At 38.5% G+C, this 144,179-nt stretch overlaps 1 protein-coding gene and 1 non-coding gene across 8 annotated transcripts; one reads left to right on the forward strand and one right to left on the reverse strand.

The window, feature by feature from the left end:
- Window positions 1–5,865: 5,865 nt before the first annotated feature.
- CEP162 (centrosomal protein 162) lies at window positions 5,866–100,610 on the reverse strand. 7 transcript variants are annotated; one of them, XM_057739188.1, is made up of 28 exons: window positions 100,426–100,610; window positions 99,264–99,379; window positions 90,473–90,584; window positions 87,866–88,012; window positions 87,345–87,528; window positions 85,276–85,343; window positions 79,861–79,976; window positions 78,210–78,240; window positions 72,702–72,818; window positions 65,139–65,330; window positions 64,401–64,482; window positions 59,946–60,228; window positions 57,968–58,229; window positions 50,598–50,731; window positions 49,740–49,967; window positions 49,063–49,203; window positions 47,138–47,250; window positions 44,579–44,684; window positions 39,840–39,966; window positions 38,490–38,653; window positions 37,350–37,454; window positions 33,353–33,565; window positions 31,781–32,231; window positions 31,582–31,699; window positions 28,392–28,533; window positions 26,509–26,607; window positions 22,484–22,618; window positions 5,866–7,391 (listed from the first exon to the last, which is right to left on the reverse strand). In XM_057739188.1, the coding sequence occupies exons 2-28, from the start codon at window positions 99,318–99,320 to the stop codon at window positions 7,182–7,184; spliced, it is 4,137 nt and encodes a 1,378-aa protein (XP_057595171.1). In that variant the 5' UTR covers window positions 99,321–99,379; window positions 100,426–100,610; the 3' UTR covers window positions 5,866–7,181. The 7 variants fall into 7 exon arrangements, 6 of the variants coding, with proteins under 6 accessions (XP_057595171.1, XP_057595168.1, XP_057595170.1 ...); XM_057739185.1 differs by adding an exon at window positions 99,939–100,088 and having other exon boundaries at window positions 31,582–32,231; XM_057739187.1 differs by having other exon boundaries at window positions 31,582–32,231; window positions 72,702–72,815.
- A 40,686-nt stretch (window positions 100,611–141,296) lies between these two features.
- TRNAR-UCU (transfer RNA arginine (anticodon UCU)) lies at window positions 141,297–141,369 on the forward strand. Its single transcript has one exon. It is a non-coding gene; the product is annotated as a tRNA-Arg (tRNA).
- Window positions 141,370–144,179: the final 2,810 nt, after the last annotated feature.

Here is a 144,179-nt window from a genome sequence, read left to right on the forward strand (position 1 = left end):
CTTAAAGAAGTTCCTTTAGCATTTGTTGTAGGGCTGGTTTGGTGGTGCTGAATTCTCTTAGCTGCTGCTTGTCTGTAAAGCTTTTGATTTCTCTGTTGAATCTGAATGAGATCCTTGCTGGGTATTCTTGGTTGTAGGTTCTTCCCTTTGATCACTTGAAATATATCATGCCACTCCCTTCTGGCTTGCAGAGTTTCTGCTGAGAAATCAGCTGTTACCCTTATGGCAGTTCCCTTGTATGTTATTTGTTGTTTTTCCCTTGCTGCTTTTAATAACTTTTCTCTGTCTTTAATTTTCGTCAATTTGACTACTATATGTCTTGACGTGTTTCTCCTTGGGTTTATCCTGCCTGGGACTCTCTGCGCTTCCTGGACTTGGGTAGCTATTTCCTTTCCCATGTTAGGAAAGTTTTCAACTAGAATCTCTTCCAATATTTTCTCAGGTCCTTTCTCTCTCTCATCTCCTTCTGGGACCCCTATAATGCAAGTGTTGGTGCGTTTAACATTGTCCCAGAGGTCTCTTAGGCTGTCTTCAGTTCTTTTCATTCTTTTTTCCTTATTCTTTCCACATCAGTGATTATCACCATTCTGTCTCCCAGGTCACTTATTCACCCTTCTGCCTCAGTGAATCTGCTGTTGGTTCCTTCTAGTGTATTTTTCATTTCCATTATTGTGTTGCATATCTCTGTTTGCTCTTTAATTCTTCTAGGTCTTTGGTAACCTTTTTGATCTTTGCATCCAGTCTTTTTTCAAAGTCCTGGATCATCTTCACTATCATTATTCTGAATTCTTTTTCTGGAAGGGTACCTATCTCCTTTTCATTTAGTTGTTTTTCTGGGGTTTTATCCTGCCCCTTCATCTGGTAAAGTCTTCTGCTTTTTCATTTTCTCTATCTTTCTGTGGCTGTGGTTTTCAGTTCCACAAGACAAAATACTACTACTGCTTGCTACTGCTGTCTGCCCTCTTGTGGAGGAAGCTATCTAGGAGGCTCGTGCATGCTTCCTGATGGGAGGGACTGATGGTGGGTAGGGCTGGGTGGGTGGAGCTCAGTAAGACTTCAATCCGATTTGGTGGGCAGAGCTCAGTAAAACTTTAATCTGCTTGTCTGCTAATGGGTGGGGCTATGTTCACACCTTGTTGGTTGTTTGGCCTGAGGCTACTTAGCACTGGAGCTTACAGGCTCTTTGGTGGGGCTAATGGTGGACTCTGGGAGGGTTCAAGCCAATGAGCACTTCCCAGAACCCCTGCTGCCAGTGCCCCTGCCTCCTCGGTGAGCCACAGCTGCCCCCCACCTCCACAGGCAACCCCCCAACACCAGCAGGTAGGTCTGGTTCAGTCTCCTATGGGATCACTGCTCCTTCCCCCTGGGTCCTGGTGAGCACTTTTTTTTGGGTGCCCTCCAAGGGTGGAGTCTCTGTTTCTCCCAGTCCTGTGGAGGTCCTGCAGTCAAATCCCGCTGGCTTTCAAAGTCTGATTCTCTGGGGATTCCTCCTCCCGTTGCTGGACTCCCAGGTTGGGAAGCCTAACGTGGGGCTCAGAACCCTCACTTTAGTGGGTGGACTTCTGCAGTGTAACTGTTCTCTAGTTTGTGAGTCACCCACCCAACATTTATGGGATTTGATTTTAACGTGATTTCGCCCCTCCTACCGTCTCATTGTGGCTTCTCCTTTGTCTCTGGATGTGGGGTGTCTTTTTTGGTGTGTTCCAGTGTCTTTCTGTCAATGGTTGTTCAGCATTTAGTTGTAATTCTGGTGCTCTTGCAAGAGGGAGTGAGCACACATCCTCCTACTCTGCCATCTTAATCCTATCTCATCATATTAAAATCTGAAATACAGTGATGTAAAATTTTAAAAAATGGTGAACTATTAGTTGATTCCATTAAACACTATAGCAGTTAAGCCTATTTCTGTGGCAGCTTTGCAATGATTCCCTCTGTATCAGAGTCCTTGAGAGACCCCTGCAGTCACTGTCAACATCATCATCATCACTGTGGAACTGATTCCTGTAGAAGATTCTAGGAAAATAAAGAGATGGGTAGGGGATGTGTATGTGTGTGTGCACGCACACACGTATCCAGTGAGAACAATCATGAGACATTAGATGCCAAACATAAATTCCATTTAGAGAAGATCTGATCATGAAATCCTGATACGGCGAACAAAGGAAGTGGTGGAAATGAGATCAATGGAAAGGAGGAGGAAGTGAGCAAATGTGGGCGCATAGATGGCTTGGTTAGAAGATCAGCACGTTGATGTGAAAGAAATGAGTGTGGTGGGCAGAATAAGTCCCTTCCTCCCTCCCCCACAAGGTGGCCATGTGTGAAAATGTTACGGTACATGGCCAAAGGCACTACAGATGTTTTAGGACAGAAATCTTAGAGGATTTCTATCTTCTAACAAATTGTCTCTTAGCCTTTTAAACATGGGATCCTTTAAAAAAGATTAGGGCTGGGCAGCAAATAAACAGGATTCATGTCACCTCACCAGATGTAGAGAATGTGGAAAGACTAAGGGAGTTAAAACAAGCCATTCTGAAGTGTCTTGACCCTTATGTTGCTCACAACAGGAAGCATAACCCAAGGTGGGTGTAACAGCCACATAATGCCTGAGTGTGATGGGAAAAGAGGATCCTGAGATGAGGTGACAGGAAGAGTAGCCTGGATTATGCAGGTGAACCCAATCTAATCACATGGGTCCTTAAAGGAGGAGAACACTTCCCAGCTGCCTTTAGAGTCAGAGGGGGATGTAACCATGGAAGAATGTTCTGAGAGATGCAAGCTTGCTGGCCATGAAGATGGAGGAAGTGGAGGGTACAAGCCTAGGGGATATGTGCGGCCTCCGGAAACTGGAACAGGCGAGGAAACATTCTCTCCTGGAGCCTCCAGAAGGAATGCACCCTGCTAGTACCTTGCTTTTAGCCTGGTGAGAACTGTGTTGGACCTCCAGAACTGTAAGGTAAGAAATCTGTGTTGGTTTAAGCCACTAAATTTGTGGAAATTTCTATTACAGTGGTAATAGAAAACTAATATAGGATTAGTGTAAGAGATTAGAGGTCTGATGGAGAGGGAGGCCAGGATAAGGATTCTGACATTTACACCTAAAAAACAACAGAGTGAAGTGAGAAGGTCAAATGCTCCAGCAGAGCTGGCGGTGCCATTTGTCAGACTATTTGGAGTGAGAAGAACATTGGAGCAGAGGAATCAATTAAACCTATGCCAGAAAAATAAGGAGTAAAATGGCAACAGGACTTCAGTGGTGGTGGATATGGGAATGGAAAAGAACATATTGATATAAGCATTATTTTGAAGATATTGGCTATAGGTTTGATGACTCCATGTCGGGAAAAGTTATTTGATGTCTGGACTGAATATTTGTGTCCCCTCAAAATTCATATGTTGAAACCCTATTCCCCAGTGTGATGGTATTAGGAGGCAGGGCCTTTGGGAGGTAATTAAATGAGGTTGTGAGGGTAGAGCCTGCACAAATGGGATTAGTGCCCTCATAAAGGTCCCCAAAGAGCTTGCTTCTCTCTCCTCTCCGCCAGGTGAGGATGCAATGAGAAGACAGCCATCTTCAAGCCAGGAAGCAACCCCTCACCCAGACACCTTGATCTCAGATTTCTCAGCCCCCAGAACTTGAGGAATATGCTTGCTGTTTAAGCCACCCGACCTACAGTAATTTGTTACAGCAGCCCAGACTGACGAAGACCTTCAAGAATGCCTTAGAGTTTGTAACTGACTGACTGGAGAAGGTTGAAACTCAGGGAAGTGGGCAGCTGGTTTGAGGGAGAAAAGCGATGAGCTGGTTTCAAACACGTTGACTTTCATGAGAACAGTGGGTAATCCTGGCAGAAATCAGGAATAGGGGCTGGCATTCAGCAGAGAAGAAAGGTAGGGATGCAGACCCAATGTGATCCTGCTGGTAGTGGTTGTGCCATGAGTATGAGAGTAGATATGACCTCTGGAGATTCGAGGGAGCAGAGGGTATGTATGCAGGTGGAGGTCAAAGGACAACAGAAGGTGATAAATTTACTAAGCCCCTCCTTGTGTGAGGGACTAGGCTGCTGTGAAGGCTCTGACCGCAAGCCAGGGGAGTGAACACCTGCCTGGTCTCTTTAGGGCTCTTTGCATGTGGCCTTGATCATCAGCAACACCGGTAAGACGTGGGCGCGCAAATACCTTTGATCATTTACACTGCCTGGAGCTGGTGGGAGGAAAAACCAAGATGCTTCATTCCATCCAGACTTCCCCAATGAACAGGCTCAATCTACCCCTTCTGTAAATAGTCCTTCTCTAATGACTCCATTTTTGCCTGCCTCACAAATCCTTCCCCCAAGTCCCTTCCAGACCTTTCTCCAAGGAGTGACACAGGCCATGTACAATTCTGTGATCTGTCCTCTGCATCAGGACTTTCTCACTGTAATATCAATACAGGTGACCAGGAAGGGTCCTGAGACCAGCTCCACTGGGTCAGACTCCTGCCGTGTTCTTGCCTTGTCACTTTTGTGCTCTGAGGATGTATACCTTGTACAATTACTATCCTTCCCGCCTCCCCCTCCCCCCGCACCCTGCCTTTTGGTCTGCTTTGGTCTGCTTTGGTCTGCTTTTCCACTAAGTCTGGTCTCTTGCTACTGAATTTACTAACAACCCATTTCATTCTACCAATGGAACTTGGTGTCTCTCCCCCTTTCCACTCTGATTAATACTGTCCTTCAAACTGACTTCTTACAACAATCCTAGAGAGTAGGCATTGGTAGGAAAGAATGTTTCCTCCTGTTTGCACTATTTAGGTGGTTGTGATTGAAGCTTTCAGCAAACCTGGAGAGAAAACTGGACTTTGCTTTAGAGTGGAGGAAATAGGTTAATTGGGGCTAGGAAAAAATCCCCTACCAAGCTAGACAGGTGCTGAGAAGGCATACATGTGCTTTTCATTAAAGACTATTCAATAAAAACTGAAAAAGGCTGTAATTAATGTGTTCAAATATTAAAGTCGAATAATCAGTAATTTGGATTAGAAAACTTCTAAATTCACTCTTCCAACCGTTCATTGTTAAGGGGCTCTTCAAAGGATTCCCATTGAATAGTTATGTAACTACGAAGTGTCTAATTCTGAGTAAGATGACTTGTTATATAAGGTGCCTGCAGATTTCAGATCTACCCAGTTAGAGCCCTTAGAAGGTATGAGTGGGAAAGAGGAATATGTTTCCATCTTCTTGACATTTAGTCACAATTTAGGATTTTTGCAATGTGGAACGGGACCCTAATACTAAAGCCCTGGACTTCTGAGGGTTGATGGGTAGATCCTAGTTAGAGAAGGCTGTGGGCTCACAACAGATCCGATCAGAAATCTCTCTGCGCAAAAGCAGCAGTGTGAGCAGCAACCATGTACCTTGACCAGGTTCCTGAAGGGAAGGCCTGTGGATGCAGGTGTCTTATGACATTGTGAGGGGGATGGAACTGGTAGAAGAGGATTGATAATTTCTGGAGTTTGAGTTTTCATAAAAGCCTTCCATGCTTCTCCTCCTAGACCCTCAGTGCAATAACCAAGGGATGGGGTATGGTCCCCGAGATTTCTAGATGTAACCAATAGTTCTGATAGTATGTATGGACCTTACACTGTAAGTAAAACTGAAGCTGTGTCATGTGCAGGGCTTGTTCTAAAGTAGAATAAGGAGTCCTCATCAAAATAGGATGCGCTTTCTCTGAAAGTGACAATCTGACGTCTGTACTTCTTGTGTTCCAGAATTGGCCATGTCTGTGCTTAGAATGAACGGCCCATGGAGAGTCAACAGGACAAAGTGGGGGAGGGGGCAGAGTTATAAATTAATGTTTGTAGATAAAAAATAGACAAAAGCACTCAAATAATAACCAAAATAGTTTATATTATAACTTAAAATTCTTTCACATAAAAAAATAACAAGTGACAATTAATGCTTTCTACTCTCTTAGGAAAAGGACATTAAAAATTCTGGACATTAAGACATTAATTGCATTCCTTATATTTAATTTCCACATTTCACATTTGCTACCTATAGTTTCACTAAGATCTATCTCACCTGTCCTTTATGAAGTATTTCACTTTGTAATGATTATTCTAGAATTGCACTTGCTGGCATGTAGGTATTGAGCGCTTGGAATTTAAACTGAGATGTGCTGTAAGTGGAAAACTTGACAGATTTTGGAGATTTGGTATGAAAAAAAGAATGTAAAAACCCAATTTTATATTGTTATTTTAGACATATTACATAAATTACCAAAATTAACTTCATTTGTTTCTTTTTATCTTTTTAAATGTAGCTACAAGAAAATTTAAAATTACATGTGGCTCACATGATCCTTCTATTGAGCAGCACTGGGTCAAAACATTTGTAAACAAAGTAGCTACAGCTTTAATTTACCAGTATCTTTTATGCCCAATATCTGCTTTTGGAAATGGAATTGTAAAATAAAAGAATAATCTGGCTGTTTTCATACATGCTTTTAATTTTTTCTAGTGAACACATATTTACTTTTTAAATGAAGTAAAAATGTTATATTTGGTTTATAACAGTTATAAAAAAGGGACTGGCATTTAAGACACATAGCATAAAAGATTAAAACAGTGAATAAATCAAATTCCCCTATTACCTGTGAAATATGTACAAGGTGCAAAATGAGGTATCTAGAAGTAGGAGTGGAAATCTGGGAGAACATGAGAGTTCACTACTTGCACAGAAGTTGCAACTCTCATCAAAATGATCACAGAAGCACCACTACTCTGGTGACTGTCCGAGCTACTGTGCTCACATTCTTCCCTGTGTTTCTGTGAGAAAGAGGAGTTGTTCTTCTGGCCGAGAATGAAGAGTATACACTTAGTCAATACTAGCAAATTATTTGCAATTTTGGTTTCTTTGCATATCTAGCATGTAGGTGAGACCTTTCTCAATAAATCTCACTAGTTCTAATCATCTGACATAAAGGGACTTGTCCGTAAATTATTTAAAATGTGACTGGTTAATGATTTTCAGTAAAATACACCATTAATGCTGCCTTTTTTTTTTTCCTAATTGGTAAAGGGTAATTTATTTTGAAATGTTGCTTTTGTGTTCCAGCAACATACTGGACCACGTTTTTCAAAAGCCTCCTTCTAACAGGGACCTCACCCATCATCAGACCTCTCTTGAGGTCACGTGACACGCGAGTTTCTAGTAATACGCTGGTGTGTTCACTTCTTCTGCCAAAGCAACTGGCACGACCACCCCCTGCCGGTGCAGCTCTCGGAGAACATCCAAAATCGAGTCTAACTCCATGCGGAACTTGTCCAGCTCACGATTCTTCAGCTGTGCAAGTCTTTTCCATTTCTCAATTTCTTTGTTTTGCTCTGTTTCTACTACTTGGTGTGTCTGCTGTATTATCTGCAAATTTAAAAATGCCACATCACTCTCAGAGTTCAGAGTGGAGGTGAAGAACCTCTAACAGCCTCAAAGAGCTCAAGTGGCACAATGCTGACAATGGTAAACTGGTGACCTGCATATCGGAGGGAGGGGAGCCTTACCTAATGGGCCCCACTGGGTCAATAAACAGGCTTGTAAGTGAAGAGTAAGTGGGAATTTTAGTATCTGATTCTGATAGGGAGTTAAGGAGTTTAAAGTCTTGTTTATTTTTAGCCATGGGGGGAGAGTACCATTTATTTTATTTTTTTAATTAATTTTTTTATTGGAGTATATTTGATTTACAATGCTGTGTTAGTTTCTGCTGTACAGCAAAATGAATCAGTTATACATATACCTACATCCACTCTTTAGATTCTACTCCCATATAGGTCATTGAGGGTACCGTGTAAGCATCTAATACCCTGGAATCAATCCAAACATCCCCAAAATGCTGTTCTTAAGAAACAACACTTGAGACACAATCAAGACAGCTTTAATGCAACACGTGATTAATGAGCCCACACTGCAGCAGTAGAAATTAAGATAAAAGCACACACATCTATCACGTGCCAGACTTGGCTTTAAGCATTTTACATCTGTTAACATTTAATCCTGCAACACACCAGGAGATATTCTACATATCCATCCCCATTTAACAGGTAGGGAAAGAGAGGCACAAATAAGTAAAAAATTAATTTGCCCTGGATTCACACAGAACCCACTGGAGGCAGAGTCAGGATTCACACCCAGGCAGGCTGGCCCCGGAGCTCCTGCTCTTCACTACCATATGAGACTGCCTTGCTCATGTGGACCAATTTTTTTCAATTGTGAAATGAGTGTACCCTATCCAGTAATTTATAATACTGTTCTTATAATTTCAAAATACCTCACTATAAGGGAATTTAGTCACAGGCATTTCAAACCCCAGAAAGCTAGACATACAAAAATAACTAGTTAGTGCAACAAGACCAGTAATGTTTCCAAACATTATACATGCTGAATCTCTGCAACAAAATTTTTATTTATAACTCTGCCTGGCTACAGAATAACTTCATAATTCTAACAAAAGAGTTTCAGAAATATTATATAAACAGGTGCTTGAGTTAAGAGGAATACAAAATGTTATATGACAATTATACTTTCAAAATTTTTCATGTCTATTATACATTGAAATTTGGCATTTAACACTATCATATTCAGACATAATGGACATAACATTGTATAAGTTTAAGGTATACAATGTAATGACATGATATCTGTAAATACTGTGAAATGTTTACACAGTAAGTTAACATCTGTCACCATATGTTTCAAAGTTTTTCCCTTGTGATGAAAACTTAAGATTTACTTAGCCAACTTTCAAATATACAATATATAGCATTAACGACAGTCACCATGCCGTACATTATATCCCCAGCACTTACTTACCTTGTACTGGAAGTTTTAACCTTTTGACTGCCCCACACCCATACTGCCTCTGGCAACTGCCAATCTAATCTTTGTTTTAATGTGTTTGGTTTTGTTTTTTAAGTACACAAATAAGATCATATAGTATCTGTATTTCTCTGTCCGCATTAGCATAAAGCCCTCAAGGTCCACTCATATTGTTGAAAGTGACAGGATTTCCTTCCTTTTTATGGCTGAATACCATTCCACGGTGTGTATATATATACATATATATATATATATCACATTTTCTTTACCCATTCACCCACTGATGGACTTAACATATGTCTTGGCTAATGTAAATAATGTGGCAAAGAACACTGCTGCACCAATTTACAGTCCCACCAACAGTGCACAAGGGTTCCTTTTTCCCCACGTCTTTGTCAATATTTCTTATTTCTGTCTTTTTGCTATAGCTCACTGTGGGTTGACTTGCATTTCCCTAATGATTAGTGATGTTGAGCACCTTTTCATGTAGTTGTTAGCCACTTAAATATCTTCTTTGTAATAATGTGTATTTAGGTCTTTCGCCCATTTTTTAATTAGTTTTTTTTTTTTCTTTTTTTCTTTTGCTATTGAGTTGTATGAGTCCCTTGTATATTTTGGATATTAACTCATCAGATGTGTAGTTTCCAAATATTTTATCCCACTTCATAGGTTGCCTTTTCATCATGTTGATTATTTCTTTGGTTGTGCAGATGCTTTTTAGTTTGATGTAGCGCTATTTATTTTTTATAATTGTTGCTTATGTTTTAGGTGTCATATCCAAAAAGGATCTATGCCAAGACACAGTCAAGGAACTTTTCCCCTATGTTTCCCCCATGACCAAAAAAATATTACCCTGTAGCTTCTTACAAACATTTGTACTGTTAATTTAGGAAACAAGTCTCCACTAGAAGATGCAATGGTTTCACTAGGAATTTTATGATTTCTGGTGTTACATGTAAGTCTTTAATCCATTTAAAATTAGTTTTTGTGACTGGTGTAGGATAGGGGCATAGTTTCAGTCTTTTGCAGGTGAATATCAAAATTTCCAAGAACCATTTATAGGAGAAATTGTCTTTTCTCCACTGACTATTCTTGGCTCCCTTATCAAATATGTATGCATGGATTTATTTCTGGGCTCTAGATTCTATTCCATTGGTCTATGTATCTGTTTTTAATGCCATACTGTTTTGATTACTACAGTTTGTGATGTAGTTTGAAATTAGGAAATGAGATGCCTCCAGCTTTGTTCTTTCTTAGGATTGCTTTGGCTTTTCATGGTCTTTTGTGGTTCGATACATATTTCAGATTGTTTTTTCTATTACTGTAAAAAAATAAAAAGCCATTGGAAACTTGACAGGGATTGCAGTGAATCTATAGATGGCTTTGGACATTTTAACAATATCAATCTTCTAATCAATGAACACTGAATACCTATTTGTGTCTTCTTTAATTTCTTTCATCAATCCCTTATAGTTATCAGTGTACAGATCTTCTACCTCCTCGGATAAATTTATTTCCAAGTATTTTACTGTTTTTGATATTATTGTAAATGGAATTATTATATTTTTCAGAAAATTTGTTGTTAGTATACAGAAACATTACTGATTTTTGTATACTGATTTTGGTATCCTGCAACTACACTGAAACCAGCAATTTTTAGGTGGAGTCTTTAGGATTTTCTATATATAAAATAATGTCATTAACAAATAGAGACAATTTAATTTCCTCCTTTCCAGTTCTGATTCCTCTATTTCTTCCTCTTGCCTGATTGCTCTGGCTAAGGCTTCTATACTATGTTGAATAAGAGTGTTGAGAGTGAGCACTCTTTTCTTGTTCCTGATCTTAGTAGAAAAGCTTCCAACCTCTCACCATTAAGTATGTAAGCTGTGGTCTTGTCATACATGGCCTTTATTATGTTGAGGTACATTCCTTTTATGCCTAATTTGTTGAGAGTTTTTATCTAGAATGGGTGTTTAATTTTGTCAAATGTTCTTTCTACATTGATTGAGATAATCATACGATTTTTATCTTTCAGTTAATGTGGTATATCATTTATTTATTTGCATACCCTGAACCACCCTTATAACCCAGGGATGAATCCCACTTTATGTATGATGCTTTCAATGTGCTGTTGAATTTGGTTTGCTAATTTTTTAAAATGAGGAATATATGCCTTTATGGAAAGACTTATGTCCTGATATGGTCCTCTTTTACTCACTGACATTGGTAGTATGACTGTGCTTCAGTGTAGGTGGGTCATGAAGGCTTTCCCTCGTATTCACTATAACAGAACTCATAGCTTAGAGCAGCTTCCAAATAGCAAGGAAAACCACAGGTTTACAAGGTCCCTTTCACAACTGACTACAAATATTCAATCTGTTCCATAATTTCAATTCTGGAAAAAAAAAAACAAAACAACAAAACCCACAAGACCAAAAAAAAAAACACTACCCTGTAGCTTCTTACAAACATCTGTACTGTTAATTTAGGAAACAAGTCTCCACTAGAAGATGCAAAGGTTTCACATTATATGTGCTGCTAGAACAATCTTTTGACGTCATCATTCTATTTTTTTTTTAATTTTATTGGAGTATAGTTGATTACAATGTGTTAGTTTCAGGTGTACAGCAAAGTGATTCATTTATAAATATATATATATATATTCTTTCTTTTTCAGATTCTTTTCCCATATAGGTTATTACAGAATATTGAATATTGAGTAGAGCTCCCTGTGCTATATAGTAGGTCCTTGTTGATTATCTATTTTATATGTAATAGTGTGTATATGTTAATCCCAAACTCCTAATTTACTTTCCCCTCCCCATTTCCCCTTTGGTAATCATAAGTTTGTTTTTGAAGTCTGAGTCTGTTTCTGTTTTCTAAATAAGTTCATTTGTGTAATTTTTTTTTTTAAGATTCTGGATATAAGCAATATCATGTGATATTTATCTTTCTCTGTCTGCTATGCTTCATTTAGTATGATAATCTCTATGTCTATCCATGTTGCTGCAAATGGTATTACTTTATTCTTTTTTTATGGCTAATATTCCATTCTATATATGTACCACAACTTCTTTATCCATTCCTCTGTCAATGGACATTTAGGTTGCTTCCATGTCTCAGCTATTGTAAATAGTGCTGCAATAATGGACATTAGGGTGATGTATCTTTTTGAATTATGGTTTTCTCCAGATATATGTCCAAGAGTGGAATTGTTGGATCATATAGTAGTTCTGTTTTTAGTTTTTTAAGAAATCTCCATACTGTTCTCCAGAGTGGTTGTACCAATTTACATTCCCAGCAACCATGTAGGAAGGTCCCCTTTCTCCTCACCCTCTCCAGCATTTATTGTCTGTAGACTTTTTGATGATGGCCATTCTGACTGGTGTGAGGTGATACCTCATTGCAGTTTTGATTTGCATTTCTCTGATAATTAGTGATGTTAGGCATCTTTACGTGTGCTTTTTGGCCATCTGTGTCATCTTTGGAGAAATGTCTATTTAGATCTCATTTTTTGATTGGGTTGTTTGTTTTGATATAGAGCTACATGAGTTGTTTGTATATTTTGGAGATTAATCCCTTGTTAGTCGCTTTATTTGCAAATATTTTCTCGCATTCTGTGGGTGGTCTTTTCATTTTGTTTATGGTTTCCTTTGGTGTGCAAAAGCTTAAGTTTAATTAGATCCCATTTGCTTATTTTTGTTTTTATTTCCATTATTCTAGGAGATGGATTCAAAAATATATTGCTGCAATTTATGTCAAAGAGTGCTCTAAGTTTTCCTCTGAAAGATTTACTATCTGTCTGACATATAGGTCTTTAATCCATTTTGAGCTTATCTTTGTATATGGTATTGGAGGATGTTCTAACTTCATCCTTTTACATGTAGCCAGTTTTGCTAGCACAACTTATTGAAGAGACTGTCTTTTCTTCATTGTATATTCTTGCCTCCTTTGTCACAGATTAATTGATTATACATGCATGGGTTTATTTCTGGGCTTTCTATCCTGTTCCACTGACCTATATTTCTGTTTTTGCTCCAGCACCATACGGTTTTGATTACTGTAGGTTTATAGTATAGTCTGAAGTCAGGGAACCTGGTTCCTCCAGCTCTGTTTTCCTTTCTCAGGATTGCTTTGGCTATTTGGGGTCTTTTGTGTTTTCACACCAATTAAAAATTTTTTTTGTTCTAGTTCTGTGAAAAATGCCATTGGTAATTCGATTGAGATTGCATTAAACTTGTAGGTTGCTTTGGATAGTACAGTCATTTTGACAGAATTGATTCTTTCAATACAAGAACATGGTATATCTCTCCATCTGTTTGTGTCATATTCAATTTCTTTCATCAGAGTCTCATAGTTTTCAGAGTACAGGTCTTTGCCTCCTTAGGTAGGTTTATTCCTAGGTACTTCATTCTTTTTGATGCAATGGTAAATGGGATTGTATCCTTAATTTCTCTTTCTGACCTTTTGCTGTTAGTATATAGGAATGCAAGAGATTTCTTTATATTGATTTTGTATCCTACAACTTTACTGAATTCACTGATGAGCTCTAGTAGTTTTCTAGTAGCATTTTAGGATTTTGTATGTAGCATATCAAGTCATCTGCAAACAGTGACAGTTTTACTTTGTTTACAATTTGGATTCCTTTTCTTTCGTTTTCTTCTCTGATTGCCATGGCTATGGCTTCCAAAACTATGTTGAATAAAAGTGGCGAGAGTGAACATCCTTGTCTTGTTCCTGATCTTAGAGGGAATGCTTTCAGATTTTCACCACTGAGAATGATGTTAGCTGTGGGTTTCTCTTATTTGGCCTTCATTATGTTCAGTAAGTTCCCTCTATGCCCACTCTCTGGAGAGTTTTTATCATAAAACTTTGTCTTTAAATTTTTAAAGGTGATCCAGTCTTGATTGTATGTTTCTAGCAACTTATCGATTTCCTCTAAGTTGTTCAGTTTGGCATTTAGTTTTTATAGTAGTCTCCTATGATCTGTTGTACTGTGGTATCACTTGTAATGTCCCCTTTTTCATTTATAATTTTGAGTTCTCTCCCTTTTTTTCTTGGTTAGTCTAGCTAAAGGTTTGCCAATTTTATTTATCTTATCAAAGAATCAACTCTGTTAATCTTTTCTATTTTTCTGTTCTACATTTCATTTATTTTTGCTCTCATCTTTACCTCATTCCTTTTAGTAACTTTGGGCTTAGTTTGTTCTTTTCTAGTTCCTTGAATTACAAAGTTAGGTTTTAAAATTTGGTATCTTTTTTTCTTTATATATGCATTTATCACTGTAACCTTCTCTCTTAGAAATGCTTTTGCTGCTTTCCATTAGTTTTGGTACACTGTGTTTCAAGTTTCATTTATCTCAAGATACTTTGTTTTCCTTTCAATTTCTTCTTTGATCCATTGATTATTTATGAACATGTTATTTAGTTTCTATGTCACATTTCCAGTCTTCCACCTGTTGATTTTTAGTTTCGTATCATGTGGTCAGAAAGGATACTTTCTGTGATTTCAGTCCTCTTAAGTTTACTAAAGCTTGTTCTGCAGCCCAACATATGATCTATTCTAGAAAATGTTCCTTGTGTGCTTGATAAGAATGTATATTCTTTTTTTTGGGGGGGTGGGGGGCTGTATATATCGTTAGATACATTTTTTTCCTGTAGTATCACTCAAATCCTGCTGTTTCCTTTTTGATTTTCTGGATGAAATATTCATTGTTGAGAGTGGGGTATTAAAGTCCCCAACTCTGATTGTACTGCTATTTATTGCTCCTCTTAGTTCTGTTAGTGTTTGTTTTACATATTTAGGTGCTCTGATGGATACATAAATATTTACATGTTATAGCCTATTGATGGATTGAGCCTTTTGTCATTATATAACTATCTTCTTTGTCTCTTTTGGCAATTTTTTTTAGCTTAAAATCTATTTTGTCTGATGTAACTACAGCTACTCCTGCTTTCTTTTGGTTACCATTTGCTTGAAATATCTTTTTCCATCCCTTCACTCTCAGTCTATATGTGTTTTTAAAACTAAAGTTAGTCTCTTATAGGTAGCATATTGTTTGGATCCTATTTTTCATCCATCCAGTAATTCTACCACTTTGAATGGAGAATTTAATAAATTTAAGGGAATTATTGATAAGGATTTACTTACTGCTATTTTGCTGTTTTCTGACTGTTTTGTAGATTCTTGCTTCTTACATTTCCAGTCTCCTTTTGTGAATTGATTTCTTGTGGTATGCTTTGATTCCTTTAGCATAATCTTTTGTATAACTATTACAGGATTTTCCTTTGTGGTTACCATGAGGCTTACATAAAATGTGATATTTATAACATCCTATTTTAAGTAGATAAAAACTTAACTTCAGTAGTATATGTAAACTTGGCACTTTTACTTCTTCCCATCTCAATTTTAGGTTATTGATGTTACAATTTACATATTTTTAATAGTGCATATGTAATACCTTATGTAGTTATGGTTATTTCTAATGCTTTTTAAGACTTTTAAACTAGAGTTGTAAGAGAATTATTTACCACCATTACAATATTACAGAATCTGACTTTGACTATATATTTACCAACGAGTTTTTCAACTACATTCATGTTTTTATGATGTTAATTAGCATCCTTTAATTCCACTTGATAAATTCCCTTTAGGATTTCTTGTAAGGTAGGTCTAGTGGTGATGAACTCCCTTAGCTTTATCCCCCCACCCCAAGCTTTTTGACCCTTTTTAATTAGTTTCTGAAGGACAGCTTTGCCAGCTATAGTACTCTTGGTTGACAGTCTTCTCTTTCAGTATTTTGACTATATCAATCCATTGTCTCCTGGCCTGCAAAGTCTCTGTTGAGAAATCTGCATATAGTCTTATGGGGGTTCCATCATATGTGACACATTGCTTTTCTGTTGCTGTTTTAAAAATTCTCTGTCTTTGACTTGTTTCTTGATACAGGCATTTATTACAATAAACTTCCCTCTCAGAAATGATCTGCTGCATCCCATAAGTTTTGGTGTGTTGTGTTTCCAGTTTCAATTGTCTCAAGATATTTTTAAAGTTATCTTTTGATTTGTTCTTTAATCCATTGGTTGTTTAGCTGTATGTGGCGTAACTCCATGTACCTGTGAATTTTCTGTTTTTTTTTTTTTTTAAATCAATTAATTAACTTATTTGCTGCACTGGGTCTTTGTTGCTGTGCAGGCTTTCTTTAATTGTGGCAAGTGGGGGCTATGCTTCATTGTAGTGCATGGGCTTCTCATTGTGGTGCTTCTCTTGTTGCAGAGCACAGGCTCTAGGCATGCAGGCTTCAGTAGTTGTGGCACACGGGCTTAGTTTGCTCTGCAGCATGTGGGATCTTCCGGGCCCAGGGATCAAACCTGTGTCCCCTGTATTGGCAGGTGGATTCTTAACCACTGTGCCACCTGGGAAGCCCTCTGGTTTTCTTCTTGTAATTGATTCTCAGTTTCATTTCACTGTGGTCACGAAAAATGCTTGATATGATTGAATCTTAAATTTATTAAGACTTTTGTGGCCTAATACATGCTCTATCCTGGAGAATTTTACACATGCTTGAGAAGAATGTGTGCTCAAGAAGAATGTATTCTGTTGCTTTTGGATAGAATATCCTATATATGTTAAGTACATCTGGTCTATATTGTTTAAGGCCAATGTTTCCATACTGATTTTCTATCTGCATGATCTATCCATTGATGAAAGTAGGTTCTTAAAGTCCCCTAGCGTTATTGTACTGCTATCTTCCTTCTCTTACATTTGTTGTTTTCTTTATATATTAGGTGCTCCTATGTTGGGTGCATATATATTTGCTGATGCTGTATCTTCTTGTAGACTGACTCCTTTATCCTTATGTAGTGATCATCTTTGTCTTATTAAAGTCAATTTTATCTGATAAAAGTGTAGCTACTCAAGCTCTCTTTTGATTTTCACTGACATGAAATATCTTTTTCCATCCCTTCACTTTCAGCCTGTTTGTGTCCCTACATCTGAAGTGAATCTCCAGTAGGCAGCATATAGATGAGTCTTGTTCTTTTTTTATCCATTCAGCTACTCCATGTCTTTTGATGGGAAAATTCAGCCCATTAACATTTAAAGTAATTCTTGATAGGTATGTACTTATTGTCATTTTGTTAATTATTTTCTGGGTGTTTTGTACATTTTTACTCCCCCATCTCCACCGTGTTTTGTTTTTGATGTCACAATTTATATCTTTATCTTGTGTATCCCTTAAGAAATTATCGTAGTTATATTTTGACTATGTCTGCATTCTAACCATACTAGCTATATAAGAGATTAACCCACCTTGTACAACATTAGGTTATTCTGAATATTACTATGTTTTTACATTTACCAGTGAGACATACTTTCATATGTTGTCCTATTACTAATTAGCTTTACTTTAGCTTTTTCTTGTCTGGAAAACTCTATCTCCCCTTCAGGTGTGTATGACAACTTTGTTGGATACAGTATACTTGGTTGGAACCACCCCCCCCCCCCCCACACACACACACACACACTTTGACTGTATCATGACATTCTTTTCTGGCCTGCAAAGTTTCTGTTGAAAAATCTGGTGATAGTCTTATGGGGACTCCTTGTATGTAACAAGTTGCTTTTCACATGCTGCTTTTATGATTTTTTTCTTAAGATTTTGATAATTTAATTATGTGTCTTGATATAGGTCTCTTTGGGTTCATCTTATTTGCAACTTTCTGGGCATCCGGGATCTGCATTTTATTTCCTTCCCCAGGTTATGGAAATTTTTAGCCATTATTTCTTCTCTTTATGAGAACCCTATAATGTGAATGCTCTTCTGTTTGGTGGTGTTCTGTAAGTTCCTTAACCTATATTCACTTTTTTTTCATTCATTTTTTTCTTTCTGTTTCTCTAATTGGGTGATTTTCACTGCCCTTTGTTTTGAATTCACTGATCTTTTCTTCTGCTTCACCCAGTCTGCTGTTGAATACCTCTATTGTATTTTTCAGTTCACTAATTGTATTCCTCAGCTCTGTGACTTCTGTTTGGTATTTTTTTATAATTTCGATTTTTGAGTTCCCACTTTGTTCATTCATTCTTCTCCAGGGCTCAGTGAACATCTTTATGACTTATGACTTATTTTAAACAACTTTATCAGGTAAAATCACCAATCCACCTCATTAAGGTCTTCTTCTGATGTTTTGTCTTGTTCTTTCTTTTGGAATGTATTTCTCTGTTTCCTCATTTTGCTTGACTCTCCCAGTTGGTTTCTATGCATTAGATAAGACAGCCACCTCTCCCAGTCTTGAAGGAGGGTCTTGTGTAAGAGATGAACCTAGTGTTCTTCCCTGCCCTATATCTTGGTTCTTTCTGAAACTTTTGTGATTGTCCACACAGCCTATTTTTATTTTTAGCAGCTCCAGTAGTTGTTGGTGTGCCATGACTTCTCAATGTACCAAAGGGGAAGATCTCGGTCAGCATCTAGATTCAGGTTGACTGGAAGCCAGACCCTCGGGCAGCAGTTTTTAAAAGTACTGTATACATATACAGTCCTTTGAGACCACAAGTGTAAGCCCTGCTGGCCATGGGAGCCAGACAACCTAGAGGTGCCCCCTGAGGGCAGCCATAAAAATCAGGGTGCCAGAACATGGTACAAGTTCCTTTCCAGGAGATACTGGCAAGCTGCTGTGAGACAAGAAAGGAGAGTGCAACCATGGCTCCTGCTGGCTTCCATCCCCAGAGAGAATTTCAGTAGACCTCTGCATGCTTTATAAGCAAATAAGTCTCTTTCACAGAAAGTCTGTGTGCTTTTCAGAAGCAGGGATGCTTTTTGAACCCCGGCATTGGGCCCTGGGGTGGGTGAGTCTGTGCTTGCAAGCCCTTTAAAAATGATTTCTCAGTTTGCTATAGCTTTGTGGGTCTCATGGACAGAAGTCCTGTTAGCTTTCAAAGCTGGATTTTTGTGTGGCTCATTTCAGGTGCAGGTATTAAAAGTTGTAGGGCCCAATGTAGGGTTCAAGCCCTTTTTCCTTCAGGGAGAAGCTTGGGGTTTTCACTCCCCTACTGACTGGGTCACTGTGCTAGGGATGAGGTTTACAGTGAGCTTGTGTTTCATCCTTTCCTACCTAATTTGATTTTTTTGTTGTTTTTTCATCATTTATCCAACATGTAGGAGTTGCTCAGCTATTGTTTTGGGTTCTGTTCTGAGAAAACTGTTCCATATGCTGTAGACTCAGTGTATCCATGGGAGGAAGTGAGTTCAGGGTCTTCCTACATTGCCATGTTGAACTGAAGCCCGTCTTTGACTTTTGACAATTTAATGATAATGTGTTTCAGTGTAGCCCTTTTTAGGTTCAACCTATTAGGGTCCCTTGGACTTCATGAATCTGGATGTCCACATTGCTCCCCAGGAGTTTCAGCCGTTATTGCTTTAAATATATTTTCTGTCCCTTTTTCCTTGACTTCTCCTTCTGGGATTTCCTTAATGGGGATATTGTTTCTTCTGATGGTGTCCCATAAGTTCCATAGGATTTCTTCACTTTTTCATTTTTCTTTTTGCTCCTCTACTGGATAATTTCAAATGACCTATATTCTAGCTCATTGTTTCTTTCTTCTGTATGGTCGAGTATGCTGTTGCAGCTATCTACTGAATTCCTCAATCAATCACTGTATTCTTCAGTTCTAGGATTCTCCTTTATTTGATGGTTTATATTTCTTTGTTTACTTGTTTTGCTCATATTTATTTTCCTAATTTTGTTCAGTTTTCTTTGTGTTCTTGTAGTTCACTAAAGTTCTTTAATATGATTATTATGAATTCTCTATTAGGACAGTTCATAGGTCTCCATTTTGTTATGAGCAATTACTGGAGTTGATTAGTTTCCTTTGGTGGTATCATGTTTAACTGATTTTTTTGTGGTCTTTGATTTCTGTGTTGGTATCTGTACATTTCTGTAACTGGACTCCTTTTCTAGACTTTACATGTTTGCCTTGGCAGAGGCAGTCCGTTTACCCATTAGCTCAGTTTAGGGTTTTGGACAGGTCAGCTGGTAGTGTCCTTAGGCAGATGGAGCTTGCTACCATGGTCTGTTTTTTGGGTAAGGACACTGCCTGAGCTCTGAGGTCGAGGGGCTACTGCTGGCTGGAAAAAATGGATAGGACTGGTACCCAAGGGTGGCTATAAGATGAGCTCTGCAGTTGCACAGATTTTCTGGTCAAGCTTTATGGTCAGGTTCAACTAGGTACTATACTTAGCAATAGGTGGTGCCATGAATCAGCAGGGTGGTAGAACAAGTCCAAGGTGGGAATGGCAGAATTGTGACTGAGTTCCCAGGTCAGACAGGGCTACTACGTTGGTGGCTTAGCTCAGCAGATAGGCAGTGCTGCTGTGTGAGCTCAAGTGCCCTTGTAAATGAGGCTGCAGGATGGGCTACACAGCATTTAGGCAGCTGGTTAAGTTTCCTGGTTGGAGGGAGCTGGAAGATGTATTCAGCAGTAGGTGGGGATGCAAATTAGCTTCCTTGCCCAGGCAAGTGGTGGAACAGGCTGCAAGGCTGCCAAGGCTTGTTGTTTGGGGTTCTGAATCAGGCAGAGCTGTGCACTGAGTTCCCTGGCAATACAGGGCCAGCACTGGTCTGCAGATGGGCACAGCCACTGGTTGGTATCTCTACTTGGGCATCACTTGTAGGAGGAACTTGGTCTACCAAGAGTCAAGTGCTGGTTGCTGTCAATCCTGTCCCCCTTTTCTGTCACAATCTGATCTCCAGTGGTCACGCCCTACAGATTACCCCTGAAATACCCATGAGGCAAGACTCGAGTGGGTCTCCTAGGAAGCAACCCACAATGGTGGGAGAGATGGATATTCATCTTGGGTTCTCTTTTCCTCCCCGGAAAACTCCAGGGAGCCACTCTCCCATGCAGTGCTGTGCCCGTCTCAGGGAGGGGAAATGCTATCAGAGTTTGGCTGTTCCTCTTACCCTTCTACTGTGGTCCTGCATCTCTGTGGCCCAAATGAGTGCTTCAGCCTGACCTCTGTGTTCTTGGATTTTCACAGTTGTGTCTTGTTTATGGATCGTTGCTAGTTGGTCTTCTTCTTAGGGGTACTGAGGTTGGGAATGACCTATTTTGCCATTTGATGACATTCCAATTTAGCATTTTACCATGCTGTATATGAAACTGAAATCTATCACCTTTCTATAAATTAAGGATGTCCTAAAAGCCCTACTACAGTTTTTCCTAGGCAAATTTAACAAATTTTATAAACCATATTGAAATAATATATAATCATATTTCTTTATAACAAGACTATAAAATATGTCTTAAGGCTATACTATAGTATGTGCTTGTAACAAGTAAGGAAGCTAATGTTAAACATATTTATCAACAACTTACCAACCATTTTCTAGAACAGGCATTATATAATATGGGTAGCCTCTGGTGAAATGGTACCTTACTTCTACTATGGCTGACAGTTTCTCAGTATAGAACATGTTTTTAAGAGAAGTCTACAAATAAAAGCCTAAGAGTAAGAGTGAGAAATCAACTACATTAATCTTTGTGCTGCATTTAACATTTTGTAGTTTCTATAATAAAGAGCTAGAATTTTGATATGATTAAACAGAGCTATGGTTTCTTTATGGAACTCGGGTTTACCATAAAGCTTTGCATGTATACGGTATTTGTTGTTTTCAAAGAGAATGTAAATTTATACTGTTTGCGTGTCCCCCACCCTCTCATTCATATGTTAAAGCCCTAACACACAGTTTGGCTATATGTGGAGTAAGGAACTAATTAAAGGTAAGTGAAGTCATAAGGGTAGAGCCCTAGTCAGACTGGATTACTGTCCTCATAAGAAGAGGCATCAGAGAGTTCTTTCTCTCTCTACTCCCCCTTCCCCACCCCAAAGGGCACACACTGAGAAAAGGTCATCTGTGAGCCAGAAAGAGCTCACACCAGAAACTGAATCACCTGGAACCTTGATCATAAACTTTTAGCCTCCAGATCTGTGAGAAAATTAATTTATGTTTTTAAAACTACTCAGTTTATGATATTTCGTTGTGGCAGCCCAAGCAGACTAATACACTGTTCAAACGAAGCTAAATATCAGAACCAAGGCTAATGCCTAAAAACACATCAAGCCCTTCTGCCATTTTTAATTTCTAATTTATCTGTTTGTAGTTACATGTAGTAATCCTAATGTAACTAGTGCTAGGCAAGTAATATTTTAAATAATCACATTTTAATATAAGCCTGTTTCTTACTAACATTTACTGAAATGACTTAAATATGGAACATGGTTCCCAAGAGCCCTGTTCCCAGGGTAAAATGCCTCACTTCTGGGCATCCATCAATAATTAAGAACATAATACGAAGGTTGTTTCTCTATTTCTCTAGATATAAGGCAAACAAATCTTCAGGTATCTGAGAATTAAAGTCTTATTTTCTCAAAAGCTATACATTTTTAATAAAATCAATATACAATGGAAACACTTTAAGAAGTAATTTGCTAAAAAAAAAAAGATCCTTTGTTTACTCTTTTAAGATGCTAAAAAGAGAAAGATATGAAAAAAAAAATAATTTGCTAGGGATGACAAAACCATAGCAAACGGGAGGTATTTAAAAGTGAAGAACTGTACAAATATGTAAATGTGATTAACTACCTGTTGAAGCTCCTGCTCTCTTTGCTCATGTCTCATTTCCACCTGCTTAATTTTCTTTTCTAAGACCATGAAATGTTTCATCTCTGGTGTATGGTTTTCTTTGGCTTCTTTCAATTCTTCCAAGAGTTTTGTAATCTAAAATTGAGATATGAAATAAATGGGAAATTATAAGGAAGTAATTCACTTTTAACAGGCAGTCGTAAGAACATTCACTGCATATTCTTGGTATAAAATTTCTCTAGATAAGAGGCTTCTTGTTAACATCAGAGGTACCTGGAGCTAAATAATAGCTTTCATTCCCTAGGTCCACGAAGTAAAGGCTCATTCTTGTTCTGAACTGACCTCACATTCCAAAAAGTTCTAGATGATTGGACCCCTTTCTCCCTCCCAGGTATGCCAGGCTGGCTGTGGTGCTCAAAATGAAGTTGGGCGCTTTCTTTGATGTATTCCGCCTTGCTACAAAGTATTTGTTAATAGCATGATTACTTTTTGGATTAAATGATACATTTAAAGCACCCAATAGACAGAAAGAGTTCAATAAATATGGATCCTTTTTTGTCAACTCCCTGTAATTCTATTTGTAATTCTCTTCTGGTTCTTATTGCTTTATCACTTAAAATAATTCATTCCACATGTGAATGTTTGCATATAAAACAGAGATAAGGAAGTACTGAAACTCTTTCTGTGCTGGCTGTGTCTTAGGTCCTGAGGATGCAGAGATGAAAGACATAGTCCCTGTCCTCATGGAGATGACAGTCTAGTGCAGTACCTCCTTTCTCATATCATGGCCCAGAGAAAATGGTGAAATTTTTATGGCACTAGGGAGTGAAATGGAGGTGATATGAGGGATCTTTATGTTGGACTTCATGCTTTACATAGAAACACCCAAGTACTTAATAACAATAACACAAACAAACAAAAAACCCAATGCTCTTCTGAAGTTAAGTTTAAAAAACAAGAAAATACAAGCAAATTAAATCAGAGGCAAATCTAAATACTTTAAATGTGGGATATCCTTGATATCATCAGTGACCAAAGAAATAAGCAGACCTTAATTAGGATTATTTGCAAGAAGGTTGGGGAGATGCTGTGAATATCATGCTGTGGTGATGGGTGCTGGGCAAAAAAATCTTGTATGTCAAAACAATGTCTGCTAAAAGTTGTCAAACAAACAAACACCCCCCAAAAGAGAAAACAATGATTATTGAACTAAGAAAGTTGTCAGAGGCACTGTCATACATGTAATGAATGGTCAAATATCACTTCAACTTCTGTAAACTTTTTAAGAATTGAAAAATGACTTTGAGTTTGTCATTAGACAACCTTTCCAGCCATCACCATCTTGTGACCACAGGTAACCCATTCCGGGTCCACCAACTGGGGAGTTCTGGTCTAGTGGAAGGAGCAGTTGAGAGAAGAACTAGTGAGGTGGTAAGTGAGGGAGTCCTAACCTGAAGGAGAGGTGGGATACAGGATTCTCAACCTGAGGCAGCTGTGTCTGAACTGAGTCTTAAAGGACAAACAGTAGTGAGTTATGGCAGTATCATGTGCCAGGTGCTAGGCTAAGTACTTTACAGATGTTGTCCCAGTTGATCTGATTTATCAAAATTTACATTTCTTTACTGTCTGATACCCCAAATAAAATATAAGCTCCATGAGAGCAGGGATTTTGTCTAACTTTGTTTTCCTCAGTATTCCTAAGCTACACAGCAGGGAGTAGGTGTTTAACAATTATCCATGAATAAATCAATGGAGTCACCTTTCAAAGGTGACTTTGAACACCTTTAAGCATTCATTTATAAACTACATAAATTCAGAAGTTTGGGTCTAGACAAAGAGTAAATTAAGGTTGAGTCTTTACTTTGAAAACAATTCTTACATTTTAGTGAATTTATCCATTGGCGGCAACTGGATACACAAGCAAAGATGCATGATCAAAAATGCTTTCTGCTACTTGAATACTACAGAAAAACTGGTAACAACCTGAATGTCCAATGATAGGGGGTAAAAAAGTAACTGAGAATCTTGGACCTGGAGCCAGAGGCCCTGAGTCCTAATGCTGGCACTTCTATGTATGGCTTGGTGACCTCAGGTAAGTTATTTCATTTTTCTTAGCATCAGTTTCTTCATCTATAAAATGAGAATAGTAGAACTTACTCTTTGGGCTTATTGTGAGAACACAGAACAGTTAACACAGTGCCTAGTATACAGTAAACTCTTAATAAACAGTAACTATTACTATTATAAAATGTAGGTTCAAGTAAACATTTAGAATCACACAGTGATCATAAGCCACATTTGGTACTCTGGATACAGGCTAGGAAACAGCCTCACTTAGGCAGGGAACCAACTGTCCAACTGTACTCAGCCAATAGTATCCCTCTTCCCCCAGCTTCAGAGCTCAGGCAGTGGCCTTGCCCAAAAACAGACCCTCAAGCAAGCCCCACCTTGCCCAAGGATGTGACCAGCGGACACATCCAGAAACTCAGACTGAGCTGGTGAAGAACTGTCTCTGCCAAGAAAACCTGCAAAATCTGGAAGAGGATACCATGTACTCAAATGCACGGATAACCGAGGCAAGGAATCAAGGATCAAAAAAAATCAGGTTAAGTATGACACCGTCAAAGGAACCTAAAAAGCTCCAATAATTGACTGTTTTCTTATAGCTCTATAAAATTACTTTAAGAACAAGCAATCAAAAAACATATCAAAATTCACCACTGTTTATATAGTGTGCTTCTTTCATTAAAGGCCACGGTAGGGTAAGCGACAGGGATTTCTTAAACAACCAGAAAAACCAGACAATATATGAAACAACTATTTTCAAACACTGGCTAATAGCACTGCAAGGCTGTAATTCATGAGAGAAGGGAGACAAACAAGATGAGCTCTATGACTGCCTAGTTTGTTGCCCGGAGGTAGTTTCGAAGCCAGTGGAAACAGTAGCCTTATTCCTGGAGCTCATACAGGCTGGGAATGGTTCAAATTCCCACTGGCCTGAGACAGGGCACCAGAGAGGGAGTAAATTAGCCCCGGTAAAACAGCTATTATAATATGGTCCATATCAAAAGGCAGATTGACATTAGCTTTACTCAAGAGATGGAGTGCTTTCCTTAGTTTCCCAGTAAATAGACTTGAAAATCATGTGTTATAGCTTTTCTATTTTCAAAATATTTAGCTATTGTCAAACTAAGAGCACAGTAACTTGACCAAAACTGACCTTGCTCTTTATCTGGCAAACATGAACACATACTTCCTTTTGCTGTTTTCCTAAAAATTTTACTTGAGGTCTGTCAGGTTCTGTAAGTTTACTGCTTACACAACAAAGTTTATGTACCTCTTAAAAACTGAAAAGAATGCACAATGCTGAACTATAGCCTTTCAACTCCTAGAAAAAAGACTTTTAAAATGGATAGTTGCATAATTGTGGAGTACTTTTACATTAGTCTTTCCATAATGCAATTTAGTTGTATGCTTTGCTTTTACCATGTGATTTAATAAGTCCTTGACTACTAAAAAACATGATGTATGTGCTACAAATAGAATGCACAGCTTATCTGGTGTTTCATACTTCCTAGAGTCAAAAGGATCTCAGAGTAATAAAAATGGTGGGTTTCTAGAAAGATCTATTTCATGCAATGGTTTTGTTCCTGGTGATCCAGCAACACTGTCATAATTTCTTTACCTATTTCTTAACCAAATTAAATAGTCTTAGTACTTAATGCAGAAATGGCCTTAACTATCCAATTTTACTTTCTAAAAACTCAAACAAAACAGCCAAACCAAACTCACCCCATTTCCCTACTGCCCAGAAAATCTCAACAACAAATACAAATATATATATTACTAAATCAGCTGACATTTGAGCTCCATCTAGGGAATGCTGGCTTTTATTAATATCCTCTTGATGTGATAGATATTTTTGGGTTTTCTCTACTTCTACACTTAAATTATACAGAAATATGAATATGATTGAAATGGCTAAGAAAAGCTTATGTTAGCACAATATTTTGGTTATTTCTTACCTCTTTCTGTAGGATTTCTTCTCGAACTTGAGAAACTATGAGAGACTCTTGTTTACCCTGCAGCTCATTAACTTGATTTTGGAAATGTTTTATAAGTACCTAGGAAATTATGTTAGAAGTACTGAGTTAATAAAGCTTTTCCTTGAATATTATTTGAAAAATACAAGAAAGCAAACAAATGACTTGTTTGTATTAAATAAAAAGGATCCTATTATTTTATAATTGCCAAAATCTAACATAGAAATAAATTTGCCACAGTAATTAAGTTCATTGAACGAATTAAACTCATTCAATAAATGCATCATTTTGTTTCTTTCAAAATTTAATATATAATACCACACACATAAATAAGCCAAGTAGTTACATAGTTATTAATTTAAAACTTTTCTTCTGCAGATCTGAAAAATGCCACTTAAAATAAACCTCTATAAAGTCTAAACATTTTGGAGAAAGTGGCCAAGATTATCTTTCTACTTTACAATTAAGATAGTTTTTATTAACAAGCTATTGACTAAACTAAGATAATAAACCCTAATATCTGTGAGAAGTCTCATTTTTAGTCGAAGAAACTGAAGTACATAAATACTTTCATCAAGAAGCTGCAAAAACTCAGGAAAAATTCACGTCTCTTTTCTCTAATGGTTTACCATACTATTTTTACAATCAAACTATGCTGACTTCACTTAACTCCCAATTTACAATATTACACTTAGAACTCTGGGAAAACAACATATTGGAATTTATGGCACTGTGGCCCAATGATACTACTTCCCCCATCCCTCCCAGAACTCTCCTTGTCATATAATCACTTGACATGATGTCTGCTGCCCACCAACACCCCACTCCTTTGAGGCGAAGAAAGCTAGAGAAGAGATCTGCAAGGCTGGATAATGGTTACTTCTGAAAAGCACTTTAAATTTTTTCAGTGAAGCAGTAAAACGACGTTCTTTGTTTCTGAGTTATCTGAAATTAAATTACAGACCTCACTACATTTCACCCTTAGATACACCAAATATTTCAACACACATTTCCTTATAACAAGGGCATTTTCTCAGAAAACCACAATAACATTTTTACATGTAAGAAAATTTACAATAATTTCATAATATCTCTTATCTTGTCCATACTCAAACTTCCCCAACCAACAGTTTTGTTTCTAATTAAAATGCTATTAAATAATTTGCCATATTTGCTTTCTTTTCCTTTTTTCTTGGATACACCATTGGAAAGCAAGTGGCAAGTTCTATTTTAATGCTGTTTTTTCAAGTTGCAAAAACCACAGAAGATGGGCCACACAGCAGATATTCATAAATATTCCCAGCTGACATACATACTATCCAAGAAGGAAGACACACTTGAGGAAATGCAGGTGAGCTGTCACCGCACCCTGTCATCATTCTCAGAAGGCTATGCTTCGTAATGGCTGTAGCTGTGTACACGTCTCTGTTCATTATTTTATCCCCAGTGCCTGACTCACCATGAAACATTATTTAATGAATAACAGGTAACAGGGAAAGAAGAATGACTTGTCAGTTGGGACTTGGGGTGGAAGGAGATGATTCAACATTCAGGTTCAAGTACTAAGGTCCCAATCACATTCAATGTAGCCCTCAACCATCTATTACAACCTACTTAGGGGAAGATCTGTTTGGGAAATATAGGGACAAAATTGCAAAAACACTTGTTTAGAGATGTAACTGTAGAATAGAATAAACACATACATGGTAAGGGTGTCGTCTCCTATTTAAAAAAAAAAAGCAACAATAATTTCTCATTTTTATCACCAACCTCAAGAAGTGATGCTAAAATATTTCCAGATACTTTGTCAACAATCTTGAAAATAAAACATCACATCACAGTCAAAGTTTAGCAAAGTCACCTACCTCTTGAGTTGCTATTTTACGATTTAGTTCGGCTACTTTGGAAGAAGAATTTTCGACTGCATTTTGGCAAAGGAGTTTCTCTACTTCCCTTTGATGAGATACTTTGAGGGATGTGATGTGTGCTGCAGTTTCTTCCTTGAACCTTTAGAGCAAAGGAAAGAAAACCACACATAAAAGCGGCTCTTCAACTGCTAATTCAGAGTTAGCACAAAACCAGTATAAGAAGCCTGGAAATTAAAGAAGCAGAGGGAGAGAAGGCACTGTGCTTGGTGCTTTATCCATTACCGCCTGTGAGTTCTCAAAACCATTCCACGAGCTCACTCTAACTTAATCTTATAAAGGCAAACTTCAGTGTAGGAAAGAGTGATGTATCTAGGGCCTCAGATCAGTAACTTGCAGAGCTGGGGTTTGACCCCAGCAGCACTGGACACCAACCCCTAGCCTAGGGCCCTTCCTAAGAGAAACAAAGGTTCTAAATGTTCTGTCTGGATTTAAAGCAAAGAGCCTGTCATTTTATCTTTTAAGATAAACCCAGATTTCTTGCCCCAATTCTTTAGACTCTCCAATGCTTTGTTTCTAGGCAACACTCACCAGTTTTGGGTCTGTGCATATGACTCCACCAGGGCTGGCCGCTGGCTGTGAGAATAAAATGATCTGTACCGTAATTCTCAGGACACAGGGTAGTCTGAACCTGAGACCACTCATTTGCCTCTGTGACAAAATGTATGCATTAAGCGGCAGTTCAGGGAGTGGTAAAGTTATGGTTAAAAAGCTAATACATGTCATACGGACAAACATTTCCTCTCTTATTGGAAAAATTACTAAAAAGATGACAATTTTACCAAAAGCAGATATTTAGTAAATCACTGTTGATACTATTAATATGGCAATTCCCAAACTACAAATATATCGATTGTTTGACTATATGAATATTTCATCATGGAAACAGTGTGATTAGGGTCGTAGGAAAAGCATAAAAATCTAAAGCACCTGTGATATAACTGAACTACAGTAAAAAGCAGCTGAAAACTGGACCTAGGAAAGATTACATTTTACTTCTCAGGTCCAGAGCTGTCTGAGAAAAAGATTATCGATACCAAAATTATAAATTATGTATAGGAAAACCTGAATTTTAAACTATTCATAGGGAACAGTATGATTCTTTCCAAATGGCTTCATTACTACTATCATACTCAGGACAAAGAAACAAGATTTCACTTTGGAAGTGATATGATTGCCACAATGACTCAATTAGGTGTGGCTGCCCATCAATCAACAAGCAATGCTCTCATCCTCTGGGAGAAGCCCTGCCCCCCACCCAGGTCCTACCTCTTTCTCCATTCAGGCACTCACTACTCATTCTGATGCTTCCAACTCTGGGTTCCTTAACTCAGTCAAATGTACTGAAATCCTAATCTCTGAAAGGCATGACATTATATATTCTCAATATATATAACTTCATAATTAATATGTTGCTTCATAAACATTAAACTACAAGTTTTGCACACCCCAAACCTTATTTTAAACCTCATAATCAAACCTATTATTGCCTACAGGTTGCAAAAGAACTATAATCTTACATCAGTTCTCAAGGAGCTATAAAGTGGTGTATGATTAGTGCTTTCTTGGTACATAAGTTATACAGGAGTTGGAAGTGGGAGCGGGAAATTTCTAAGAAGCTGTAGGTAATATTTTTCCTAGAAAATGAAACATGAATGAGCGAAAGGCAGGGAAGAAATCTGGCAAGTAACACTGCTCTGATAGAGCAGGACTAGAATGGTGATGGGACTTGAGGTGCCAGGTAGAGAAATTTAGTCTCGATACGTTAGGAATTTGGGAGTCACTGGAGAACAGAGTGACTCAGATACAGAAGTACTTAAAGAACATTAATAGTTTTTAAGCAAGATGATTGGAGGAGTCAGAAACCAAAATCAGGGCGACTAGGGTGGGAAAACTGTCTAGTAAACCAAGCGGGCCACACTACAAGGAAGAAGAAAGCAAAATAAATACTTATAAGGAAGCACCCCACAGACTGTCAACCAAGTGGGCAAAGCTGGGCCTGGCAATTGAAAAACTACGGTCATAGACAGCGATGGGGAAGTTGGGAGGGGAGCTAGTTTACAAGGAAAAAAGAGAGAATTTGATATACTACTGATTTCAAGAGGAACAATCCAATAAATTTTTAGATTTAACATCTGAGGGAAGAGAACAAACCTTGAAAAGTAAATCTGAGAGTTGTGGTTCATAGAAGCCATACAAATGGATGAATTTAGCAAAGGAGAAAGAGCAGAGAATAGACAGAAAGCCAACAACTGAACTTCGGTAGAAAGTCAGATTCTTGAGGAGAGAGAATAAAAAGGAGTCAGGAGTCAGTTAAAAGGAGCAGAAAAGGAGCTCTGGTCAGAGTGCCAAATCATGGTGGTTAAGGCAGGGAACCCTTTCAGCAAAGGCGGTATAGTCAACAATGTCACAGAAAATGAGGATGGAGAAAACTCCACTGACTGAGAAAGACTATTCTCAAGAGACTGGGTTCCAAATAGTGTGAGGACGAGAGCCATGCTTAGAGGAAGTCAGGGTGAAATAAAATGAGAGGCTGCTTGCGGAAAACTGTACTGAAAGGCAGAAAGAGGACTAGAACTTGGTTTGGTCGGGAGAAAAAAATCTGAGCATGTAAGAAGGCTCAGGGGAAAGAGACAGGAGATGCTACTTGGAGGCTGTGAGAAGGAAAGGGATGAGTACAGAAGTTCTTCAAGGCATGAACAGATGTGATCACAAGATTAATTTGAAGAGTTATTTTGGAAAGAGGACCCTTTCCTCTTAGAATATCAACTAGTTTTAATAAGAGCTGTTTTCTGACAGCCATTTGCCTACAGCAATCATAAATGATAATACTCATTTGCAGGAAGGCCCAACGGGTCAGCTTCTTAACACCATCTGGATATGTGCAGAAAGACAGAAGACAGGTTGGCCAAGGACTGGGCTGACACGGAGATTCAAGTTCATCGGAATCTGAGCTTCCAACAGGTTAGAAGTCTGAAACAGATCTATGCTTAGCAAGTAATACAGGTTCTTAAAATCTGGTTATGAATTTAGTTCAGGGTCAAATTAATTATCCAGGGGAAATACACCTTACTATTTTTAAATTTTTATCTTTTTATGTCTCCATATACTGACAAAATCACATTTTTACCTTTTCATGGAGTTTTCAAATTGGTTCATTGCTATGTCAGATTTCATCTTCAGCTCATTCCTCTCCACAGTTAATCTCTCCAGTTCATTTTTCAATCTGCAGTTTTCTTGTACAACCTCTGAAGTATCGGAATCAGTAAAAGTATGTGGTTGGTAAAGCTTTTCCTCCAGGGTTCCATAGGAGTTAGCATTTCCTTTACCTGGGTGCAGAACATCTTTCTTGACCCTTTTGGCAGTCATTTCCTCTCTAGCCTTAGAGTGCTGATTAGAGAGCATCTTTCTCCTCTCCTTCTGAAGCCTCTCCACAGTTTTCGAAAGGTCCTGTATCTCTCTCCCCTTTGCGGCCAGCTCCTCATTGAGTCTGACCAGTTTAGCTTTAGAATGAGCCTGTTCCACCTGAAATTCTATAGACTGGAAATCTCTATCATTCTTATCATACTTCTTGAGCTCCAATTCAGCATTCTGATGTTTAAGAACTTCTATTTCAGCTTCAAGGTTTCTTACAGTGACCTGATGGGCTTCCTTAATGTCATCCAGTTCCTTCTCTAGTGCTGCAGCCCTGGAGGAGCTGTCATGTTGGTCCTGGGCTGCCTGCTTCAATCTGCAGGCAAGCAGCTGCTCCTGCTCCTCCAGTCTCTGCTCATACTGAATCTGCAGAAAAGAACCCACGTGACAACAAACCACTGCGAAACATTCTATTAGTGACCAAAGCCCTGCACTCTCCCAGGTTCTTCCTCTTCCTTCATTCAGGGGCTTACCACATATTCTGATGCCTCCAAGTCCATGTGCCTTGAGTCAGTCAAATGTGTTGAAGTCCTAATCTTTGAAGGGCATGCCATTATATATTCTCAATATGTTACGTAATTTCCTAATTGTACACTGCTTCATAGCATTAAATTACATTTTCTGTACACCAAAACTTATTTTAAACCTCACAAGCAAACCTATTATTGTGTACCCTTCTCTATGCAAATTGACAAACTACACTCTCTGAGGATAAATAGGGAAAGCAGTTGGGGTACTGATGTCTGTAAGTAGCGGCACATTTCAGCCTTCTAACATCCACTTAGAACTCTCAGAGTAATAGGTCAGCTTAGAATTTGCATACTAGAGCTTTATTAACGAAATAACATAATAGTCTACTCTGTGAAGGGAGGCATGACAGGATTGTGTTCATTCATTCAGTGACTATTTATTGAGCTACAACTGCATGCTAGGCTCCGTGCCAGGTCCCAGGGATAAACTAGGCTCCTGCCTTCAAACAGTTCACAGCCTGGTGAGGAGAGGGACACAGCAAGTGCCGGTGTCCTGTGATAACTGCGGTAACGCGCCTATGGACACAGCGCAGAGGCGACAAGGCACCTGAGTGTGTCTGGAGGCCTGAGGGAAGGAGGGAAGACGGCACAGAGGGAGCACATTCAAGTTCAGCCTTGAGGGACGTGTGTAAATCTGGGGATAAGTGGAAGCAGAGGTATTCTGGAAGTAGGAAGAGCACATGCAAAGGCAACTGAATGCTTGGTGTGCCCTGGGAATCAGAAATGAAAGGAGGAAGTGGCTGGAAGCGAACAGGGACAGGAGCGGGATGGGGTAGGGATTGGAAAAAGGAAAAAATTAGGTAGATTTAGATAGCCTAAAAGGGAGGGGTTGGAATTCATTCCTCTGATGGTCTTTGCCCACCACCCCTCCCCAAAACATATTCTTCTGTCTGACTCTCAGAAGTCCCCAGCCCCCATGGTTCACCTCTGAGCCCCATCTCCATGGATGGCACTTACCTTCATTTTCTGAAACTGCTGTTCCATGGTACGAAGGCTTTTCTTTGCTTCTTCATCTTTGCCCTCCAGATCAGCTTCAAGTTTTTTTATCCTTTTTTCCATAAACTCCACTGTATTTCTATCCACTGTATCACCAGCTGCTGATGCAGCCAATATTAAAGCAGGCAAAGAATTGGGATATCGTCTCTTTAGAATTCCTTCCATTTCCTTCACCTATTAAAATATTTTTGTATGCATGTTAAGGTCACAAGTATATTAAAATTAAGCAGTTAAATGTAAAAATTTAGATCATGCTCTATCAGTCATGTCTAGATTTCAAAGAGATGTTCATATCACATGTCAAGACAATCAAATGCACAGCAGCACAAATTAATTTCAAATTTTATATCCTAGATTATTTGACTAAAGCACACAATAGTATAATGTCTAATTTAATACTGGTTGATTTACAGAAATCCTCATATATATTTGAAATAGATCTTGGGAACTCCTATTGGATATTAATAATAACCAATCTTTGTGAGGACAAAGCTCTCTCCCTTCCCTTTTTCCCACAGACCCCCTCAGATAAGTGTTTATACTATCTCTTGACTGAAAAATTACTTACATGCACATGAATGTGCAAAATTTTTGTAATAAACATACAGCTTCCTAAGCACCTGTCCCCTGCCTGCCAACAATCTCCCCCCACCCCAACAACCCTCTGAATAAACTTAAATCTACTTTAAAATGACTTCTTTCAATTAGGAAGCAAAGAAGATTAGATGACATTTAATGAAGTCTTCATAAAAACGACTTTTCATTTAGTCTGTTAAAACAATAACATATTACATGATCTTTCTGTAAAAAAAAACTACACCTGGGTCAACAGAAATTAGAGCTTGATATTACATATACATATGTGTGTATACCTCCTTTTGTTAAAGGTATTATGATGGATAAAGAAGATGTGGCACATATATATAATGGAATATTACTCAGCCATAAAAAGGAATGAAATTGAACTATATGTCATGAGGTGGATAGACCTAGAGTCTGTCATACAGAGCAAAGTAAGCCAGAAAGAGAAAAACAAATACTGTATGCTAACACATATATATGGAATCTGAAGAAATGGTACTGATGAAACCAGTGACAGGAAAGAGTGGAGATATAGAAGTAGAGAATGGATTTGAGGACACGGGGCTGGGGTGAGGGGCAAAGGGGAAGTTGGGACAAGGTGAGAGAGTAGCATAGACATATTTACACTACCAGCTGTAAAATAGACAGCTATTGGGAAGCTGCTGTATAACGAAAGGAGATCAACATCATGGGAGACGCCTTGGAGGGCCAGGACGGGGAGGGTGGGGAGGGGTCGCAGGAGGGAGGGGATATGGGGATATGTGTGTAGATGCAGCTGATTCACTTTGGTGTACCTCAGAGACAGGTACAAGAATGTAAAGCAAATATATTCCAATAAAGAGTTTAAAAAAAAAAAAAAGGTATTATGTTAAGATACCTTTGAAAAACATAGATTAAGGCACTAAAACTTCATTGAACATTTTTCTAACCCCTGAGCACACATTAAAATAAATAAAATAGCACCTCAGAGGTGGTCTGGTGCAGAGGTTAGAGCATGTCTGGAGTTAAGACTGTGCTACCAGCTTTGTGACCTGTGTCAGCTCCTCAATATATATCTCTTTTGTCTCATCGGTAAAATGGGGAGGTAACAATACTGATTTCATGGTATTCATGCAATTAAGTGAGGATCAGATGACATTTATCTTGGTGAAATGCTTAACAGAGGGCCCAGCACGGGTGAGGGCCTGATAATGGTTTTTATTATATATGATCTGGTCCCCTAAACTACCTTTCCTAAGGCAAGATAGGTTGCTCAAAATCCTGTTTATAGACTGAATATTGTTCCTAGTAGGTACTTTAGGGTCACATCATTTGAAAAATTAACAGTAAATATTTCCATTCCTGAAGACTGCTTGCACATTCATAGATATACCATAAACTGGAATATATCCAGATACAAAGATTGATAATTTCATCTGTAAAATTTTTCATTTTGCTTCCTCTGGTATTAAAAATGTAGATTAGATGTAAGCATATAAAGGTATATACATATACATCATGTATATTAAAAAGACTAGATTTTAAAAAATGAATTTGTTTCAGCATATTTACAATTAATATATTCATTTAAAATTCTAAGCAATGTTTTCAAACTGATTTTGATATTCTGAAATGTATACTACATTTTTGGCAGAAAATTAATTTTATTTCTATATTCTTTAATTTTGCTTTTTAATTTATTCTTTGGTCACTGATACCAGTGTGGCTCTATCATATAAAGTTGCTGTTGTTTTTTAAGTCTCCTTGGAAATTAAACTATGGAATATTCCATCAAATAAAAGTATGAACGAACGTACATAATCTGAAATTTTCACTTTAACGTGCATATAATTAGCCCCACTTTTACTTATGTGCTATTTAGAAAAAAGCACATAAGTAAAAGATATTTTATTCTATAATTAATCTATTTCAGAACATGGCTTAAACTGATTCTGAATATACTTGATAAACCTTGATTATACAATATATATTAAGATTTAAAATCATTAGGATAGAAATGCTCTGTTCATGGAAACAGAGTAAAATCTGAAACGTATATGTAGCAAACTATAGAAAATATTTATTAATGAATAATACTTTAGAAAGCTATAATCTAAGATGATAAACCAATCAATTTTCAATGAAAGCATTAGTAGAAGAGAGAGGTTACTTTTATAAAACATTCTATTTCTGGTCAATATGAATTACCATTTCAAATCTTAATTTCGTTTTTAAGCATGCTTTGTTTTTTTACTCTCATACGTTCAGTTCTACATTATTCTCTTAAAGTCATCTAGTGGAAAAGTGGTTCCTGTGGTGTTTTCTCTTTCACAATTCTGGATGGCTTCTTCTACGTGGGCTAATCTAAGTCTTAAGCACTGCAAAAAAAAAAAAAAAGCAAGGAATCTACACTACAGTTATTTCAGAATATTTCTAGCTCTTCAAATCCCCTCTGTCCTGTTCCTTTCCCGGCCACTGAACCAAACTACCAAATCATACCTTTTAATATAACAGGTCCTATAAAAGGAACAAAGCTAATTTTTTGCTTAGTTTTCCTTCTTCTCATTAAACTGGGCTAATATGCAGCCCAGCGATGACCTCACAGTTTCAGGTTTATGATGGAATAATAGCTGTACATCTAAGCGTCATGACTTGACTACAGAATCATGTTCCCTTATGAACAGGGCTGGAAATTCTAATTTTGTTTTAATATTTAGTTATGAATAGAAACACTGCATTACAGAAGGTTTTAAAAACAAAAGTAAAAAGTTAAGAAATATTCCAGCTTACAAAACAACTATTTCAATGAAAAAAATCTTAATCCTAATAAGTATCACTGTATGGTTTTTGAAAAAAGTCTCAGCCACACTGACCATGAAAATGAGTATTTCTGAACCTCAACAGTGAGCAGCAGCTTAAAATTATGGCCAGCTCTCTGCAAAACTGGATCTTCAGTTTCTAGGGTATTCTGCAAGACTTCCCAAGTGCTACTAACATGTTCCCAACTGGAGGGTCTCCTTCCCTGCCCTCCTCTCTGGCCTATCCTTCCTCAGGAGAAGGGATCCTAGCTATACACCCAGAGTGTCAAAGTTCTGTTTCCTTCTTCCTGGATGTCAAACAGAGCTGGGATGCAAATGACCTTTAATCAATAGGTCTACCATCTAATAAGACACATTACTCCAAAAATTCTTTAGTCATAAAGCTGCAGATTATATAAAATGATGTTGTTTACTAGTTTTTATTGTATTCAAAGTTTAAAGTAGAAGCAGTTCTATATTAAAATGAATGGATAAAACCCAAAATTTCCAGGTTGACTACATCTTGTAGTCAACAAAAGAGAATGTGAAAATGCACTATGTATAAAATACCTTAATGAAAATTTACCCTGAACACGTACTTGTCGCTCTAGATCCTGAATTTTTTTGGTATCAGCTGCTTTTTCTTTTAAACGTATCTTCTGCTGGATGGATGGATTTCCAGATTCAGCTTTCAGTTTCTCAACCTACCAATAAGGAAAGACCATGTTAAGAAGCATATTTAAAACACAGCAGAGAAACACCAAGAGGGAAGCACAACGGCAGTTCATTAATTCACTTAGATGCCAGATAGAGCACTGTGCTGGAGATATGGAGAGCAAACAAGACAAGCCACTTCCCTGCTTTCAAGGTGCTTATGTCCTAGTGGAAGGAGACAGCTGAAAAGCTAATAAAGTAAATCAAATAACTTCAGAGAGTGACAAGTACTATGTAGAAGAAAATAAAGTGAAGGAATGAGGAGAGTCAAAGGCGGCCGGACTGGTGGCTTCATTAGATAAAGAAGTCAGAAAGATCTTTCTGGGGAGTAGAATTTGGAGCTGAGACTTGAACAAGGAGTGAGACATGGGAAGAACTTAGGCCAGAGCAACAAGTGGAATGAGCTGGGCATGTTCAAGAACCAGAGGGAGGGCTGGTGTGGTTGGAGGAGAGTGACCCAGGGAGTGCGGTACAGGTGGGGCTGGAAAGGCAGGCAGGGTTCAGACCACGTGCGGACCTCACAGGCTGTGATAAGGAGCCGCGATTTAGTCGTGCCTTGGTAACTGTGGGGCACTGGTTCCCGGATCCCTGCAGATACTAAGATCTCAGGATGCTGAAACCCTGGGGATGCTGAAGCCCCTTGTATAAAATGCTGTAGTATTTGCATATAACTCCCCTGTACTTTAACTCATCTCTAGTTTACTTACAATACCTAAAACAATGTAAATGCTATGAAAATAGTTGCCAGCGCACAGCAAGTTTAGGTTTTGCCTTTTGAAACTGTTTTTTTTCTGAATATTTTCAATCCGCAGTTGGTTGAATCTACCGGTTAGTGAACTTGTGGATACAGAGAGCTGGCTCAGGCTACTCTAAAACGGACTATACAATAAACACAAACCAAGGTCAAACCAGCCATTTTAATAAACAGAATTTTGAGTATATCAATTCAATGACACAAGGCTATGAAGAAATGTTTACGATAATAGGGTTCATCTACAGAAATACATTCTAAAATGATGTATTACCTCAAGTTTCAGCTTCTCAATTTCTTCATTTGCTTCTTTAAGCCGAACTGCATCTTTATCCAGAAGTTCCTGATTTTCGGCATACCACTGTAATCTTTTTTGCAGACGACTGATTTCTTGTTTATGTGTTTCTTCTAAAATTTTTATTTCATATAATTTTTCACCTATAAGATAAAGTAATTCAATAACTGAACTGCAATTTTTCAAAATATGGAAATAAACTAAATTTAAAATTTTTAAATGAAAACCAATGCTGCTCTAATGAAAGCATTATGAAAAAAACAAGAGGCAAAAAACAACTGATGTATGCAAGGCTGTGTCTAGTTTAGTGTTATTAGTAAAGGAGGATGAAGACTGTGTTCATAGTCCAAATCCTCAAACTTGTAGCAACGCTGGCACACAAAATTTTTTGATAAATCAATTCTTTTCTCACTGACTTTCATTATTAAAGTCATTTCTATGAAAATAAATGTTGGATTCAAGAGATAATAAAAATGAATTCCTATAATTATATTAAAAAGTAACAATGGCAAACATTAGAGGATGCTTATCATATAAGACTAACACAACAAACATATGGTGGGAACTGTTACTGTTACTCTCTTTTATAGATGAGGAAGGTAAATTTCTTACAAATAGGTAAGTGAATTTTACTATACACATCCTACACTGAAGATCATAGTATCACAGAGGAAAGATCCTTACTTTGGCAAACAAGGGCTCCTCTGATCAACCTTTCTAGCCCTGTGCTCTGCCATCCTAAGCTCCAATCCATAGGTGTAGCCAATAACATGCTCATGAAACACACCTGAGCAGCCCCCTCCTGAATCTCTCCATCTGTTAGGACCCAGCTCAAATGCCACTCCTCTCTGAAACCTTTATTACAACCCTCATGTTTATTTCTAATTTTTTAATATTAAGCTTCTCCGCATTCTTATCTTACTGCCCTTGTCTTCCCTGGTGGGGTATACCATATCCATCCTTGTGTTTTCTACAAACACAGTGTGGTGTTATTTGTTCATTTGGTAAATACTTGAGAACTTATGTTCCAGACCCAGGGATAACAAGAGAGACCGTGCCCTGGAAGGTCCCAGTGTAGCTGGGATGACTACACAACTAAGCCCATAATGCCACGAATTCAAAACAATCCGTGATTTTCTCTGATCTCACAATTATTGCTGCTAAACCAATCAAATGCACATACCTTTAAATAATTTTTTTAAAACTTTCTAAAATTACAACACACTTCAAGGAATAGCATTTTGATTATACTATCCAACTGCTGTTACTTAACTCAAGATTAGAACAGTTAGGAGTATAAAAGTAAACCATTTCAGCTCAGACTTTTACCTGTGGCGTATGCAACCTGGTCTTTGGCTTGGTCTCTCTCTTTCTTCATTTTCTCCAAGTCTACTTCAAGAGCCTGTTTGTCCTGCTTCAGTCTTTTGATGTCTTCCAGTAAACTGTTTTTTTCTTTCTTGATATTCATAAAAATACAAAAGCAAATTATTTCCAACCACAATAAGTTGTGGTATAGTGTCTCTTACACCCAATTCATCATAAATACTGCTAATTAGTTTTCTTAAATTTTAGCTTGATTTTATCACCATTCCCCTCCAAAGGATTACGAGCTCCCCAGAGCCTACTAGAATCAGTTCTAGTCACCTAGCTCAACACAGCTCCCAAGCCCTTCCAATCTCCCATTCTCCCTGGGTGACTATCAATACAATACCCTCCTAACCAGTCTGCCTCTTCCAGCCTCAGCACCTACAGTCTGTTCTCCTCTCAGCAGCCACAGGAACTGTCTACAAGAGTCAGTTAATTTAACTATCACTCCTGTGTCTGAAACTCTCTGGTGGTTCCCACCCCTCTTAGGGGAAACCCACCATCCCTACATGACCTTCACTGTCACATAACCCAGTCTTGCCTGCTCCTCTGTCACATCTCCTGCGAATCTCCCCCTGCCACGTCACACCAGCCGCTGCTCTTTGAACCCACCCAGCATGCTCCTACCCCAAGGTATTTGCACTTGCTGTCTCCTCTGCCTACGGCTCTGCCCCCAGATAGCCAGCTGGCCCACTCCTTCACTTCATCAGGATTTCTGCTCAAATGAGGCCCCAGGAAGGACTTCCCCGATCACTTTTTCTAAAACAGCAATCCTCATCCTGGTCCCCAGGGGTGCTGCTTTATTTTCTTCTCACGCACTCATCACCACCTGACATATATGTTTACTTGAAAGCAGAACTTTTGTTTTGCTCATTCTTATATCACAAATGCAAAAACATGCTTGCTTGGCACGTCAAAGAGAAAGTTAAATTCTCAACGTGCCCTACGTTTCACACTCTCTCAACAGCCCTCATTCCCGCCTCACCAAAGCCATGCTTATCCTTCAAAGTGTAGTTCAAACGAGGCTATTCCTGACAAGCCCCGCCCCGGCATTCCCACAAACTGTCAGGGCGCCTCTAGTACAGCGTTCATTACTTTGTTTCATACAGCACTGATCTCTTTATTAGCCTGAAAGCTCTTTGGGGACCAAGACTGATTTCACTACTTGTTTACTGTGTGGTGCCAAGCACATGGCAGGTACTTAATAAATGTGCACTGAACTGAACTCCTAACTGCTGAAGAAACTCCTGGATTCATGGCTGTACACTTGCTATAGTTCAGTTCCAAAATAAATATTCTTAAAAACTTTGTTTCACACTACCTGACAACTAAAATCCAGTTTTATGAAGAAAATAAATCCATCCCTAAGGCCTTGTATAATCGTGGTTCTAGCTGCATCATTTCACTGTTTAATCCTCTGTGGATGTATTCTCAGGAGAGCACTGAGTTTCTTCAAGAATTTACTATGTGGACACTCAGAGGCCTCTGTCTGTCTCTCTGACCTTCTCGTCCATCACTCTTGTCCTTACTCACCCACTTCTGCCTCAGAGGCCTCTGCTTCTGGAAGGTCCCAAGCCCCTTCCTGACACAGGGCCTGTGCTTGAGGCAGGAAGGCGTGGTCTTTGCACAGTGAGCTGCTGCTTCTCCTCAGCTCCTGACACAGACACCACGTCCTCAGGAGCGCCTCTGCGCCCACACCGCGGATAGCTGCCTTATCCCTGCTCTGCCTACCCTTAGTCTCTAGTCTTATTTTCCTCAAAGAACTTACCTCTCTGTGTAACTGTTTCTTGTTTACTCATTATCTGTCTTCACGGGTGGAATATGTGTTCCTAGTGAGCAAGGGCCATGCCTGCCTTGTTCAGCCACTGTTTTTTCCAGCGTCAGGAGGAGTGCCTGAGTGACCAGCCCAGCTGCAGTCAGCCTCATCCTCCTCCCCACCCTGGCAAACTAGAAGGACCGGGCTTACGACCTTCGCTTTTTTTTTTTTAAGACCTTTGCTTTTAGCAATATGCTTCCATCTATAGCTTACAAAGAACCAACTCACATTTTAAGACTACACTAATTGGTATTAATTTTTAAGGTACAAATTAGACTGTACACAAATATGTTTGATATGAAAATTATATTGCACATTTAACCAAGTATGAATTTTTGCTCTAAAACTAAACTCAGAATGTCAAAGTGAATGAAAATAAAGGGTATATTTACATTCCATCTTTTGGTATTTGCACAAATCCCCAAAGAATTTTTACTAATTTTTATCTTTAACACTTTTACTTTTTTTTTCTAATTTCTTTTAAGGTCTTCTCTGCCCTTGGTATTTTCACCATGATAGGCCGAGATGCAGATTTTTACTTCTGTATTCTGAGCAAGACTCACTATGCTTCCTGAATTTGAGAATTCATCTCCTTTATAATTTCTGGAAAATTCTTAGCCATTACCTTCTAAAAAATTTTAAACATAAACTATAGCATCTCATATTTCTATTTTCCATTTCTCTATTTTCTTCTGTTTCAATGTAAGTTCCTTAGATCTATCTTCTAGTTTACCAATTTTTTTTAGTTGTGTATGATCATCTATTTCATTTTTCTACTTATTTTTTAACTTCCAGGAATACACTCTATTTCCAGAGCTCCATTAATTTTTCTCTGAATTTGCCTAGTCTTTTTTGCTCTTTCCTCACACTGAATTTCTCACTTATTTTTTGTACGTTAAGTCATTTTAAGTCTACTTATTTCATAGTCTACTCAATAATTTGATTGTGGTTCTAATCCTGCTGTTTATTGAAGCACCCCAAGGCTGCTCATGGGGGGTGGTTTCCCAGGGTTTTGTAATTCTGCGTTCTCAGCGTACAGTCACAGCAGGCTTTTATCTGAAGGAATACCGTGTGAGCTGGGTTAAGGGTGGATACCCCGAAGAGTGTTTTGCATGTGTTTCTTCTAGACACACTAAAGATGATCACTAACTCAGGACCACATTTTATGCTATTTTTTTTTCCTTCAGTTTGAGTATAACCAACCCTTGCAAGTAGTGTCAATTCAAATACTAAAACACAAATGAAGGGATGACATTTATACTGAACAACCAGTAAAGCAGAAGAGACTTTTTTCCCTCTCTATATAGAAATCAAGTTAAGACAGATAAGCTTTCTTGACACTGCAGTCCCTTCTGAAGATGGGTGGATTTTTTCTCCTAGTTCACTGTTTTACTGAAGGATGTGGCCCTTTGAAGTCCTGGGGTCCTATCTCCACTTAGCTGTTAAAGCTCAAGGCTCATGGTTACTGAACTGGAGCCTAGAGCAATGCTTACTGCTAGGTTTGTATCCCTGTTCATTTCTGACCCCTAGAGATTCCTCTCACTTTCTTGAGAGATGGGTTATGCATTTACAAGATGTTTATTATATTTTAGCCAGCGTTTTCTGGTAATTTCAGTGGCAGTTTTAGTTTCCCACTTGTCAGAAAAATATGTTCAAAACAGCACTTTTAAAAGGTCACTAATAACAGCCTTCAAATGAAGCTAATGCAATGCTTGAAACCTTACTAAGTTTTCCCCAAGCCTTCATAAACTACAGCAATGTTCATTTTTCTCTTAACTTGCTAGGTTTTGAGGCCCCCTGATAAGTGAGGGTGTCCAATCATTTACTCCTTCTTTCTATTTATCTGCCTACCTATCATATCTAATCATTCTTTACACACATGCATCTTAAGAAAGTTCTCTAACGGGTTCATATTTGAAGCTGCATTTTATATACTACAAAAACCTGGTAAACATCAATTAGTGAACTATGGCATGTTTAAATTTCTATGTAACCTAACTTCATATAATAAATTTCTAATTAAAAAGTGGTATGTAATTGGAATTTTTCTAACTTATATAATCATTCATATAGATTGGAAGGACTTTTTAGTTTAGTGCTATGGTTCTTAACGGGAGGGAGTGGGGAGAGTTACCTGCCCTCCCACAGGAGATGTCTGGAAACGTGGCAGTGGTTTTGAGTGCTGCTGTGACTGGTGGGTGCTATGAGCACAATTCCTGGGGACGGGGTGATGAAAATCATGCAGTGCACAGAACTGTTCTGCCTAAGACAGAATTAATCTGCCCTAAATTCCCAAACTTCTCCTATTGATAAATACTGCTTTAGAAAATTCTAGGCCATATTCTTTATAATACAATTCGATAAAAATAAAGAAAAAAGTTATGCAGTAGCTATTGCATGTCACCTCTGTGATGGGCACATCAGACACAAAAATATTTGCAGATATGGTCTCCGTCCCCTAGAAGTGCACAGTCCACTTAGGAAGACAGAAGAGAAGCCAACTAACTTTTTAAGGGGAACAATTATCTTCGAATTATTTTCCTATTTCAGCTGTACACTTCCAGTGAGGGATTTGTTTGAAGTTAGGTATACATGCCCTACATAAGGTTATGCCTCCAACATGGTTCCACATGATAAATGCCTGACGAGAGGCTGGATTACATAAAGAGGAGGCCATCTAAAACAGTATCACTTTGTTTCTTCTATACTAAGGTCATAGGTATTCCAAAGCTAATCTTAGATATTTTCTAATTTTTAATTGATATGAAATTTACAATCAGATTTTATTTATTCATAAATTACAAAAACATAATTTTTTTTTACACATGTAGGGATTTTTATAACAATCTTTCCTATCGCTAATGGTTAAAATCCTTATGCAACGTACCTGTGCCACCCGTAGTTCTGCTAATAGATCTGTAAAATTCTGGTTTCTGGTGGGCTCTGAATCTTCAACTACTTCAGACAGGAAACGGCTTTTGTGCATCTGTTCTCTGATTTATTTTGCAAATAAAAAAATGCATATATTTTTTACAAGGTACGCCTTTCAATACAAAATATTCAATTCTTAAAAATTAAAAACTCTCAGACACGGAGTTGGGGGGACAGGGGGAGAAGGGGAAGCTGGGAGGAAGTGAGAGAGTAGCATAGACATATATACACTACCAACTGTAAAATAGATAGCTAGTGGGAAGTTGCTGTATCACAAAGGGAGATCAACTCGATGATGGGTGATGCCTTAGAGGGCCAGGACAGGGAGGGTGGGGGGGAGTCGCGGGAGGGAGGGGATATGGGGATATATGTATAAATACAGCTGATTCACTTTGGTGTACTTCACAAAGCTGGTACAAGAGTGTAAAGCAATTATTTTCCAATAAAGAGCTTGAAAAAAAAATTAAAAACTCTTGGCATGTTAAACTATGTGAGACATTGAAGATAAACAGTTTATTTAAAGAATACAATACTAAAACACTAAAAGAGGAGTATACTTTAATGGAAATGTTTATGTATAATCTAAAAGAACTAAAACCCTAAGAGTATTGGTTTATTTGTAATATAAAAATATTTCCTGCCAATTCTCAGGAAAAAAAAATCAATGTCCAGGAAAGACTTGCTTCCTTTCCCCCTGTGGGGTTCTGTACTCCTTTTCACATCATTCTAGACTCCCTTCTCAGAAACACAAATTGACAATCATGGAAACTAACAAGCAAAACCAAACACAGTCTATCACTGGTACCTCAGAATCAATTTTTCTCTCTTTTTCCAGAGACATTATACAAGTATATAGGAATCCATATATGATCATATAACCCTAATGTACCAAAGAAACCATTTATTTCATTGTGAAAATTCATTTAAAGCTTCAGGTTTGAATCCTGGAATAGATCTTCTCTTTCAAAAGCCATGCAACATTATCAGATATGAAATTTTAAAATACTTTATTGAAGGCATCTGGGAAGAAAGCAGATATAAATACCTTCATGCATCAAAAATGTGAAGATTATTAGCCTTGGTGTGGGGTCACACTTACCAGGAGAAAGGGGTGTTCCCCACTCCTCCATTTATACCAAGTGCCCTCATTTGCCAACCTGTGTACTTTCTAGCTTTGTCTGCTATGGGGTTTGCCTTTTCCTATTTTGGAAGAAAGATGAGTGTGAGCTAACAGTAGCCCTCTCATGCCCTAAGTAACCTTACCAAAAATATGGAAAAAGTACATAAATAAATAAAACATTGATGACATTCATAGCCAAAGAAGTTTCTTCTGATAGTGGTCCTATTTGAGATTCTAGGTGTTTAGGTGAAATGATGCACACAGCTGGCGGTCATTTCCCAAAAGAAGACAGTACCCTAGCTTGCCCATATTTGTTGGTTCAAGCTCTTTCACTTAGCATGTTAAAGATGGACGTATTTTGGTGATGACCTAGAGGGGTGGGATAAGAAGGGGGGGAGGGAGGCTCAGGGAGGAGGGAGGCTCAGGGTGGGGGGAGGGAGGCTCAAGAGGGAGGGGATATGGGGATATATGTATAAATACAGCCGATTCACTCTGTTGTACAGCAGAAACTGGCACAACAGTGTAAAGCAATTATACTCCAATAAAGATCTGGAAAAAAAAAGATGGATGTAGTAACATCCCAAAGACTTTAGTCTGAAGTATGATTGCTTCCTAAGTGGGTGCTGGTGCTCCTTCAGCCTGCCATGGTGAGTGTTGGTTGTAACAACTCACAGGGTCTCCTTCTCTGGAAAAATGCTCTGGTCAAATAGCAGCCCCTCCCTGCCCCGTGGCCCAGAGGATACCCCCCCCCCCCACTAGCTTCCTGGGGCCCACCTCAGCCAGTGACTGGCTGCCTTGGGGTTTACGAAAGGCTGCCGCCCACTTGCCTCAAGTAGGGACCCACTTTGCAATGCGATCTGTTCTCCTAAGCTTCCTGGTGAGAGCAGAATGAAGCCAGCCTCAGGCTGAGACCACACTCTTACTGACCTTCCCTCCCGCTACCCACCCCCATCTTGCTTCTCGTGCTCCCCTTCTCCTGAGAGTTATCCTCTAGGAAATCACCTCCATGAGGACCCCCATCTCAGGCTCTACGTGTATGGAACCTGGCCTAAGACAGTAAATAATAATGTATTTTTTTTCTTTTTCTTACTATTATTACTAAAAGCATTATTACTAAGATGTATTACCTAAGTATCTCAGGCGTAAAAGGAATATTCAACTTCCTGAAATTGATGTCTAACTCAAACATGAATATACGGAAAATGATAATGTACCAATCATCTAACACCAAGAGAAAATCCACTGAATATTAAAAATACAAAAGTTAAAAAACTGTAAATCAGTGTACAATTTCTAAAAATTTCTATGTATAACTAAATGTATTATTAATATAACAATAAAATGTTTAGAAATAGTCCAAATACATTTGATTTTAAGAATTTAAAAAGGACTTACTTTAAGGCAGCTAACTCACTGAATAAACTCTGGTTTTCCTTGAACATTCGCTCCTCATTTTTCTTGTTTTGCTCTTGGAGATCTTTCACTTGATTATACAGTTTTTCATTTTCCTTTTTATAAACAGAAAATTGCATTTTAGTTAAAAATCAGTAGTACTTTATATATCTGCTTATAAAAGATACATCCCTTAAACATTTTTAAAGGCTTTTAAATTTCTTGTTTTTGAGTAAGCAAAATCTTTTTCAAACCCTTTGATTTGTCTCAGAAGAAAATTTATCTGAAAACAATTTTCTAAAATGTTCAAAATGCTTAGTTGAAAAAAAAGTTGCAAAAATCCCCAAAACTAAAGCCTGTCAGTATAATGTGCTGCATTTCACAGGAAGTAAATGGGGGAATGACTGCAGGAGTAACCACATCCCGACTTCATATGCCAGAGATGGAAAGGCCTGTGGGACTGTTTGCTCTCTTTTCTTTTCTGTTTTTGGCCCATCTTTTTGCAGTGAGGTAACTGGATGTACCCATGGTGAGTAGCCATGCTTTTTTCTGGAACTTCCTGTGAGCAGGGAGTTAGACTGGGTATTTCTGGAAGATCAGGATGAGGCAGTGCAGAGACTAGTCCCGGTACAGCACCTGGCTTGAGCTAAGGAGGAACTCCAACAGTGAGATCAGGGGGAGAAAGTACCCATACGCGCTTAGATGCTCTGCTCTGGCTTAGTAACCTCTTTACAATCAAGAATCTGATGAAAACCAAGGGCCTCTGAGAATTTAATGAAAACTATGAGCCATCTCACCATGTCTGGCCTAAAGCCTGGCATGTGGTCTGTGCTTGATTATCTGCAGAATTAATGAAACTCAGAAAAATACATATGTACATACACAGACAGGTAAATTTTGTGTTCCCTTTGTGGGAGTGGGTGGTTGGCATACTCATAGGTCTGTGAAATCCTCCTTAAAACCCATGCTCTATACAGCAAGCTCAGAATGGCAGGAAAGGGTTTGGAAGGTTCTCACTAACTCTAGGGCAGGGTGTCCTGCAAAAGCAGTACAATTTCATTTACAATAAAAGCTGTACTCTCTGATGTGGTAATGTTTTCTCTGGATGTCCCTGGAATGAAAATGCTTGTTACTGGTAGGCTGGATGCTTAAGCTATTGCGGTCAAAAGAGAAAAAGCTAGGGATTCAGAAGAAGAAGGGGAGGGAAGTTTAAAAAAAAAAAAAGGAATGACAGGAAAGAAACTAAGACAAGTCTCATTCTGGGGACTGCCAAACCTGCCCTGGCTGTCAGGTTAGCAACACCAAGACTCCATCATCACACAGAACAAATGCATGGCTTCTATCGGACACACTCATTTTCTCCCATTTAATTCAAAATTTTTTCATTCTCAAGGCACTGGCAATTGATTTCAGATTTATACTTCTCAATACAATACCAAAACTAGCCAATATTATCCACTGAAAAAAATTATAGAAAGCTAAAGAAAAAGAGGACAGTTTCTAAGGAAATATGCTATTAAAATTAGTAGCAGGAAACATGCATTAACTAGTTACTGTATGGAAAGCATGGAGAGGTTGATCTGCATGATCTTATTTTAACCTCACAACCATCTTATGAGACAGGTACTGTTATCCTCATTCCCACTTCACAGATGAGGAAACTGGCTGAGACAGGTGAAGTGATTTGCCTAAGGCTGCAGAGAAGGTAGTGAAGCAAAGTCTAAAACCAGATTTTTTGAATCCAGAACCCATGCCCTTAACCACTTTAGTTCTGCCCATGAGAAATGTACAGACTAGTCAAATTATTACTTTCTCACACTGCCAGAATTCCCATTTCCTATTAAGTGGACAAAGAAATATTTTTAAGTGCCTTATTTTTATAATGAAAGAATCTCAAGACAAACTCACTATGTGCTTAAGATCCATACCTGTTGATACCCTTGAAGAAGTGTCTCTTGTTCTTGTATTTCTTTTTGGATTTCCTTCAATTTTTCTTGAGTGACAGGATCAGTTGTTTCTCCAAAGTGCAACCACCTTTGTTTTTTGTTTGATTCTTCAAAGCTATTTAACTTTGAGACAATGCAGGTATTGTTTTATTTGGGGAAGGAAATGATACAGTGATAAGTGAGGAAAAATAACAGAAAACTGGAGGTGCATCGACTTAAGACCGTCACATAACCACACTGGGATTACTGTAACACGAGCTACAGTTAAATCACTACAACAGTGCTTTGTGCCGATGGTCCTCATGATGAAAGTAACTCAGAAATGCTACACAATGTCACTTTCTGAATCTAGACCTTCTATAGCTTTCTTTCTGAAACTCTGTCTTCTTTGAAGGTCACAGTGAGCCAAGGGATTTGTTTTCAAAAAGAGCTGCTAACAAGAAAACTATCAAAATGAGCCAATTTAAATTTCCATTCCCTCCCCAGGGGTTCCATGTAGGCTCTTTTGTAAGGAGGCACTCAGGAACCATGTGCAAGTCTCACACAGCGAATACATCAAGTCAAGCGGCCCCAGGGACAAGCAAATGACAATACATTTAGCGGGGCTGCAAGCTCTTCTTTAATAAATAAAAGGAGGAACTGGACAATGTGTCTAGTACCTTGGCTTGAAGAATATAATTGTCTTGATTCAGTCTGAAGAGTTCCTTTTCCTGTTGTCTCTTTAGTTCCTCCATCTTATTTTCCAGCTCCCTCTCCTTTTCTGAGAATGTGACTTTAATTTGCTCAATTAGGGCCTGGGCACCCCTCCATTGTTCCTCTGCTTCCTGAACTCTCTTAAACATAATCAATTCTGTCTCCTTGTTCCCACCATGGTATCCTGAAGAATCCTTTTAAGAAAAAGCATTACTTCATTATGTAGAGTTACATATTAGATTTGAACACAGGTAGTTACGAAAAAAAAAACAAACCCATAAAGAATAAAAATGACATGGTTGGGACTTCTCTGGTGGCGCAGCGGTTAAGAATCTGCCTGCCAACGCAGGGGACACAGGTTTGAGCCCTGGTCTGGGAAGATCCCACATGTCGTGGAGCAACTAAGCCTGTGCACCACAATTACTGAGCCAGCGCTCTAGAGCCCGTGAGCCACAACTACTGAAGCCCACGCGCCTAGAGCCCGTGCTCCACCACAAGAGAAGTCACCACAATGAGAAGCCTGCGCACCACAATGAGAAGCCTGCACACCACAATGAAGAGCAGCCCCTGCTCTCCACAGCTACAGAAAGCCCGCATGCAACAACAAAGACCCAACACAGCCAATAAATAAAAATAAATAAATTTATAAAAAAAAGATAGGGTTAACAATGTTCTACCGTACAAGAGAATTATGTTTAATAAAAGTGACAAAAATATCAGTCAACACAAAAGAAATTTCATATACTTCATTATTTATAATTTAGTTTCAATATATAATTATAGAACATAAAAACATGAATATTACTTTGAAATTCAATACCTACATTCTGAACCTGAACACGGGAATCAGTTTCGGTGGGGCCTTCGGACTTCTTAGGAGTAGCCAGGCAACTTTCAGTTTGGGGAGCTGGTTTACCCAAAGCTGCAGGCTTGATGAGTTTTGTTCCGGATAAGATTTCTAAATATTGTAAACAATGGATAAAAGCACCACAAGTACAAGCTAAGCTGAGTGTGTATTCAGCAATTATGTAACAATAAGTACTAATACAATGAGAACTGAAGACAAATGAGCATCTCAAAATCAGCTGATGCCTAACAAGCAGTCAGCGCAGCTGTTGCCCTGCACTCAGAACTCCCTTCCATCATCAACATTCTACTCGATTTGACACAGAAGTCTAATGACCCAAGATTCATGCCAAATGACAAACGGAGCTGAATAAATGAGGAGAATGTGGACTGGGATGTTTTCAGGCTTATTTTTCAATAAATTATTCTGTCAAATGCTCACAGCAATAACAAAAATATCTCAATGATGAATCAAAGAGCAGCGGATAACTTTATGAAGCATTCTAGTCCAGATTAGCTGTGCTTTCAGAGCACATTCTGAATAAACAATGTATATCAAGATACAGTATCACTGGAATAATATAAATTGCATGGAAACTTTATAATCAGTAGTTTAAATTTAATTAATAAAATGATAATACTGCTATAATACTCTGTTTATTAAATTAGAGAAAATGTGATTAATGTATATATATTCCAGTCAGATTTTCAGCTTTTAAGGTACCTTGTAAATCCTCAAACAGCAGAAATAATTCTAAGGCCAATAAGTTATTCAGTTAATAATAAAAAAATTTAAGGGAAATTCCTAGAAGAGATCTTGAGACCCATATTCAAATATTAGAGATTCTGAATACTCAGAAAACATGAAATGAAGCATTTGAAATTTATATTTTTAATATAATTTCTTTAAGATGCTAACTTTTTAAATACAATGTTTACTTTTTCATTAAAGTGAAATACATGGTCATTAAAGATTTGGAAAATACAGAAAAGTCAAAAGAAGAAACATGTCCCCAATAGTACCTCAGCCCGAGATTTCCTTCTAATCTTTTCTGGGCAAGCAGGGTTTTCCTTATAGAGTAGTAATCGTATTTAATTGGACTGTTTGATGTGGAAGGCTCTTCTGGAGAAATTTCTTAGAGCATTCATAAAGGAACTGTCTGAGTCACTGTAAAAGCAGGCATTAATCCTCCCAAGTCACTGGAGCTGCATTAACATGCCCGTGAACCAGGTGTGATCTGCTAGCGCTGTGATTCTCCCTAGGAAGTGGCAGCCAAGAGTGGCAGGTGGCTCTTGCTCAAGCTGCAGTCAGCCAGTGCTTTTATACCACAATTCTCCCTTTCTGTGTTCTTAATTTTGGTTTCTCTAAGTAATTATTTGGTTTCTCTAAGTATTATGGACAGTATCTTTTCCCTTTATACGTGAAAGAAAATTTGCTTAGATATAAAATTTAAAAGTGAAAACACTGCAAAACTTGGAATCCATGAGCCCTTCTTGAAAAAACAATGGATGAAGAAAATCCAGTCAAATAAGAAACCAATCAAAATAATTCCAGAATGGAGAAGTGACAGCTCAGGGACTTGTGAAAAGCATTCTGGCCCTTTAATAGCCAGAACCAAGACCCACATTCAAAAGCTGAGGGAAATTATAGTCGCTGGAAAGAATATAATAAATATACCCTGAACAAGTAAAAATAAAAACCAACAAAAATGGGTAGGAAGCATGTGAACTGGGGAAGTAAGATGTTTACTACCTCCTATTTCATATAAGGAAAAACTCAATGTATAAAATTAAAAAATGTAGTTAAAATCAACAACATGGTTTTGGCAACCTTTCAAGGGTTTTCACAGTCTATTTTCTCAAAGGGATCTTTTGGGATGTATATTTCTTAGGATGAAGTTTCTTTTTCTTCTTACAGATTTAAGTCAAACTCGATCTAATTTATTTAAAAAGAACTTGTGAAATGTGATCTGTTCTTATAAAATGTTTTGTCCATTTGTCCACATGCCTGCCTTTCTCCTTCCTTCCAGTTCTCATCCCTGCTTTCTTCGATCTGGATGAGAAGCATGGAATGAGGCTCACTCAGTGTGATATCAGTTGTTTCTGGCTAATTATTGCTTTCCGTTTACTTCTGTTTTTTTTAATTTAAATAACAAGCAACTATTCCTTTTGTGGCAGTAAACATATTAGTCTAAGGATAAAAATATGAGTCAATGGCCAAAGAAAATTAATTTAGAACAAAAAGGAAAACCACCACATGGCAGACACTGCTTAGCTGCCAATCTCCTTTTTCCTCCTATTAACAGAAACCTAATTTTGCCCTGGGCAGCAATGTGCCAGTTAGAAACATGCATCCCCCTGGACTCCCTGCAACTGGGTGGGGAAACACAGGATCAAAGCTCTGGCCAATAAGATGAATGCAAAAGTTTCCTATATGGGGCTTTGAGGAAAGTCACTACTTCTCTGATTAAGAAGCTGCTGAGTTAACTGGCAGGGACCTTTTACCTTTCACCTCTCCTCCTGACAGGCCTGGAGGTTGTGTAGCTATCTTGTGACAAGGAAGGCAAAAGAAACCGACTAGAGATTTTGCAGCAGATTTTGAAAGAAGGGTCTGGTTCCTTGCACAGTTGTACCAGCTCTGAACTGACAAGCCCTGGATTCTTGGTTGCGTGAAAAAGAGAAGCCTTTTAACTGCGTAAGCCCCAGTCATTGGGCTGCCTCTTCATGGTACCCAATGTGGATCCCAAGTGCATTCTCTAGACTTTCTGGACATTCATCTCCGTCTCAGAGTCTGCTTCTTGGAGACCCAACCTGTGACAAGTATCAACCACCTCAAAGGAATTCCAGTTCTTTGGAATGAAACTAAAGTCACTCTGGGCAATTTTCCAATAAAAAGAGATTAAAAGAACCATACTTAATGGATAATCTAATGAGAAAAAGTAGCTCAGTATAAAAATAGTCATAGTTTATCACTGTTCTTTAATATGAATTTTAGTGATGTGTTTCATTTATTATTTTGGTAGCCAGAAGCACTATGAAATTGTGAAATAGGGAAAAATATCCATAAAAATATTATCCCCTTCATCTGTCAACCTCTATACCATCCCCCTTGTTTCCTTCCCACCCCCTGCGATAGTACTTGTCTTCACTCTCAGTAATTTTCACACACACAGAGGAGATCCTTTCAACCCCTCTTTATACGATCCTCTCTGCCCCAGCTACTCTCGCCCACTGGTGCTCTAGATCTTTTTCTATCACCAGCAACACATTTTCTCCATCAATCCTACCTCCCACCTGGATTCTCACAATCCTTGGGCCCCCCTGGGATTCACTTCGTGGTCCTGCCTGTCTCACACTGTTTCACACCGATGTCTTTTCTTCCTTCATGACTCAATGTACATTCCATATATGTCGGTCGCTCCCTTCTTGCTCCTCTCTCAGTTCACTGTACTCATTTGGCAAAAACCAATGATAAACCCAACTCCTCTTGACAAACCCAACTATACAAGTACGCAACACCTGCAATCATGAAGTACAATGTGGCTGTGCACACACAAATAGACACACATGTGCATGCATGTGCACACACACAGACACAGACACACACACAAAGACACCCTGCCTGGTCTCAACTTACACTCATGGTCACTAACTGCACACAGACTCTTCCTGCTGCCGGCAGTCTTACCCTCCAGGACAGCCCTTTCACATCTTCTCTCCTCCGACATCCCTGCCCCAACTTCACTGCTACCCAATCACATTGCACTTTACTTCTCAGAGAAAATGGAAGCAACCAGAGGAAATCACACACATCCTCTCACCACGTCTACCCACCTACCAGTGCCTGTACCCACACATTCCCCCTTCCTATCTGCCTGCCTACAGGTGAACTGTCCATGGTCCTCTCTGAAACCAACCCTTCCCACGTGCACTGGATCCCAAAACAGCTCCTCTACTCAAGGACACTGCTCTAGCAACTCTCCCCTCTCCAGCAATTCTCCCCTCTCCATCATGCATTTTCCCCTATCCACTGCATCTTTCTAAAATGCATAAACATACTATTATTCATTGTTACTATTATTTCTCCCATTAAAAGAAAACAAAGTAAAACAAAAAGTTTCTCCTGACTCCACTTCCATGTCAGCTACTGCCCATTTTTTTTCCTACCTTTTACACCCTTCCCTCTGGGGTGGTCTAAAACTTGAAGTATCCAATCCCACTCCTCCTATTCCCACTCAATTTGCCTTTCACAGCCACGTATCCACAGAAACTGCTTGTCTAATGCTGACGGCCTATTTCTCGCTAAACCCAAAGGCCAGCTTTCGGTCCCCATCTTTCTTTATCCTTCAGCAGCAACTGATAGAACAAGATCAATTCTCCTTTATACACTTTCTTCACTTGGCTTTCAGCATCCCACATACTCAGGTTTTCCCCAACCTTACTCTGTCTTCTTTGCAGGTTACTCCCCTTCCTCCTGACCTCTTAAGATCAGCATGCCCTGGGCTGAGGCTCTGGTTCATTTTTGTTTTTTTTCTCTAGATACGCTCTCTTGATAAGCTTCATCAGTTTCAGAGAAAACTATACTTAGTGAAATAAGTCAGACAGAGAAAGAAATACTTTACATAACTTCTATATGGAACCTAAAAAATAATACAAATGAACGTATATACAAAACAGAAAGACTCATAGACAAAGAAAACAAATTTGTTACCAAGGGGAGAAAGAGGTGAGGAGAGACAAACTAGGAGTGTGGTTATAACAGATACAAACTACTAAACATAAAATTGATAAGCAACAAGGATTTACTGTATAGCAAAGGGAATTATACCCAATATCTTATAATCACGTATAATGGAATATAATCTACAAAAAAAACTTCACTATGCTGTACACCTGAAACTAACACAATATTATAAACCAACTATAAGTCAATTAAAAAAAAACATGGCTTCAAAAACATTCATCTTTAACAACTACTGATACCTACAGTCCACATCTCCCTCTTAACTCTAGGCTTAACTACCTAACTGCCTCCTTGTTTTCTCTACTTGTGTGTAGAACAGATATCTCAAAACTATCACCTCGACAAATGAACTCCTGGTCTACTCTTCCCCACCCAGATCTACTCCACCTCAGCCTTCCCCATCCCAGCTAGAGAGTAACTTCACTCTTCCAGTTGCCATCATCCTCGACTGCTCTCTCTCGACCCCAAACTGACCTTTCAGACTTTTGGTTCTATTTTCTAAATATACCCTTACCCAACCGCTTCTCCTCACCACCACTGCCGCCATGCTGGTTTCAGCCCCAAAGCTTCTAGCCTGGATTCCTAATATCACCTTCTAACCGGGCTCTGTGCCTCTTCCTGTGTCCCCTACGGTATGTGTATATATTTATATGTATATGGTCTATAAAGTATCAGCCAAAAGAATCCGCCTAAGGGAAAATTAGATGAAATCACTCCCATGCTCAAAACTTCTCAGTAACTCACCTTTCCACACTAAGAGTGAAAGCCTAAATCTTTAAAATGCCCTAGAAGAGCCTACATGTGCCTGTCCCATGACTCTCCGATCTCATCTCCTCCTACCCTCTCTGCCCACACCATGTAGGCTTCCATGCTGTTCCTTGAGCACGCCAGGCATCCCTCCCTACTTCAGGACTCTTGCGCTCTTTAGTCATGTCATTTTTCTGGAATATGCTTCCCCAGCTATCCACACAGCCAATTCCTTTACCTCTTCCCAGTCTTTGTTCAAATGGCTCTCTCTCAATGAGGCCTACTCTATCTTATTGAAAATTGTGACCTGGCAGACTCCATGACTGGCACTCTTGCTCTGCTTTTTATTTTTCCTTCGAATAACATCATTTACTGACTTATTGTGCTTATTGTTAAAAGTCTACCTCCCCTCATTAGATGAAAGTTCCACAGAATACGGGAAGGGAGATATCTGTGCCTACTCTGTTTACCAGTGTATCTAAAGGGCCTCTAATATTGCCTGGACCAAGGCTGGTGCTCAAAAAACATGTTACATGAATGGATCTGGACAAAGTAAACTTCAAAAATGTTAGGGGTTCATTTACCTAAAATAAATTTAATAGAGTAAATAATACTAAAAACAAAATTTCATTTTTCTGCTCCCAAAAGTACAGAATGAATACTCCTAAAACATTAATGAAAAATTTTCACACTCCTCTTGATTCTAAAATTTGGGAAATGTTCTAAGTGTTTTTCCTTAATATTAAGCACTAGATCCAATGGGCAGTTAATTATTAATAACAATGAGTAGATGACAACATCACATGTTGTTGTAGATGTTCCACAGAAAACTAAAAGAAAGTAAGAGATCACAGGATACTTAGGGGAAGGGGTCAGAGGTCTGCAGGTTAAGAACAGGAGAAAAGGAAGCTTGCATTAAGCCAACAATCATATTCCTGTGTCTCCAGAAGAGCTACCCCCCACTGCTGTTCTCCCACGCTCTGACACCCATCAGCCCTAGCCTTTCCATCTTACATGCACAGGTCGCTGCGGCAAATACACACCAACAGAGATAGAAGAAGAGAGTCTTTAATGCCGAAAGAATTTTAGATATAGTCAAAGTGGTCCTGGAATGACAGCAGTAAGGAAAGGCACTTCCCTATTTGAAGCTAGAAGTGAATTTTCCAGTGAGGGTGGTTTTCCTCCAACAACTATCACCAGATAACAACGCCGGAATTGGTTACCTATTTAATTTAATCACAAAGGACAAAATGTTTCTGGCTCTATTGCTCTCCCTTCCCCACTGGAGTCTACAGGCAACAGAAATGTTGGTTTGACTTGAACATTTCTATTTTTTCTACTAGTTGCATGGGCTTCTAAGTGGAAAATAACCCTTTCCTTCTGCTAATATGTTGATAAATGACTACATTAGGAAATAACTAATGGAGGCACTGTGATGTATAAAAGTATGCATTCTTTGATCTATAAAACTTCCTTACTCTCCAAGTCTATACCCAGATGGCTGACCTTCATTTGCACGTTGCCATCTGCATTCTGAATTGACAGTACTTCTCTGGCAAACATTTTGGATATTACAAAGCCAACCAGATGAGGAGCAGTTGGACTCTTCTATTTTATATTCACTTCCCATACTTTCTGGGTCTCATTCAGGAAAACCTAGAACTATTGATGAAAAGCCTACTGAACTCAACTGAACTGAATCTTTCAGAAATGGAATGCAGTACCTTATGATTAATTTTTTTCCATGAATAAGGAAAGCTCATAGAAGGAGAAAGGAACAGGGAAAGTGGAGAACTAGGAAAATAATATAATACATTATATGCACAGAATTCTATCATGAAAAGAGTATATGATTACCTTTTTTCCTAGCTTGATTTGAGGTAGGAATGGATCTCAAGTTTTTACTTTTCATAGTGTCCTTTGAAGTTTTCTTTTCAAGGTTAGAAAATGTTTTGAATGGTGAACTGGGTTTGCCATACCCTGAGCTCCTAACTGATGCATACAGTCCACTCTGGGGTTTTCTTTTAAATAAAGGAGGGGCACTTCTGGCCTTCTTGTATGGTAGCTGTTTATCAATTACAGCCCCTGCTTCTCCAGAATCGAGCTGAGATCTAAAAGTCTGCATACAAGAAATAGACACACAGATGTAGAGAACAAACATATGGACACCAAGTGGGGAAAGCTGGGGGCGGGGGGTGGGGGGTATTGGGGTAGGATGAATTGGGAGATTGGGATTGCCATATATGCATTACTAATAAGAAAAAAAATAGCAAATTGTACACTTTAAATATATACAGTTTATTGTATGTCAATTATATCTCCATAAAAGTTCTTTAAAAAAAAAGTCTGCATACAAGGTCTTTACTACTTAAATAAACTTCAATTACATTGCAAATAAAACTTAAAAGATAGAAAAACCATAGTGATTACTGAAGAACATACCATTATATTAAAGCAAACCATTATATTAAAGTTCTCTAAGTCTAATTCATCAGAATTTTAGTATTTGGAAACACATCTTCAGAGTAGGAGGAAGACAAAGCAAAATAATAAAACAAAATAATATGAAGGTGAGTCAAAAATTATCTGCACTCCGGTTATATTAAAACTTCTGTTGGCCTCATTGTCTTATCAGTGCTTTCCGTTCAAGGCTACTGTCTCTCCAGTCACTGCTGTGCCGGTGTGAACGTGTTACATCAGTTCATTTGTAACTGCGGTGCGAGTAAAAATGGATGCCCCACTTGTGATATGCATGAAAGAAGAGCTGCGTGCAGTGATTCATTTTTTCTGGTCTGAGGGTGTGCACATCTGCACATTTCTGCCCACACTGTCGACACTCTGCAAAAACTTTTTGAGGTGTTAAAGCATCCTCCCTATAGTCCTGATCTTGCTTCATTGGACTTTCACCTGTTTGGTCCCCCGAAAGCAGCCCTACAAGGACAAAGATTCACTTCTGATGAAGTGAAAACAGCAGTGCATTGGTGGCTTGCAACTCAGCGTAAAACATTTTTTAATAAGGGAACATGAAAGCTTGTTGACAGATGGACAAAGTGAATTGAAAAGCAAGAAGAGTATGTCGAAACATGATGTATTTGTCTTTTCTAAAAGTTAATTAAAATAAATTCTACAGCCAGAGTGCAGATAATTTTTGACTCACCCTCGTAAAACAAATTAAGCTTGCCAGAAAGCAAGACATGTAATTAGTAGAATGAACATGGAGGAGAGAGCAGGGAAGAACATATTTTGAAATGACAAAAATCTTATCTTCTTTTCCTCCAGATTTCTTAAGGTAAAAATTTATTAGTACCCTGCCTTATTTTACAAGAATGAGGAGGAGTTAGTTCACAGTAAACACACAACTCAGAACTGTAAAATAAAAATGGAATACTGTGGTCATGAAGACTATATAATCAGAAGAAATCAAGAACAGAGAAAAAAGGAATGGTGAAATGTGAGTTTCTCAAGAGCTGCTAACAGCATTTATATGAAATGCCTACTTACCTACTTTTGCACAACACAGACTACTAGAAAGATTGAAAAGCACTAGAATGAGGAATACACTTTATTTTCTTATGCTACTCAAACCCTGGACTATGTTTACTATAAAAAATGAAAAATATACAGAATGGCATTTAAAAGAAAGCTAATCCTATGGAGGTATTTTTAAATTTGGGGACTACGGGGTGTTGCAATAGATGCCGCTCAGAGACGTCCAGGATCTACACGGAGGTTAGTATGCAATCATCCCACTAACTTAAGAAGTACATACTTATCAATAATATTTATATAAATTCATTATTAATACGTCAACTCAATTTAAATTATAAAAACTTACCTTACTTATTTTGTCATCCTGAGGTAATAATGAAGGGCCAACAGATATTTTTTTCTTCAAAATATCAAGGTACATTTTATCTATTTGTTCTTCCACAGTATTTACTCTTGGACAGTTATGTTCTGTTCCTTCATTTGTTGCTTTTTCTAAAACTACATTCTCTTCATTTCTGTCCAAAAATTGGTTCACAGTTCGTGGTTCCTGAGACATAACATTTGGATTCATCTTAAGGGGTAAAGGGCTAACAAATTCAGTTTCTTTATTCTCAGCCAGTTTCTTATAGCTATAAAACAAAACAGGACACAGAGAATGAACCCGATAACTCCTCAAGTATCAGCTGTATTAACATATGTATACATATGATAATAATATATTTTATGTATAACATATAATATTATTAAATATGTTTACCTTTGTAACTATTCAAATTAAGTCATTAATGTTAAATATATTATTCACAATTCTGGTTAACAGAGTACACTCATATAGCATCACATAATTGTTTCAACTTTCAGACAATAATTGTAATGCAGTAATAACATAAGGGACTTCATGGTTGACTCTGAAACCTACTTCAAAGGAGAGCCAAACCAAACAAGACTGAGATTGTTTTCGTGTAAGAAAAATAAAAAATGAGTTTCTAAATGAGCTTTTTGTAATATATCTTTTATCCATAGTATCTTATAAAGTCAACATGCATTTGAGGCAGGAAAAACATTTTATACATTTCTAGAAGAAATTAAAGAAGTAACCAAAATTTATGTCAATGAGGCATAAAATATAAATATTAAAATGCATACATTTCATCACAGTATAGGAAAATTTTAAAGTAAAACAAGAAAAATCACTAACATTTTGAAATAAAATCACCTCTGTAGTTTAAAACACTTAAATGCAATGTCACATTTCAGACCATTAGATTTTTAAAATATGGAACTGTCCCTTAAGGAAATGTTATAAATGTGGTTAAATATCAGCATATTATAGGAGCTCCAAAAATGTGAATACTGTCACTTTCAAATTACTAAATCATGGTTAATTAGGTCATTTAATTTTGTAATTTATAAAGTAAGATTAAAGGAAAGTTTAAGAGGCTACCATTTTCATATAAGATAGATTGGCTTCTTGATAATTGTTAGAAATAACAGAAGTAGCTGGAATCAACAGAGAATATAATAGTTCTCTCCTTTTTAATGGCAACAGAACCTGCCTAGCTACTCATCAAGACTGTTTCCCGTTCCTGCTGTGAACCAACTAAACGACACTTCCTCACCGCCTTCAATCTACATGGGGCCATTCACTAGTTCTGGCCTTTAAAATGTAAATGCCATGGTGACAAGAACCTAAAATATGAGTCAGTGGCTTAGTGGCTGGGTTTTGGGTGGCATGGAAACTGATACAGAGGCTGGAGAGGTGGCAACCCCTGTTTTATAGTGACAAAACCTTGCTAAACTGTCACCTACAATAGTTGATAAGGCAGACCACATGGCTACAGAGTCTGGGGTATTGAGAAAATGGCAGGAGAGAAAAGACAGTTTTTAAGTGCTAGCCACTGCTGGATACTTTTGACAAGATATTATGAGAAAAAGATGAGCTCAAGAGAGAATGTGCTGGTTTTTTAAGAAGAAATCAAATGGAACAGAGTCTAGAAACTCAGGGCCTCTTAGGTTCACTCTCTGTGTCTGAACTTAGTAAGATTCAGCATTGAAAAACGCTATGAAAAAACAAGATGTCGTGAGGTTTCTTGGTTGAAAAGAGTGACTTATTCCCTTGGCAAATATCGTGTCATCTTCAAACTTAAGATTATTGTTCCTAATAATATCCAGACAGCTGTAATTAAATTGAGAGAGAAAATACAAAACAAAACAAAGGAACAAGGAAGCAAAGATATAAAGCAGATTTAAAACCTTTGTGTAGCAGAGTGTTAAGTGTAGTTACTGGCACATGGGACTAACTGGAACCAAATAGATCAGAAACCTAATACACTTTTTGAAGGAACTGTAATGACAAAGACACCACAACTCTACTTAAATAAAAAAAATTAAAAATAAAAAAAAAGGCTAGAGGCTTGTTTGGGAGTCTTAAAACCACCTGCAGGCAGAGAGTGGACACACAGAAACGAGTGCCTCCTCCCAGATGGACACACCCTTCCCCTGAAACCCACTTCAGCTGAAGCCAATAGTGCTGAAATATAAGACAAATCCTTCAAGGATTGGAACCAGGAGCTGTATGGAACATACAGTCATAAGGTAGTTCCTCCTTAAGAAAAGAATAATGGCCTATTACAGAAAACTCCCATCTTCAAGGTAGGGGGTCTTTACAAGGTCTTTCAGCATTCCTGGTGGCTATGTTTTCCTCATACTTTTCTTTTCTGAATGGAAGGGTGTGGGTAAGGAAGTACGTAACTTGTCTTTTTAACTCACTGATTAGTAGACGATGAGGAGCTACATTCAAACCTGATCAAGAGGACTGTGCTTCACCTGGAAATCCTGGCCTTTCAGATAGACGGACAGAGTCCTGAATGGGACGTTGGGCTATTTGCTTTGGGGAGGGGCTGAATAGGTCTTTGTATGAAGAGTGGAATGGATATTTGGCTATTAGAAGGGGAGATTCTGCTGGCTAGATGCCTACCAAACACATTTACTTTTCTTTCTGGCCACACAAGCAAACCACATTTTCCCAGCCCTCTTGGACCTTGTTAGGTAGATGTGCTGATTCTTACAAATAGAATGTGGGCTGAAGTGACGTAACATTTCTGTGCTGAGGCCGTTAAAAGCAAGCATGCTAACCCTCTCCTTATCAACAGTTTAGATGAGGCCACAAGACCCTTAAAACTGTGCTGATGACAGAGCAGCCTGGGTCCCTAAATGACTATGTGGAGTGGAGTTCCCAACTCCACTGGGACACGTGGAATTATGATGTGAGCAAGAAATACATTTTTAATGATGTGAAACTACAAAATTTCAAAAATTATTTGTTACAGCAGCTAAGATTACTTATCCTATATTTTACTAAAAAGTTTTTTGATATGTGTACTAAAGTTTATACTACTGACATTTCTATAATTATCGTCATGCCTTTAGTGTAAGTATTCTTGTTTTAAGCTTTTAAACACAAATGTAAAAATCCATATTTAGAATTCACGTTACTAAAATGGTGCCACCAATGCCAACAAAGACACAAGATGTGTAAAAAATCTCTTCAGTAACACTAGCACACCCCCAAACAGCAACAATAAGCAAGCATAACTGCCCTTTAAAAATATTAACTAGCACTGCAGATCTGTGGAAAAATACTAGACTTAGCCTTCAAGTAGATGGGGTTTAGTGTAAGCTACACTGCATCATTTTCTCTCAACTAGCACAAATGTAGGAACAAGGTCAAGAAATCACTGCAAGTGGATTTACATGATGAGGATGGGGTTCAAGGAGGGGCTCAAAAATTTGTCTACTGAAAACACAAACGAACAAATGGATACATAAACGGGTGATAGGCTTTTCACAGAAATATTTCATGGAGATCAAAGACCTGACAATCCAAGTGTGTTCCTGGGTTATGGCCATGTGATCTGGAATGATTTATTTAACCTCTTTAAGCCTCAGTTTCTTATCTATGAAATGGGGATGATAATGGAAAAGACCTATGGAGTTGCTGTAAGATTAAATGAAATCTAATATGTAAAGAACTCTGTACTGTACCTGGCGCACAGTAAGCAAGTGATTAAAATGCCAGCTGTTATCATCACTGTGCTGTCATCATCTGGTTCATGTGACAGCTCCGCCAGTAACTTGGTTTACCTCAGTTTCACCACTTGAAGATGTGGATAAAGATGCCTGACCTATTTATTATGAGGATCTCATAAGATAACGGGTGTGACACTCTAAGTGCTGCACAAAAGCAAAGCTGTCCTGCGACAAGGTTACTGTGATATGCTTCCCTGTGTTGCTGAATGACAGCCAGGTCCCACAAACTGTCATTAAAACGTACTGGAGCAGGGGCATTTTCATGAAGCCCATTTCTCTTGTGACCAGAGAACTCACCCTGTGAGACGACAGCTGGTCTGTGACTAAGTGAAAAACTAACTGGTTTATAAAGAAGCGAATGGACGACTCAGACACAGAATAACATTCACGTTCCCTCTCAGTGTTTGAATCAACCGTCTGTCCCTGAGCTATTTAGAGCTGAAGGCATTTTATTTTTCACTGAAAAGCTTTAAGACTACCTACCTACCTAATGGCAGCAACTTTTCAGTAGCATGTGTCCATTTATTTTTTAATTTTATAACTAGAAGAATTTTGATAAATTAATTGAGTAAAGACTAATATGAAAAGACTCATACCAGCTACCCGTTAATCATTCACTAGGAACAGTTTTGTAGAACAAATGATTCTAAAAGCTCCCAGTGACAAAACAATACACAAACAAGCTGCACAATCCATTCCAAAATACTCATACCTGGCAGGGTGTAAGTCACAGCCACGGGCCCTAAAGGAATCTATTCGGATGGGCTTCATCAGCTCCTCTACTGTGGGCAGATCTGAGAGGGGAGAAAAGTTAAGAGAGCCACCAAAAATGTTATGTAAATTGCTTACTTTAATGTCTAATACCACCAGAATCACATGTTCTCTGATTGGCACAGTTAACAAAGTGGCACAGACAATAACCCCAGGTTCCCACCGTAAATTTGTTTGTACCAAAAAAATCTTCTTGATACTTATATTTGAAATGTATATCTAAAAATATACACATATATTTTATATGTGTATACTATGTATATATACATATATAGATATATGTGTATATATGTATATATATAGTATACATATAAAAAAAGTATATGTGTATGGTATATCCACAAACACACACACATACATTTGCTTATTATGTATTTAGCTGACCCCAAAACACTGTTCTCCATTTAAAAAATAACATTAGTATATGTTCATGGAAAAGTCTAAAAAATGTGAAAATACTCAAGTGATTTCTTAATTTGGTCAAGGCATATTAGAGGAGGAATTAAAATTTTATTACATTTTCAGCTCTAACTTTGTAGTTAAACCAGTAATTCCCAGACTTCATTTAAAAAAACCCTTTAAATTCAGCTACTGAGAAACAATCACTACAGCAAATTGTATTTAAATTATACCATACTGGAAACTGTTCAGACAGGGTTTGAAACAAAGAAGCTTTTACCAGATTCTGTAGTAGAGATGTTTTTAGAGGACCCTTCATTTTCTTGAGGACAATCTTTCGCTGAGCTCTTGGTATTCTCTGCTGCATTACTCTCAGTTCTTTGTTCGTCTGCATCTCCCAAAGAACAGGCAATATGATAATAAGCCTGATGTAGAGCTTCAATGTCGCTATTGCTCTGTCCATAAGAAACACCTGTTGAATTAAATGTAATCTCTAGTAAAATCACACAAATACATAAGAAATACAGAACACTAGTACTGTCCCTTAATCTATTAGGAAGAGTGAACAAGGCTATCGGACAATACTGACATGATCACAGTAGAGTGAAATACAGACCTTGGGAATGGCTGGCCACAGCCCACCAGCATCAACCACAGTAGGCTCAGGACTCTTTCAGCGAGTTGAGATGTGTCCTGACGTGCTAACTGTAAAATCTGACACTACTAGTTATTGTCTCTTCCTACTATCCTTAATCAACCTCTCTGTATTGGATAAAACTATTCCTAAATTTCTCAAATTGACATAATTCTTCAAGGAGTCTGTCTCTCCTCTGCCTCTCTCTCTCTCTGTCTCCCTGAGTCACCAAGCATCTTGTGCTCTGCATTTCTTCAACTGAAGTTCAGTCCTCTAACTTTGCAAACCAATATGTTCCATCATCCTGCTAAAGCTACTATAATAAAAAGTAATTTCCTAGTAGCCACACTCAGCCTTTAATTTTCTTTAAGTTTTAAAATTTTCTTCTTCCTGTGAGACGTGTGACCCTGCCCTTTTCCCAGGGACTTTCCTCTGTACAGCACCTTCCCACCACGCTGGTGGCTGCTTCTTCATCTTGTATGATAAATGGCTCATCTCAGGGCTCCATCTTCAGCTCTCTTTTTAAAACCCTCTTTTTTTGGGGGGGTGGGGTGGGAAGTGGATAACTTCATCAAGACCCTTTGCTTAATAATTGCCCATATGCATGTGACTCCCAAATCTGTTTTTTATCCTTATCTCTCTTCTGAATATTAAACTTCCTAACACAAAAGTAGACTGTTCTACAAGCAAATCACATCTAACACATCCTCAAGTGAATTAATTATATTCCCCAATGAAATCTGTTCTGCTACTAGTAGCTGCTATCTTGGCTATGGCATGATCAGTCACCTAGTCAATCAAAGCAGGAGATGAGGTCACTGTTCACTCTTCCTTCCCTATTAACCTCCTCTTCTTCCCACCAACTGATAAACTATGAAGAAAGGAATTCAAAGGATCTAATGATAATAATGACGTACGATTTTTATGAGTATTTTCTTACTCATTTTCTACTTGTCATTACTAACAGTGGACTTTTCAAAATTAGAGAAAAGAATAAAAGTGCTATAGAATAGTAGAAAAAAGAAGAGAAATAGGCTAATCAGTCTCCTTTTCTCTTGATACCCATGACTAATTAATGCCTAAAAATAAAAGAGCATATACAGCCTCCTCTTCCTCTATACAGCCCTTAAGCTGCATAGTATAAAATTCTGAGGGACCACTTTCAACTCTAAACGTAAGAGGTAGCCAAGAGCCACACAGGATCGTGCAAGAATGCTTCACAATGGGACATCCTCTGTCTACTGCTTCAGGTCCCACTGCTATTTGGGGCATGCCCAATACAGAACAGATTTGCTTAAATAAACTAAAAACAAAAAGTAGGGGATGTCATGAGAACAGAATCACTAACAGTCAAGTGGCAGGGATATTCAGTAGGACTTGAGGAAAAAGATCTTGCCTGCTAAGATAAGACTAATTTTTCCCCTAAACCATCTGTTAGACTCAGAGTAGCACGACTGAGGGAGACAATTTTTATGCAGAGAAAAGGCACAAGGTGTTTGTTCTCCTCTACAGAAATACCAGGATGCTTAAGTATCTGCGGAGTATGTATAAAAGAAATAATCCCAATGGCAAATATCACAGTGGCACTGAATGCTCATATCTAATTTAGCAGGTGCGAGGTGTCAGAAAGAAGTAGTTCTGGCTTAAAGCAACAACTGAGCAAACATGCAGAAACGCAAATGACCTAAAAGCTAGAAATGAGAAATGGAAGACAGAGCGGTATTACAGGCTGCTCAGAAAACAGGGCAAGGGAAAGGTGCTCTTCTAATCTGAGTCATGAACCCAACTGACATTAAAAATAATTCCAGGGTCATATATGTTAACTTTCTTCATGCAGTTTCTAGAGAGAAAGGGGCTGACTTCTCTGCCTGCATTTTATATATCACCACAAGTCAAAACCGCCCTATTTTTTCCACCTTAGGAGGCTGAGAAGTGTCAAATCCCACTGGGCAGAGGCAGGGGTCCAGTTGTGGAGCAACACTGTCCTCCTGAGACTGCTCTGGTCATGCAGCCACAGCACAAAATAATACCTGCCCTTGAGACAAAGGAAAACAAGCAAAAGGCTAGAGCCGGCCCTCATTTTGTAGTTACCAACCTTCTCAAGACCATAAAGCACAACGAGTTTCATGAATAGTATTATCAAAAAAGAGAGAATCTTTGACAACGTATCACCTAAACTGAGCCTGCTTAATATTGGAAGAGACACGTTAAACAAAACAAGCCACTGATTTTTTCAAATGCTGATTTGAAGATTTTCAAGTGTATTTTTGAAATATTAGGTAAATTCAATACCTCAGTGCCAAAAGGTATTTATACTCTGTGGCTTCAGGTTCTTTATTATAATTTGTACTATTAACAGAGTATTGACACAAATAATGATGAGAACCACACAGTTGCTACTGCTTGTTTAATCTTAACAGTATACTAGGCATTCTATATCATCTCAGTTGATCACCATATGATGTCTAAAATTTTAAAGAAGAGGAAACAGGCTTAGAAGCATTAATTGTCCAATGTCACCCAGCTGGAACTGGCAAGGCTGGGAATACGAATCCAAGGCCACAGGACAATAAGATCACAATCTACTCTCTTCTAGTAACTGATTCACCAAATTATTTCAGAGTCAAGAACATTTAAGAAATAAGACCAAAAAAACTTAGCTTTATAATAACTGCCCAGATCATCTTCATAGAATTTTTGCTTCCAGCAATACATTTTTTATTTCTGAGTTTTTCTTATAATCTATAGCAGTGGTTTTCATACTGAGTTTTACAAAACATAGTTTTCAGAGAAAATCATAGGTTCAACACATGTTTGACTGAAATTTCATTTTAAAACATAAAAACTGTAATAGAAATTAATCTGCACACTCAAATGTGCCACTTATGTAACTAATATTCTGAAGAACATCAGAGTGATAACTCTTGCCTCTGGCTTTGTTTTCATGCATATCTTAGACTAAAGTTTCCGGCTATCCCATATATAAATGAACCGCCTATAATGTATCACTGATTAGAAAAGCTGTAGCTCTACACTGGTCTTTTAAAAGAATCCATATCTGCCTACTGAAAGCAGTGCAAGTGGATTGACTATCACAGCACATATGTGACATGTACTTAAATGAAAACAGCAGTACAAGTGAGGAACGTGCTCAGCACATGCTTTCATCATGGCGGAATATTCACTTGGGTAATAACAAGTAAGGGAGTAACATGTCTTGATGGAAAAATTCTGTTGTAATTTTTAACTGTTATATTTACATTTTAAAATGGAAGTGGATGAAAAAAGACAGTGGTGGCTCTCAGAATGGCGCTGACTAGAAATAAGAGATCTGAGTGGACTCTGTGGTTTTGATCATGTTTGGTTTTCTGATCTAGTTGCTCGTTACATGTGATGGCTGAATTATTCTACAAATATATTATACTTCCATAAAAAAAGTAAAAAGAAATAAGAAATAAAATAAAAATAAAATGCAAGCAGATGTTCAGGGCTGGCTAGTGATTTATCATTTCTATTGTTTTCTTTTCTTTTTTTCCCAAGTGTCTGGGTTGGTTTAGTTGACCATACTGGTCAACTGAGACTTGCAAGTTGAAAAGTTCCCATTTGCACTGTTTATGTGGTAAACCAAGAAGATTTTCATATTATACAATAAAAACAAAATATACAAACACAGTGGAAGTCTGATGACATAAAAATGTAACAAATAGTTATAAGTTTTAATTTTAAAAATTTCAAAAGACCATTACTGTTCTGATTTTATAAGTAAACATCACAAATGTAAACATTTATATTTATACTGATAAAACATATTTTTGTCTATATAGAGAGTACTACCTAAGATTCCATTTTGAGGTAAGAGTTCCATTGCTTTAAAAAAGTTTGAAAAGGCACTATTTTTTTTTTGAAAAGTCACTATCTTAAAGGTCTTTACAACCTTTAGTCAAGTCTAGATGGTCCTGGACATTTCAGAATTTTAGGATGTGACCTAGTTTTTTCCTACACAGAGGAAACTATAGAAAAGTACAAGACCTAAGTCTCAATTCTCTTACACATGGTAAATTTAATGGAATACTTGGGGGGGAGGGGCACAGAAAATTAGTTAATATTCATCTACAGTACTGTACACTTCATATTAACAGCATTCATTCATTTATTAACAAGTATTTATTTTAAAACACACTTTACTCAGCCTACTAGCATCAAGTGCCACCATTAGCAAGTTCAGATTACGTAGGTTGTTAAATATGGCAGAAAACGGGAGATTGAAAATTTTGTTGTTGATACAGCCCACCAAACTGAATCAAGAATAAATAGATAATTTGATTGGACCAATCACTAGAAGTGAAACAGAATCAGAATTAAAAAAAAGTCCCTGCAAACAAAGTCCAGGACTCGATGCCTTCACTAGGGAATTCTACCAAACATACAATAAAAGAACTTATACTGATCCTTCTCAAGATCTTTTAAAAGACTGAAGAAGAGGGAACACTCCCATAGTCATTCTATGAAGCCACTACTACCCTGATTCCAAAACCAGACAAAACACTACCAAAAAATAAAATTACAGAACACTACCTTTGATGAAAATATGCAAAATTCTAAACAAAATATTAGCAAACTGAATCCAACAACACATAAAAAGGATCAGACACCATGATCAAGCTGGATTCATCCCAGGGTCACAAGGATGGTTCAACATATGCAAATCAAGCAATGTAACACACCACATTAACAAAAGAAAAGACAAACCACATGATCATTTTAACAGATGCAGAAAAAGCATCTGATAAAATTCAACATTCATTCATAATAAAAACTCTCACCAAAATGGGCATAGAGGGAACACATCTCAACATAATAAAAGCTATTTATGACAAACCCAGAGCCAACCTAATACTCAATGGTGAAAAGCTGAAAGCCTTCCCGCTGAAATCTGGAACAAGACAAGGATGCTCACTCTCACCTCCTCTATTCAACACAGTTTTGGAAGTCCTAGCCACATCAATCAGACAAGAAGAAGAAACAAAAGGGATCCAAACTGTAAGGAAAGAGGTAAAACTGTCATTATAGGCAGATGACATGATACTCTATATAGAAAACCCTAAAGATGCCACACAAAAACTATTAGAACTAATAAATGAAGGATACAAAAATAGTATAGAGAAATCTGTTGCATTTCTCCACACTAACAATGAAATATCAGAAAGAGAAAAAAAAAATCCCTTTTAAAATGCAATAAAAAAAAATACCTAGGAATAAACCTGACCAAGGAGGTCAAAGACATGCTGAGAACTATAAAACACTGATAAAGGAACTCGAAGGTGATTCAAAGAAATGGAAAGATACACCATGCTCTTGGATTGGAAGAAATAATGTTGTTAAAATGGCCATACTACTCAAAGAAATTTACAGTTTAATGCAATCCCTATCAAATTACCCACGACATTTTTCACAGAACTAGAACAAATAATCCTAAACTTTTATGGAACAATAGGCCCAGAATTGCCAAAGCAAAACTGAGGGAAAAAAACAAAGTTCAAGACTTCCAGACTTCAGACGATACTACAATGTACAGTAATCAAACAGTGTGGTACTGGCATTAAAAACAGACATATGGATGAGTGGAACAGAACAGAAAGCCCATAAATAAACCCACACACCTGTGGTCAATTAAACTTCGACAAAGGAGGCAAGTATATACAATGAAGAAAAGCCAGTCTCTTCAGCAAGTAGTGTTGGGAAAGTTGGACAGCCTCATGTAAATCAATGAAGTTAGAACACTCCCTTCGCACCATACACAAAAATAAACTCAATATGGCTTAAAGACTTTTTAAGACATGACACCATAAAAATCCTATTAGAAAACACAGGTAAAACTTTCTCTGATATAAATCATAGCAATGTTTTCTTAGGTCAGTCTCCCCAGGCAAAAAAAATAGAAGCAAAAATAAGCAAATGAAACTAATCAAACTTACAAACTTTTGCACACAAAGGAAACCATAAACAAAACAAAAAGACAACCTATGGAATAGGAGAAAATATTTGCAAATGATGCAACTGACAAGCACTTAATTTCCAAAATATACAAACAGCTCATACAGCTCAATATAAAAAAACCAAACGACACAATTCAAAATTGGCAGAAAACCTAAATAGACATTTCTCCAAAGAAGCCATACAGATGGCCAAAAGGAACATGAAAAGATGCTCAACACTGCTAATTAGAGAAATGAAAGTCAAAACTACAATGAGGTAACAGTCAGAATGGCCATCATCAAGAATTTGACAATAATAAGTGCTGGAGAGGGTGTGGAGAAAAGGGAACCCTCCTACACTGTTGGTGGGAATGTAAGCTGGTGCACCACTATGGAGAAGAGCACAGAGGTTGCTTATAAAACTAAAAATAGAGTTACCATATGATCCAGCAGTCCCACACCTGGGCATATATGTGGAAAAGATGAAAACTCTAACTCAAAAAGATACATGTACCCCAATGTTCATAGCAGCACTATTTACAATAGTCAAAACATGGAAGCAACCTAAGTGTCTGTCAACAGATGAATGCATAAAGAAGATATGGTATATGTGTGTGTATATTACACACACACAATGGAATACCACTCAGCCACAAAAAAGAATGAAATAATGTCATTTGTAGCAGCACAGATGAAGCTAGAGACTATCATACTAAGTGAAGTAAGTCAGAAAGAGAAAGATAAATATATCACTTATATGCAGAATGTAAAAAAAATGATACAAATGAATTTACTTACAAAACAAAAACAGACCAACAGACACAGAAAACAAACTTTTGGTTACCAAAGGGGAAAGATGGGAAAGGGACAAATTAGGAGTCTGGGATTAACACATACACACTACTATATATAAAATAAACAACAAGGACCTACTGTATAGCACAGGGAACTATATTCAATATCTTGTAATAACCTATAATGGAAAAGAACCTGAAAAAGATATATATACAAACATGTGGGTATATAAATCTACACACACACACAAATGAATCACTGCTGTACACCTGAAACTAACACAACATTGTGAATCAACTATACTTCAGTAAAAAATGTAAAATTTTACTGTTGATATAATTATATATATTATTATATATTATATACATTTCCCTAGAAATGAGGTCAGTCAGAGAATATTATGAAATACGTTTTAGAGAACAGCTAATCTGTCACTTACCTGTTTCCGTCATTTCATTACCAGTCATATCTGGCAGGGCCTTTGGCTTAGTTGTTGCTCCATCCTGTTCATCAAGGTTGACCTCTGCAACAGAGTCTAATGAATCAAGCAGCACTACTGGAATAACATAAAAGAAAAAAGTATTAAGAATACAAAGAAGTTTGTATGGTTCCATTAATAAAGTATTTAAATCATATGCAATCCGTATAAAAACTAAGATAAATGTTTATATGTAAAGAATACATAATCAGAGAAAGGATTAAGATGGCGGAGTAGGAGGATGTGTGCTCACTCCCTCTTGCAAAAGCACCAGAATTACAACTAAATGCTGAATAATCATCGACAGAAAGACACTGGAACTCACCAAAGAAGACACCCCACATCCAGGGACAAAGGAGAAGCCTCACTGAGATGGTAGGAGGGGCGCAATCGTGTTAAAATCAAATCCCATAAATGCTGGGTGGGTGACTTACAGACTGGAGAGCAGTTATACTGCAGAAGTCCACCCACTAAAGTGAGGGTTCTGAGCCCCACATCAGGCTTCCCAACCTGGGAGTCCAGCAATGGGAGGAGGAATCCCCAGAGAATCAGACTTTGAAAGCCAGCAGGATTTGATTGCAGGACCTCCACAGGACTGGGAGAAACAGAGACTCCACTCTTGAAGGGCACACAAAACAGTGTGCTCACCAGGACCCAGGGGGAAGGAGGAGTGACCCCACAGGAGACTGAACCAGACCTACCTGCTGGTGTTGGAGGGTTGCCTGTAGAGGCGGGGGGCAGCTGTGGCTCACTGAGGAGGCAAGGGCACTGGCAGCAGGGGTTCTGGGAAGTGCTCATTGGCTTGAACCCTCCCAGAGTCCACCATTAGCCCCACCAAAGAGCCTGTAAACTCCAGTGCTAAGTAGCCTCAGGCCAAACAACCAACAAGGTGTGAACATAGCCCCACCCATTAGCAGACAAGCAGATTAAAGTTTTACTGAGCTCTGCCCACCAAATCTGATTAAAGTCTTACTGAGCTCCACCCACCCAGCCCTACCCACCATCAGTCCCTCCCATCAGGAAGCACACATGGGCCTCTTAGACAGCTTCCTCCACAAGAGGGCAAACAGCAGTATCAAGCAGTATCAGCAGTATTTTGTCTTGTGGAACTGAAAACCACAGCCACAGAAAGATAGAGAAAATGAAAAAGCAGAGGACTTTGTATCAGACGAAGGGACAGGATAAAACCCCAGAAAAACAACTAAATGAAGAGGAGATAGGCACCCTTCCAGAAAAAGAATTCAGAATAATGATAGTGAAGATGATCCAGGACTTTGAAAAAAGACTGGATGCAAAGATCGAAAAGTTTACCAAAGACCTAGAAGAATTAAAGAACAAACAAACAGAGATACGCAACACAATAACGGAAATGAAAAATACACTAGAAGGAATCAACAGCAGATTAACTGAGGCAGAAGGACGAATAAGTGACCTGGAAGACAGAATGGTGATAATCACTAATGTGGAAAAGAATAAGGAAAAAAGAATGAAAAGAACTGAAGACAGCCTCAGACACCTCTGGGACAATGTTAAATGCACCAACATTCGCATTATAGGGGTCCCAGAAGGAGAAGAGAGAGACAAAGGACCCAAGAAAATCTTGGAAGAGATTATAGTTGAAAACTTCCCTATCATGGGAAAGGAAATAGCTACCCAAGTCCAGGAAGCACAGAGAGTCCCAGGCAGGATAAACCCAAGGAGAAACACACAAAGACACATAGTAGTCAAACTGACAAAAATTAAAGACAGAGAAAAGTTATTAAAAGCAGCAAGGGAAAAACAACAAATAACATACAAGGGAACTCCCATAAGGGTAACAGCTGATTTCTCAGCAGAAACTCTGCAAGCCGGAAGGGAGTGGCATGATATATTTCAAGTGATGAAAGGGAAGAACCTACAACCAAGAATACTCTACCCAGCAAGGATCTCATTCAGATTTGACAGAGAAATCAAAAGCTTTACAGACAAGCAACAGCTAAGAGAATTCAGCACCACCAAACCAGCCTACAACAAATGCTAAAGGAACTTCTCTAAGCAGGAAACAGAAAAAAAGGACCTACAGAAACAAAAACAAAACAATTAAGAAAATGGTAATAGGAACACACATATCAATAATGACCTTGAATGTAAATGGACTAAATGCATCAACCAGAAGACACAGACTGGCTGAATGGATACAAAAACAAGACCCATATATATGCTGTCTACAAGAGACCCACTTCAGACCTAGGCACACATACAGATGGAAAGTGAGGGGATGGAAAAAGATATTCCATGCAAATGAACATCAAAAGAAAGCTGGAGTAGCAATACTCATATCAGATAAAATAGACTTTAGAATAAAAAACGTTACAAGAGACAAAAAAGGACATTACATAAAGCTGAAGGGATCCATCCAAGAAGAGGAGATAACAATTATAAATATATATGCACCCAATATAGGAGCACCTCAATACATAAAGCAAATGCTAACAACTATGAAAGAGGAAATGCAAGGCAGAAATAGAGACACAGGTGTAGAGAACAAACACATGGACACCAAGTGGGGAAAGCGGGGAGGGTTGGGGGGGATGAATTGGGAGACTGGGATACCAAATTGTACACTCTAACTATATGCCATTTATTGTCTGTTAACTGTATCTCAATAAAAGTTCTTAAAAAAAAATCATATATCTAAAACAAGCATGATTTTCTTCTTACATACAAGAGAATAGGCTTACATTAACACATATCTATACTTATATACAGCTCTAATGTATATCTGTACATAAAAGCAAAGGGCCTGAGAAAAATAACAAAAAAAAAATTCTTTTTTCTCCAATTTTATTGATGTATAATTGCCAACTGAAAACTATATATATTTGATATCTACGACTTGTTGATTTGATAAATGTATACATTGTGAAATCATCACAATCAAGCTAATTAACATATCCATTTACCCTTTTTTGTGTATGTGGTGAAAACACTTACGATCTCTCCTCTCAGCAAGTTTCAAGTAGTATAGAACACTAACTATAGCCACACTGCTGTGCATTAGATCTCCGTAACTTATTTATGTTGCATAACTGAAACTCTGTACCCCTTAACAACACCTTCCCACATCCCCCAACTCCAGTCCCTGGTAACCATCATTCTACTCTGTTTCTAGGATATTGACATTTTTGGATTCCATGTATAAGTGAGAATATACAGTATGTGTCTTTTTTTCTTCTGGCTTACTTCACTTAATGTAATGTCCTTCACATTCATCCATGTTGTTGCGAATGGCAGGATTTCCTTCTTTTTTTAAAGCTGAATATTACACATATATATAATATTACAATAATAACAATATAATAACACAATATAATAATACAATATTACACATTATATGTACTACGTTTTCTTTATCCATTCATCTGTTGATGGACATCTAGGTTGTATCCATATCTTGGCTATTGTGAATAATGCTGCAATACACATGGGCGTACAGATATTTCTTTCAGATATACACCCAGAAGTGGGATTCTGAATAATAAAATAGTTCCACTTTTTTTTTCTCACGAACCTCTATACTATTTTCCATAAAGGCTGTACCAATTTACATCTCTGCCAATAGTGTAAGAGAGTTCCCTTTTCTCTACATCCTCGCCAAAACTTATTTTTTCCCTTTCTGATAAAGTCATTCTAACAGCTGTGAGGTGATAGCTCATTGTGGTTTTGATCTGCATTTCCCTAATGATTAATGAACTTTAGTATCTTTTCATACACCTATTTGCCCATTTGTATATCTTCTTCTCAGAAATGTCTATTTGGGTTCTCTGCTTGCTTTTTTTTTTAATTAATTAATTAATTGATTGATTGGCTGAGTTGGGTCTTTGTTGCTGCACACGGGCTTTCTCTAGTTGCAGTGAGCAGGGTCTACTCTTTGTTGTGGTGCATGGGCTTCTCATTGCAGTAGCTTCTCTTGTTGTGAAGCACGGGCTCTAGGCGCTTAGGCTTCACTAGTTGTGACATGTGGGCTCAATAGTTGTGACTCGTGGGCTCTAGAGAGCAGGCTCAGTAGTTGTGGTGGACGGGCTTAGTTGCTCTGTGGCACATGGAATCTTCCTGGACCAGAGCTTGAACCCATGTCCCCTGCATTGGCAGGTGGATTCTTAACCACTGTGCCACCAGGGAAGCCCTCCTCTGCTTGCTTTTAATTTTTGTTGTTATTGTTGTTACTGAGTTGCATGAGTTTCTTGTATATTTTGGATATTAACCCTTTACCAGATATATGGTTTACAAATATTTTGTCCCACTTTATAGACTGCCTTTCCTCTCTGTTGTTTCCCTTCCTATTCAGAAGCGTGTTTAGTTTAATACAATCCCATTTATCTATTTTTGCTTTTGTTGTCTGTGCTTTGGGTTCATATCCAAGAAATTACTGCCCAGTGCAACATCAAGACTCTTTTTCCCTATGTTTTCTTCTTGTACTTTTACATTTTCTGGTCTTATATTTAAGTCTTTGATCCATTTTGAGTTGATTTTTGTATGTGGTGTGAAATAAGGGTCCAATTTCATTTTTCTGCATGTGGATGCCTAGTTTCCTGAACATGATGTACTGAAGAGACTATCTTTATTCATTGTATATTCTTGGCACCCTTGTTGAAGATCAGGTGACCACAGATGCATGGGTTTATTTCTGGACTATTCTGTTTCATTGGTTTTATATGTCTGTTTTTATGCCAGTACCATACTGTTTCAGTTACTATAGCTTTGTAATACATTTTGAAATCAGGAAGTGTGATGTCTCCATGCTTTGCTCTTTTAAAGCTTGCTTTGGCTATGTGAGGTCTTTTATGGTTCCACTGATAATTTAGGACTATTTTTCTTTTTCTGTGAAAAACATCATTGGAATTTGACAGGGATTTCACTGAATCTGTAGATCACTTTGGGTAGTATGGACATTTTAACAGTACTAATTCTTCCAATCTATGAGCACAGAATATCTTTCCATTTATTTGTCTGTTCTTCAACTTCTTTCCTCAATGTTTCACAATTTTAAGTATAATGTACCTCCTTGATAAAATACATTCCTAAGTACTGTATTCTATTCTATGTCATTGTAAATAGAATTGCTCTTGCTTTTCTTGAGGAATATTTGTCTGGTTTTGGTGTCAAGGTGATATTGGCCTTATAGAGTGAGTTTGGAAAAATTCCCTCTTCTATTTTTTGGAAGTGTTTAATGAGGACTGATATCAATTAATCTTTGAATGTTTGGTAGAATTTACCCATAAAGGCATCCTGGGCTTTTAAAAAATAAATATTCTTAAATAGAACAGAAAAATTTAAGGTAGGCATAAGGAACATATTATGGAGAAAATCTGTAAACTTTAATTCATCAGAAAATATTTAAAAACAGAGTAATTTATTCAGAATTATTTAGATATAATTCTGAACAGACCAATTTTTTGCCAACAAAAATGTATGAAAATACATATTTACCATTAGCCAGCATGCCAGTTTTCTCTTCTTCCTAAATTAAAAAAAAGAAAATAATTATATGACTTGAAACTGAAGTTGTATGAAATAAATGCGACGCAAAGAATAACAAAATTTGAAAGCCAGTGCTTTACTCCATTGTGAAAAGATCAAGAAATATCCTATCTAGGTATCTTTCATCACGCTCATTCACCAACAATTCTATAAGACTAGAGAATGTAGCTGTGAGAGAACTTCTAGAAGTCTCTTCAGAACTCTGTTGATTACCAGCAATTAATTCAGGCCTTTAGCAGCCTTGTTTAAAGTATCTTGATGCCATTTGCTCATCTACCTTCCTCAGAAATTCTATTTTTTGAACTCCAAGATAAAATGGCTAGTTCACATAATATTCCTGCTATTATAATATCACCAGTCATTTTTTCTTATTGTTCAAAATTAATGATCAAATATAACTTGTACTCATTCTTCATCTACATTTTGAGACAAAAGTCTTCAAAAAGGCAGGCCATCAAATGGCAAGATAGCGAAAATTTGTCAAAATTATAGGTTCCCTTGGAGTAAGTTTTCTAATTGTGTCACCCATATTCTCTACTTGGATAGGCAGTGTGTAGGATCCACCCATAAAAGCAGAGCTTTCATTCCTTCCTATTTTGACCCTTACCCAGATGGTTGTCTACTAGGCTTCCACATTTAGGTGGACACATTTTTATACAGGCTACATTTTCTTAATATAGCAAACTATTGTGCCCTCTACTGTTCTATTTATTTTTCCTGTATAAATTACTATAATACAAAATATTGTAATTGCCATATACTAAGTATGAATCCCATTAAATTTCTAAGCATAATCATCAGATCACATTAATATTCATGTATTTCTAGGGTCATATTCTTTTCTCCCACAAACTGAGTGACATAATGATATCCAAGGACAAAATATTAGGTAAATTAAAAATTAAAATCCTAATACCCAGAAAGTAATCCTTGCTTTTGTTTAGGGTATCCACGGTTTCATATATGTTCAAAACATCTAGTCTTAACACACAGCTGCAAAAGAGACTGCATGCAGATCAAAACCAATATAACAAATAGTAACTGTCCTACTGGTTACTATTAGGTAGCTTCAAGGTTAAGCTCTGTCTGGCAGGCAATATGGAGTAGTACCCTTAGTCAGTCTTTGTAGCTAGTTTTTGGCAAGAACTGAGAAACAAGAGAATTAGAGTACAACAACACTGAATGTGAATGGAATAATTTAATTTATAATCTTAGCCCAGTAAGTTTCACACAGCAATGTCACTATTAGCATAAATACTGAGGTGGATATACACTGCATTTCACAAGGACCAGAGAAAAGTATAGTTTAATATACCTGTTTAACAATTAGATTTGAGATTTCAACAAAGTTTTCAATTTCTAAAGCTTAAAGAAACTTGCCAAAAGAAATCTTTCAGAAAATCATCAACTGCGATGTATTTCATTAAGATTTAAACTGACATCCTGAGTTAAGAAAATGTCTGAGTATTAAGAGACCTATAACTTTACAACAACGAGCAAGACTATAAAGAACTCTGTATTTTGAGCTCTTTATACAGCAATAGTCAGCTAAGGTTATGAAAGAAATTTCCAAATTGTCACACATATAAATGATACATACCTGTTTGGGTACATTTATTTTTTCTGATTTGGAATTTTCTTTGGAATTAGTCTCTTCTTTAGGAGTCAAAGGTGCATCAATATCCTCTTCATCTTCAAAATCATCACTATAATTTTCTGAAGAACACAGTTTTAAAAAATACAAGGATCATACTGTCAAAAAAGTCAAATTCCAGGAAAAGATTGTTGATTTCCAAAAGAGATCTGCTTAAGAATAATTTATTTAAACGTTAACATAAAGATACCTTTAAGAACATACTTTTTTGGGGCAAAGACTTAATGAGAATTCAATTCATAAAACAGGTGATTTTTTTTATACTTTCAAACAGTTATCAGTTTTATAGTTTTAACATTTTGTATTATTAACCAACTAAAAATTTCTAGACCTGTTCAAAAGATTTTATATCTTTAAAACAAACGTCAATTACTAGATTTTTAGACAGAAATCTCAAATTGCTCACTTATAAAAGGCAGCACTTTTGTGAAATCCTGACACTCTTAAATAAAAGGCTGGATTTTGTTTATTTTTTTAAGTTGTTTTTGGTCTTCATAGGTATGTCTACAGCAACCCTTAGGCAGTACTTATGAAAGGTCTATCTCTGACCCCTCCCCTCAGGTAAATACCAGCCTTATATGACCTCCACTGTTTTCCAATCCCAGGCATGTCTCAGCTAAAGTCCCACATTATATCTCAGTGGCTTTGCAGCAGAAGGGAAAGGTGTGTCCATGTTAATATGATGTCATCAGGCTACTTATGGCAAAGGTGGGCAGGGACTGTTTGGCCAGGATCTCTTCATCAATTTTTAATTTGTTGTTTCTAGCCCTTCAGTCAAAGGACTGACTGAGGTTTGTGGGCTGTAGAGCAGGAATGGCCTTTTCAGAGTGGAACTGATCTTTCATTATCTTATTTGTACTTCAAAAATTAGATCACATTCAGAGACAGGATGGCCTGATTGGAGAAAGACTGCACAAGGTATGAGAAAGTCGGCTTCTGGAATGGCTGTCCTTCGGTCTTCTCTTAGAATGGAGGGGATAACTGGAGTGTGATTAACAGTGGAAGTCTGAAAATGAAAGAGTTAAACAGAGATGCTTCCAGTGAGATCTACTTACAGAAACACCTCGTTAGTTCATAAGGAATACAAGGGTGGAACAGCATGTATATCATGATTTAGGTAGGTAAGCTAGGTTAGCTGGTTAACTAGGTCAATATCTATATTCTGAGGCTAAGAAGCTCACCTTTGTTTCTCTTCTATATGAGAAAGAACACTGCCTGGCATTTTCTATGTCAGTAGACATAATTAAATTCACAAAACAGTTACCTAGAAATTATTTATATTAGACAAATTCTAGGTGCTAGGAGCAATATCAGATGATTAAAATTCTAATATTCTAGTGGAAACACTGCATTTTAAGGACCTCAGTGATTAGTCTCAAGTAAGGATGATAAGCAAGGAGAGAGGTGATATGGGAGGGTATGACAATGAACTTATACAACTACTTGGGATTTGGGAACTATCTGAAATCAATGGAAGGGGATGTAGTGTTTGTGTCACCGTAAAGAAGCAGTATAAGAAACAGTTTAGGTAGTGTGGCATTGTGCTTAGAGCATGACTGGGAGCCAGAAGACTTGGGTTCAACTCCTGGTTCTACTACTTTCATCTGCAGAACAAAGAGCAGGTCACAAACCCTCTGTGTCTCATTCTTCCCATCTGTAAAGTGGGGATGATAATAGTATTTATTTCAGAAGGTTGCTGTGAAGATTAAGAGTTCAAATGTTATATAATATGCACTATATACTAGTGTTAGCTATTATCTTCAGCATAATAATTATCTTTGTTAGTATTACTTTAACTTGGTGTTGCACTTAATCTGCACTGAAAGTTAATAAAGTCAAATATTATTTCTAATTAAGAAAAGTGCTAATCTAATGTGCATTTTTCAAAACTACATTTTGTTAGTTGCACTTAGTAACTGAATAGTCTGCAGGCAAGTACTACTGTCCAACATATAAAAATCCAACCCCCTCCTCACAAATTTGTCATGATTAAACTAGGTTTGAAGCAAGAAGGAAATGCCATTGGTAGTCACACAGAGAACTGAGACAGACAAGACAAGAAATAAAAGGAAGGAAAACAGCACATCAGCAATTTCTGAAAGAAATGCCAAGGGAAATTAAGTTTATATAAAAATGAAAGAATAAAACCCAATTGAGAAGGTGGTTCTCATATGAGAACTATCAGATAATAATATCCAGCTCTTTCACAGTTTGGAAAACAATATTAATTTTTATTGTTCTGCTCTTTTTGACAGGAAGATGTTACACATTCAATGTTACATATTTCTACTATTATATTCCATACCCTTGTAACTTTGAAAATATTATTTGCATAAATAGAAAATAAGTAAACAATACTCAATGTAAAAAATCTAAAAGATACATTTTGGAGACATTTTTCATTCTCTGTTGGAAAATTTGTCTGCGAATTTTAATTTAAGTATGATGGAATCTAGAGGACTTTCTCCTCTACCACGTTGGATTTCAAAGACTTTGTAAACAATGAGTAAAAGGGACAAAACATATGAAACAATTGTTTTCAGACACTGGACAGCTGGCAGCACAAAAATATGATTCCTAAGAAAGATAAACAGGTGGGTACATACATTCTGGAGTGCTGAGCAGGGAGGGGGAAATCAGGACAGTCTCACTGTGTTAAGGAAACAGAGATAAGAGCACAGAAAAGACAAGGTGATTAGAAGCTGCAGGGCAGTGATAAAGAGAGGAGGTACCTATGTAGAAACAGAGTCCTAGAAATCTACATGCAGTCCCCTGGAGTCTTTCCTGAATACTGAGGCATTTATGTGCAGCGTGAGCAAAGAGTAGCTGGGAAGCTGCAGGCTGGACAATTTCCAGAGGTTGCACAGGGTAAGGAGACTCTGAAGCGCTAACCAGCTTAAGTGGAAAAAAATCTTCGTTGTTCAGCAGGAGCACTCAGTGGAAATCTCAAGAGGGCTATGCCTTAGTAGTCATGTCAAATTCTGCTACAGCAAGTAAGGCTCCTCTAGATGTCCCCTAACCAAGAAAAGCCTTGAAAGGATCAAGCTACCTGCCAGAACAAAGTTCAATACTCTTTAAAAGAACAAAAAATCCAGACACTCTACAATGTAAAAATCTATAATATATTCAACGCTCAATTAAAAAATTAGAAGAATTACACAAACGAAAAAGTGACCAAAACTAGAAGCAGCAGTCAACAGAAAGAGACCCAAAATGAACAAATAGGGGCATCAGCAGAATATGCTCAATGTTGTGGACTTGAAAACAAAGAACGAGAGGAAACATACTAAAGAAATGAAGAAAAAAATCCAAAAGAAACTTCTAGAGTAATAAAGAAAAAAAAATCATTCAATGAATTAACAAAAAGATTAAAGAAAAGAAGAAAAAAGATCACTGAAGTTGAAGACATCACAATAAAAACTGAAGGAGAGAGGGAAATAAAGCTTCAAAAAATGAAATAGTCTTAGTGACCTGTGGGACAAAATTTAACTTTCTAACATACTTTCTAATATACTTGTAAAAGGGGTGGCAGAAATGATATCTGAGGAATTAATGGCAAAAAACATTTTTTGATTTTGATGGAAACTATAAATTCACAAATCAACTGATGGTCAACCAGCTCCAAACAGGATCAAGAACAAGAAAAGCACACCAAGATCATTCTGCCACAAAACTGGCCTAAAGAGAAAATTCTGAAAACAAGGGAAAAAAGACAATATATATACAAAGTCACAATAACAGGAATTACCACTGACTTCTCATCAGAAATAATGTCAGAGGACAATAGAATGAAATCATTAAAGTGCTCAAAGAAATAAAAACTACATATAATTTTATATCAAGTAAAAGTGTTCTTCAAAAACAAAGGCAAAATATACTTTCAGATAAACAAAACCCGATAGAATTTATTCCCAGTAAACCTACACTACAAGAAAACTTACAGAGGTTTTGCATGCAGAAGAAAAATAATACTAGATAGAAACTCAACATAATACTAGATAGCAACTATTTGAAAGTTGCTAAGAGAATAGATCTTAAAAGTTCTCATCATATAACAAAGGGAGTCCAACTCGAGGATGGAAGATGCCTTAGAGGACTGGGGCGGGGAGGGTGGGGGGGGACTCGAGGGGGGGGAGTCAAGGAAGGGAGGGAATATGGGGATATGTGTATAAAAACAGATGATTGAACTTGGTGTACCCCCCAAAAAATAACAAATAAATAAGTAAAAAAAAAAAAAGTTCTCATCATAAGAAAAAATAATTTTTTTGTAATTATGTAAGGTGACAGACGTTAACTAGACTTATTATGGTGATCATTTCATAATGTATAGATAATGAATCATTATGTTATATACCTGAAATTAATGTTATATGTCAATTATATCTTAAGTTTAAAATAAATTTTAAAAATTCATTTCAAAATAAAAAGCAAAAAAAAACCTCAAATCTATGCAAAGGAATACAAGTCATTGGGAACAGTAAATACATGGATAAATATAAATTCTTACATAAGTATAAATTTTTTATCTTCCTTAAAAATTTTTAAAAAATGATAGACTGTTAAAGCAATAATAATAATGATGATAATAATAATAGACTGCTGCATTGTGGGGTTTTTAAGATATATAGAAGGAAAATGTATGCCAAAAATAGCAAAAAGTTTTGGGGGGAGTTTACTGTTTTTAAGACTCATATAAAGTGGTATAATGTTATTTGAAAGTAGACTCTGATAAGACAGAAATGCATATGGTGAATCACAGGGCAACTAAGAAAAAAATACAGCAAAGAAGTACAACAAGCCAAAAGAAGGGTTAAGATGGAATGCTACAAATACCCAATCCAATAAAATGTAGCACAAAAGCAATAACAACAAAAAGATGGAAAGATTAAAAAAAAATGGCAAAACAGTAAATACCCACACCAATGAATATATTTTTGCAAAGGGCAGAAACATTTCAATTAAAAGTCTCAGATTGTCAGACTGGATATAAAAGCAAATGCTACCACAAGAAAACCATTTAAAATATAAAAACACAGACACATTAAAAGTCAAGAGATGGAGAAAGACATACTTCCCTACCCATGTGTTGGAGGTATTTGTCCTGGCTGCACACATTCCCCTGGTCCTAGCACAAAAATCCTCTCTGTCTTTCCAGTGGGTCCACTATCACTTCCAACAAACGAAGCAGTCCTGCACTTAAAACAATTTCTTAGTAGCTCAACTGTGACACAGGCAACTCACTCTACCTGTTCAAGCTCTTTCCAAGATATGATTTTCCTTTTATTTTTCTCTTATCAATGTCTTTATTAAAAGCTGTATTATCATTTCAAATAGTGCAAATTTTAAAACAAATGAGATCACCTGCCAGTTCTTCATGTTTTGATTCATTCTCGTGTTTATCTTCAGTTAGTTCCACGTTAGCTTGATAACTGTAAAAATATTTACTTAATTTAGTATTACATGTAAGTAATATATTTCTATACAATCCTTTGCATATATTTTTTAAAAATCTCTAATATTACATATTTCTTTTCAAGTACTCTTGTTCCAGCAAAAGCTAAAAATTTGGAAGCTATGAGGGAAATGTTTTGAAAATAAGGAATTTAAGACTAACTGTAGCCGCCAAAGTAATACAAAGGGAAAAACTGCCACATTTCATAACTTTATAAACAAACATACACAATTTTATACATAAATATGTGCATTTACATGTCTCAGGGCCCAAAGACCCTTTCCGCACTAAAGGTTAGGAACTAACCACAAGCTCTAAGAACCAGTAATGTCTACGCGGAGGCCAGAAAAAAACTACCAGAGTGAGCGTTTACATGCTAATAAGCAACATCATCCTGAAATGGAAGCTGAATGAATGAGTCTTAAACCAGTAAACACTCAGCAAGGTGACAATGGAGCTAGTTCTAAGTATACTGGATATATTAGTTCACATACTGCCTTCCTTCAAACCAAAGAATCAGTTCTGCCTTTTTCAGTCCCCCAACTGTGTCTTTAGTGAGATCATCAGTAGATTCAAGAAACTATAAATTCTAATAACAGTAGCAGCAAACACCACTGCATACTCAATGCAATACTGCACTGACTAGGCTGTTCTCCAGTAGAAATAACTACTGTTAGGAATATTGTGCAGAACAAGAAACATTAAGCAATATTGCAGAGGAGCAACAGCTTGTGGCCAGCAAACCTGTGTATGTTTAATCTGTGTTGTCACCATTGGGGCAGGGAGTTACCATGGGCTGAGGGTCCCTGCACGTTCTTGCTGGCTATGCCAAGAACGCAAGGCGTGCACCCTCCTTCTTAGGTCATTTCTCAGGGTTGTGTGCAGTGAGCAACTCTGAGAGACGAGGCAATGTTTCTGCCCCCAAAGCAGGCTTGTTTCCACCTACTGTAAAAGCAACAGATTCCCCAAGCTCAGTGACCCACTCCTGTAAAATAACCCACTGCATGGGCGGACAGCCATCATGGACCCCGTGAACCTTTGAGGAACGGGAAACTGAGGCAAATATATGTGACACTCAGGTCCTGCTTTGGCAGTGAAAAATAAAGTCCTCTTGTTTCTGACTCAGGAATCTTGTGTCTATTGTCAGCATCTATAAAACTGGCAGGCTGACTTGTTAGCTTGCAAGTAGGGTAAAAATCTCAGACCCTACACAGTTGATAACACTCACCGCTTTGTCCACTGTCTATAAGAAACTAAGCACCTTGAGGAAACCAGGCACTCTAATGACCAGTGGCTATGAGCTCCTGACACAATTTAATTACAGTTTGTTGTTCTTAAACTCTTAAAATTGTAATCTGACTTCCATTTATAATTTTAAAAGTTAAATGGAAAAATGAAACTGAGGAAATTAAAGATATCAGGTTTCACAAAAGTCTTGAGAATGCCAAAGGTCTATGGCACTTACAAGCTCAGTCAACTAACAGAATTGCCAGGATAAATGAGGTTTCCCAATAATCATCAGGGTCAACCATACACAAAGGCAGGACACAAACCAAATTGGTCTTTGCTCCCTGGTGCCTCCTTCCCTTTTTGCTCCTATTTCCCCCGAGTTTATAACACCTACCTGGACTCTCTTATTTACCTTATCTGTGGAAAATCACTTAATAAATTACCTTCATAGTTAGGTCTATTTGGAAATGTGCTACTCATCTCAAAAGTATCTCATGCATGAAATTTCAAATCTCTAGAGCTTCTCAAATACAAATCAACGTATTCCAGCCTATATGTATATATCAATCATATTCTACACACACACACGTTACCCCTGATCGAAGTGATGAACAGACGACAGAATTAAAAATAAGATTTAAATTTTGACTGTTATAATGTTTACCCATTTAAGTCCATGCATATACCAGCCTTTCAAAAATAGACACAAAAATCATCTAATGATCAGTTTATATTGTAATTACATTACCTATGTAAAGCTTTAAAATGTGTGGAGTCATTAGAATCCAATTCTTTATTTAATCTTGAATAATCAATGGAAGATGTTAAGCCTTTCTCAAGCCGGGCAAAAAACTGCTCTTTTTCCTCTTGCTCTTCTAATGTGTCCAATCCCAAACCAAGAACACTATGATTGAGCTCAGAAACTACCACCTCTAAATGGAAAGCACAAATACATTTTATTAACAGACAGAATTTTGAAGAAATTAATTTTAATGATGTATTTATTGAAATTTCATGGCAAAACTTCAAAAAAATTTAAAACATGCTTTACTTAATCTCTTACCCACCAAATATAGCTTTATATTCATAATAATACATAAGGCTATAAAGCTTCTCCAGAGGTATAATTCTAAACCTTCTAGGAAGATATTAAATCTGTCTACATACTTCAGTAAAGGAGGCTCCAAGATAGTTACAAGTTCATTTTTCTAAAAATTCTGATTATAAGCATAGTAATTAACCTGTCGACTCATCTCTCACGATTCTTACCATTGGCTTCTAAGCTGTCAATACTTAAGATAGAGGTTCCACTACTCTTAAGAAACTGAATCTTTTCAGCAGATTTCTCTTCTATTTCCATAATAGGCTGAGAAGTCTTCTTTGTTTTCAAATAGCTTACATTTGTTCCAAGCAGTCCTGGGATGGAATTTAATACAGTTGGATATTTATGTTAAGAGAATTGTTTTAACCACTATACCAACACAAGTAGTACTGTTTTACTAGCTTAGACTAGTTATACCATTATATTAGTTATACCAGTAGACAGTAGCTACGATATAAATCTGGTCCATGAAATAAAAATCCATCAGACCCAAAATTCACAAAACAAAAATTACAATTCTATTTGATTGCAGTGCATCTTATTAAGTGGAATATTTCAAAAACTTGCATAATGAGACAAGATTTTTTAAAAAATTACTTTGAAGCACAAGTACTTAACACAGTATACCATGCCACTTGAAAGAGTATCTCCTGCCTTATGTGAAGGGAGGGGCAGGCCATCTCTGAGGATGCAAAAAGGCCAGTGGGGCTGGCTCCAGAGAGTGAGGGTAGGCTGGGGGTGCGGGAGGGGGCTACTCCCAGGGCGAGAGTCTATGGTTCGACCACGTTTGTCTTTATGGCCTAGGGGTAGGGTTTGGCTCTTCATTCTAAAAGCACTAGAAAACACTGGAAAAGTTATACAATATCAAATTTTCTTTACCCTAGCAGCATATATTTGTTGAAAAAACTGGTATATGGAAAAAAATAACTATATTGTATGATACAAATACGAAGATTAGGAAACACCTCTTTTGCTTAGAAGGAAGCCTTATTAAGAAGTTACAAATGCTGACTTCGATCTCCTACTTAGTGTCCTATCAGAAAGGTTTATGGCTCTGGGTGAACCATGGTTTTAATGGGTCAATAATAACTTCCACCCGGCTGGAGAAAACCAGAAGAGCCACGAGTAGGCACTTCAAATGAAAACAGGCACGCCAAGGTCAGGGTGCTGTCAGGGCATCTGCCCAGGGTCTCACTCTGGCTCTGAAGCTGGACTCAGGGATGTGACCCACCCTAACCAACTTCACAAGAGACTAGTATAACCAAACCAAGATCCAATTCAGGTATTTATAATGAAGAGTATAATCAGTAGGAGAACTAGATAGCTTCACTAACTAGACACAACATTTTGTCCTTATGGCAACTGAAAGAGAAAGCGAAATTACAAGGTCAGAAGTAGCTAAATGTTGATGCTTAATGGCGCCTAAGATTGGGATGCATTCCTCTCAAGAGGGGTGTTCAATTCTCCCTTAGATGCTTCTACACTCTTGACGGTAGGAATCATATTTTGTCTCTGTATACTAGTGCCAAGTACTCAGACCATAACATGAATGCAATAAATGTTTGTGACTGAACCAGGGACCAGGTTATACCCTTGGGCAGAGAAACCGTCTCCCCTGTGTTTAAGTGGACATTGTCCAAGTTTCCTTTTAAGTAGCCTTTGCATCCTTTACTAATCAAATCCACTCTGATACATTCTTTAGAAAAGAACTTAGTATCTTTAGTCAGGTTATATTCAAGTGTTGGTCTAGGACCTACACTAGACTCACTTAGGGTGAGTTTGCATATTCCATCTCGATTCATTACTTTCTACAAAAGAGATTTTAGTGCTAAATAAGTCACAAATCTTTGCCAACTATTTCAATAGTACTTAATCATATAATATCCTTTTCAAGCACCAATAGGGGGAATCTAAAAAAGAATTCTTCATATGCAAACTTTAGCATTGTGCATGGTTTATGAATTTATGAAAAAAAACACTGAATTTTTTAATAAGGCAATTCCTTACTGTAAAGTGTTACAAAGAACAGAGAAGTGACTATCAAATTCATTGTAACATTTATTTACTCAACGCATTTATTATTTACTATTGAGGGTCAGGGAGCAAAAGGAAAAAGAAGAGATATAGAAATTCTATCAGTTCATAAAATGGTGCTTAATGACGCACAAATGGTGTTTACAGAGGCAGTCTGGGGATCCTCACAAATATGGCAGTATCACAGATGGTAGCTATACTGAAGAAAACACTCAAGAGAGTGATTTTCCATTTGTAAATGTGACTAGGAATAGTTCTGGGAATGGTATACACATGTGCTAGACAGGACCAATAATGAGTTCTTTACCATTAAGGTAATAACTTATTTTTTTCTACTGTTATTAACAGACAGTGATACCAACATCTATAATTTGTTAAAATCTTCCCAATGCAATAACATTAATACATTGCCAGAATATTTTATTAAATCACCTTAAATCAATTTACCATTAAACATGATAACATATAAATATACCTATATTAGTCACCACCTTAAATTGAGTAACCATAAATTATTTCAATGTAAAATAATCTGATAATGTAGAAACACAGATTCCCAACTATATAAGAAATATATCATAAAGTTAAGCAATACGGAAATCAATTCAAACCTCAAAAATTCACACTATTAATATTATTTTCCTCATGTATTTATAGCACAGTAAGGAAATCCAGAATTAAAGGTCCTGATTGCCCCCTTGTGGTCAAATAATTTAAAATTTAAAATGAGCAATATTTACCACCATCTTCAAGTTCATCTTCAGTTATCCACCATGGCACTGTATCTTTCTTCTTCATGCCTGTAGGCTGTCTAGGTGTTTTATTTGAATTTTCAAAAGAATCATCTGAAAGCTAAATCAGATAAAAGCTACTGAATTTTAAATTCAAGAAATCCAAATTTATCACTAAAAATGTTTATCTTTGTTCTCTGACATTTCAGCTATCACATAAACAACATTCTCAGCATTAATGTATAAGTTCATACTTCAAGACATATGTGGCCAAAATAACTTAAACATCTCGGACACATTTCTGAACACTGATTTCATACCCAGAATTAAACAAGCAGACTAACCAAGGAGAGAAACATCAAGAATAACAAGGAAATAAAGAAAACTTAATCAAGAAACCTAATCAGGAAAGGAAAAAAAGGATATAATCTTCTTTTAGACATTCTCTAGGGTCTAAAAGTAATTAATGATTGAGAAAAATCACCTATCATCACTCTAGAAGAACACAAAATTCTAAGACCAGGAAGAACTGAGTGTTTTGTCTGGTATTTACCAGAGAAATTAGTGCTTGCCACAATGATTAATAAACTTTATTCTTTTCTACTCTTCAGGTCCAAATCTTACTGCAATCCTAAACCCCTACTCTAACCCCTATCTACCTCCCTTACTCTCGAGAGCCAGTAACTTGGCCTCTCTCTTCACTGAGAAACTAAAGACCTTCAGTCAAAACCACCTTCCTCGCCTTCCCCTCACTCCACCACTAAACTCACCTGTTCAGATACTGCTTTCCTCTCTCAGAAGAGAAATTCTTTCCTTCACTCCCAGGAGAACCTGCAGGGGTCATCTCCCACCTCACTGGGTTCTTGCTTCCTGGGTTATCCCAATGCATCTCTGCACCTCACTCCCTCCTCAATCTCCCTGCCTCCTTCCCTCAGGTTATAAACTTGCTCATTGCTGCATCCCAGGGCCAAGCACAGCACCTGGCATAACTGTAGAGTAATAAGAATGAACACTTGGGACTTCCCTGGTGGCGCAGTGGTTAAGAATCCGCCTGCCAACGCAAGGGACACTGGTTCAAGCCCTGGTCCAGGAAGATCCCACATGCCGCAGAGCAAGTAAGCCCGTGCACTACAAGTACTGAGCCTGTGCTCTAGAGCCTGTGAGTCACAACTACTGAAGCCCACGCGCCTGGAGCCCATACTCCACAACAAGAGAAGCCACCGAAACGAGAGGCTCACGCACCACAATGAAGAGTGGCCCCTGCTCACTGCAACTGGAGAAAGCCTGCATGCAGCAATGAGACCCAACACAGCCAAGAAATTAATTAACTAATATTAAAAAAAAGAATGAACACTCAAGTCTACTTAAAAATACAAAACAAACAAACAAAACAAAGCAAACAGTCAAAGTTCCTTATTCCTACATCGCTTTCACTCTACCTATCACGTTTCCTTTATGTACATTCTAACTTCTCCAGGTCACTGTTAAACCCCTTACAATCTGGTCCCCATTCAAAACAGCTCTCCTCAGTTAGCAAAGGCCTCCCACATGCCACAAATAAAGGACAACTGTCAGTCATCTCCCTGATCATAACATGGAGTTTGACATGGTGACCAATTCTCACTTCCTGAAAACCTCTCCCTTTGACTTCACAGCACCACCTCCTCCAGGTTATGTTATACTTCACCTCTGCGACCTTTCCTAACCAATTCTAATAGCTCTTGGCCCTTTCGCCCTTTTCTTTGACAAGAGACTTCCCCAGGACTCTGTTCTTGGTCCTTTTTATCGTCATTTTGCACACTTTCTGGAGAAAAAACCAACACTTACTAATTATTTGCCTGCTCTATGTCAGGATCTATACTTAGGTTATCTCAGTCTTTAAACAATCCAGCAGAGATTTACTGAGAAGTTATGCAACTTGCCCAGGTTACTGTCAGTTAGTGATACAGAGCTGGGATTCAAACGCAGGTTTCTCTGACTAAAGCCTCTCCACTTTCAAATACACTATATGGGCCCCCTAATAGGACATTGGTACCTGGGTGATTTTTTAAACTTCCGAGATGACTACATACACATCTCCATCTGTCAACCAAACAACTCTACTTTTCTGACCTGTAAGAATGCCATTTTTAAGTGTTCAAAAGGAACTCACTATCTTCCCTGACCACCAGGCAGGATGAGGGGAGGAGAAGAGAAAGAGTATCCTTTACTCCATCTGAATTTTAGTTGCATCACCTTCCACTCAGTCTTAAACTTCACTGTCATCCTGAAATGTTCCATGTGTCACTCCTTTCTATCTCTCCCTGCTTACCAAATGCTGATTATCTGTCTCAGGTTCAGTCTTTTCCTCCTAAACCCATGGCTATGTAAAAGCGTGAAAGCACTTCAAAGATTTTTGAAGCAGGACAGATCTGAGTTCAAACCTTTAACTGCAAAATAAGCTAGTTCTATTGCTTACAAAAAATCACCCGTTTTCAGTTTATACATATATAAAACAGGCATGGTAACAATGACCTTGCAGGGTTGTGGCAAAGATCAGAAAAGAAATAGAGAATGCCCACCCTACTGTCTAATACATAGTAGGTATTCTCATTTTCGACAATCTTCCACACTGCTTTCTAGGCTACTATCATTAAAAACAAAACAAAACAGCTGGCTCGCCAGTTAACAACAGTGCTGGTGAGGATATGGAGAAACTGTGACCCTAATATTACTAATACACTGCTGGTGAGAGAGTAAAATGGTACAGCCACTTAGAAAATAGTCTGGCAGTTCCTCAAGAGGTTAAACGCAGAGCTACCACATGACCCAGCATTTCTACTCCTAGGTATATACACAGGAAACGTGAATACATACAACCACACAAAAACTTGTATACAATTGTCACAGCAGCATTATTCATAATTGCTAAAAAAGTGGAAAGAACTCAAATGTCCATCAACTGATAAGTAGGTAAACAAAATGTGGTAAATCCACACAATGGAATATTATTCAACTATAAAAAAAGGAATGAGGTACTGACAGATATGACAATGTGAATGAACCTTAAAAATGTAATGTTAAGTGGAACAAGCTGTAAGATCCATATGGAATTGGGGAGGAAGGGAAGAAAAGCCATCAAGTCAGGACTATTCCCCAGGGAATGGATACAGAAAAGGAAGGGGATTAAAAGGCCCAGAGATCCACCCTGGCAAGTAAATGGTTTGAAAGACACACAGCAGGGCCACAGCCCTGGGGTCTGACACTGGGAAGATGAATCCCCATAACTGGTTAGAAAACCAGTGGGACTGACAGCAGGGTTGTAGAAACCTAGACTCTGCTCGTGAAAAGTGTGTGCAAACTTCCTTACTCCCAAAACAAGGTGGAGGAAGCAGACTGAAACTGCATGGGACTCTGGCCGGTTTCCTGTGACCACCCTGGCACAAGCCCTGGCCCAAGCCAAACCCCCAACTCTGGCCCCTCTTGCTCCAGCACTGCTCCTCTCTGGGGCAAAGGTGACAATGTGACAATGCCAGGAGAGGGAAGATACATACTTAGAGGGAACAGAACAGCTGAGACCCGACCCTCAGGGCTTCTGTTCCAGCAACTTGGGACCCACTCCCATCCCTCACAGAGTGTTGTTTGCCACTGAGCAGAGAAGCCCCAGCTCACACCTGGCTCTCGCTCAAGCCCTTTCATCTCCAGTCCAACCTTCTACCAAAGTGGTAGCTGTGAGCACACCCTAAGGAAAGATATGACTCCTGCTCATGTCAGATCATGAACTACCAAAGCCATGAGGCACCTGCAGACTGTATAGGGATGCGCCCACAAAGGGGCACCCCTTCAAGATGGGCATAGGTAAGTGTTTCACCTAATTTCAGAGACAGAGAAAGTTAAACAAAATGAGAAGACAAAAGAATCTGTTTCAAACAAAAGAATGAGAAAAACAACTAATGAGACAGATAAATAATTTATCAGATAAGGAGTTCAAAGCATTAGTAATAAGAGTGCTAATTAAATTAGAAAACAGAACAGACAAACAGAGTGAGAATTTTAACAAGAAACTAGAAAATATAAAAGAACCAGTCAGAACTGAAGAATACAACTGTAATGAAAAACACATCAGAACAACTTAACAGCAGACTAAGCGATACAGAAGAATACATAAGTAATCTGGAAGAGAGAATAATGGAAATCACCCAATCAGACAGAAAAAGAAAAACAAATTAAAAAAATGAAAACAACTTAAGGGAACTCTGAGACACCATTAAGTGTACCAACATTCATTTTATAGGTGTCCCAGAAGGAGAAGTCAGAGAGAAAGGAGTTGAAAATTTATTTGATAAATTTATTTGATAAAATTATGGCTGAAAACTTCTTGAACCTGAAGAACTAAACAGATATTCAAGTACAGGAGGCACAGACAGTCCCAAACAAAATGAACCCAAATAGATCCACACCAAGACATATCATAATTAAAGTGTTACTACAATGTTAAAAGTGAAAAAAATTATTCTAAAGGCAGCAAGAGAAAAACAGAGTCACATACAAGTGAACTCACCACCCCTCCAAGGCTATCAATTGATTTTCCTGCAGAAACTTTCTGGCCAGAAGGGAATGGCATGATATATTTAAAATGCTAAAAGGGAAAAACCTAAAACCTAGGATACTCTACCCAGCAAGATTACCATTTGGAATTAAGAGAAAGATGAAAAACTTCTCAGACAAGCAAAGACTAGAAGAGTTCATCAATACTAAACTGACCCTAAAAGAAATGTAAAAGGGTCTCCTCTCGTGGAAAAGACATTGCTACAAGAAGTAAGTATGTATAGGAAAGGAAAAACCCCACAAATAAAGAAAAATATACAGTAAAGAGTGTGGATCAACCACTCCAATAAGCTAGTACAAACATTAAAAGACAGAAATTGTATAATCAGCTATAACTATAATAAACAGTTAAGGGATAAACATGAAGATTAAAATATGACACAGAAAGGGCTTCCCTTGTGGCACAGTGGTTAAGAATCTGCCTGCCAATGCAGGGGACACAGGTTCAATCCCTGGTCCGGGAAGATCCCACATGCCGTGGTGCAACTAAGCCCATGCACTACAACTACTGAGCCTGCACTCTAGAGCCTGTGAGCCTCCACTACTGAGCCTGCATGTTGCAACTACTGAAACCCATGTACCCTAGAGCCCGTGCTCCGCAACAAGAGAAGCCACTTCAATGAGAAGCCTGTGCACAGCAACAAAGAGTAGCCCCCACTCACTGCAACTAGAGAAAGCTCACGAGCAGCAATGAAGCCCCAATGCAGCCAAAAATAAATAATAAATTTAAAAATAAAGAAAAGAAAAGATGACACAGAAACACAAAATATTTGGGAGGTGAGAAAAAAATGTAGATCTTTTAAAATGGGTTTGAACTTAAATGACTACCAGTTTAAAACTAGGTATAACTATAGAGCAACATATATGAACCCCATGGTAACCAGAAATCAAAACCCAACAATGGATACACAAAAACTAGAAAGAAAGGAACACAAGCATACTACTAAAGAAAATCATCAAACCACAAGGGAACAAAAAGAAGGAGAAAACAATAGAAAAGAAGTACAAAAACCAGAAAAAAGCAACAAAATGGCAGTAGGAACATCCCCATCAATAATTACTTTAAATGTCAATGGACTAACTGCTCCAATCATAAGACATAGGGTGGTGGGACTTTCCTGGTGGCACAGTGGCTAAGAATCTGCCTGCCAATGCAGGGGACATGGGTTTGATCCCTGCTCCAGGAAGATCCCACATGCCACAGAGCAACTAAGTCTGTGCACCACAACTACTGAGCCTGCACTCCATAGCCCACGAGCCACAACTATTGAGCCCATGTGCCACAGCTACTGAAGCCCACGTGCCTACAGCCCATGCTCTGCAACAAGAGAAGCCACTGCAATGAGAAGCCCGTGCACCACAATGAAGAGCAGCCCCCATTCACCACAACTAGAGAAAGTCTGTGTGCAGCAATGAAGACCCAACATAGCCAATAAATAAATAAATTAAAAAAAAAAAAAAAAAAGGACATAGGGTGGCTGACTGGACAAAAAAAAAACAAAACCCATCTATATGCTGCTTCCAAGAGACTAACTTCAGAGATAAAGACACACACAGACTGAAAGTGAGGGGCTGGAAGAAGTTATTTCGTGCAAATGGAAACAACAAGAAAGCTAGGGTAAAATACTCATATCAGATAAAACAGACTTTAAAACAAGCATATAACAAGAGACAAATAGGGTATTATATAATGATAAAGGGATCAGTACAAAAAGAGGATATAACAGTCCTTAAAATATTTGCCTATATATATTTTATATATTTATATATATTATATATATTTAGATGTTCCACCTAATATAGGAACACCTAAATATGTAAAGCAAATGTTAACAGACAAAAATGGAGAAATCTGCAATAATATAAAAATAGTGGGGAATGTTAACACTCCATTTACATCAATGGACAGGTCATCCAGGCAGAAAATCAGTAAGATAACAGAGGCCTTAAATGACAAATTAAACCATCTGGACTTAAATAAATACCTATAGGATAGTCCATCCAAAACCAGAAGAATACACATTCTTTTCAAGTGTATATACTACATTCTCCAGGACAGACCACACTCTAGGCCACAAAACAAGTCTCAACAAATTTAAGAGGACAGAAACTATAGCCAACATTTTTTCTGCTCACAATGGTATAAAACTAGAAATCAATTACAGGAAGAAAAATGGGAAAAACAGAAACACGTGGAGACTAAACAACATGCTACTAAAAAAACCAATGGGTCAATGAAGAAATCAAAGAGAAAATCAGAAAATACCTCAAGACAAATGAAAATAAAAACACAGATTTCTAAAATTACAGGATGTAGCAAAAGTGGTTCTAAGAGGAATGTTTACAGTGATACAGGCCTACTTCAAGAAACAAGAAAAATAACAACCTAACCTACCATCTAAAGGAATTAGAAAAAGAACAAAGTTCAAAGTCAGCAGGAGGAAGGAAATAAATATCAGAGAGGAAATAAATAAAGTAGAGGCCAAAAAAACAAAACAAACAAACAAAAAAAACAATAGAAAAGATCAGTGAACCCAAGAGCTGGTTTTTGGAAAAGATAAAGAAAATTGATAAGCCTTTATCCAGGCTCATCAAGAAAAAAGAGAGAGGATCCAAACAAAGTAAAAAATGAAAGAGGAGAACTAACAACCAGTATCACAGATAATAAAATCATAAGAGAATACTACAAACAGTTACATACCAACAAATTGGACAACCTAAGAAATGGATTAATTTCTAAAAACATACAATCTTCCAAAACTGAATCAGGAAGAAACAGACAATCTGAACAGACCAATCATTAGTAGTACAATTTAATTAGTAATCAAAAACTTCCAGAAAACAAAAGTCCAGGGCAGGACAGCTTCACAGGGGAATTTCACCAAACTTATAAAAAGCTAACATCCTTCTCAAACTAGTCCAAAAAACTGAAGAGGGGACACTCCCAAATTCATTCTACAAGGTTGCCATTATCCTGATACTAAAACCAGACAAAGACACGACAAAAAAAGAAAATTGCAGGCTGATATCACTGATTAATATAGATGCAGAAATCCTCAATAAAGTTTTAGCAAACTGAATTCAACAATATATAAAAAGAATCGTACTGCATGATCATGTAGGACTTACTCTAGGGATGCAAGGATGGTTCAATATTTGCAAGTCAATCAATGGGATACACCACATTAACAAATCACAGGATCATCACAATAAATACAGAGAGAGCATTTGACAAAATTCAATATCCATTTATGATAAAAACTCTCATCAAAGTTGGTATCTCAACTCATATCACAACATAACATCATATTTATTGGTGAAACAGGGGTACAGGTAGGGATTAAAAGCTGCAAACTACTGTGTATAAAATAAATAAGCTACAAGAATATATTGTGCAGCACATGGAGTATAGCCAGTATTTTATAATAACTTTAAATGGAGTATAATCTATAAAAATCAAATCACCATTGGAACTAATATAATATTGCCCACCAACTACACTTCAATTAAAAAAAAAATACTGTCATGTCACAGACCATTCACTCTTACGGGAGGCAGAAAAGAGAGCTAAATAAGTAAAATAATGAACAGTTCTAAGTGCTACATGGAGAATTAAGTACATCGTATACTAAGAAGGAACTTGATGGTTACTTTTTTTACTGGATCGACAGCAAAAAAATCCCTCTCTCAGGTAGTGATTTTTAAGAAGAGCTCTTCACCAGCCAGGTAAAGAAAAGAGGAACAGACAGCCTTACTGGCAGAGGGAACAGCTAGTAGTACAAAGCTTCTCATGTGAAATGGGTTTGGTGTGTCTGGAGGAGAAAAAAGGCATGAATGGAAAAGGGGGAAGAGCAGTGTACAGTCAGTGAGGTGAGCATACTCAAAATCATCCAGCACTTTGTAAACCACAGAAAGGAAGGCTAATACAATGTTTGACATGGGGAGGAACAGAGTCTGATTTATGTCACAGACCACGCTGGCAGCAGTGTGGTGAAGGAACACTGGGACAGTACCTGGGAATTGTTGCAGTAGCCTAGTGAGATGGATGGTGTCCTGGATTAGGATGGTTGCAATGAAAAGGGAGAGAACTAGAAGGATCATAGATATATTCTGGAAACAGGTGGCAGAGCTTGATGACAGGCTGATTGCATCTTAGAAGAATGTGTTTCTCATGAGACAATTTACAATATAGCTTTTAAAAATAAAAACTTACCTCTTTCATGAACTGTTCAAACTCTTCATCCAGCTCTTTTTTGGAATAGTGGGCCATTAGCAATAATTTTCCCTTCCCAAAGTAAATATTCCAAAGTAGTTACAACATTGGAAACACTAAATGGCAAGAGATTAATAAATATCCTTTAAGGAAATCCATTTCACTTCACAAAAAGTCATACTTGAACTTCAGACATTTCTCTTATGTGTCAGCATATACACACAATTACTGACCAGTAAATTGGACAAGAGATTCCTAATTCATTAATAAAACTGATTTGGAAAAACAGCTTTCACAGTTTGACTTAGAGTTCAGAACTACATTTTCATTATAAACATCCAATTGTTAAAAAGTGGCCTAGGCAGTATATCTTAAATCTATGCACCTTAGTGTGTGTGTGTGTTTTACTTAACATCCCTTAAACAAACCGGGGCTTCTCAAGGAACCTTTTAAAAAGTAAAAACTAGCAAATTCAAAAGACTGTTTCCCTTTTGCAAAGCACAGGGCAGTTTGTGCTATCTTATCATTCAGCTAGTTATGTATCAATCCATATTAAAAGTTCTGTAAAACAGACTGTTTCCTGATAAGGGGGTTACTTCCAGATACAAATTTCTGGATTAATTTCCTAAGACTCAGAATCTACCCAAAATCAAGTTAATGGAGTATACAAATTACGTTTTTTTTGGAGGGAGGGAAGGTCGACAAAAACTATGCAATGGTGACTTGCAACGCTCAACTCTTCCCCAGTCTCCCTGAAGAATCCAACTCCGGATCTGCGCCAACTTCTGGTCTGTAACTCCTTGAAGCAGCTCCGACCCCAGCTTCCTTTTGTAGAGGCGGGAGGTGGGGAGACCCGAATAAAGACTTTACCCAAACTGCACAGTAACACCTCCTCCCCCTCATGTGCGTTTCTGTTCAGTTCAGGGTGGGGGCGGTTAAGGTCTTGGCCCCATATTCTGGGTCAAAGGCGGATTCCACCCAAAGGGCCCCCGGCCCCAAGGAAGCGCGGGTTCCGGAGTCGGCGGGAAGACAAAGACGCGCTCGCAGCGGAGCCGGGGCGGAGGAGAGGACTAACCCGAGACTACACCCCTGAGGACCGGGTCGGAGCACAATCTCGACCCTGCTGAACCGAGCGGGAAGCCAGGAGCCGCGCCTCACCTACCTTCGCTTCTGAATTCCGCGCTTTCCCGGAAGGTCTAAGGAGGCCCACCAGTTGCCAGGGTAACTGACTTGTGCCGCCGGGCTCCGGGGTCACATGACCCAAGCTGGTCACGTGGCTCGCGGGCGCCGCGGGACCGCGGTTAGCGTCTTTTCGGCTCCATGAGCGCAGTCTGGAGTGGTCGCGGCTCGGCGGGACGATCTGGTGGCTGGGAACTACCGCTGCTGCGCGGGTGCAGACTCCGCGGCCTTCTCTGGGCTCCTTGGGGTAGCGGATGGACGACAGGGTCGCAAGCGCCGGAACAGGCGTGGTGGGTGTGGCGGGTCCGCCCGTGGCTTCCTGGGAAATGTAGTTTATCTCTCCTGGTGCTTGTATTTCCGCATTTTTCATCCCTTCTCATTTCTTCTTAACCTTCCCCTCCCGTGTCGTTTCAGCTTTCTGCTTTCCAAGCGGAAGCCTTGAAAAAGTTTAACTTATTGGGTGATATCCTTCACGTGCAAAGCCCTGCGTGGACGTTGTGAGAGAAACTCTAACCTTTGATGAAGAGCTCTGTTGTCAGGATAGGGACTCTGTTCCACCATCTAGTGGACAAGAAATTGAAAATACACAGACACCCCAAGTACTACCCGTATCAGAATATCTCTGTGGTTTCCCACTACCCCTCCTTTTCCCTCATTCTATAGTGGCATCTTACAATTACTATCTTGGAGTTTTATTTTTGCTATTTCTTCTTCTAAAAAAAATAAGAACACGATGCACGTTGGAATGTCAGAGAACAGCATTTAGGATACGAAACGTAAAATGACAGTAGTTGAAAGCATTGCTGCTGGCAGACGTAGTTAAGGACCTCATCATGTCTGACCTGAACTTTTCTTTCAACAAGTGTTTATTGCAATACAAATGTGTATATGCCAGGAATTATGCCCTATGATAAAGATTTGAATAATAATAGAGATTTTAAAAGCTACTCTTTTACTGAGCACTTAAGTTGCTAGGAGCTGCGCATGCGTTATTTCACTTAATCATTACAATCTGCAAGTCAATTCAATTACGTTTATATTTTCGTTTCTAACACGTGCTAAATGGGCGAAGACAGTCATAATCCCTTCCCTAGTAGAGTCTTTGGTCTAGTGAAGCAGATAAACAAGTGATTGGACAATTGCAATTCTATATGACCAGTGCTATTGTAGAAGTATGATGTGGTTGGAAGACGTTAGAAGCCATCCCAACGTCTGAGAAGATGAAAGCTTCTTTCTCACTGAAAATGGCCGGTCTCCTCTTTATCAACCCTTGCTGCCTTCTGCTTATCCTTTAGGTGGTTTAGGTTTCAACTTGGCTTTCATTGAAGACATTAGAAGCCATCCCAACGTCTGAGAAGATGGAGAAAGCTTCTTTCTCACTGAAAATGGCCCGTCTTCTCTTTATCAACCCTTGCTGCCTTCTGCTCATCCTTTAGGTGGTTTAAGTTTCAACTTGGCTTTCATTTCCTCTAGGAAGCTTTCTCCACTCATCCCTACTAGGAAGCGTTTTGCAAATTAGGCCTCCTTCACAGTAATTCACACAAATGTATTAGCCTCAGATCTTCTTGGACTCATGTTTTACTCTAGCCACAGCTGCTGGGACCACTTCCATTCAGGCGCTCACTAGCTGCATGCAGGTGTAAGTCCTCTGTGTGCCCGCCTGGAGCCTGCAGCGTAGACCTCTTGCTTTCTGATCTGTGGGGCTTCTCTGATCCTTGAGGGAACCCATTCAGCACTCAACACTTGCAATTTGGAAGTGTGGGGGACTTAATCTCTATAGTTCCAAGCTTAATCAGTGGGGGTTGGAACTGATGAACAAATGATTCACCTAATTGACCCTGGACAGTGTTGATACTTACTTTGTAAGACTAATCAGAATGTCCTCTGTGATCCAGAACCAGTTGTTCATAACAGCAACCAACCTTATCACACATTCTTGTATTGGCTTTTCGTCCTTCTCTACATCATTCTCCTTGTTCACGGCTAATGCTACTTGGTAACGCATTCTTGAATAAATTACTTTCACGCAAAGCTCTGTCTCATGTTCTGCTTTCAGGCAAACATTGAGAAGGATAGATAGATCAGGATCAGCCCTGGAAAATGAACCATTAGGATGGGATTTAGGAACTGGGTAACTCAACAGTTAGATGGCAATGAAGATTCCACTGCTAATGGAAAATGGGGTAGTGGTAACCATTGGAACACAGCTTTATGATTCTCATATGAGATTTGTTGGGCAGAGGTACAGGTGGAAAATGAAGGGTTCATGCATATACTTACTGTTATAGTTGAATGGTATGGTGGCTGGTAATTATAAGGATAGCTGGGTTTTTATTGATTTCTTTGAATTATTTGAAGTAAAGAAAATGACTGGCTTAGGTCAGCCAAAATCAATTCAAGGCATATTGTAAATGCCAAGGGCCTCTATCAGCATTTGAGGAGATCACCATTTTCTGCACCATAGGTGCAAAGGAGAATGAAGGCACAGCCTCTTTGGGTGTTCTGAGTTAGGGCCCTGGTTGAAAACAGTGAAATCATGAAACTGGGAATATAGACATTTGGGTAGATGAGCGGGAATCTTGAATTCTTGGATTTCCCTGAACTCTCCACACTGGCAGGAACAGACCCATTCACTTTGCTAAAGGAGAGCATCCTGCTGTTGCCTGGAGAGCCTGCCAAGACTTAGAGACCCTCATATGAGGAGGCAACTCACAAGATGACACTTGTCCTCTTCAGAATCCAGCCCCACTACCACTCACTGTCTCCATGCTGGTGACTCAGGTCAGGTCTCAGACATCTGAGCACAGAAATATAATCCTTGCTCTGGAAGGAAGTGGTTTACAGAAAGTGCAAAACCCATGTTATATATACTAAAAGGAACCAGGGGAACACATGTAGGAGTAGATCTTGAGAGTATTGAACTGGTAGGGAGAATAAAATAAGGCTGCATATGGATTTATTGACATGGGAGCACTCACTCATGCCTTGGGGTTCAACAGGCTAGTGAGAACTCCTGGCACTGGCACTTGTCTGCTGCTGGGATATAGCAGTATAAAACTATTGAAGGCAAGATGGTTGTAATTACTGAAACGGGCAGAAGTCTGTTGTAGCAATCAGGTTGCTTTGACCTGCAGGAATCTATGCCAATAGCTAATAAATCATAGTGTTTTGAGGGATGAGATAAATGGACAACTGATTGGGTGATTACTTGGGGTGTGTGTGTGTGTGTGTGTGTGTGTGTGTGTAACAAAGAGATCTAGTGAGTGGAATACTAACATTAGCTATCACAATGGAAAATCTAGATCCTTCAACCCAATTTCTGGATTTATTTCATTTCAACAGACCCAGACACCAAGTGTTCGAAGGGAGGGTGAGTGCTCTTGAGGAAGACTCTGTAATGTTGTAAGAATAGTTATAAACATCCTCCCTATCCTTCCACAAAGGGCCTTATGGCCATTCACCAGGGCCACCAAAGAACAAAGTAAAAGAGTGCCATAGAACTTGACTATCACCTGATCACTTTGGGCTCCTCATTCGAGTAATTTGGCTCCTCATTCCTGGATCATCAAGTGAAACAGAACATGTCAGTATATTTGCAAGACTAACCTACCATTATTACACAAAGAGCCTGGGTCTCTGCTGTATGATGGCGGCAGGGAGGAGTATCCAATGGCTTGACTGATGCATCTCCTGCTGTTTTGTGCCAGGTAATAATGGTGAATTAGCATTTACAGCACCTATGCCCTGATGAAGGCAAAGCAAATCAACCTAGAGGAAGAAGGTCTGGACCACTCTACTGGGCAAGCAACCCCAGATCAGCTGAGATGCCGGCCATGGGTGAGAGGAATTTAGAATCGCTAGTGGAGAAAAGAGTTGATGACTGTCAATAAGGCTTTGGGACCAGCTGTGGCAGCAGGCACTGTAGGTAGTTCACAAACCCTCTTGCAGAAGTTGCGGCTGGCTAGCATTTTGCAAGAGACTCTGTGACAGATTGGAGTTAATGGAGAGAGAAAGTGGATCTGAGTAGTGCAAAGTTTCCAGTGCATCAGCCACACTGTGCACCGCTTAATATCCTCTTGGCCCCACATTCACTGTTTCGACAACCAATTCTCATAGACTTTGACCAGCTTCCTGCAGGTGCCTCACCTCTGGCCAAGGTGTGAGCCTCTCGCTTCCTTCCCTGGACATTTTCTGGCAAGATGTGCAGGTGTGGAATGCCCATTCAACTGCCACACATGTGCAACCTGAAAGTGGCTATGTGGTGTGTGGTAGAGTCCAAAGGCTACTAAACCCATGGGGGATGGAAGCCCATGGAAAAATCCTTCTCTCTCTCTCTCCCTCTGTTATTGCTGTTGTTTGTTTGTTTTTTGGCTGTGCCATGCAGCTTGCAGGATTAATTTCCTAGCCAGGGATTGAACCCTGGCCCCCTGCAGTGGAAGGGCAGAGTCCTAACCACTAGACATCCAGGGAATTCCCTCTTCTCCTATTTATTTCATGGATTTCATTGCAGCCTCTTAAAAGGCCTATGGGATCCAGCATAGGTTGGCCATAGTCATTTTATTTATTTATTTATTGGCTACGTTGGGTCTTTGTTGCTATGCATGGGCTTTCTGTAGTTGTGAAGAGGGGGCTACTCTTCATTGCAGCGCATGTGCTTCTTATTGTGGTGGCTTCTTTTGTTGCGGAGCATGGGCTCTAGGCAAGCAGACTTTAGTAGTTGTGGCATGTGGGCTCAGTAGTTGTGGCTCAAGGGCTCTATAGTGCAGGCTCAGTAGTTGTGGCACACGGGCTTAGTTGCTCTGTGGCATGTGGGATCTTCCCGGACCAGGGATCGAACCCATGTCCCCTACATTGGCAGGCGGATTCTTAACCACTGCACCACCAGGGAAGCCCAGTCGTTTTGATAATGCATCCTTATTTCAGCTCTTCCTTCTTTGCTGTTTTTACTCCCCTATTCATTATTCCTGCTCTCTGGGGTCATATTCCCAGATAAATTACCTGTGTGGAAGCCTTTTCAGGAGGAATTCAGGTCGAGACAGTAATCTTATTAACTAAGTTGAAGTAATAAATAAATCCAAATAATTCAGGTCCTGATATGCAATTATACTGCCTTATTCATATATATAGAGATTTAGGAAGAGTGATGATTTTGTAAATTAAAATAATTATTTCAACTTTATCCAAACTTTATTCCATTTCCACTTGAGAGCTAGTAGTCACAGTAGTAAGTTGTTATACCATTAAAGTGTTCTTTATACTATGTAAAACACACACATACATTCAGAGATTTATAGACTGTGGGTAAGAGGGCTTTCTTATGCTTTGAAGCGGTATGAAATTGTCTAACACTCTTTCTATATTATTGAATAATTGATACCATTACATTCTCAAGGTAAATATGAAAAGAAGGGAAAGGATCTTCACTAACAAGCTAAATGAATTTGTGGCATTATTTCTGTTGGTATTTGTAATGTCAGTTTACATTTTCACCATCAGAGGTCATGAAAGAACAATGTTGAACAGAAAATTTGAGCTTCGTTGAAAAACACTTAAGTTTGAAATCTGAACTGTAACATTCTTAGGAGGCTTTTTACAAAGGAAAAACCACAATCTACTTAATGTCATTTGTAAAGGAAGGAAAATAATTGTTAACAATAAAATTATCCAATAGGTTACAAAAACATGAGGCTCTTATTTGCCTTTGGTGGTCTCAGTTTTCTGTTTAAGAATAAAATTTTAAATGCAAAATGTTGATGAGTACTTGTCTTGGGAATATATAATATTTAATTTCAGCTGGGTTCACGGGGTCTATAACTGACAAAAATTATCCCACTTATTTAAAAAAAGAAGGAAAATAAATAGAATTAAAACTTAGAAGTGTTTAGGAATACATTTCTTAGTGCACAGAGCATCTACTCCATAAAGCATAGTAAAGTGTGTCTCAAATTTTCATCTGAGAAGCTGTAATGCAAAATGTATCAAATATCTTACTGATAATAAATTTTATTTTAAATATCTACTATTGATATGTATTTTGTCTGTCATAGGTAGCATGCGTTGATTTAAAAACTTTTTTTTTTTTTGGCCATGCTGCACGGCATGTGGGATCTTAGTCACCCCACCAGGGATCAAACCTGCACCCCCTGCATTGGAAGCACAGAGTCTTAACCACTGGACCACCAGGGAAGTCCCTAAAACCTTTGCTCCAGCTAAATTGTTAGAAATGCAAAAAAATAAGTTAAAATAATTTTCTTTGGCGTTATAAAACATACAAGTCATCAGTTGTCATTGCCCTTTTTGGGGAGTAATAATAATGAAAAACCTCCTTGAAAATGATTGTTAATATTTTTGCATGAGCATAGTTTTATATGTTTTCACAAATTCTGTGGCATATGAACTCAGTGAATCACAAAAAGACAAATACTGTGTGAATCCACTTCTATGAGGTATCTAAAGTAGACAAATTCACACAGACAGGATGTAAAATGGTGGGTCTGTGGATTATTTAATGGGTATGGGATTTCAGTTTTGAGAGATTTGGAAAGAGTTCTGAAGGTTGTACAACAATATTCATGTACTTAACACTACTGAACTCTACACTTAAAATGGTTAAGATGGTAAATATCATGTTATGTGTATTTTACCACTATTTAAAAAATGGGGGTTAAAAAATACTGTGGTACATGAGCTGACATTGCACAATCAAAATCCTGGTTGAGAGAAACTATATTTTACTTATACAAGAAATTTAGGTTAAAATGTGACACCATCCATCTCAAATTCCTCAGTAATCCAGCAAATACAACAACAGAATCTACACCATAGTGTCGTGAGGAATTAATGAGTTAAAACATGTAAAAATTTTCATCAGTGACTGCACGTCATAATGCTCAGTGCACATTAGCTATCGTGTTGGTTTTTGTGAATCACATCAGATGGTGTATGTGGTCAACAATGATTTGATACCTATTATTATCACCATTATTATTTGTTCTGTTTTTCCAATCTACTGTATAAAAGACATTTTTCAGTTGTCTCTTCGAGCCCCAGGGGCATCACAACTATCAAAAAATCTTAAAAGTAATAAAAACACAAGTCTGTGGCTAAAAGAGGAATTTATTTTTGTGGATTGTTTAAACAGCCAAAACTTGGTCTTCACTAATGTCCATTAGTCTTCACTAATGTTCCTTCCCTCATTTCTGTCCTCTTTTTTGAGTCAGTTCTATCTTACTGGGGTTTGATCTCTGACCTTCCAGTGGCTCTCAGTTTCTGGAAGCCTCCATACTGCTTCTATCCGAAATCATTCTCTTTATGTACAGTGACCGTGACAGCGTGGGGTCGGAGGAGGCAAGTTGGACTGGAACTTAAGAAATCTTCACCACAGATTTTATTATTTTAATTCATGCTCCTTTCTTGATAATAATAATTACTTTAAAGTAATTCTTTGGGTTTTTAAAAAAATTTCTTTTTAGATTTTTTGATGCTCACATTTGCTTGATTCACTATTAAACTTAGGGTCCATCAATTTTAACATGAAAATAGATTCTGCTGCTTGTGTGGATACTGATGTGTTCTGGTAGTTGAGAAATATTTTATTCTATTATTTTGCTTGTTTTGGTTACGTAATCAATCTTAAGAGGAAAACTATAAATTAATGTTTGCTATGAAATGGGAAAAAGTTTTGATTTTTTTCTTGAAGTCCTTCTTTGAAGAACTCCTTTTATCCAGAAAGTCAAAGCACACGTACCACTTTCTAGTCACCATATAAATCTCACTGTTGGAAAACAAGGTTTCTGTGAAAGAGAAAAAATATAAAAAAAGACTGTTTCTACAATTCCACCAAACCTTTCACCAATGCTTCTAACAAGTTCCAAAATGAATTTCATCTCCATCGCCTCCCTTGTTTGTTCTCTGCAGGAGCTTTTATGAGCAATGAACTGGTTCTCATGGTGAAAGTCAAAGGAAGACAAATCCTGAATAATCCACCACCTGCGTTATTCCACTTTCGATAATCAAGGATATTGAGAGTAGCATTAGTTCTATAACACCACTGCCATATTAAAGGAATGCATTTAACTTTGGGAAAATTGCACAAAGAGGAAAAGACCATCCAATGCAGCTTTATTGCATGCTCACCCCCAAGCCTTCAGTGACCTTCCGATACTTCAAGTTGGAACTGATCGTTCTTTGCTTATATTTCTAGTAGAAAATTTATTTATGTTTTAAAATATTTATTTACTTAATTACATATTGAATAGTTGCTCTTTCTCCTTTCTCCTACCAGATTATAAACTCATTGATGGTGGCTGTTGTGTTAGGAATTTTTGTATCATACCAATGTTTTGCACAAATAGATGTTCAGCAGGTAGTTGTTGGAACTATTGACTTTATTATCTCTTGGTTCCATTCTATTATCTAATGGTTTAAGTTAAAACTTAGAACTTTTCTAAAATGATTGTCATTCGCAGGGAGATAATGCTGCCCCTGGCTTCTAGCCCACTCCTGTGTATTAGATAGAGAGATTGTCCTTTGGCCTGTATAGGCAAGCACGTTATTTCTAGGTAGGAGTAATTACAATGACACTATAAATGTAGTGATCCATTATTACTTTCTCTAATTTCAGAGATAGCAATTAAAACCAAATGTCCGGCTGCAGCACAATGAAGGATGTGGGAACTGTAGAGTCTCTTCTATCAGCTCAGCCGTTGCTCAGGGTCATCCCACATGTTCTGTACCCTCCCAGGGTCTAGTAAATGCATGAATAAATTGCTTCTTTTCATCTAGATAAATATCACATCAATGGGAACATTCTTTCATTTTGAGTCAATCCTGAAATGCTTGTAATAAATAGAAAGTCTTGACTAATTGCTTACAGCTCCTTAATAGGGTTTCTCAGAGTCCTTAGAATGAGGATGACCATTGGTGATGACCTTTGGGATAAGGTACCTGGTTCCAATGTCATTGAGACGTCTGAAGAAGCTTTGCTTTTTTACCACATTCTTCTTATAAATCAATGTAATAAGGTAAAGTAACTTTCTTCAGCAGTTTTATTTCCTTTCTCTTATAAAAGTAAACACATTTAGGCTGTTCACCTCCTCTGAAAAGCTATTTTCTGATACACAGGCAAAGATGCAGCATTTATGCTCCCCTTCCTTTTTCCCTATGGGAAGAGCACAGTTAATGCTCTGCTTTTCTTTAAAAAAAAAAAAAAAAAAAAAAAAAAAAAAAAAAAAAAAGGAGAGTAAAACTCACAAGATTATGACCATTTCAAGGTTGTTTCTGATTTCTTGATACTATTTTAAAAGGAGATACATTTGAGTTCATCTTAGTTGAAACTGAGATTTTTTATTTCAAAATATGTAACATGGACACCGAAAGAAAGAAAGAAGAAATAAAGTCACATATTAACAAAAGCATACTTTTGGTGTGAATCTAAGAAGAGGCCATAAGGCTGATGTGGGAAGGCCTCTCATGAGAGTCCCAGTTATGATTTTAACTGTGGAGGTAGACACTCTATAGACCTTGGAAATGTCAACATCACAAATATACTTTTTTTTTAAATTAATTAATTTATTTTATTGGCTGTGTTGGGTCTTCATTGCTACACACGGGCTTTCTCTAGTTGTGGCAGGTGGGGGCTACTCTTCATTGTGGTGCATGGGCTTCTCATTGCGGTGGCCTCTCTTGTTGCAGAGCATGGGCACGTGGGCTTCAGTAGTTGCAGCACATGGGCTCAATAGTTGTGGCTCACAAGCTCTAGAACGCAGGCTCAATAGTTGTGGCACACGGGCTTCGTTGCTCCGTGGCATGTGGGATCTTCCTGGGGCAGGGATCGAACCGTGTCCTCTGCATTGGCAGGTGGATTCTTACCCACTGCGCCACCTAGGAAGTCCCCACAAATATACTTTGTTTGAACCCAAACATCTGGAAATGTGGCAGACAAATGGCCAAGATGTCTACTGTCATGGAGGATGAAGCTGGACGGTCTGAGGACGCCCAGCCCTACTCAGCAGAGCCAAAGCCCGGTGAATCACAGGGGTGGGGAGGCAGGGCTGGAAGGGTGAGCAGGAAATGGCGTGAAAACCAATTTGGGGCAGGCTACTGAGAAGGTAGCATTTGACATTAGAAGCAAATTATATATTTTTGGCTCAGATCAACAGTCGTTTAAATTCTGGATAGCACAAGAGGAACACACTGCTAAGCTGGATTTGTTTTACATTTTCAGTTCTGGCCACTCTTCGAGAACACAGGCTGTTTTCTTTTCCATTTCTTTTTAAATTTTGAAAAGTTCTCTAATCTTTAAAGACTGAAATCTCAGGATAGGATAGTATTTCAAATATCAAATTTAGAATTTGTAATTTGAATTTTGTTAAATACATACACATATAACTTCATAGAAAAAAAATGCATAGGCCATACATGAAAGTTGTCTGGGCTGGGGGCATATTTGATTAATTTTCTAGGTACTTTATTGTATTTTTCTAATTATCTGTATTGGAAGTGTAGTCTTTTTTTTTTTTAAGTTTGAAAAAAGAGGGAAAGTACAAAGTAAAATATGAAACATGCAAGTATGCATTACTCTTGTTTACATTTTGTAAATGTTTTGATTGAGATTTTGGGGGAAGAAATAAATTATCAGAGATAAAATTAAAGTTGTTTAATTTCTGTTTAAGAATACAGTTTTAATTATAAAAAAACAATCAAGGCTTTAATTTTCTGAGAAGTTATTGTAAACATGCTTGCATTTCCCGTGTTTATGCCTCTTCCACGGGCAGTTCCTAGTGTGAGAGTTTTATATTTTTAAAAAAATCCACAGAAGACTGAACAATCAGTAAACTTTTAAGGGTATTTATAGTTTAAATGAAAATAAAGTAAGTTATTGCATGTTTGTAATAAAGATCTCATGCTGTGGAAGGGGTCCAAAGTAATAATGCTCTAATAACAAAATAAATAAATGTTAAACTAGGACCGACAGATATGTGAATTGAGACTTGTCACAAACTTCCTCCTACCACTGTTGTTTCTTCATCTAGGTCACGGTGAATCTAAACATTGCCTTTTAAAGCTGAAAACTCACATATTACTTGATTTCTTGGTATACTGGACCAAAGGTGGGGTCCCAGGGTGAAGAAGAGAATGTAATGAGATAGAAGCAGAGAAAGGACAAATGATACATGTTAATAGTTTCATAACAGTACTGCTCACACCTACGCTGGCCCAATATATTATGACAGAACCCAAGCAAGGTCATTTGGAATAAAAAGGTTCTCAAAAACCATGGTCAAGAAATTCTATCAAAATAAATTTCAGAGGACTGCTGGAGTGCCAAAGCTTCCTGAGAACATTGATGAAAGCAATAAGCTGTGAAATGAAAAAATAAGTTTACATATGTGTGAAAACAATATCTCACCAAGTCTCACAACACGAGAATAATGACATTTCCCCCTGAATTTATGTACACCTATTCCTCACACAATTTTCCCATTCCAACTGCAGTATCTCTTCTTTTTCCAGTTAGCTATTTAGGTTAATTTCCTTTTAGCAAAGGAAAATGGTGCATGTTGGTGGAATAATTACCATGTTTTTTGACCACTATCTCTCAAATGCCTGAAGAACAATAGTTCTCTGTGCCTCCAAGAGGCATCCAGCTGATAACTGACAGTGGTGTTTGTTGAAGACTCATGTTACTTTTAGGCCAGCATCTAAGTGGAGGCCAAGTAGAATATCTCCTTCCTAAAACAAATGAACATTATTCACAAGTGCTTTCTGTTACCTTTCAGATAATATTAATAATATAAAGAATATGTTATCTTCTAGTTATAGTATTGATCAAAAAATTAATACTTAGGATGAAGTTTATTGCCTTTAGAAATTTAATAGCTATACTATGTGCTGAGATTTATCAAATTTTATATTGTTATCCTGACATATTGTGCGACATTATAGAGTTTAAAGAATTTTATCTCATTTGCAATCTGAAATTTAGGTAGAGAAAATCGGTTCTTTACTGTCTTCATAACACAGGGAAGACAATATAAATTTTAGTGTGATGAGTACTACACAACAGGATTTGATTACTTTTGAAATTGCTTTAACTTTTATCTAGGGAATAATGGAAAACTTTTCACAATTTCTATACTACCCAGATTATAACTAGTTTAGGCAATAAAACAATTGCACGTAAGCTTTGGTACAGCTGTAACCTGGGTGTTATGCCAAAGACCACACCGTAATGAATGTCAGAACTGAGAACTGAGTTGACAGGTGCTGACTATGAGGCTGATGGGCAGTGTTCACGCCAGGAATGCCTTCCAGCTTGCAATTGTCTTGTAAAGTTCTGGGAACTGTCAGTTTCTGGGCAAGAGGAAGATGGTGCCTCTGCTATTGGCAGTCAAGGCCAGCATCTTCTAGAGATCACCCATAGATTCCAAAACATTCTCCCCAGGGAGCCACAAAAATTGTTCAACAAACTTTACTGAGAACATATTTTGTCCCAGGCACGATGCCTGGCTCTGAAGGCACGGACATAAAGACATAGTCCCTGCCAAGAGGAACTCACTGTTGAGATGGGACATTGAATTGTAAAATGATATAATAATTGACAACACCCTGTGAGAAGTGCTCCAATTAAGTGAGATGACCAGAAAGAAAAGGAGCGCCAGCTCTGCGTGAAGGCACCAGCCAGTGCTTCACGGAAGAGGGGACATCAGACCAGGGGTAGGTGGGTGCTCTCTTATTGGAAAACAGAGAAGCACCTTTTCAAATATTGAGAGTGGCATTTTTAAAGAGGCAAAAGGAACATGTCTCCTTTGGAGAATGTTGCGTAACCCGGGTAGCTGAATCGACAGACTGTACTTCTGTTGATTTTTTGTTGTCTAGCATCTGATCCCACTTTTTATGGCCAGCCTCTCCCTATGACACTGAAAAATCTGCCTCTTGTTTTTGCAGCCTTTCCCACCTCCCCCTTTCTTGGCAAGGAACAGATAGCTAACTTAGGCTCTGCCAGTTGGATGGAGCAAGAGAAGCAGAAAAACACATTGCATGGAGAAGCCTTCTGGTGTTAACAGCATCATTGAGGTTCCAGTTTCCAGAGGCGGTGGCTGTGGGGCTGTGGGTGCCACACCCAGTGTCCAGAGAGAGCAGCAGTAGTGATTCAAAGCACAGGAACATGTTGTGTGGTGGCAATAGTGGTGGTCTCTACGCTCTTAGTTGTGTAGTCTGCTTTAGGTGTGGTTTTTCTGCGTAGCCTCCCTTTCTTTCTGACTTTTCTGAGTCTGGTTCTTCAACACTTCCAAAATTTTTGTGAGCTCCCTATCATAAATTCCTTTCCTGTTTTATCAGCCACAATTCTTGCAACTAAAGGATCCTGTTTAGGTTAATAGTGCTCGTATTTCAGTTGGGAAGGTTAGGGTAGAGTGTGAAGGGTCTCATATGTCATGCCAAATATTTTTTTTCACATTGAAGACTTTAAAATAGGGAATGTTATGATCATAGTTGTATTTTATAAAGATAGCTCTGTTGTCTATGTTGAGATCGGTAGGAAGGATGGAGACAAGGAGACCAGGTGGAAGACTATTGTGATGGTCATGTGAGAGATAATAAGGGCTTTAAAAGAAAGGGGCAATGAGGAAGAGACAGGGAAAGAGGATTTGAGAGCTTTTCTGGAAGCTAAATGTATTGGTTTCCCGACTTGTGAAGGCCGGTAGAGGGAGAAATTGATGACGGCTTTGAGGTTTCTAACTTGGATGAACGGATGGATACACAGGTGCCAGGGCCATTTACTAGGTGAGCAAAGGGGCTTGGATATATGTTGAATTATGGAATGTAAGGTGCACTTGGAGATATCCAGTTGGCAGGCACATATGCAGAACTGAATTTGAACAGAGAAGTGAGGGATGGAAAGATACGGATGACTTTTAGGTGTTTGAATTTGATGAAGCACCTTTGAGAGTTATAGGTAAGGAAATAGCTGCTCAAGAAAATATCCTCAGGAATATCAACAGCAACCACTCTCAAAGCTACTTAGAAACTTCTTGCATCCTTTACCTGTTGTTTGTTGTATAACCTGTGGAAGGATAATCAAACTCAATTTTAATTGGAAAAAGAGAGGTACTATGGTTTAGGTTTGTAATTTACGCGTTTAAAGCAGCAGAATATTTTTTTCAAATAACATATTGCATGGAACCCCAATTTATAAAACATTTGAAAATAGAGGGGCTCTGGCTGAAATAGGCATAGAGGCTGAAGTCCCACCTATTGGGTCTCCTCCACAATTCCCAAGATGAGCTGCGAAGTACCTCCTCAGAATCCCAAGACCCCAGGTGTACTAGACATCTGTACATAGACATATATGCATCTGTAACCATAGGTCCACAGCTTCGCCTCAAAGTGTCTCCCGGTTCCTTACTTGTGCTCACTCACGGGTTTGCCTTGTTTCTCTTTTGCCTCCTTAGTTCCTGTTGTCTCGGTAGCTGCTTGCAGAGCCATGTGAGGAACTGTACCTGCCACTGCTACCAGGGAATCACAAATATCCACACCAGGGGCACTGTCTCAGGGCACTCTCCCAGCTCCCTAACATGGGCACCAGAAGTGTCCAACGCAGGGGGACTTAAGGGTCTTCTTTCCCATTCTCTGACACATCTTTCTCTGCAATCCAAAGCACATTTGAACAGTTGCATCTGCCTAGAGCTATTGCCTTTTAAATGAATCCAGTCTACTGGTCCAGATGGGAACAGATACCATACCATCCCTTCTGTCTATAACTTCTTTTACTGTCTCTCGTCCTCATAAAAAAAATGAAAGCAGATAAATGAAGTCAAACAGGTATGTGTGTAAAGGTGTGCTTGTGTGTGTATGCATATATATGAATGTGTTTGGGGAGAGGGAGGTGGTATCTAAACCATCAATATCCAAGTCAAAAATGCCCAGCTACACATGGAACTCAGCTTACAAACCACCAAACTGTTTTGGAAAAAGCACTGGCTTTGTCAGTAGAACAAGGCCAACTTATTTACGCTATTTTGTGCTGTGGGGCTTGGGTTTTAAGTAACCTCACCTCCTTGAGAATTCTTTCTTTATCAGTAAGATGGGAATAACAACAACACTTATTTCTCAGGACTGTTAAGATTGAAGATAGTGTTGGTAACATACTTGGCTGTGCCAGGCGCTTGGCAAATAGTTAAGAGAAATGGGCCTGATCTATTTCCCTAGACATTTAACATGGGTGTACTTATCATATGCCCTTAGAAGTGGGATCCCACTTTGTTCTCTTTGACTTTTTCATTCGAAACCAACTTCTCCTATACGTGTGCACACATGTATTACAGAAGAGATGTGTGCTTGTACGCAGATGAGAGAGATGTTATGTGAAGTCATTTGATGTGTATGGGGAACTATGTCTTTTCTTTGTTACAGAGATAACTATTTTTTAAAATGTTACATGTGCAAGATTCCATTTCAAAATGACTTGAACTGCATAGATGTTGTCAAGATGTTCCCAACTTATAATCTGTGAGCAAGGGTGGACCTATGGAAACAGTGTGCAAAAGTGTTGGTGCCTTCTGCCTCCAAATGCCTAGCCCGGTTGGAACAAACTGTTGATTTAAAAGCATTTTCCCTGCTGTATGCTAATGCATATATATAGAATCTAAAAAGCAAAGAAAAGCAAAACAAAACAAAACGGTACTGATGAGCATAGGGGCAGGACAAGAATAAAGACACAGATGTAGAGAATGGTCTTGAGGACACGGGGGTTGGGGGTGGGGGTGGGGGGAGGGGAAGCTGGGACGAAGTGAGAGGGTAGCACTGACACATATACACTACCAAATGTAAAATAGCCAGTGGGAAGCAGCTGCATAACACAGGGAGATCACCTCAATGCTTGGTGACGACCTAGAGGGGTGGGATAGGGAGGGTGGGAGGGAGGCTCAAGATGGAGGGGATATGGCGATATATGTGTAAATACAGCTGATTCACTTTGTTGTGCAGCAGAAACTGCACAACATTGTAAAACAATTATACTCCAAATAAAGAGCTGAGGAAAAAAATTGCTACAGCATTATGTAGTAAATGATATTATTTCTATGTTACAGATAAGAGAACTCTAATAAAGCCAGGATTCCAATCAGGTTCCTGAGACATAGGTCTTCATTAAAACACATCTTCAATCTTACATATTTTAAGTTTTATAAATTACTATTCCTTGAGAAACAATTGCTACTGCTTTCCTCAAAGTCATAATGGAATGCCCAGAAAAGCTCTCATATAGTTTTTTTTCTTTGATCTTCCAGATGGACACATTAGTAAGCCAAATCCATCCTTACTGTCTGAGAGATTTTATACTTCACCTCCTTAGCAATTTTATTTCATATTCTATTTCAATTTTGTTGCTCAAAACTGGTTTTGTAAATTTACTTAATTAGGCTCATCAACTATTTGATCTGCAGAAAAATGAGAGTAAGACATTAAAAATATAAGTAAATAAAAGCATTTTCCAACAGAACAAGCTTTGGGGATGAAAATAAGCAGTAAGGCTATTGGACAAGGCAAAATAATGCAGATACTGGCCATTTTCATTTTTGTAAAATAGTAGTTTATCAGTTGCTTGTGGACTTTTTGTACCATATTCTCTTCTCTTTGTGACTTTATATCAGATGCAAAGTTCCTCAAAGAGATTTCCTGCTCCTTGTGAATCCACTCATCCTTTCTTCCTCTTAAACAAAACTTTGCATGGAATAACTAGTAACAGAAGACTTCCGTCTTGCCAATAATGGCTTCAATTTTCTACTTCTTTATTTGCAGAGTCTTTTAGACTGGAAAATTACTTTAGAGTGAGAGGGAAAGGAAAATGTTATCATCAACACTAACAAAAAGTTTTGTGTTTCTCATATTTCCCATTTTAAATCTGTCACCCAAAATGAGACCAACTCTTCCCAGGCTGTTCACACATTCATTCCTTCATTCGTTTATTCAACAAATATTTTGTGAGCACCAGTGACTGATAAGCTCTAGAGAAGAGCTGTGAATATGGTAGAGATGTTCTTTCCCTGAACAGAGCTTAATAGTCAGAAGTAGAAAAATTTTTACAAAAACCACGTATAGAACCAAGCACCTTCACTGACCATTTTTGTGATCTGACATGGAAAACTCAGATGACATTGGGAATGATCCTTTTTCCACATGCCAATAGTCCTTCTCATCACTCCCCTATCTCCCATTTAAGTCAGTTTTATCATTCTGACTTAAGTGGGACTTAGCTCAGCTATATAAAACAATTTGGCAAATCTGATGACTGCACTCATTTATATTTATGTTATTATATGTTATACTTAAGATGAATTATTTATTAAAATTTCCATGTTGTATGTAAATGCTTTCCAATAACAATGTCACGTTTCAGTGTTATCCTGGAGGGTCTAACTTTTTCTATTGCTTAGTTTTGTCAGGCTAGATTATCACTGTGAACATGACAAAGAAAGCAGTTTGAACAAAGTTCTTAATTCACCACTGTTCGTTTGCTTTTAGTTCAGTATGAAACTGTTAACCTTTACAAAAAGACAACTAGGAATATGGCTAAATATTTATTTTCATTCTCTCTAGTTTCACATATTTGTAAGTCCAAAACTGAAATCCTATATCTCCTCTGCCGCCCTAGCAGAGTTAATGGTACAAACTCCTTTTTTGAACTTTCTCCCCTGACTTAGTCTTTTAATTTTTTATGGCTATGAGAACTAACACATGAAAAGGCAAAGCCAGATATATTTTATCTTTCATGTATGACAGATGTTCCCTCGCCCGTGTTTCATGGGCATAATCCATCTTTTGAAAACACAGAGGTGGATGTTTCCGCCAGCAAAGCCTCCTGAAAAGAGGACCACTTGCCTTGATTAGCAAATCCTTCATAATGAGTCTTAGGGCCACACACTTTTCAGGTTTCTGGATGAGATCTGCCAGGACATGGTAAGAGTTGGTTGAAGGTGGCAAGAAGTGGACAACTGGCAACAGTGGCTACTCAGATAGGACACTTTCCATTAGTGCTATTTTAAATTTACTCTACTAGTTTTGTTTGTTTTTTGTTTTTTCAGTATTGGATATAGAAAGGTAAAGGCCAAGTATGATTTAAGGGCAATTTCATTTTCATGCAGAAGTATAGGTGTTCATATGAAAAATGTTAACGAACAAATAAGAAAAATATAAGTCTCTTGGATATGAGCGTCCAACGAACCAGAGGCTCTAGCTACCAAAGTGGTATCAGACACCAGTTTGTTTTAATCATCCCAGAAGGACAGAGATACGCTCTCTTCTGTCTGAGCTGGATCCTATCTCCTTATAATGCTGGCAGATAGAGCAGCAGCTCTGCCTTTCAGATTTTTATTCAGTTATTTTTAGTTCTTCTGAAGCCTGGGAAATAAGAAATATAACCTCCTTGAAAAATCCAAGCGAGCCAACCATAGCAGGGCCTCTGAATCTGATTAGATAAAACAACAAAGAGGTTCTGTCGGGGCAGAGGCAGGAAGAACCAAGGTGGGTGGCAATCTCTGCTTAACTCAGGGGAAATGTAGCCTCAAAGAATTCAAAAGTGGGTGAAAAAAATAACATAAGCAATAGACAACTTTCCCACATCTCAGGTCACTTTCTAAATACAGCTAGAAAAATTTTCCCCACACTAAACTTTTTTTTTAATTTTTGAAGTATAATAAACAGTATGTGAATGTATGTTTATCCTAAGCACCACACTGAGAGAGAGAGAGAAATTCACTCTTTAGCCATGAGAGATTCACTCTCAATATTACAACCAGTTTTCATCCCTCTTATTAGCTTAGAAGGTAAATCAGGACCAAATTTCAGCTATGAAAGTGGATATTTGTTTTAAATTTCCTAATATGATATTGGAGGAATTGAATGCAGTCTTTCCCCTCCGTTATGGAAATGAAAGAGATCACGGGAGTCAGGATCAGTGGAAATTCTACCCCCAGGCAGAGTTGGAAAATAAAGCCTGTTCTAGTTCTGCCACCGGATTCCGGGGTTTGCCAGATTCCAGCCTGGTAAATAGGAGGCAATTTCTAATCAGGGAGGTGGGGTGGTCAATGTGCTGACAGTTCTCATCAAGAGCTTTGACAGGGCTACTGAACAAGTGACATTATACACCCCTGGCCCCAGCATAACCACTTTATATATAAAAGAAAGCAAATAAAAGGGGGCCTGGTACTGAAATACAAGAGCGTGGACGTCTGGCACCTTCCGGGCTTGGGATGTCACTGAAGTGCCCTGGGTTGCAATCTCACTGTTCCGGATTGTCTTACGTGTCACATTTAGTTAATAACTTGAAAATCACTCCAAATTCTTACCTGTTTCACCCCATGTTGCTGATGCCCACGGTTAAGAAGAAGCTAAAATGAGTCAAATTATAACAAGGTGTTTAGTGTCTTAGTTTTGAGTAAAGCCAGCTCAGCTACACTTCCTTCCTTTTTTCTTTCTGAATTTCTCAACTTCTTGCTTAGTGGATCAATACCCTGATTTTTCTTTAAATGTTATGAGCAGCTGAGAGGCTCTGTGGCAGAGGTGGGAGGAGGTTTTAGTGGAGGATATGAGCACCCTTGCGCCAGGGAATCCTGAGGTCCGTGCAGAGGGCCGGGAGGCGTTGAGGTCATATAAAAGGATGAAGAGGGAATTCCCTGGTGGTCCGGTGGTCAGGACTCTGTGCTGTCACTGCCAAGGGCCTGGGTGCCATCCCTGGTCAGGGAACTAAGATCCCACAAGTCCCAAGGTGTGGCAAAAAAAAAAAAAGAGGATGAGGAAACAGAATGGTGGGCTCAGCCAACATTCCAGCAGGGACATGACTTCACCAGATTCCACCTGTTAGCCAGGCCTCCTCGAGCTGCTCACTGTAGACTTGCAGATTCCACAGCAGCTGGGGATGCTGGGGGAATCACCCCCAGCATCCAGAAGTCAATGAACAATTATTTCACCCCCACTCCTTCAAACCTGAGAGCATCACTGATGGACCCAATGTATAGAGGTAAAGAAACACCTGACTTCCTGGCCGCTGTGGCATCCGGCACCTTGGCTGAGAACAACCAGGTGTGAGCCTGTCTGGAAACTCTGCCTCGTTCCTGTGCCTCCCTGTGCAATGCTGGGTGGGAACGGAACCTGGAACTTGCTCCTCTGTCCCACCGTGACCATCAGTTTAGGGACCCTTGGAGTCAGACTCGTAAATCTGATGGCCTCACTCTGAGCAGCCACTTGCACCTTTCTACAGCTCGGATTGCAGACACCCCTAGACAGAGGCATGGGGAGACTTCTGGTATTAAAATATTACACCAGAGTTTATATTACACTTTTATTTTTACCCAAAGAATATGTCTTGGCAAAATGTTTCTGTCTGTCCTGTGAAATGGAGATAATATTCACTCCTCACTTGTACTTTTTTTCCATTAGGACAGATTGTGTGGTCACCTTTACAGAAGTGTTCTGGCTGAGGTGGACAACTTCTTGGTTTGAAGTTTTGTGCATTGCTTGCAAGATGGACTGTTTGCACGAAAAAGCCCTGGATTCCTCATCCAAAATATACATTCAAAACAGAAGTGACAGAACCCATGGTCTGATTTTAAACTTTAAATGAACTTGGTCATTAAAACTTCATATGAAAATGCTAAAATTAATTATGCCATTATCGATCAGCCTAAGATATAGTAGATAAGTCATACTTTTCTTATCTTTGGCTTCCCCATCTTAAAGTAAAATACATTCTTCTCAGGGAGAATTTTTCAGTTTACAAAGTGTTTTCCCACAATATCTTTTTAATCCTCAAAGAAGTTTGGACTCGATCGTGTGTAAGTTCCTCCCAGATTGAAACTTCAGTTCATTTGTGGCTATATTTTATTAAAGGATGCAGACTGGAAGGTAAGTTCTACCAACAAAAACAGTAGAGGGAACCGACCCCATGCATCGAAGCGGTGTGCAAATGTTCTTCATAAAGTCCTTGTATCTTGAGACAGCACTTTTTAGAGTCACCATATGGTGCTCAGTCTTTGTGTTTAAAGGGTCAGAGACGCATCATCTGGGGGTTCCAAAGTGAAGGAGGCAGTCTGTCAGTGACTGGGGAGCCTGAGCAGCTGAGCATTTGAAGTCAAGCAGCCACCCACATGGTGTCAAATCTGCCACCAAGGAGTCGGCTGCACAGACTCTGAATGAGAACACAAAGAATATGACACCTGTCCGCTCGTTTATTCCCTTTCTTTCAGCATCCTTTTCACTAATCACCTCTGAACTGCATCAGTTCAAGAAATAAACACTGGCAGAGACAAGCCTCCGACAGAGCACTCGAAGATTCCCTCCAAAGTGCGCCTTGAAAATAATACCCAGATTACCCTAAAAACCAGTCCGTTCTCTTTGTGGTTGCCTGCTTTTGGAAAGTGGTCGTCTCCTTAATGTGATAAGAAACTGAAACATTTTCAAAGACATAAGAATTGGGTCATGTGTTTGTCAGAATCCAGATTCTTGACCAGCACTTGGAATATTTCCGTGGTAAGAAATTCTCTGAAGCTTCTTGTTCTTATTGAAAAAATTATTGAACCAGTATTGTGAGAGGTTCCCATTTTTGAGGTGATATAAGGCGTGTATATGGGTGTTTATTCACCAAGGAAAGACTCTTGCACTCTAAAAGCACTGACCGTAATTCTAGTAGAATGCATGCAGCATTTAAAACCACATTTCTTCCTTGAAAATTCATAGAGGAAGATTGAAGTCTTTTCAAGTTCAGGATTATTCCTTAACTATCGCGTGTGTTACTAATTCTATATTCTGGGGAGCTATGTGAGGCGTTCTCTTAAGAACTGGAGCAAAGGCACCATGGCTGACTCATCTTCGAGTTTGGATTACATGTGTGGGGTTGTGTTTTGGATGGAGCTTTCTGGAATAGCAACACTCCATCAAAAACACAGTGGCACACCTGTACTCCAAATGGTTGAGTAAGGCAAAACATATGACATCAAAACGCTGGGAATCATATTAAAAAGAAAAAAAATAGATAGAACGCAGGCTGTAGCAAAGATAAAGACAGCACCAAGGCAATGATAGCCATGAAGAGTAGAGAGAGTTTTAAGTACGTTGCTCCTGAAATGATTTATCCGTCAGTTAACCTCTGCTCATAAGCCATGTTTGTTCCGCCAGATGTCGACATGAACACCACACTCAGAGTGTCTGAAAAGTTGCTCATTTGGATGTTTCATCCTAAAAAATGCATTCTTATCACAAGTTGCACAACTAGAAATGACTGCTCCTTATATGAACAAAGGCTCTGAAATACCACGAAGAAAGTAACAAAATGGCTTCTCCTGGAATTTTCAATGATAGGTGATGGTGTAGAATAGATTCCACTCTTTTTAAGAGAGGATGTAATAAAGTAATGTTTAATATTAAAAGGGGGATATATCTCATTTTTCATATAAAACTTTCACAAATTACCTTTCCATTCTAATGAATTCTTACTCAGACCTCTTAAAGAGTTAATAGCCATTTCATTGAACTTTTAATTCTATATAGTTTATTTTTTTATGGGTATGATTTTAAAACAAATGGAGTACATTTCTTCTGTTTGCATAATGATCTCTGCTTACTTAATTGGCTGCAAGAAATTGTTCTTGCAGGTAAAGTACAAGCAGGCAGGTGTAAAAGTGAACTTTGAGATAAAAGCTTATTTCTTTCTGTCAAAAGATTGATTTTTAAAAACTGAGTTTGAATTTTCGCTCACTAAAACTTGTCATATTCTAGACATTCTTGTAGTTACCTACACAGATTTGTACTGTTTTCCCTCATTACTTAGATAATAATAGCATATTGCCCATTGGGTAATATTCCTACATTATAGTTTTTTCTTGAAAGAATGCTTCTATATTGAGATTGCACTAGCTGCCTTCTCCCAGTGCGTTACATGCTCTGTGCATCACACCTGTGAGATAGTTGCTTACCAATTTCAGGGCTGCTCTGTGCTGACATTAACATCAGAGTTTGCAAATCCAGCTTTCTAGTAACCCTAGTCCATTGACAGATTCTATGCGGAAGATCAAGGTTTGGCACTCAACCTTTAACTTTTTCCTCTGGAAATACCACAAGAGAAATAATTATTAAAAGCAGTAACTACTTTTCATTTTGGCCACTCAGGAAATGCACTCACAGCATCTAACTTGGAAGTTTGGTGCCACCGTGGTCTTTATTGAGAAACATGTGGCTGACAATTGAGAAGCCGGGAAATATCGTGTGGATTAAAGGAAATAAATTAAGAGCTGAGTTATATAAATCTTGAGGGCTCGTTGCACCTGGAATCATTTTCATGGCCGTGCACACAATTGGGCTTTCTCCTCTTTAAAGTATCCTGTCTGCAGAATGAAAATTGCTGTTTTGAGTAAAATACTATACAAATCTTTCATTTGGCCACTAGGAAAAGATTCTTTTTTGAAAACATTTTATTTTTGTTGTTGAGATTTTCAAGAAGGACCAGAGTATTCTGGGTAGAGATTACTAAATTATTCTGTCACATGCCTTTGATCTTGGACCACATTCTCTCCTTGTGAACTTTTCTTTATATCCTTGTGCACTCTGCTTTATATCCTTAGAAAATTTGGGGAATTGACAGAGGCTGATGTGGGAAGACATTCAGAAGTCTTTCTGAAACCTTGTAAATGTTACTAAAAGTAATTAAAGTATGTGGGCCGAGTGACTGGATGCAGAATGTCCTGCTTGAGCAGTGGAGGAGCTAAGGGTGCTGGGCGTGGAGACCATGGGGGCATAGGCTACCGTGGAAACAGAACATTGACCCTCTCTGGGGGCGCAGCCCCTTTCTCACTTGCACACCTCACATCACCCTGTTTGGCCCTGGAGGATGGCTGGTTAGCCAGAGACGGGTAAGATTCCTCAGGGGAGGAACAACCTAAGACAGGCACAGTCGCAGAGGGTCCAACAGGGGTGGGGCACAGACACCTAATCCTTCTGAGAGAGGTCTCCTGCCCCCAGGTCTGCTTTGCTCTCCACGCCCAGCTCAAATCCGCACCCAGCTCAAATTCACACCCTGCTCAAATCGAACCCAGGAAACAAAGATCATTGCCCCAGTCATGTGAGGCCTTTGTGTGTTTATTTCAAAGATAGCCTTGTTTATGGGACTAAACTGGAAGCGTTAGACCCTTAGGCTATGCCAAGAACTCAATAAAAGCAACGTGGGATCAATCAGCAAGGCTCTTGATCCTAGAGGTTTTGAGTCCCCCGGTCCCATCTTTCTCTTAAATCTGTGTCTGTGTTTTCTTTAAGCTTGCGGCACCCGTCACTCACCTCGATTCGCCGAGCTGGTCTCGGCAGGCTGAGTTTGGTACAGACAATCTGAATATGGTATATGAAGTTTTAGGATGTTTTAAAAGAGATGCTTTTGAGGACACTAATATTGAATTCATAGGACCATGGAAATAAACATTACAGTTTCCTTTCATACTATGTTTAGGAAGAAATAAAAAGATAATAATATTGCCATTTTTGAGTTCCTACTTTACCATAGCATTCTGCTAAATATTATAGGGGTGTTATTTAATAATATGAACATTTATTAAGTATTTGATACATGTCAAACTCTGGCTGAAGCCCTTTAAGTATATTAAGTCACTTTATCCTTACGAGGAACCCTATTAGGTAAGTGTTTTGTTATTTCCACTTTGCAGATGAGGAAACTGCAGCTGACAATGTAGAGCTTTAAAACTCTTAACCATTTTGCTAGCTAGCTTCTTTAGAATACTCTGTTTTCTAAATCTTTGTAATATTCTGCAAGATAGGTGCAATTATCCTCTTTATATAAGAGGATATAAAGCCCAGAGATTCAGTCACTTGCTCCAAATCATATGGTTAAAAAGTGGGAGGCCCAGAATCCAACCCAGGCCTGAATGATGCCCAAGCTTGGGTTTCCCTATCACAAGTGGTATGCTTCTTCTAGAAGGCTAAGTCAACAGCTTTAGAGAGCTTGTTCTGCAAGTGTGGAACTGGGAAGGCTCTGGGACCATGACCACAAGGTGGTGTGGCAAGGGCACTGCAATCTGCCCAGAGCTGTAGCCCATACACATGGTTCCAATTGGCCTCCGTATGGAGGCTGCAGGATCTGTGCTCAGAGTGAATTGGGAATTTCAGAGTGGTTTGCTTCCCAGAGTGGACATGTGCCTTGAGACAGGCTCTTTGTGGAAATCCCGCTGGGACTTCTACATAGCACACATATTTGTAATGCCTTCCCCTGCCTCAGGCTACAAGGGTGCTTTGTAGTTAGAACCTAGTTCATTTTAGTCTCCCATCTGGTCTTTGGTGGAGTACATTGGAGAAAGTGAACTATAGATTAACCTCCAAGCCAGAAAATATTTTCATGGTTCTCATTTCCATAGGGTCACAAGGGTGTATGAGAATAGAATGCTTGACAGGAAGTAAAAATCCATACTCAGAAATATTCTATTTAGTTCTAACTGTATCTCTTCAGACCTAAATACGTGTTTGTTTGTTTGTTTTTTGCTAGCAGAGTAAATTGCGCTTTATTATTTTTTAATGATAGTACATTATGATTTTTTTAAAGTGTATAATTTGATATTTTTTTCTTATTAGCAATATATATATGGCAATCCCAATCTCCCAATTCCTCCCACCCTAACCGCCCCTGCTTTCCCCCCTTGATGTCCATATGTTTGCTCTCTATGTCTGTGTCTCTGATACTGACTTGTAAACCAGCTGATCTGTACCATTTTTCTATATTCCGCATATATGCGTTACTATAGGATATTTTTCTCTTTCTGACTCACCTCACTCTGTATGACAGTCTCTAGGCCCATCCATGTCTCTACAAATGTCCCAGTTTCATTCCTTTTTACAGCTGAGTAATATTCCATTGTATGTATGTACCACATCTTCTTATCCATTCATCTGTTGATGGACATTTAGGTTGCTTCCATGTCCTGGCTATTGTAAATAGTGCTGCAATGAACATTGGGGTGCATGTGTTTTTTGAATTATGGTTTTCTCTGTGTATATGCCCAGTGGTGGGATTGCTGGGTGATGTGGTAATTCTATTTTTAGTTTTTCAAGGAACCTCCATACTGTTCTCCGTAGTGGCTGTATCAATTTACATTCCCACCAACAGTGCAAGAGGTTTCCCTTTTCTCCACACCCTTACCAGCATTTATTGTTTGCAGATTTTCTGATGATGCCCATTCTAACCGGTGTGATATGATACCTCATTTTAGTTTCGATTTGCATTTCTCTAATAATTAGTAATGTTGAGCAGCTTTTCATGTGCCTCTTGGCCATCCGTATGTCTTCTTTGGAGAAATGCCTATTTAGGTCTTCTGCCCATTTTTTGATTGGGTTCTTTGTTTTTTTGATATTGAGCTGGATGAACTGTTTATGTATTTTGGAGATTAATCCTTTGTTGCTTCACTTGCAAACATTTTCTCCTATTCTGAGGGTTGTCTTTTTGTCTTGTTTATAGTTTCCTTTGCTGTGCAGAAGCTTTTAAGTTTCATTAGGTCCCACTTATTTATTTTTGTTTTTATTTCCATTACTCTAGGAGGTGGGTCAAAAAAGATCTTGCTGTGATTTATGTCAAAGAGTGTTCTTCCTATGCTTTCCTCTGGAAGTTTAATAGTGTCTGACCTTACATTTAGGTCTTTAATCCATTTTGAGTTTATTATTGTGTATGGTGTTAGGAAGTGTTCTAATTTCATTCTTTTACAGGTAGCTGTCCAATTTTCCCAGCACCACTTATTGAAGAGGCTGTCTTTTCTCCACTGTATATCCTTGCCTCTTTTGTCAGAGATTAGTTGACTAAATGCTTGTAAGAGACCACAGGTGGTGGCCAGTGCAGAAAACATCACCCTGTTCCTATGGCAATGGGTTAAAGAGAAAAGGCAGCATATTTCAGGCTCCTCATGTTCAAGTCACATAGAATAAAATTTCGACAATTACCTATGTAGATGTATATTTTTATATTATGGGGTTTCCTGTCAATTTGGGGGATTAAAATGATCAAATATAATAAAATACACATTACAACTACTCTTCACATTGTTTTGTGAATACAGATGCACACGTTGGCAATATGGCTCCTGCTCGTTCACATTATTTTCCAAATTTATGGGCATCATAAGGTATGTGCTCCTGACTGTCTTTCTTAGGAGGTATCAGCTCAGGTACTGAGTGTCTAGCCTTTTATCTTTTACAAGGTAGCAATTAATGTAGCTTCATTTGCAAAACGAATTCAGCAAATGCAAATAAGTGACGTGAATCTGGCTCTGCTGTATCATGAGATCATGAGCCCACCGTGGCCAGATTCTGAAATCTCTTAGAACAGAGGAGACATTGTGCTAATTTACATGGATTTGCATTTGAATACGATAAAGCTGTTTTATAGAGGAGGAACTGAAAATCAGAGAGATTAGGTGATTTACATAAGATCACACAGCTGATAAGTGATTAAAGCCGTGATTAAAGCCAGGATTTAGCCAGAGGTCATTTCGAATCTGAGACTCTTGTGCCTTACCCAAGGATGGGGTTGCCTCCTCTACAGGAGTACACTTGGAGGTCAGAATTCCTCTCCCTAGAACAATGCTGTCCTCATTCTGTCAATATTGATCTTTCTGATTCTTTTCTCCATGATTCCATAGGTGATCAGTGTCTTCTTCTGACTGAAAGAAATATCCTTGCTTTGGCCCTATCAATGCCCTAATCATAAATCCTGCATCTGAGAGCCATTCTCTCTCTCTAAGTTAGGTATCGGTACTCCGCAACTTTGGATTCCTATTTTGGAGTTTAACTCATAAAAGGTATTTGTTCCTTATTCCCAGGTTCTTAGGTTACATTTTCCTCTGTGCTTCTCAATTCTAAGTGTGCTTCAGAAATTCTCCATCCTGACTGTGCAGTAGAAGCACCTTGGAAGCTTAAAATATACTTTCATGAGGTCTAACAAACCGATTAAATGAGAATGCAAAAGTAGGCTTGTATGTTCTATTAAATAAACTTCCCAGGTGATTAAAGAAAAAAATCAGCTTACTTACGTTCTCCAGACTTTTTAGTTAATTTATTTGGTGGTGATGGTATGCTCAGAATATACAGTTAAACTACCTTTATTTTTGAGGTCAAATTTCCTCTTTAATCTTTATACATTAATAAAATTTTTAATATAGGCTATTCCTGTGCTTTGTGTAGCCAAGATGTTGGGTCTTTGCATGGGCTCATTTTTCTACAACCCCAATTTTACTCAAATATGTAGGAGAAAAAATTATTTTTATTAAGATAAATTCAGTTATATCATGAATTTCCATTCAAAATTTCCATGAATTTTAAAGAGTAATTCCTAAGACCTCAACGAAATTTCTTACACGTGGTGGCTTCAGTTATGGTATTGAGTCTCTCTTCTTGGCCAAAGGGAAAACTCCACAGAAAAGAAAGGAAGAAGAGGAGGTTTGGGAGGTAGAACAAAAATTAACATTATTCTGTGTAGACGGTATAGTAATGAGACAAAGACAAGAGCTTTAGTTTTTAATGGAAAAATGAAAAATGAGAAATGAGCTAATGAGAATAGGGGGCTCCCTATAGGTATTCACTTGGCAAGTAAATCATTCCACAGACACGTACCAAGACTGCCCTGGGCACTGGAGCTATAAAGATGAATTGAAGTATCTTGCAGGCTAGTAGGAGGAACAATCACATAGATGTGATTACAGGGCAGGGTGGTCACTGCTGGGAGAGAAGGATGTACAAAGTGTAAATGGGGTAGAGTGCCAATGTTGATAATTAAAAAAATTAAGAGTGAGGGCTGAAAATTGGCAGAGATGATACCATATATTTTAGTACTTTATAGTTTCAAAGCACTTTTGCATGAATTCCTGGTTTAATCTTCCTCAAGCACTTTGAGATAAAACAGATTATCTCTAATAAATGAGGAAAAGTAAGAGACTTGCCCAGTATCACGTTCCTAGGACCATGCCCTGGACTTCTGTTTCCCATGACACCACCTTCCATTTATGCTGATTAAACATGATGCTACCAGTGCTAGTTAGAAAATGGGGGAATCTTCATGTTCTTTTATTTTCCTTTTTAAAAAAGATAAAATGTTAAATTATTTTGGACATGAGCACTTCTTAACACTCTCCATAATACCTACATGATGCTTATGACAAAATTGCTGCTTGACTAATAAATGGAGTGATTTTGCTCATACAGATGCTCATGAAAGAAAACACCCCACCTCCCCACCAAAAAAAAAAAAAAAAAAAGAACAACAATAACAACAACAAAAAAAAACAAACCTCTGCCAGTCAGTGCCTAATGCATCTCAGGAATAAAATTTGTCTTTCCTTTGAAATACTCAAGGAATCCTTTTCATGGTTAAAGGTTAAAGCTTGTCTCATCGGTTTCCCTTAAAAATATGTTTTCCAACTTGTGCTATGTGTGTTATTATAACAAATAAAAACATTAGAAAAAGTTCTGGGTATGCTTTTTCCTTTAGATAAGTGCAGTGCTACTAGAACATATGACATCATCTTTGGCTCCAGAGTTTGGAAATGAGACTGTATAAAAGATGACAAGTTCTAGTAGCCACGTCATAACAGAGGATGAAATTTAAAACAAGACTGACAAAATAAAGTTTGAGGAAACTGACTATTTTTTAAATTGTACATTTATCATGACAGTTTGGGGGTTAATCTCTGGAACCAGCACATGGATGAATGAGGTAATCGTTGCACATGTTGTGGATAAGATAACCAAATGGGGAAAAAGCCCATTTCCAGGCTAATGTGCAACTCAGATTATGTGCCTGATGGCTGGAAACTGTTGTGTGGTTAGGGTAATACAGGGTTCAAAAAAAATCATGCCGAGGGAGTGGTGAGCGGTCACATCGAATCTGAAGCTTTCTGCATGGGGGCATGAAAAAAGGAGGCAGGAAAAGGAGCAGGCTGGAGCCCGCCAAGAGAAAGATCTGGAAAGCAAGAAAATGGGAGGTGAACTACAAGACTCCCTCGCAGAAATGACATTATAAGGGTTGGTAATTAAAACTTCACTGAAAAGTGAAATCTGATGATAAAACTAGCTTAATGCTGTTCATGTGTACATCAGGGTATGAGAGGAGATTGTAACACTGATTCCTGTTCCTGGATACCCAGATGTTATTACCATCAGAAAATGTTCAGAGGTCTTGTTTGGCCCCACTTTGTTTTATTCTGTGACTTTGAGGAAGGGGAAAGAAAGCACTGTGAGGGATGTGTTGACTGAAATGCACCATTAATTTCATGTCTCTTTTGTAAAAAGCACTTTTAAAGTGTGCCAAGATATTTTAAGTGTTTCAACAACATGCTTTTGTGACAATAGAGAAACGAGGGTACATTTTCATGGTATCAATAAAAATATCACAGTAATTTACAGGGTTGGACTGAACTCTAAATTGGGTCACAATGAGGCTCTTTCAGTATGGACCGAGATAGCAGCGACCTCTGTTTTGTTCCTGAGCCACCGAGATGAGAATAAACATGATCTTTGCCTGCCTCTATGATCTGAAATCTTGGTTGCCAGGGCGCTTGAGTTTTATGGAGGGCCTCCATTTTTGGAACTCTCTCCTTTTCCCTACCCACCAGATCCCAGATTTATAAGCTTTGAGGTCTTAGAAGGAAAAGGGAAAAAAAGGCCTATTTGTTTTTTTTTAACTGGTGTAGGTTTCCAGATGGGATTAGAAGTTATTATTGGCTGAGGAGAAACACTTGTTTGTTTCTCAGTCTTGTACTTGGGCCGGTAAGTTTGGCAAGTGGCTCACTTGGAATATCTAAGCAAATAAACAAAGCATTTTCAGTATTTGCTGACTCTCACTATCCTTTCCTTCTCAAACTTTGCCAGATGCAAACACCACTGGCCAATTTCTCTAGTTTCTGTTCTGTTTAGAATCTTTTTAGAGAATTACACTGCTGAGAATCCCGTTATCTGATTCTCTGTATTAATCGTCTGTGGACATATGATTCCGTGGTTCAGTTAATGATGTAATGTAATAATGTAACTTAATGAGTTAAGTTGCATATGGCAACAAGATAGGGCTTGTTGATTCCACCCCAGCTCCCCCGCCCCTCCCCCCACCTCCAGTTTCATGCCAATGGGGCACTTTCATCAATGTCACATTAAGTTTCTATCAATACTATCCCACGCACAGCAGTTAGCACTCTGGTATGCGAAAATGCTTAAGACCAAGTTTCTGACTTGAAAGTATCCACAAGATTACAGAGCACTGGTGAGTACACACGTTACTTTCCTTTTTCTTTCTTTCTTTCCTTCTTTCCTCCTTTCTTCCTTCCTTCCTTCCTTTCTTTCCATTTTATTTTTTATTTATTGGCTGCATTGGGCCTTCGTTGCTGCATGTGGGCTTTCTGAGTCGCAGAGAGCTGGGGGGCTACCCTTCACTGCAGTGCGCAGGCTTCTTATCGTGGTGGCTTCTCTTGTTGCGGAGCATGGGCTCTAGGCACGCGGGCTTCAGTAGTTGCGGCACGTGGGCTCAATAGTTGTGGCTTGTGGGCTCTAGAGTGCAGGCTCAGTAGTTGTGGCGCATAGGCTTAGTTGCTCTGCGGCATGTGGGATCTTCCTGGACCAGGCCTTGAACCCGTGTCCCCCGCATTGGCGGGCAGATTCTTAACCACTGCGTCACCAGGGAAGCCCCACACACTACTTTTCAATCTGTTGTTCTAAGAGAAGTAGGCAATGAGGCTTGATGGAAAGCGACAAACATGGGCTTCGAAGTCTGGATGTATACCAGTTTAGATTCTGGCTCTGCTTCCTTACCTAGAGCACACCCCTTTACCTCTTGAGCCTTGCTTTCCTTATCTAAGTGGGGAAACTGACAGTGTGACTTCATAGGGATGTTGTAAATGCTAGGATAGTCCACGAAAACGACCCAGTACCATGCTGGATAAATAAAAGATGCCCAACAAACATTTGTTCCTTCCTCCAAACAAGGAATAAAAGATACATAGCTGAGGGGATCAGGGAATGCTTTGAAAGTAAGTGGGCTTTGAGCGGGGTATTGAAGGATACATAGAAGTCCATGCTAGTGGGGTTTGCAGAACACTGTTCAGGAAGGCAGAATAGCATAAGGAAGGAAGCATGTCTGGGGAATAACATGTGGTTCAATTTGATTACCTAATAAGGGAGCTCTGTATAGGAATGCACTGCAGATATAGCCATGGAGAGCCTCTAAATGTGATGTGAGGAATCATTATAAAACTCTGAGAGCAAAAAGTATCAGTAGGATAAGTAGGGGGCATTGTGCAATTGAAGTTGTCCCAAAGAAACACATTTCTGGCAGCAATATATGCACTAGACTATAGTGGGGAGAGGCAGAGGCCAGGAGACAGGTTAGATCCACTGTAAAGTAGCTCAGAAGAGAAGTAATAAAGGTTGAAACTGGCGTGGCAGGAGGAAGGGCATACAGGTGTGTGATGAGCAAGAAGGGGCTGGAAATGCTCCTTAACTCCTGCGGAGACAACACCCTCACTTCTCCCTGCATGTCTCTGTGTTGATCAAACTAGATGGAATTTTATTTGTTTACAGGCTTACCTTCCCAACTGGGTGGGGAGTTTGCTGAGAACTGTATTTTATTCATCTTGGGAATTCTAGACTTTATCACAAAGTCTGAGAAAATGGTCAGCTTTAGAAAAAAAAGTTTGTTTCATGTAAGAATAAAAGGGGAAGATGGACCCAAAAAAGTGGAATGGCAAGAGGAAAAGAAAAAGAAAAGAAAGTCAAAGATAAGTGCAAAATGAGGGGAAGGAAGCGAAGAGAAAGATGAGAGGGCTGTCTGGGAACAGCTTGAGTTCATTCACAACTGGATGTGGAATTTTAGCCATTAAAAAATTAGATTAACACTTGCTTCTTCTTTTCCTCTACCCCGAAGCCTTCACCCCATGCACTGCTCTTCATAAATAATACTTGATGAAGATGGTGATGATGTGTCCTCTTCATGTTAATCCAGGCCGCTCTCAGTTTATGAATGGGTTCTTTCCAAATGTCTTGTTGTAAGTCAGCTGTTTGGCTTAAGGAATGCATTTTTCCTTTGAGACAATGTAACAGCCACTGGTTAAATGCTCCAACTACTTTACAAAAGGCTATTTAATCCACAAAGGGTCAGAATTAGAGTGCTAATGCAGTGTAGAGTAGTAATTCCTTATAGACATATTAGGTACTTCTTGATGGTTTGCAAAGTGCTTTCGCATACATTTAAAGAAACGGAAGTCTCTGCGTGATATTTTTTCCATGGAAAAATGTGTTGCAAGTTTTCCATGAGAAGGCTAGTGACACATCCTCCGCCCACTCTGGCTTCTGGGAAACTTGGCTTCCACAGAGGGGCTCCCACTCCGCCCTTCCCAGAGGTGTGGGCTCCGAGGGAGAGCCTGAGACAGGGAGGCGGGGTGGGTCTGTGTGGCGCTCACAGTGAGCGGAGTCATCCCTGGCCCTGTAGCCACAAGAGCCAGTCTGCATCCAGACTCTGCCACTACCGTCGGGAAACCTTGCGGGAGTGTCTCGTTTCCCTGGAGGGAGAGTGGGGATGACGAGGCCTCCCTCATGGGGTTTTGTGATGTTGAAGATGAGATAATGTGTGAACGATACCTGCTACATAATGGGTGCTCAAGAACGTTCTCTGTATTCTCTTCCCACCTGCCCACCACCCCTAAACTCTGAAGAGAAGCCGGTAAAGAGGGGCTCCTGCTGTGACCCCACCCGCGGATGAGCAAGGCGATAGGAACTAGGCAGAAGATTTGGTGGAGGTGGGGAGGAGGTGTTGCCCGGGTGGGTCCAGTTCGCGGACGGGGAGCAGTGAGGGCTCCAGGGTGCCGAGTCTCCTCGGTACCAGCGGCAGCTGCGGTGCCCATTTCTGCATCCGTATTGTGTGGAGCTCCATCACAGGTGGAACCAGGGCTGGGCTGTATATTATCTTGGTAACTGATATACCCCCTAAATCTCAGTTGATTATCGCAGTGGAAGTTTAGTGCTTACTCACGCTCGTGTGAAGTCCTGCAGGCAGTTGTCCTCAGCCGGTTTCAGTAATGCAGATTCTTTCTACCTGGTGGTTCTGCTGGTCTTCACCACTTGGCATCAAGCGGGTGGAAGAGGAAAGAAAAAGCGTCATCAGACGATGCGCACTGGAGATTTTTATGGGCCAGGCCTGGGATGGGCTCACATCACTTCCACTCATATATCATTGTCCAGTTTCAGGTCACCACATCAGACCACAGGTTTTGGAAAGTGTAGTCTTGCTGCTTCGCCCAGGGAGACAAGGAAATAGCTTTGGTGGTCAGCGAGCAGTGTCTGCCACAGGTGAGGGCAGGGTTCTGAGTATCCGCTTGTTGGTACAAATAGTTTGCAAGTCAGTAATTATAAGCAAAAAAAAAAAAACAACCGACAGCAATTCAAGATAAACAAGTCAAGCTGAATGAATACCAGAGAATCCACACTGAGATAATGGCCTGAGTACTTTGGGGGTAAACCCTGACATGTTTGCTAGTTTTCCTTCTCTGGCAGAAGTGGAGATGAAACAGATCAATACTAACCAGTTTTCAAAGTAGGTGAAAACAGAGAGATTCTTTGAAGTTCCTTCACCAAGAAAGTGTTGAAAACAATGTCAAAGTTAGTAATATAAATGAAGTTCTGCTATTTCAATATATTGGCGCAATCTGAAAACACACAACCACTTTTCATGTTGTTCTTTCCTTTCTTTGAATTATTTAATATGCTGACTCAAGGTCTGCATATTCAAGTCACACCCAGAGCTGTGGTTGATTAGGACAAGGTATCTGTCTCCTGACCTTCTCTGACTGCTCTTGTAAAAGTCCCAGAAAGAGCATGGAGTCTGCAGTTTAATCACTTAACATGTCAAAGGTATTCCCAGCCTCTGCCCTGTTCCAGGGGTTAGAGATAAGATACAGGATGGCCCCACAAGAAACTTACAGTCTAGTGATGGAGACAAGAATATAAATAAGGGAGGTTAGTGCAGCACTGGCAGCAAGTTCATGGGTCGATGACTCCACAGAGGAAGAAGTGCTGAGAGTGGAGGGTGAGGGGAGAAGGGGAAAGTGGGGGCTTGCCTAGGGACAGAGATGAGTGTAGGGGGAGCCAGAACACAAAGGATCTTGTAAACCATGTTATCCTATATAGTTAACTGGGAGTTCATTTCACTCTGGTGCGCAAGCCCAGTGAGCTCAGAGGAACATTGTGTATTGATTTAAGAATCATGCCAATTTATGTGTAAAAATGGCTTCCCCAAACATCTCTGTGTGGTCTTACTCTATAAAATTATATTAGCACTGTGTGTGTGTGTGTGTGTGTGTGTGTGTGTGTTCCAGAGCATACAAACATTTTTCAGATTACCGGCATGGAAGATATCTGTATATCGGAGGCAGTAAATGAGAGTTTCAAGTTACGTTCCCTCTGTCTCCTGGGCCTAGGCTTATAAAATGATTTTTTTTTTTCTAGAAGAAAAGTTGCTCAAAATCAGCTTAAAATACGCTCAAAATTCATTCCACTGCAAGTTTGGGAGCATTTCATATTGCATTGATTTGAATACTGGTTTAGCAGCCGATAACTAAGAAGCAGTCACTTTGCTTATTCCAAAAGAGCAGTGAATGGGATCATAAAGGGAGGGAAAAGAACTATCTGTCCAGTATAATCTAAGGCATTGCAGTTTCACAATAAGCATAGGATTACTTGAAGAATTTGTCCATTCGGGAAGCATCTAATCAGAGGATTCTCACTCTTAGCTTCTCGTTAGAAACATGTGGGGGGTTTTAAACCATTCTGATGCTCAGATCACACCCTGGACAAATTAAATCAGAATGTCAGGAAGTGGGACCCATGCACCAGCATTTTTAAGGCTCCCCTAGTGATTTCAATTCATAGTCCAATTTGAGAAGCACTGGTCTATTAGATAGGATTACCTGGTGTACGGAAACAGCAAGTTCAGTTAATCAACTCAATTCATTTCAATCACATGCCAGACACTGTGCTTGGTCCTGGGGGCTAAGACACAGACCCTGGCTTCAAGTATGTTCCGCTGTAGGAGAAGGCTGGAGGGTGGGGATGGAGAGGAGATGGAGAATGGGTGTGGATGTTGATTCAAACGCACACCAGTGAAAGGAAGAGGGCAACATCCTGGAAAATATTCGATAATAGTCACGTGTTGTAGCTGGAGAATCTGGAACATAACTCTAGAAGGACGCACTAGAGAAAAATTTTTATCTTAGATGGAGATGAACAGCCAGGAAACTGGCTTCATCCTTGTGTATAGCACACTGTTCCTTTTGCCTATCTACTCCAGCCTCTGCTATGAATTTGAAGGCAAAACAAAATCCACAAACAAATCAAGGAGGCTTTTAAAAAAATTGCTTAAAAACAACGTGTTTCTAGCTAATATAATTTGTTTAAAATATACTATAAAAAGAACACTCACTTGAAAGAACAATGTCTTTCTCTTAAATGTTTTGAACTAAAGAGCTCTGCCAGGCAGCAGGACAGGATTTTATTTTATAAGCCAATGGCAGCATCCTCATAGGGTTGTATTCTGCAATATTATGAAGATATTGACATTTTTGATTGATATCTGATAAATGACTGATAAACCACACTGATATTTATTTTTTTACTTTTCTTTTTCATGGGGCGGACTACTCTACACCTTTCCCGAAGTAGCTTCTGTAATTGCACGTTCTTTTCTCTTTTTTTAGATGAGTAAATATCATGGAAAGAGCATGGGCATTGAGCCCTAGCTCTGCTCAGGACTCTGGGACTGTGTTTCCTGGTCTGTAAAATGGTGACAGTAAACGTTTGGCTGAAAAGCTAGAGTATTAGCGCTAACAAATGTGAAAGAACCATATGCAGATTTTTATACTTATTAAATAAAAGCTGGTAAATGTATGAGTAGTGGGGATATGCCACTACTTATTCTTTTTTTTTTAAATATGTAAATCAGCTTTCATTTATTAAAAACACATACTTTTGCTTGGTATTAATTATAAATGACTTGCAATACACTTTTTAATTGATCATGACAGAGAGCTGTGTATTGTGACAGCAGTTAAGAACCAAGGTTGAAGATAATGTGGCAACCCTGTGTAGAATGGATTGAAGTGAGGAGGTTCTGGTTATAGTGAGGGAGAACTAAAAGCTATTACATTATTCTTAGAAAATTTAATACCGGTCTGAACTAAGGTTTGCAATGGAAGTGAAAGAGGAAATAAAGTCTATAGCACAGGGAATTTACTTGATACTGGTGATGAGGAAGTGAAAGGAACCTAGGATGAATCTGAAATTTCAGACTGGAATTATCTCCTCTATAATAGAAGTAAGAGTTGCTTTGAATTGGGAAAGGAAGAAAATTGAATTCAGTTTGGGCTGCGTAACTGAGGTTCTGGAGCACATCTTGCAGGATGCTTCCGTAAAGCTGGAAATTTGAGATTCCTCCTCAGGAGCATGGTGTGGATTTTTAAGTCATCTATAAATGGAATGCTCTTTCCAAGACATACTTATTCTTGAAATTACATTTAGAATAGCCACTTGGTATTATTAGGTGTTCTCGCTAATGAGCTGTGCTCAAGTATCTTTCTCCATCACCTGGAAGAAGCCTTGGTAATGTCCAATAACACTGAAACAACAGATTCACACAGAGTTCCTATAGTGTTGATTGGGCCTAGGGGTAGGGGGGTGTGATTTCTGGGTATTAGTGAACAAAAGCTAAATTAGAAAAGAATGTAATGGTAGTTTAGCAAAAATTTTACATCACACAACAATTTAAAACATAGGGTAATTTATGGACTTCCCTGGTGGTGCAACTGTTAAAAATCCACCTGCCAATGCAGGGAACATGGGGTCAATCCCTGGTCCGGGAAGATCTCACATGCTGCAGAGCAACTAAGCCCGTGTGCCGCAACTACTGAGCCTGTGCTCTAGAGCCCATGTGCCACAACTACTAAGCAGGTGTGCTGCAACTACTGAAGCCCTCTCACCTAGAGCCCATGTGCCACAAAAAGAGAAGCCACTGCAATGAGGATAATTCATGTTATAGCTTAAAGAACACAACTAAATTCTCAAAAATTGCCAAAACTAATATAAAATCAAAAGTTTACTTTTATAATCCAATGTCTTAACTGACGAAGTCCTCTTATCTTGATGATGTATAGATTAGTTAATAATCATTTTATTCATTTTTTAAAAATACTTATTTACTATTTATTTATTTTGGCTATGACAGGTCTTAGTTATGGCACGTGGGATCTTCATTGCAGCACGCGGGCTTCTTAGTTGCAGCATGTGGATCTAGTTTCCCAACCAGGGATCGAACCTGGACCCCTTGCATTGGAAGCATGGAGTCTTACCCACTGGACCACCAGGGAAGTTCCAGTTAATAACCATTTTAAAAGGCAATTATTTCTAGGTTCCAGGAATAAGAGGTCAGCCTCATTTGTGTTTGAATTCTCTGTGACGTGACTCACATCATAACAGACCTTTCAACTGGATGCTGGTGTTTTACGTTAAAACATCAAATCAGTTTATACATCTGGCCTTACTTGGTGGTTTTCTAACTTGCCAATGGTATATCTTAAATGTACTTACATTCATCATAGCTCAAAATAGCCACATCCTTAAATAATAATTTTTTGAAAATATAGGTTCTTAGAAACACACCCGCTTCAGTTTTTGTTGTCAAATCCTGGGCCAAGGAGGGGCTGGGGAGGAAGAGAATGCCAAGCTGTGTTTGGGCCATTGGCCACCTCCCAGAGCTGTTTCAGTGTCTCGACTGCACTGCCAAAGGGAAGATGGGGACGCAGGCGGCCACACTGTCCTGCTCTCTTGCCAGCTGCAAACCTCATCACAGTTCCTGTGAAGTCCATTTCCACAGATCAGGTTTCTGCCAGGGAAGACTTTAACAATCTCCTACTCTGCTTTCCACCGACAACAATTAGTATTAGCAAATGGTTCAGGCCATTGCCTGGGTTTACATATGATTTCTATTCAAAAAAAGACAAACTCTTTACTCAAACCAGACCCACATGCTGAACACTTGAGCTCTCCTCTTAGATATAATGAAGCTGAGGCAGTTTCTATCTTTCACTTAAACACAGAAATCACTCTCACATTTGAAATCAAATTGGCTGTCTTCCCTCGCTGGGTTAGCCATCTGGTAAGGGGGACTTTAGGAGGACTTATGTTCAAGCCAGGAGTTTAGGGGAAAAAATCATTATTCTTTTGTCCTTGTATGCCTTACTCTTTTAATGTGGTCAAGCTTTTTTTTTTTTAAATGTTTTCACAGCGGGTTTCCTTTTCCCCCTCTCTTTCAGATAACACATGGCAAATACGTTAAATTCTTAATACATTTTACAGTCGAAATTTGCATTTTTAGAGTTGTGGATCAGAAAAGCACATACCTGACTGAGGTCACTACAGCTCACTGTAAAACAACAGAGATGCAAAGGGTTCACTCTCTTGATCTACTGCATACTTGTGGGGTTTTTTTGTTTTTTTTTTTAACATCGCTATGTTATTTTTCAGGGTAAGGTAAGGTCAGTTTCCTTTTCACCTGTTTCAAAGGCTTATGATACCCCCACAGAGAGGGATTACAACTTTAGCAGGTCCAGGGATCTCACTGTTCTATTTAGTTAGCTTTTCCGAAAAACAGATCTTGATGGCTACTGTCTATCTAGTCACTCTTCTGGCTGTTTTCTTCATGGATAGAGACTGATCATGTCAAGCAGTTAAGAAACCTGTTCAGAACAATCACCTCATAGTAACCATTCTTCCCATTACATACCTTCGACTTCAGAAAATCATAGATAACTCAAAGTTATCAGTCTCTTGGAATTGAAGGTAGATCAAGAGATCATTCTTGTTTTATAGATGAGAAAATTAAATTTCAGAGAAACGGGTGATTTTTTTTCTTTTTTTATACACCTGCCCAGTTCAGACAGAATGAAGAGGGGGCTAGAACCTAAATATTCTTTCTGCCTTTTATAACTTTATTTATTTTTCCATGTCCTATGCATTACATCTTTGAATACAATTTTTTATGGTAGTGAAAATTTGCAGGAAACCATACATCTTTGTAAAATACTCATTTGAAAACTGCCTGGATCTCAGGAACCTATTGTTAGTTTAGACAAAGCTCACCTTTTGTAAGTCATTAAATAAGTAAATTAGTATGGAAAACATATATTAAAATGTATGCATAGTACTCTAGACCCATGGAGAGTATTTTCTTTCCCTATTTCTAAATAAAACACCTTGAATGCATTTAAACATTTTTAAGACAAACATTTTGAAATCAGTTTGATGTTAATTTTCTCTAAAGAAAGGAAGGAAAATCAGAAGAGAAGTCTATGGCATGAAAAACCTCTTAAATGGCTTTGTGATGTGTCAGTTTGGCTAGATTGAACTTAAATTTCCCGGAATCCTCTTGCTTGTATGACGTGGGCCACATGGGAGGTTCTTGGGAGATTTGGAAGCAAAAGGAAGCAGCGGCTATTTTGTAGCTCTCTTGCTCTCTCACTCTCTCTTTCAGACACACACACACCACACACACACACACCTCCCCAACACACAGGCACAGGACTACTGATGTGCTGACTCACCCTGAAATGAAGCAGTGGCTGGGCTTCAACTGCCCTACCTCCCCCTGGTCTTCCTTAGCTTCTCTGATTCCTTGGGCCTGGTGTGTAGCTTTAGTCTGTGACTAAGGGCCCTGCTTTCTGCAAGTATTAGTATTCATTTTCTATTGTTGCTGTAACACATCACAAACATAGTACCTTAAAACAGTTTCTTGGGAACTCCCTGGTGGTCCAGTGGTTAGGGCTCTGCACTTCTAATGCAGGGGACACAGGTTTGATCCCTGATCAGTGAACTGAGATCCAGCATGCTGCATGACACTGTCAAAACAACAATAACAAAAAACAGTTTATCTTCCAGTTCTGTAGCTTAGACATGTGACATGTACCTCACTGGCATAAAATCAAGGTCTTTTATTCAATCCCATGTTTGTTCTGGTGGGGAAAAGAACTTTGTATTAGTGAAGCAGCATTAAATTCTGTCAAAGCTGGAAAAAGGTAAATTGTGGGGAAATTTTTGTTTTAGACACTTTTTCGTGATTTTCTTCTTTAAAATCCAGGCAGGAATATGAAAAAAATAAGAAAACTATCCCTTAGATTAAACACCTTGAATATAAAAGTATTGGTACTAGTCAGAGGCAAAAAATATATCCACTTAAGTATTAAGTAAATATATAATCATGGGAAATGAATTTGAACAGCTTGGGGTCTGGGTGAAATTACCAACTCTTTTTTTTTTTTTTTTATTAAGCAATGAAATTCTTCATGAAAGTGGTGGGATTTAAAGTCCTTTGGTAATGAATTAAGAACAAAAATTGGTTTTGGCAGGAGGTTTTTTTTTTCCCCTAATGTATTGCAAATCCACTTAGAAACATCTAGATTAATTCCTGTCCCTATTTTCTATCCTCCCATCTGAATATGAAAATGGAATGTAGTCACAGTTATAGAAGTGCAGTCAAATTGTGCAGGTCATGTTGAAAATATAGTAGCATAGGCATAGTTACAGAATTGCCACATGTAACTGGCATAGACAAATCTTCCTCATGTGACTTGCACAGAGAAACACTGATCATTATGTAGAATTGCCTGGAAATTGGACAGTCTGGAAAAATTTTTGAAATTTGGTGGATGCCCTACATCCAATTTGTCTTCTTGTCTAACTTCGTTCAAAACTTCTGCATTTGTTGCTCAGCTGGTGTGCTGATGCGGTTCCCAGAAGAACACTGCTCTCTCTCCAAGAGCACTTATTTTACCACCCACCTCCTGGCTGGTGGCCCCCTGGCACACTGGCTTCCCTTTGTGAATCAGGAGCGGAGTGAGAACTCAATCTGCTGCACACACAATGGCACATTCTTGGAGAGTGGCTGTCTAGACCATTTCCTTCACACAGTGGCTCAAGGGTCTTTTTATGGAGCGATTGCTGGAATGTTAAATTTCGGGTGGTGGCTTCTTCAGCTGATTCCTTACCCAGTTCCGACAGTGGTGTTGTAAGTGGCCTCTTCCACAGATTAGAACAGTTGTTAACATGCCCATACACATTAGCTTTACAGTGAGTTTTCTGGCAGCCAAAGCTTGCACCTTTTACCTGTTCTCTGTTGTCTCTAGACATGAAGAGGATTTAGTCTCTACTCCTTGCTTTTTTTTTTTTTGGCTGGGGTGTTGGTTTTCCAGACTGGGATAAAAGTTTTGGGGGGGGGGATAGAATATTCAAAACAAGCCCCAGATACCTCGATACTCCAGTTAGCATCTGCAAGTTTTGAACTAGTTTGAGGAAGTCCAAGTATTTAAAAGCACAACTTATGACTTTGAATTCCTGAAATTCTGTCCATGGCTCCATACTTATTAGCCAAGCAAATTCATTCCCTTGTGTTTTATTTTATTTATCTCAAAAAAAAAAAATGGTGGCCAATCAGTAACAATAGCAAAATATGTGTTAAGAGTAAGGATAGAGAGATCAGAACTGAGCAGAAAAAAATAAATAAAATCAACTATGCATATCGTTAAATACTCTGGCACATTGTACAATAATACATATTTCTTGGAGCCAGAAACTATGGCTTACTTATGTTTGGTTTAGGAGAGCCTACTTCCTCCTAGCATTATAAAAGTGTCATTCTACATTTTCTTCTATTGCTTTTATGATTTTTTTGGCTTTGATGGTGAACCCAGCTGTAATATATTCTGGTACGTGTCTTAAGATAGGCATTATGTCTGATCATCTCAACATCAGTTATCGAATCCTCTTCCAATTAATTTAAAAGATACTTATATCAAATTCTGAATTCCCCTGAATACCTGGGTCTTTCTGGTGTATTGGCTTTGCCTGTACCATGATGTTTTAGTTACTGTAGCTTTCTATTGTGTTCTGATACTTGGTTTATCAAATAAAAACTGCCTTGCCTATTCTTTTAGAGATGAGCTTTAGAGTCAACTTGTCATATTTATTAAAGAATTCAATTTAGGTTCTCTCTAAGAATATGTTGAATTTATAGGTGTATCTGGGGCAGTTAGCAATTTCATATTACTGAATGTCCCCATGCAAGAGCATGGTCTATTTTGGTCTACATGGTCTCTTGTGTCTTTCTATTCTTGTTCAGTGGGTACATATCCTGACTACATTTAGAGAAGAAACAAAACAGAAACAAAACACTTCTGTGATGCTTGAATTAGCCAAACCACAAGTTCCTTTTGTGATTGTTGTTCTAGGAAAGGTCAAATTATGAAATATGTTAGTTTTTAAAATTAAAAAATAGGTATGTAATTGCTTTGGCCACTTGCACATATAATCTCAGTCCTCTTGTATCGCAAAAAATATCACTCAATAAATACTTGTTATTAGACAGAAAGTGTTGATTATTGTTTCCAGGTGGGTCAGCTTCCACCTCTGGTTTTACAACACTTCGTGTGGTCAGTAGGGGGCGCTCCCGCAGCAACAGGTCCTCTTTCAGCGCCGCTGAATCCTAAAAAACTTCAAACCTTAGGAAGTATTGGTTTATAAATTATCTACTGCAGTTCTCACACATTCTAACAGACTCACATCTGTGGGCATTTTATGTAGAAGACAAGTAATGGGAGAAGGTGCGATCTTCAAAGTGTCTTGTAATTG

The sequence above is a fragment of the Hippopotamus amphibius genome, chromosome 6, assembly GCF_030028045.1.
Source record: "Hippopotamus amphibius kiboko isolate mHipAmp2 chromosome 6, mHipAmp2.hap2, whole genome shotgun sequence".
Taxonomy (NCBI): domain Eukaryota; kingdom Metazoa; phylum Chordata; class Mammalia; order Artiodactyla; family Hippopotamidae; genus Hippopotamus; species Hippopotamus amphibius.

Excerpts from the sequence above, each read along its gene's own strand:
- CEP162 (XM_057739184.1), bottom strand. The coding sequence starts at position 99,320 with ATGGCCCACTATTCCAAAAAAGAGCTGGATGAAGAGTTTGAACAGTTC. Across the intron at positions 87,529-87,865 it reads TGACAGCTTAGAAGCCAATG|AGGTGGTAGTTTCTGAGCTC; the intron begins GTAAGAATCGTG and ends CTTTCCATTTAG. Across the intron at positions 58,230-59,945 it reads AGGATGACAAAATAAGTAAG|ACTTTTAGATCTCAGCTCGA; the intron begins GTAAGTTTTTAT and ends TCTTGTATGCAG.